General features: G+C 32.9%; 2 protein-coding genes across 2 annotated transcripts; both read right to left on the bottom strand.

The window, feature by feature from the left end:
* Positions 1-10,827: 10,827 nt before the first annotated feature.
* LOC126880736 (juvenile hormone esterase-like) lies at positions 10,828-45,111 on the bottom strand. Its single transcript, XM_050644783.1, has 10 exons — positions 45,082-45,111; positions 41,660-41,797; positions 35,550-35,703; positions 33,962-34,153; positions 25,559-25,737; positions 25,364-25,499; positions 21,835-22,004; positions 11,989-12,130; positions 11,765-11,912; positions 10,828-11,060 (listed from the first exon to the last, which is right to left on the bottom strand). Exons 1-10 carry the CDS (start codon positions 45,109-45,111, stop codon positions 10,877-10,879), a joined length of 1,473 nt encoding a protein of 490 aa, XP_050500740.1. The 3' UTR covers positions 10,828-10,876.
* A 23,322-nt stretch (positions 45,112-68,433) lies between these two features.
* Positions 68,434-137,152, bottom strand: LOC126879538 (juvenile hormone esterase-like). Its single transcript, XM_050642692.1, has 9 exons — positions 136,786-137,152; positions 134,558-134,849; positions 124,613-124,804; positions 124,169-124,353; positions 118,314-118,449; positions 83,401-83,570; positions 74,774-74,909; positions 74,504-74,645; positions 68,434-68,726 (listed from the first exon to the last, which is right to left on the bottom strand). Exons 1-9 carry the CDS (start codon positions 136,978-136,980, stop codon positions 68,543-68,545), a joined length of 1,632 nt encoding a protein of 543 aa, XP_050498649.1. The 5' UTR covers positions 136,981-137,152; the 3' UTR covers positions 68,434-68,542.
* Positions 137,153-144,179: the final 7,027 nt, after the last annotated feature.

Raw genomic sequence — 144,179 nt, 5'->3', positions numbered from 1 at the left:
GGAGGATTTAGAGTAATAAAAATTACAAGAAAGAAATAAAAGGCAGAATTTAAAAGACAGTTATAGATCGACAATCGCATACGCAGCAGAAATACGATCAGATACAGAGATAACAAAAATAATGCTAGAAATAGCCGAGATGAAAATCCCTAGAAAATTTATGGTTGGATACTATTGGACATAGCTAGAAGTACAGGATTAAGAAATATCAATGACTGAGTAAGAAAAAGAAGGTTTGAGTGAGACGATCACATTATGTGCATATTAGTCCTGTCTGAGAGAAAAAAAAAAAGAGAGCAAAAGATAGAAGAGAGTGGAGGGAATTAGCTCACAATTTATCCAGAGAATAAAAACAAAAGAAGAAGCGCAGTCCCGGCCAGACAGAAATCTTACAATTTTCGCCAAGAAACGTATAAGCGCCCAATACTCCACAAGGAGGGATGGAACGAGAGAGAAACGAGAGAGTCCTGTCGGAAGGAGGGGGTGGGAGTACAACGGCCTCTTTTATTCAGAGGGAGTTGCCCAAGTTTTTTATGTATTTTGACCCGTAGAACACGAAATTTTTGGGTAACAGTTGATCCGGATGTCGATTAGCTTATTATCAACAAAGAACTTGAGGAATTACATAACAGCGATTTCTCGCAAATCAAAACATTTTTTGTATTTTTTGGGTCATTATAAGCAAAAAATGTTCTTACAAGTTTTTTCGTAGGGTGCATAGTTTTCGAAATTAACGCGGTTGAACTTTCAAAAAATCGAAAAAATGCAATTTTTGAACCCGAATAACTTTTGATTAAAAAATAAAATAGCAACTGCTTACTGCATTTGAAAGTTCAAGTCAAATTTTATCGGTTTTGATTATTTGCATTGCTAAAAATTTATTTTTTTTGTTGTTAAACACAGCTATAAACACACAGTGTTTCCCGTGTCCAATACATGCGTTTTAATGCATTCTACGTAGAATAAATAGCCTCGCTTACACTTCTTCAACCTACTCTATGTACATACTCGTTCAATTTTAAATAGGAGATCATTGAAAACATTACTTAAGCAATATGTGTTTATAGCCTTGTTTAACAATAAAAAAAATAAATTTTTAGCAATGCCAATAATCAAAACCGATATAATTTGACTTGAACTTTCAAATGCGGTAAGCAGAATTGGTATTTTATTTTTTAATCAAAAGTTATTCGGGTTCCAAAAATGCAATTTTTCGATTTTTTGGAAAGTTCAACCGCGTTTATCTCGAAAATTATGCATCCTACGAAGAAACGTGTAAGAACATTTTTTGCTTATAATGGCTCAAAAATACAAAAAAAATGTTTTGTTTTGCGAGAAATCGCTGATACATAATTCCTCCAGTTCTTTGTTTATAACAATCTTATCGACATCCTGATCAACTGTTACCCAAAAAATTGGTGTTCTACGGGTCAACATACATAAAAAAACTTGGATTGAATAAAGGAGGCCGTTGTACCCCCCCTGGCGACAGGACTCTATATGCAGAATGACAACAAATAGAGTAGTAAAGATGGCGATAGATAGTTTTCCAATAGAAAACCGATCAGTGGGAAGACTACAAAAATGATGGTATGACAACTTAATGAAGACACGTTGAAAAGAGACAGGCATGTTATCTACATAAAGAGAAAAAGAAGAAGAATCACATCAATTTAAGAAATTTTCTGATAAATATTTAAAGAATTCTTTATATCGTAGTGTTATACCGTAGTGGGGTGTATATTGGGGCAATCTCAAAGACTGACTTAGAACTGATCTGGATTTTGTTTCCTCATATCGTATTATGGTTTCGCGCATAGAAATATAAAATTAAAGAATGAAATACAATAGTAATATATTACACAATTTGTAAAAATCTTCAGAATATCATAAAGGACAATATCACTTTAATTTTTTGAAACACACTGCCAATATCCATATTAATTTGCGGAAACCATCTCGAAAAATCCTATCATAAAACCCATTCTCTCATTCTCTTCTTTAAGGCTTCACTGTCCTGTTATTGACTTTCTCTAAACACCAACAACCCAATCAACTGTGCAATAAAACCGCCACTGAAATATGACTTTCTTTTTGTTCCAGAGGCTGCTCGACATTTGTGCTAATAGCGGAAGTCACGTGGGTAGCGACGCTATTTCTGCAAATCTGTGTCAGGTAAGTCGGAAAATTGTTATATTAGGGATTTAAGGTGGATAAAATGGGTTTAGTGGGGAGGGGAAATAAAGAAAATCCAGATAATTGACTCACGAAGAAATTTTTATAAACCAGAATGGCGCGTTAATATACAGGGCTGGGCATATAGTCTAAGCGCCAAATAGAGGTCGCCGTGTACTTTTCAATTCTGATGGACAAACTCAACGGTTTCTTATGGATTTTTGGCTGCTGATTACGAATTTCGAGGGTGGATTTCGATCCGAGTGGTCAAAAAATTGGTTATAAACAATTTAATTGATTATAAGGCTCTGGCTCATAAACTAAAAGAGATAAAAAAAATGTTTCAAATAAAATTTGTCCCTTAAAAAGCACGAAGAGAAAACCGTTTGCTAAACTTAACTCCCACAATTAGAACTCAAGATATTGTAAAACTAATGCACAATGCAAATTGCAAATTGCAAAATAAGTATTTTTCGAAGCTTTATCGATAGTAACTCGGCTTAATGTTAAATTACTTTATCTTTATTTGTTTTAAAGTTATACCCGTTTGAAATAAAAACTTTCTTAAAAAAATTGTACATTAATTTGTTTATAAGGGTTTCAAGCAAATTTGAACTATAAACATTTATACTTTAACCTTCCGATGACCAACTTTTTTTTGTTACAAGGATTACCAACGGGGGGAAAAATGACCCCAGATCAAAAATGTCAAAAATGACAATTAACAAAAAAAAATGAAGTTTTTTTTTATGGCATGGACTTTATGTCATTCAGCCAGTCACAACATGAGTATTAGTGTCATGTGTAGTGTGTGTGTTGAGTAAGTGTCTTATTACTTTGCAAAGTCGACGTCATTAGCATAATACTACTTGGAGTTACACATAATAGACGGTATTTTACTAAACATCAACTTCAGAATGTATTTTTTATTCGTAAAATATAGGGAATTTTTTTTATTTCAAAAAATGAGGATATCTAGAATGATATTAAAGTCAAATAAAAAAATAGTGAGTTAAAAATTGAAAATACTTTTGAATTTATTAAGGAAAAACATACTCTGGGGTCACAATTTCCCCCGCTTGGTCATCCGAAGGTTAATTAGGGATAATGATAGAAGAACTCAAAAGGAACATTTTGAGCTTACGGAAATGTTTATAAGTTTATTTGTGGCGAAGATATTGATAAGATATCGATATTTTAATAGCGCGCAATGAGGAGCAAGATCGGCTTACAGCGTAAATCTCTATCGATATCTTGGCCAAAAATAAACTTACGAACACTTTCCTAAGCTCAGACTATTCATTTTGAGTTCTTCTATTATTATTGTTGATTAAAATATAAATGTTTATTGCTCAAATTTGCTAAAAACCCTTATAAACAAATTATTGTAAAATGATTGAAGCTTTAAAATGAGACTTTTAGAATTGAAATGGCCATTTGCATACCTAGAAGCCGAATTACGATCGATAAAGTGTCGAAAAATACTTACTTGACTGTGAGCCGATCTTTAGCCTCATAGCGGCCATTAAAATATCTATATATTGACCAAAAATAAACTCACGGATATTTTCATAAGCTAAAATTGTTCCTTTTGAGTTCGTCTATCATTATTGTTAATTAATGTATAAATGTTTGTAGCCCAAATTTGCTTGAAACCCTTATAAACAAATTAATGTACAATTTTTTTTTAAGAAAATTATAACTTCAAACGGCTATAACTTTAAAACAAGTAAAGATAAAGTAATTTAAATAACTTTTTTTGGACGCCTATTAACTTAGTTTTAAAATGAAACTTAAGGCACATTTGCATGCGTAGAAGCCGAGTTACGATCGATAAGGCTTTGAAAAATACTTATTTTGCAATTTGCAATTTGCATTGTGCACTAATTTTACAATATCTTGAGTTCTAATTGTTGGATTTAAGTTTAGTAAACGGTTTTTTCTTCGTTTTTCATTAAGGAACAAATTTTATTTAAAAGATTTTTTACCGCTGTTAGTTTATGAGCCACAGCCTTATAAACAATTAAATTGTTTATAACAATTTTTTGACCATTCGGATCGAAATCCACCCTCAAAATTCGTAATCATCAGCCAAAAATCCATAAGAAACCGTTGAGTTTCTCCATCAGAATTGAAAAGGACACTGTTATCCCTCTGGCGCCTAGACTAATAAATCAGTTTGCATATAATATATTTATATTGCTCATCAGGCCATGTAGGCCCTGGGCGTGAAATACACTATTACATTTTTTTTACTATACATACAATATTTGTCTATTAAATATCATCATCATCATCCAACCAATTCATGTCCACTGCTAGACATAGGTCTTCCCCAATTGTTTCCACACTTCACGGTTTTGTGCTGATTGTTGCCAGTTTCACTAATCCGCCTGATATCATCTGTCCATCGTGTAGGCGGCCTTACTCTACTGCGTTTATCTTCTCTTGGTCTCCATTGCATCAGCTTTCGTGTCCATCTTGAATCTTTCAGGCTGGCGACGTTTCCTGCTCAGTTCCATTTAAGCCTGGTGATACGTTCTACAACATCTGCGATACCGGTTCTTTGTCTGAGATCTTCATTTGTTATTTTATCCCGTAGGGTTACACCCAGCATGGATCTTTCCATACGCCTTTGAGCAACCCGTATTTTCGACGCTGTTGCCTTGGTTAGAGTCAGTGTCTCTGCTCCATATGTCATTACCGGCAGCACACATTGATCAAACACTTGTCTTTTCAAACCAATCGGTATACTGCTCCTAAATATGTCTCTCAGAGATCCGTAGGCTGCCCAAGCAAGAGTTAATCTTTTTTTTATTTCGCACGTTTGGTTATGTCTGCCAATTGTAATTTTATGACCCAAGTAAATCTACTTTTCCACTAGTTCTACTTCTTTTTCACGCGTAATCAGCTGTTCGCTAGGAATCAGATTAGTCATAAATTTAGTTTTATAAAAGTTCATTTTCATTTCCAGGAAAATAGGCCTATAGTCCAGTCGGGTTAGACGAATAACAGGCCTAACCTTGCATTAGGAGCTGCCCCAAATTTAATTTTTCCCATATTTAGGGAGGGTCAATATTAGTATAAATTTAAAATCTCGACTGAATTCCACTGTTGCTTTAGCCGCCATCTTGATTTTAAACGAGAACCGTTTTTGCTCAATATCTCCGCCATTTTCAATTTTTTGACAAAAAGTGTAGAAACTGAAATTGTTGAAAATACGATTTTCTATAATTTCATTTATTATAATTTTTTTCGTGCGGTCGATATTTTCCGAGTTATGAGGGGAAAATAGAGACAGTTGGCGCATAATTATTGAATTATTGAATTATCTCGTTTATTCTTAGTTTTACAACAAATATGTACCTCAAAAAAAATGAAGAGACTTAAATTGTACACAATTTTGATGTCTTTCATTTTTTTTTGCTAAAATTAATATTTAAGGTAGTACGGATGCGGTAACGGCGCGAGCGTAAAACCGGATTGATTTTATAGCAATTGTTTTTGTTCAATATCTACGCCATTCTCAACTAAATTGTTCGAAATATAATTTCCTACAATTTCTTTTTAAAAATTTTTTTCATGCGGTTGATATTTTCCGAGTTACATGGGAGAATAGTAAAAAGTGGTGGGGGGAGCATAATTATTGAATTGAATTTTGTATCCGAGCTACCCCAAATTTTATAATTATATCCTTTAGGAGAGATCAATAGTAGTGTAGATTTAAAATCTCGACTGAATTCCGCGGTTGCATTAGCCGCCATATTGATTTTAAATGAGAACTGTTGTTGCTTAATATCTCCGCCATTTTCAACTTTTCGACATAAATGGTGGGAAAGAAAATTGTTGGAAATGCAATTTTCTACAATTTCTTTGGCACAATTTTTTTATGCGATCAATATTCTCCGATTTAAGGGGGAAAATAATGGAAGCGGGGAGGGGGAAGCATAATTATTGAAATGTCTCATTTATTATTAATTTTACGACATAATTGTACATAAACAAAAATAAAGAGAATTATATTTTATACAATTTTTGAAACTTCCAATGAAACATCAACCAAACTAAGTATATAAAAGACATAAAAAGACATTATATACATTAAGTTCACTTAATTTTATTAACTAGCGGATTTTATTGGTTGAATTTGTCTGTCGATATTTTAAGTTTTATGTCAGCTAATATATCGTGATGTTCCAACAATTTTTTTAAAATTTTGGACACTGTTGGGGGGAATTTTCCCATCCCCCCTTGTAGACCCGCCACTGGTTCTCTCGAAAAATTGTAGTAAATCGTAATTGCAACAATTTCAGTTCTTGCACTTTTTGTCGAAAAGTTGAAAATGGCGGAGATATTGAACAAAAACCATTGCTACAAAATCAATCAGGTCTTACGCTCGCACTTTTACCACATACGTACTACCTTAAATATTGATTTTATCAAAAAAATAAACGGCATCAAAATTGTACAAAATTTAATTCCCTTCATTTTTGTATAGGTAAATATTTGTTGTAAAACTAATAATAAACGAGATAATTCAATAATTCAATAATTATGCTACAACTGTCACTATTTTCCCCTCATAACTCGGAAAATATCGACCGTACGAAAAAATTATAATAAATCGTATTATAGAAAATCGTATTTTCAACAATTTCAGTTTCTACACTTTTTGTCAAAAAATTGAAAATGGCGGAGATATTGAGCAAAAACGGTTCTTGTTTAAAATCAAGATGGCGGCTAACGCAACGGTGGAATTCAGTCGAGATTTTAAATTTATACTAATATTGACCCTCCCTAAAGATGAGAAAAATAAAATTTGGGGCAGCTCCTAATGCGAGGTCAAATGCTATCCCGAATTGGCTACTATTAAAGATACATTATATAAATATAAATAAATATATAGCTATAATTTTACAGTTCATGGCACATTCTTGTGTTACAAAATTTCTCTTGCGCTCTTCTTACCATTCCTTTCCATTCTCTTCTGTCTAGTGCCTTGTTTCTCCTGTTATCTATTTTTAATTCACGTTAATCTGCTTGGACGCTGTCAAACTACCTTTTACGAGGTCTTCCTTTCCTTATTTTCCCGACTGTATACTTCCAATATTGCTGTAGATGATATTGATGTTATATTACTTTGGAGATAAATAATTTATTTGCTTCCACGTGTTCTTTTTTTAAAACTCAGATGCCACCTTCAAATTCAATGTTAAGCCGTCAGCCGCAGAACCCAGACTGATTTGTTTCTCGGATACGATCAACGATCGGCGCTTCGATCCGATGGTAAAAATCCATATATCATAGGCGTAGTCAAGAAAATTTTTAGGGGTAGTGTAGAATAAACGCTACACGTGCTTGTTACTCAATTTTTTCTCTTTTTCCCATACACATGCCAAACTCGGAGTGCCATCCACATAGCGCCATCTAGTTGAAAGTAGCGAATACCTGCAACGCTAGGTTATTTTTAAATGCACGTTTTAAATCAATAAGCAGTTTAAAATAATTTTCTGCATTTACGCTGCTCTCAAAAAAATATGGACCAACTAGACCACCGGAGTGAATCCCAGCCCACACTGATACTGCAGGAAGATGTAACTTATGAGTAATGGTTTCGTGAGGGTTTTCATCGCCCCAGTAAACACAATTGTGTAGGTTAATCCGTCCGTTTAGTTTGAACTGCGCCTTATCACCCCAAGGAATTTGTTTATAAAATTGTGCGTCATCTTTTGTGCAAGCAGTAAGATAATTGAAGCGATGCTCGAACTGCGGATTCCTTAGCGTCTTAAAAATTGTTTTAGCAACGAGTTTCATATTTTCCTCTGCCACAGAATATCGACCCACTTTGTTGGAACTTCTGCCTTATAAACCAACTGCCTTGCAGGAGCAGGTCTATTTGGAAATTTCTTGGTGAATTCTTTGAATATCGTCTGGTAATCTGCATGATAACGCAGGTAAGAAGTCAACAGACAGATTCGTTCTTCTGTAGTGTATACTTTACACGGGCTTGGGCTGCCATGGTGACGTGAACACGGAGACCGAGAATCTTAAGCTAACAACACGAGCCACACTCTTCATCTCTTATCTCATCAATTCGGTAAGGTAAACAATTGCAAACTTTTCTCAAATCACCGATACCTATCATTTTTATTTATTACAAAAATATGATAACTCGTTTATTATTAGGGGTCGACAAGACAAGAATTCTTGTCTTGACAAAAACTTCTTGTCTTGTCTTGAGAAAAAAATCAATGAATTTAAAAAAAATCTTGTCTTGACGTTGTCTTGACATCTTATATCTTGTCTTGACTCAAGAAATTTCAAGATCTTGATTACCCGGCCTGGTGATTCCCGGCGACCTTTTTATTGCGTTGCGTGCTAACACGGCCTCCACTGCCACTGGGGGGAGTCCGATCTGCATTTGTTTCCTTGACGAACGCCAAATTTGATTTGTAGTTGCATGCTTAAAATAAGCATTTTGTATGTTTCGCACATATTCTTAACTTAGCTGTCCAGGATTTCATAAAATTGGTTGAACAAAATCATAGCAGTGTCGACATCGAAAAGGATTTTAAATATTTCAACTTTCCTGTAAGTCAAATTAAACATCTTGTCAAAAATATCAAAACCTCAGGGCAAAACTTAAACTTAAGTGCTTGCGAGGCCATAAATTGTAAGATGACTAAATGGCTATGCAAAAATTAGATGTGCCTACAAAGTGGCATTCAACTTTCGAGATGCCAACATGGTGTTTAAGTGTAAAAAATGTTTTAACTATATTTTGCAACAACATCAAAAATCTAAATAATTGCAAAATACAAAATAATTGTATTAGATGAAGAATAATTCTGATCAGTAAATTTTGTCAGTATCTGAGAAGCTTTAAAACACTTTCTTCAATACTCGAAGGGGAAAAATGTTGCACACTCCCATTAGTTGTAATTGGAGTAAACTTACTTTTAGATGAACTGGAAATATTGAGCTCATGAACTTGATAATAAAATTGATAGAGACGTTACTGCATTCAAGCTGCGAGAGATAAAATACTGAAAAATTATATTAAAACTAATTGTATATTATAATACTGTATAGTTCTTATTTTGGGTCCTCGGCACAAAGTAGAGGCATTTTCCTCTTCATCTTGGGGAAAGCTTCTACAATCAAAGGCAGCAAAAAATTTGAAGAAATAGTTAAAGCTAACTACTGTAATAAATCCATGAATGATTTACAGAATCCAATACCAGAGCCAGCACTTAGTCGGAAAAAAGAAGATAACGAACTTGATTTAGATATTATTTAGAAAGCTGATAATGATAGCTTACAATCTTTGAAGTATGAAATCGAAAAATACATAAATGGGCCTATTAGGTCAAAAGATTCTGAGAATGTACTTGATTGGTGGAAAAGGCACGAAAATATCTATCCGTCATTACCGAAAATGGCCAAGGATTTTCTGGAAACGCCAGCAACATCTGTACCTGCGGATAGACTATTTTCAAGCGCAGTTTTAACAAGAACAAAGCCAAGAAATCGGTTGGGCGTTGACTCCATGATAAGTGTTATTTGCCTTAATTCATGGCTTATCAATTCCGATTTCAAAAAGGTGATCAATTTGTTATTTAAAATAAAATTTAGTTTGCAATTTTATTTTCAGCAGGATTAGGTAAGTATGATTAATATTATTATTTTTAATTTACATTTTTTTTAAATCGATTTAGCAAAAAAAGTGTTCAATAAATTAAAATACGTTATGTTATGTCAAAATAGTGTTATCTTTTTTACAAATGAATAAGTTTTAGATTTTTCATTATTAGTCAAGATATTTCAAGATTTCTTGTTTTCTTGACAAGAAATCTTGGTATTGACATAATATTTCTTGTCTTATCTTGAAATCTAAAATTACTTCTTGTCTTTATCTTGTCTTGAAATCAAGACAAGATCAAGACAAATCTTGAAATTTTCAAGAAGTTGACAACCCCTATTTATTATCAATTTCACGAAAAAAAAAATGATTTATATATACATTTATATTACATAAAAAGCTCTACATTATATAAAACCTAAGATGCAACCATCAGATATCAAATTTTGTCAATTTTATATGAGGTACGTCAAAAAAATGAATTTTGCTTAAGAATGGAGTACGTTTATGACAGTTTGGAAATATTTCAATTAGAAAATATGTAATTGCATATTGAAACATAGATTTCAATCCTGAAAGCTTTTCATAATAAGAGTTTTCAATATTCTAAAATATAAAGGTATAGTTACCATAAAGTTATTACAAAAAACCTTAATATAAAGCTTATTAAAATATTATTTGTATTTGAGTGGTGTGGTTAAGTGTCCAGCAAAGGTAAAAAGTAATAAAATGTTAATCTATTCTACATTTAATTATTATACCTGGTATTCAGTATGTTTACTCTTGAAATTGAACTACACCACTCAAATAAAAATGACTTTGTAATTGGATTAAGATTAAGGCTTTCCGCAATAACTTGATGGCAACTGTAAAGTAGATACTTTACCTTTTGAGCTAAATTGATAAAACTTAGTATCTGATGGTTGCATCGTATGTTTTAGACCATGCATGATTTTAGACCTTGCATGAATGAATATTCCAGTCACGGGGTCGTTAACTAAAATAAAATATTTATTTCCTTTTTTAAATAATTTTATTTTCAATATTTTCAATAAAATTCTATGTAAATACAACGTATGGAGGTTCCATATACTTTTCTTTTATTTCTTTAACTTGAGAGTACTGTCTCGGATGTTCGCTCATCTCTAAGTCCAACTTAAAGTTCATGTACCTAAGTGTTTCCTTATTGGAAGGGCTCCAAGTGAAATTACTCAGTAGTGAATATGGTTTTGGTGTTGGATCTCTAAAAAAAAATTTATATTCCAAGGTAATACCACGAGTCCTCTATCTTTTATCGATAAATTTTTTTGTTTTCACGAAAACTTCTTTATTTGGTAAAATTACAAAAACACACCGAATGATAAAATCACGAGTCCGAAGGACGAGTGATTTTATCCATTTCGGTTTGTTTGAGTGATTTTACCCTAAATAAAGAAGTTTAAGTATGAAAACGAAAAAATTTATCAAGCAAAATTTAGAGGACGAGTGGTATTTGAAAAGATTATTTTGTGAACCAATATGTATTATTAGTAAATACGGGCATCTGTGAAATATTTTTAAGACAACTAGGATCAATGTCTTAAGTAGGTTATAGATAAATTATTTTATATTTTTAAATTTAGGGTACGTTAAGTTTTATCAGGGAAGAGACTGTTTTATCAAGGAAGGAGGCTGTTTTATCAGTATTACACTCAATGATTTACTAGAACAACTCGTGGTGATTGGCCGAAAAAGCAAAAATGTCAGAATTTGACAGGTGAAAAAAATAATCTTTTCATGGCAGAAGTATATATTGAAGAAGCAACAAAAAAGTACCAACAGCAATTTTTAACCAATTAGTTTGTTCAATAAAAATGGGAGTGAATCAAAATAAATCTGTTTTCGCACTTCAGTATTTAAAAAATAATAATAAATATACCAGTTAGGTAAATAAAATAAAAAACTTACAAATACTTTATGAAGTTAGTCCATAGCGTGACATAGCGATGTAACATCAACTGATCTTCAGCAGAATATTTACTTAAGTCACTATTTGTACCCTGTTCTTCCCACATATAATGGAGATCTTCAGCATGGGCTACAGTACCACCAACGTCTGCAAATATGTATTTATTCTGAGTTAATTTTACTGAATATTAAAGCTGATAGAGTATAGGAACTAAAATAATTACCTGGTGGTGCGACTGGTAGTAATCCCATCCCTTGTCCCAACTCTCCCTTGTAAGAAAATTGATAGAAAAAATATGGAACCACCTCAGAAGCAAGCTCGACTTGTTTACAGGTTGATGTTGTAAAGAGGTTGTCACTTGTTGACTGTAAAAACATTAATTTTAGTATATAATATTACATTGCAAAAACATCAAGATCATTCACAGATTCAGATAAATTTTTATGCCACTTAACAATTCCTTTGTCTTCTTCCCGTCATTCTTTATGCGTTAGGCTTTATTGTTTATTTTATGGGCAGGCGTGAATGTAGAAGATGTTTCGTTTAGAAGCATTGTTAGGAGGGGATGTCCACAGGGGAAGGGGGTGTTATCACCACTCCTCTGAAACATACCTTTGTTTGCAAGTTTGAGAACACACTATGTGAGCGATTACAAGTTACTCTAAGACTAATAAAAACATGGTGAAAAGAACACTCACTGTCTATAATTCCAAAAAATACAGAGATGGTCCACTTTACCAGAAAAAGAAGGATCACGAGTTTAATACCCACAAGGATTACAAACTGCATCTAAGCTTCTTTGGAAATATCTTGCTATTTTCCTTGAGAGGAGGTTAACGTGAAACTCTTACTTCGATAGTAGAGCTAAAAGAGCATATACTGCCTATACACAGTGTCGGCGAACGGTCGTACGCACTTAAAGCCTTTCGTCCAGGGAGATCGAGTGGATCTACACTACTGTCATTAGTCCAATACTAACTTACAGAACTATTGCTTGGGTACCAAAACTGCTACCGGCAGCAGCGATCAACAAACTAAACCATGTTCAGCGGATGGCTTGCCTAAATATAACAAGTGCCATGAAACAACAATAACTGCTGCAATGAAGTTGCTCATTGGCATCACCCCTCTAGACATATATATCAAAGAGGTAGCGCTGATTATGGTAATGAGATTGCGCTCAGCGGATGCAAACCTTGGTGTAGGAATGGGACAATTGAGTTGTCATTACTGGAGGGTTGAACTGGAGACACTACCCCTGCTACATACAGACCATGGAGGCGACTCAATTAAATCTACGTTTGTCTTCGATAAAAACCTATAAAATCGAAACAATACAAGATAGGGAGTTGAACGTGGCAAATGCTTATTGCATATATACCGATGTCTCCAAAATGGAGTAAGGTTTAGAATGCGGGATATACTCCAGATCACTGAACCTTAGTATAAAATGGGATATGACCAAAAATGCCAGCTTAGTTCAAGATGAACTGGCTTTTATCTATAGAGCCACTAAAGAGATAACCCGGAAAGGTATGGCCGGTAAAGCCATAATAATCTTCACAGACAGCAGACAAGAGCTACTAACCCTGAATAGATCACGTGTGTCATATAAAGGAAATACAGGCAACCGCATTGCTGACCAGCTAGCTAGGAAGCCAGCAGGCCTAAAACTCTTAGGACCTGATGATCTTTGTGGTTGGTCAACTACAAGAATCGCGGAAATTGCAAATGTCACTCTCAGATGCAAACCGTAAAAAGATAGGAAGAAAAGCCAGGACTTGACAATGTAAGGAACCTTGGGAAGTCAGCATCAGAAAAGTACTTGACAATAACCAGAAAAAACCTACGATTGACAGTTGGTTTCTTAACTGGCCATTGTCAACTAAGCAAACACCTCCACACACTGGAGCTAGTAGATACCCTCTTTGCAGGAAATGTGAACGAGAGAAGAAACTGTCGAGCATGTCCTATGTAAATGTCTAAAGTTATCGTCAATAGGAGAGTATGTGTTCGGCAAGCCTGGGCCGACACCTGCCGACATAGGGAGCTGTTCCTTGGTGATTTCTCCATCTTCCTGGAAATGGCAGGATAGACAAGCTAAGGACGACAACCCCCTGGGCGGGTGCACAATGGGTCAACTGTGGCCTAAGTGCCGTTAGATTTGACTCGCCTTCCCTGCTCTACAGATACAAATGGCCTGGCGTGTCTCCAATTTAATATTGCCTTGGAAACGGAAGTCCGAAGCACACGAATTAGAAGTGTCGCTACTATTTCAAATAAATCGATAGAAATCTTAGCATAGGCAGGCCGGTCTAGTATAATGGTCCAGGGTTACTAGGACCATCTTCTCCCGGTAAGGGTGGTTAACCCTTATCCGAGGGGTGGAATGATTAATAGTCGTATCACTGCTTAAGTTGTTTTATTATACTTGCATGAGTATAAGCTGGTAGCAAGCTACGCGACGTCGTCTCGCGGAGTGGAGATGATACTATTTGAATATGAATAATCTTACGTCTAAGAAAGTATAATGACGAATGTGGAATGTGTAATCCCTTACTATGTTTTGATTGTATAAGCATATTTGAAAGTGCCGAGTCAGCGGCGACCCTGAAAGGTGTTTATAGTAAACACCGACCGTGACTGTATGTATAACTACTCCTCACAATCTAGGTCAATAATATTTATGTAACGAAAGATATTTGTTTATGATAACATTTAAATAATTGAAAGAAATTAATGTAGATAATTAAAGGGTGTTTTAAAAGATATCTAATAAGTACAGATGAATTCTTGTACACCTTTCCCTCCTAAGAATTTTCTGACTACGGGGAAGAAAATTTTGCAAGTAGTGCTACCAACCAATACTGTGTTGTAATAAATACACAAAATTTTATTTTATATAAAAACTTTCCTAAAACTACGTAAATACATAGATAAAAATAAAAATGTTCGTTTAACAACATTGTTTCATTACACTTGTCACTCACTGTGTTTTCGGATTGTAAGCATATAATCTATTCTTATGTATTTCCTTGATTTTATTGTTTTCTATTCTGATTTTACAATTAACGTTATTTACTTCTGTTATTGTGAAGGGGCCTACATAAAGACTATCAAACTTACCATTCTCTTCCCTTTTTACCAGGACCAGGTCTCCTATTTTAAAGTGTTGAGGTGTTGCTTTGAGCTTATTCTTTTCTTGCCGCTCTTTTTTGTTTTTTAATAAGAAGGTTCTAGCTCTCTCGTGTGCGCTTTGTAGTTTATATCGTAACTCATTGTAGTAGGCATCTATATTGTAACATGGTTGAATCTCCTCTGTAAGGTCTTCCGGTAGGTTAACCTTCCTGCCATATAACAGTTCGAACGGTGTGTATCCATGATACGCGTTAGGGGTTGTATTGTAGCAGTATGTGAACATTCTGCAACACACATCCCAATTTTCTCTGTCTTCGTCTATGAATGCTCTTACGTACTCGTTCAACGTTCTGTGTAGTTTTTCGCAACTTCCAATGGACTGTGGGTGGTATGCCGTTAAAAAGTTGTGCTCTATTTTTAATAGCTTTGTTAATTCCTGCATTATTTCGTTCTTATACTCTGTGCCTTGGACTGTTCTTTTTTGCTTCATGAGTCCGTATGTTGGTATGAAATGATCAAAGATTCCTTGTGCTATTGTCTCTGCTTCTTTATTGCACACTGGTATGCTGACCGCGTATTTTGTCAGTTCACACAACATTGTGATACAGTATCTATTACCTTCATTACTTTTAGTGAATGGACCTATTGTATCTATGTATACTATGTCCCATGGTTTGGAAGATGTGTCCGATATCACGAACTCTTCGACATGTGTTCTTTTCGGTTTGTTAATTTGACATTTGTGGCATTGTTTAACGTATTTTCTTACGTCTTTTTCCAAATTTTTCCATCGGAATCTTGCCTTTAGCTTCTTTATTAGTCTATTATTCCCTACGTGTCCTCCGAACATCGGGTGATTATGGTATTCTTCTATTAATCTGTGTTTTTCTTTGTCATCTTTTATTGTTTCTGGTACTTCACATATGGATATTTCTATATTCTTCAATTTTTTATTTCCTTCTTTAATAAATTCATCAATTGTGCACACTTTAAAAATAATATCATTTACGTATATCTTTACTTTACGTACTGCATTCTCTACCGCCAGCTTATCAAGCTGTGCCAACGCTTGGTTTAAATCGAAATGATCCAATCCTGTGGCTATGCTTTTGCTGCATTTTATTTTGTTTTTGGCCCTAATGCTCAGTCTTGGTGAGATTAGTTCTGCTCCAAAGGACAAAATTGGTAGTCTATGCGCCTCTAAATTATTTAGTACCTTCCTTACTGTCTGTTTGGTGGCTTCTGGCTGTAGTGCGAGTTCACTTTCAGCCTTTGTTTGTCTTGCTTCTTTCTCCTTTTCTCTTGCTTGAGCTCTTGCTATAGCTAGTATATGGGTGTTGTCTATGTATAGGTTCTTTAGTTGATGCAATGTTATTCTTGAAAGGCTGTCTGCGTAGTTACTTTTACCTGTTTATATTCTATCTCGAAGTCATATTCTTCTAGGTCTAATCTAATCCTCGTGAGTTTTGAGGTTGGTTATTTCATTGCAAATAGGTGTGTCAAAGGTTTATGGTCTGTTTTTACTTTGAATGTTGGTGCTCCATATAGATAACATTTAAAATAATTAATTCCCCAATGAATCGCTAGTAACTCCTTAACGATTGTAGGTTTATTACATTCTCCTTTATTGAAACTTCTTGATGCGTTTGCTATTGGTAGGTCTATTCCGTTATAATCTTGACTTAAAATTGCTGAACCACTCTCATTAGATGCGTCTGTTGTTAGGATGAATTGTTTATTGAAATCCGGATATTTTAGGATCGGTGGCTTCATTAAAGATGATTTAAGCTTATTGAATGCTTTTTCACACTCCTCAGACCAAAAAAATTCTACTCCTTTCCTCGATAATCTGTTGAGTGGTCTGCATATTTCCGCAAAATTTTTGATAAAACGTCTATAATAGTTGCAAAATGCTACAAATCTCTTTGTTTCTTCCGCTGTCTTAGGTGTCGGGTATTGTTCGATTGCTGCATACTTCGCTTTGTCGGGTGATATTCCCTCTTGAGAAAGATCATGTCCTAAATATGTTACTCCCCTTCTAAAAAATTGACATTTTCCTGGGTTAAGTTTCAAATTGAATTTTCGACATGTCTCAAATGTCTTTTTCAGGTTGTCTAGGTGATGTTTTTCAGATATTCCTATCACTACTATGTCATCCATGTAAAGAAATGCTTTGTCTGGTGTTAAACCTGAAAATGCTACTGACATCATTCTTGAAAAGCTATTCGGGCTTACATTAATTCAAAAGGTAATCTGGTAAATTGAAATGCTCCGTTTTCCGTGCTAAACGATGTGTGTTTTCTCGATGACTTTTCTAATGGTATTTGATGAAAACCTGACATCAAGTCTATAACTGAAAACCATTTTGCTCTTCCTAGTTGATCTAATATCGAATCTATTCTTGGTAATGGGAATTTGTCTGTAACTATCTTCTTGTTCAATTGTCTAAAATCTATGCATAATCTCCATGCTTTTCCTCCATCTATAGCTTTTTTCGGTACCAGTACTACTGGGCTGTTGTACTCGGATGTAGATGGTTCTATGATTCCTTGGTCTCTTAGTTTTTGTACTTGTCGATTTAATTCCTCTGTTTGCGCATGAGGTGTCCTATAATTCTTGATATATACCGGAGTTTGGTCTTTAACTCTTAGTTTCTGTTCGTAGAAATTGTTACAGGTTAACAGGTTAACATATCATGCCTTAGGGCGAATATGTCTGAATATTCTTCGCATAACGATACTAAGTTATCTCGTATGTATTCTGGTATGTCTAATTTCAGTGATTCTCGTAATTCTTCTTTTCTATCCTTGGTGTCGTTGACTAGTCTATATATGTTGAATAGTTTAATGTCCAACGTCCTGATTGTGCTTGCCTCTACATTTACTGTTTCGTATGTTGTGTTCAAAATTTTGATGTATGGATTATTACTTGAAATAATTGCTCTTGCTATGAATATTCCTGGTTGTATTTCTTGTTGCTCCACTATCCTGTCGTTCTTTAGCGTTTGAAAAATTTTGACTATTCTGTAAATTTCACATCGGGGTGGTATTATTATGGTGTCATTATCTATATTATCCAGAATTTTCGTACTAATGTAACAATCGTTGTCCTCTTTAATGTGCATTTTAAGATTTGCGTAGTCCAGTATACATTGAAAGTTAGAAATAAAGTCTCTCCCAATGATTCCATCTGTTGGAATTGGAAAGTTAGGTTCTACCAATTGAAAGATGTGTTCGAATCGAGTTCCTTTTACTTCTAGTGTTGTCTCAGCTTCTCCCATTGTTTGCAACTCTCCTTTAGTGACTCCTTTTATTTTCGCCTTTGTGTTTGGTTTCACCTGTTCCTTCATAAAATCTTGTGAACATTTTAGTATTGAAATATCAGCTCCTGTGTCTATGATAAAGGTGCTTGTGTTTTTAAGGATTCCTGTTTTCATTCGTACAAAGTTCGTTAGGTTTAGGTCGAAGTTGTAAATGTTATATTTTATTTCTGACTGTGTACTTCCAACTTCTTGTTCATTCAAAACCCAACTGCTGGTTTTCTTGTTCTTCTTGACTGTCCTCTATCTCTAGTAACCTTACGTTCCTGTTACATCCTCCTCTCCGGTTTCCTCTGTATGTTTGATTGTTAAATTTTCTGTATCCTCTGTTCGAATAATTTCGTTGATTGTCCGTTGCTTCTCCTTCGTTCCGTTGTCCGAAGTTATTTCTTCTTCCTCTGTCATATTTGTTATGGTATCGTCTTCTGTATTGCTGCTGTCCTCTCCTATTCTCGTTATTTGTCCTATAATTTAAGACTCTTCCTTGTGCATTTTCTTCAGTCGTATCGATCGATAAAAATTTAGATACTACTTCCTGCGGTGATGTAAAGTTACCTGCTTCCAGTATTAGCTTAGCTTTCTCTGCATTAACGTTTCGTTTCATTGTTGTTACTACTGTTTCCGTCGTATATTTCTTCGCTAACTCCAGTGGCATTCCTTCCGCTATGTATGCTACTTTTAATTGTTCTGCTAACTCTTCCACTTCAGATGCGTATACTGCTGCATCTCTATGCCCTTGCCTTTTCTTGGCTAATTTGGCTATTAAATTCTTCGGATTATCACCTCTTAGTTCTTTCTTCAGTGCTTCAGCTATCCGTGGAATCGTATCTTCCGTGGTTATTAGGTTCCTAGCCTTATTGGTAAGTCGTGTTTTTATTAGCGTTACAGCTGTGTCTTCATGACCTTCTGCCAATTTTCCAAGTAGTTCTAATGCGTCCAAAAATGGTTGCAATTTCCCTGCGCTCCCATCGAACTCGTTGGGCAATATCTTGCTTACGATATTCAAAAATTCATTGATTGTCAGAGCCATGTTTAATATTGTTATATCTTGTTTTATGTCACCTTTTTCCTCTTCTATTTCGTCGTTAATTATTTCTTCTTCTACTTCCTCGTCGCTTTTTCCTTCTTCTACTTCCTCGTCGCTTTGTTCCTCTTCAACTTCCTTGTCGATTGGTTGATGTATTGAATTTGGAACCACTGTTCTTACATTTACTGCTTGAAATGAGCGTATAACTTTGTCTCTCATTTTTCCAAAATATTTGTTGCACGCTTCCCTCTGTTTGTCCGAAAGTGCTTCCCAGTTTTTCTTAGTTAAGTGCGTGAACTTGTTATAAGATTTAATTAGCTGTGTCGTTACTTCTTCCTGTATGTCCTTAGATTTCGGTACTTTTTTCTTTAAGACCCTTCTGCTTTGTCTTCCTACTTCTTGCGCAATTTCCTCAACTATTTTGACAAAATCTTCCCAAGTAACTTTGTTGCTACTCATTTATACATAATTTTTCTACCCTCAGTTCCTGCACTTCTTAGCGAAAATATAAATTCGATAGTCTTACGGTGTATATAGATATGTAGTATATAGATATATAGTAAAAAAATAACGGGATAAAATAATACGTCAATATATGGTAAAAAATATGTAAAAAATTGCAATAATAATAAATAAAAGTTCAATAATAAATAACGTTATATTAACCCTTGTAAATAAGTAGTTAGAATAATAATGTAAATGTATTATGCATATAGCGTATATTTGTTATATATTTATATCGTATATTTATATTTATAGTGTATATTTACGATAGCAAAGGTTAAAATCATAAAAAAAAAATGCAAAAATGTACCCTGGTAATGAATAATATAAATAATATATACCTCAAATAATAATGGTAATATGCCATGTGAATAACTTTAATATTTGTGATAAAAAATTCCAATAATACCCATAAAGATAATTAAAAATAAATAGATAAAAATATTAGAAATATACCTTACATTACTGCTATACTATTCATTTGTTATGAAATATCGTGGAAATACCATAAGAACAAAATATAGACTCACCACTTTTAAACGTTTGTGTTCGTATCACCAAAAGTTCTCGATCCACGTTCCCTGGCATTGTCCATTATCCCACGATGTTCCATCTCCATACCATTGTCCATTTAGCTCCATGTCAGGCCTGCTGTCTCCATCCTTTCTACATACCACACTGTATTCTAGGGTGGTCGAGGTACCAGAACATTGACGTTTTTCTCCATTTCTCGTTTACCAGTCCTGTGACGTCTTTCCAGTCTTTCTTCCCTGATCTTGGATCGCCATATAATGGTCCAGGGTTACTAGGACCATCTTCTCCCGGTAAGGATGGTTAATCCTTATCCGAGGGGTGGAATGATTAATAGTCGTATCACTGCTTAAGTTGTTTTGTTATACTTGCATGAGTATAAGCTGGTAGCAAGCTACGCGACGTCGTCTCGCGGAGTGGAGATGATACTATTTGAATATGAATAATTTTACGTCTAAGAAAGTATAATGACGAATGTAGAATGTGTAATCCCTTACTATGTTTTGATTGTATAATTATATTTGAAAGTGCCGAGTCAGTGGCGATCCTGAAAGGTGTTTATAGTAAACACTGACCGTGACTGTATGTATAACTACTCCCCACAATCTAGGTCAATAATATTTACGTAACGAAAGATATTTGTTTATGATAACATTTAAATAATTGAAAGAAATTAACGCAGATAATTAAAGGGTGTTTTAAAAGATATCTAATAAGTACAGATGAATTCTTGTACACTAGTAATCAAGGAAGATACACATACAGTTGAGTCCACGAATCTTTACCCGTGCGTTATCATTTAAAGCATACGAAATAAGTCGATGATAAATCGGAAATTGAAATTTACTAAACGCAACAGCAAGTCACTTACTGTCACTTGCTGTTGCGTTTAGTAAATTTTAATTTCCGACTTATCATCAACTTATTTCGTATGAGTTAATGATGACGGACGGGTAGACATGCCTGTTACTTAGGATTCTATAACAAATGAAGAACGTAAAAGAGTCCTTGAAAGTCAGATCTTTGAACGTTTTGAAAGCTTCTACGACTGCAACACCACACAAAAGTGTGGATACGTCTAATACAATTTAATAAATCAATATATAGCGTATAAAACAATTCTAGAACATCTTGCGTTTAAATTGATAATCAACAGTGTTATGACGTCATTTCAGGTTCCCGTGATCCTATGCCTTTATCAGACACTCGGTCTGAATACAAAATTAAATATGGCAATCTCCTAATTGTTTCCCTCTCGATTGGTGACCGTACAAAGGTGCTATATACTATGCTGGCCGTGAACGAAAACGTACAAAAGTTCACATCTTCTAGCAAAAGCTTGATATTCCTTAGATTTACTAAAAAGCCAATATATAACGTAGAAAAACTATTCATCAACCTCTCTTGTCTTGCAAAAATCTACAGTTTGTAAACTCTTTCACCACAAATAAATCTTATGTTAGGTTTTTGTTAATATTGTGTGTACAAGTGAATGAATGGCCATCGTATGTAGGTACTTACGAATTAGCGAGTAGCAAAAAATTACGTACCCTTATATAACCACCTAGATCATCGACGAAACTACCATTATTGGTGTATAGATCTTTCAAGAGATTTCCTGCAATGGTTCGATTTTCAGGAGTCATTGTCATTAGTCCGGAAACTAACGAACTTGGATTTGCATCATAAGCTTTAAGCACTTCTTCGTTATTCATCAAAGCTAAAAAGAATTTGTTTATCACAAAATAATATTATTCATATAGACACTATTAGTCCATTAAATGATCTTGCTATTGTTATAGATTTTAACTAAAAGTGAAAATTTTTTTAACTAAAAGTTAACTTCATTTATAACCTACATAATTTTAGTCCAAGTAATGAAGCTTAAAATAGGACAAAACCTCGCAATTTTTTCAAAATTGATCGATTTGAATGAAACTTTTAGAATAAGTAGTGGATAGTCCAAGGATAAAAATATATATGATGCAAAAAGGCGCTTTTACCATGGGGGTGGTTGCCATCCCATCTCGGCGGTGGACATTTTTTGTTATATTTTGACTGCTAAAGTTGGTAAAATATTCATTCTAAGCAAAAAATGTTCTATGAATGTTTTTTAAAATTAAGAGTTTTCGATTTATTCGCTAAAAAGTTTTCGTTTTATCAAAACAACTTTGCTTAACAAAAATGTACCTTCTGAAAAAATAAACAAATCAGTTTTTTTAATTTTGTTTAGTACCAATAGTAATCGAGCTATACATTATTATATGTTACCTCTTCTTCGTCAAATGTTAAATATTGTAGTTTTAAAAGTCAAAAGACGGGAAAACTATGCATTTTTCTAGGATAACTTGTTCAAACTAATTTAAAGTTTTTAAAAATATCTATCTCCAGAAATAAAAAACTCTCTAGCTCAAAAATTAAGTGAATTATAATAAAAAAATGCCAGTCCCTATCTTTTCAACATCCTACTCACCACCCTAATTAAAATTAGTTATTTGCCTTATTTGATCTTCTTTATTTATGTATTATTCTTAGAGGATGGAAAATTTTTTGAGGAAAAAATTTTCCATGCTCTAAGGTATTATTAATAGGTTCTAAAGTTTGACCGGCTTAGAATGATTAGTTTTTAAAAAAATATAGTTAAAAGCGAATAACGATTTTTTATAGTTTGGTAAAAATGCCTTTTTCTTCAGAATAGAAAGATTAGCATCAGAGATACGAAAAAATATTTAAATTAAATATGAAATTGTAGGTTATTTCATTTCCAAGAACGTGGTTTGAAAAAATTTTTTCTACGGCAAAAATTGAGTGAAGCTTAAATGAGTAGGTATATCGAAAAACATTAATTTTCTCGATATAAAACTAACAATTTCCATAGCGAATAAATCGAAAACTATTCAATTATATCAAAAGAATGTATAGAACATTTTTTGCTATAATGGATGTTTTTATCAACTTTGCGGTCAAAATATTATAAAAATTTCCACACTCGACATTGGGTGGCAACCACTCCCATGGTAAAAGCTCCTTTCGGCCTCATATAGATTTTGATCCTTGGACTATCCACTACTTATTCTCAAATTTTCAAGCAAATTGATCCATTCTGTAAAAATTTCGAGGTGAAAAGCTGCAGTTCCTGGACTATTACTGACATTATGTAGTTTAATTTCAATTTCAATTTAAAGTTGAACGAGTTGATTAAAGGTCTTTAATAGCTTCAATAAATTAGTTAATAGTTAAGAGAAATAAGGAAAAAAATATCCCCTTTTGGGGATGAAAAAATATATGTCCAAAATAAGTCCGGAAATGGGTAAACTGACTAATTTTAAGTAACTTTGGTTCTATAGAGCTTTTTCGCCAAGTCAACACTTTTCGAGTTATTTGCGAGTGAATATGTTCATTTTTAAACAAAATAACCACATTTTTAGACGGTTTTTCGCAAATAACTCAAAAAGTAAGTATTTTGTCGAAATAAACCTTCTTAGCAAAAATATAGCCTATAAAAAAGTAAAAAAATGATATACGCGTTAGGTCTCTGGATCTCGTAGAACCAGAGTTATAGCCAATGAAAAATAGATTCATATTCACCAAATTTCAAATATGTATAATATTTTGACGGGAAATATTCAAAAAATTAAGCACTGTTTGGGGAAAACCCATTATAACTACAAAAAGTTTCTAACAATAAATTTAAGCAAGTTACGCTCAAAATAAAGTTGGTACCTTTTGTTTTGGCAAAAAAAAAATCGGGAAGTCCACACCCTAATTAGCAAATTAAAATGAAATTAATCATTACCGCTCCACAAATTATTTTACTTATGTTGTGTTTATATGGCCTGTAAGTTTCATCGATTCAAAGTGCTTATTTTTGAAAAAATTTGGTTTCAAAGTAAAATTTTTAAAAATTTTAATTTTGAAAAATATAATTTCTTTCAAAATAACTTAAAAATTCTTAGAGATACCAAAAATCTCGAAAAACGAAAAAAGTCAGCATTGCTTTTCTGAATATCATGTATTTTTTGTTTTTCTGTTTGACAAAAATTGATTAAGATTTGGTGTTTCTAAATTTGCATACATTCGTGATCAGTGACTCGTTCAAACCCTTTTAACTACAGCCCTTTCAATAATAACGACTTTGAACCGATGAAACTTACAAATCATATAAACAATACATACACGAGTCAAGAAACTTGTGAAGTCGTAACGATTAAGTTAATTTAAGATATTAATTAGGGGATGATTTTCTCGATTTTTTTACCAAAACAAAAAGGGACTAACTTTATTTTGAGCGTAACTTGTTTACTTTTGATGCTAGAATTTTTTTTTAAAAACAAAAATGAAGCTTTTTTTTAAACACTTTAAATAAGTTGTAATGAGCTTTCCCCTAAATGTGCTTCATTTTTGGTTATTTCACGTTAAAATATTCCATTTGTAATTTGACGAATATGAACCTATTTTTCATTAGCTATAACTCTGCTTCTACTAGGTATAGAGACGTGATCTATACACCTTTTTTTAGTTTCTTACAAGCTATATTTTTGCTAAGAATATTTTTTCGATAAAATACTTACTATCTGAGTTATTTGCGAAAAACCGTCTAAAAGCGTGGTTATTTTGTTGTGAACATATTCACTGCCAAATAACTCGAAAAGTATTGACTTAGTGAAAAAACACTATAGAACAAAAGTTATTTAAAATTGGCCAGTTTATCCATTTCCTGACTTACTTTGGACGAATATTTTTTTACCCCCAAGAGGGGGTGAAAACCACCCCCGGGGCAAAAGCACATATCGGCACAATATCACTTTTTTTCTTTGACTTGTTAGCTATGTGCATGCCAAATTTTATGTCAATCCAAGCGGTTCTTTAAAATTTAGAAGTTTTGCAATATTTTACCGTTAAAGAACCGACTAATAAGGGTATTGAAAAACTATCATGATAGAACAATATTCCTTGTATTGAAAGAGAATGCTGATATGTTGAGCAAATTAAAACATAGTTTCAATTTTAAACATCTTTTCATAATATCAATTTTAGATATTGTGAAATAAAAAGGTGCTTTACTGAGAAATAACTTACCGAGATAAAGCCATTCTTCTGAATTAAATCCAATTATAACTGGCACTTTTTTATAATTTTGGTCAATAAAGGCTTGGTATGCAGGATAACTAAAAGGTCCACTACTTTCCAGCACTGCTCCACCTGGTATTCCAGCCTAAAAATATTACATTATATTATATGATTCTTCGGACTCTGAGACTCCATAAAACTTACCCAGAGAATGTCATGTGCTGAAGCACTTTGTAGTACTTGTAATAGTTCTTCGGAGCTTTTTGAATCAAATGATGGATCCACCTTTTTACCAAGCCTAAAAGTTTGTTCAGTTGGATGTTGTGTAGTACAAATACCAGAAATAGGAGTACCGCTCTGCATGATGACACCATGAAATAGTTCTGAAACAAGTTACATTTTTAAAAGTTATTTGTATCTTCTTCTTCCTCTTTTTTAGGTGCCGTGTCCGCATTCAGTGGCTGTCGTCATGATTACAGTTTCCTGAAATTTTCCTGAAACGCTCTCTATCGACATAGCGAAATAATAATTATTTTTTTGAAACCACATCATTGTCTAATATTATGCAGCCATGAAAGTTTCTATCCACCAACAATTAATTTCTTTCCCTTCACTTTTCCTTGTATTATAAGGTGAATTAGATGGTATTTAGATTCTCTAATTATATATATATATATTGTTATATTCCTATTTGATATGAGAATTAAAATTTTATAATTATAAGCAAAATTAAAATTAATATAAAAGATCTTCAATTTTCTCAACCACGGGCATGTAAATTTAGAACAACCTGTATACAACACATTATTATATTTAGTTTTAAGAAAGTGATTCGAAGAAGCGTACGAAACTCGGTAACAATGCGCCTAAGATAAACAAGTTGAGTGACGCGGACCATTATAGTGTTCGCGGAAGATTCGATCATTAGCCTACGCTAAATAAGACTCAGTGAAATAGATAATAGGTCATTAAGTTTTGTAAAAAGTAGAAAGTAAGTTTAAATTGGGAAATGATTATTTTTTTTTGAAATCCATTAAACATATTTAGAAAGATTAAAAGTTGGTATTGAGGAATACGGCGAATTAAAATTTGTGGTGGAATGTTGATTTTTGAATCTGGAGGGGATATTGAGAAAGTAGGGAAATGAATGAGGATGAGAGATCGGAATGTTTTGAGCAGTGGAGAGGTGAAGTCCAGTGGTGGACGGTAGTGTACGAAGAGTGAAAACGCCGGTATAGTTCCGTGAGTGTTGAGTACCCATCGGAACGAGAGGTAGGCCGAGTCGAGAGAAAAGAATCTCCTTGAGCAAAGAGTATCCCGGTGGCTGATTGAAGTGGTTCGAAAAAGGTAGAACACGACATCACGAGACAAGCAGGAACGAGAGCGATACGAGGTAGTTTTCAAAGGAGAACATTACTGGAGGCCAGGACGAGTTTTTCATCGCAACCAAGGGTAGGAGAAAACGGGTTTTGTGTGAGGACATTCGCAGTTCACCAGATAAAGGTCAGTCTCATTTGTCAAGACATGAATGTATGGGTTTTTGTATTAAATACCACATTAAAAATTGAAGAACATAATCGCTAATATCAGAAGATTTTCATCAAACTTAAATCAATTGGTTGCTAATAAATCCTCATAGTTTCATTATTAATAAAAGTTTTAAATTGGAAACCAAAAGGAAATAAGATTCCCATTTTTAAATTTTTTTATTAAATAAATATAAGATCTAACAAATATTAAGCAGTAATTGCCATTTATATAAAATAAACAAAATTTTGATTTATAATTGTAATCCATATGTGTGTATTATTTTATTTTTTTCCTATCCCGATTAGGAACCACTGAGAAATACTTAGAAGTCACGAAAGTAAGTAAGTAATTTTATAATTCGCCCTGAGATTGAAAACATATTGGTATGTGATCTGGTTGATTAATTAGATTATCATTAATGCATTAATTAAATTAAATTACATATAAGAATATCATCACATATAAATAAATAAGATCACAACAAAAATGGCGCCCAATGTGGGGCATTGAAAAGTATTTCTAGTGGCAAATTTGATGGATAGAAAGAGAAAAGCCGGTAGTTGGAAATTTATATGCCTGTGGTAAAAAGTGAGATACTTACAGTTGATAACATGAAAATTTAGATCTCTTTAGGTACAAATTTTACATAACTGATTTAAGGTACTAGTACACTTTAGAAGACCGAAAATAATCATTTTTTTCAAGAATTTTTTTCTCAGAACCTTTATTAAAAATGAACATAAAACTTTTTACATATTAATATCTAACCCTTAGAGAATACAAAAAATACATCTTGTTTCATTTACGCACGTACACTAATATTGTAGAGGCCGCAAAAGTCGAGACCTCGAAAATTGATGGCGGACAGTTAATCTCAGGATTGGGATATCTGAAACAAAAAAATCGTACTGGATTTAAAAAAGGAAGGTTTCTTACGTGACAATTTACCACAATTTGACCAAAAAAATAAAAAACAAATATTTTCTAACTATGAAAAACTGAAAGAAAACGGGCGTTTTTTTCACAAAAATTTTTTGAGTTTCCGTAAAATCTTTGTTTTACGGAATTTTTCACTAACGGTGGTAAATTGTCACGTAAGAAACCTTCCTTTCTCAAATACCGTACGATTCTTTTGTTTCAGAGATCCCAATCCTGAGATTTACTGTCCGCCATCGGAACTACTTTTTTTCGAGGCCTCGACTTTGGCGCCCTCTACAATATTAGTGTATGTGCATAAATGAAAAAAGATATACTTTATGTATTCTCTAAGAGTTAGATATTAATATGTAAAAAGTTTTATGTTCATTTCTAATAAATGTTCTGAGAAAAAAAATCTTGAAAAATGCTCATTTTTGGTCTTCTAAAGTGTACTAGTACCTTAATACTTTATTTTTACGATATTTACATTTGATATATTTATGGACAATTTATAATATTTGGGGGAGAAAAAGTCGTTTTGGGTAACATACTATTAAAATTTCACATTTGGCGGGGATAGTACTTCTTGAAAACAAATATCTGTGACAAGAAGCCAAAGCAAAGACAACAAAAAACAAAAAGAACATTCAGGTCAAGAGGAAAATTCTGACCAAGAAGATATTTTAGACACAACAATCATGGAAACAGGAAAAAAAGAATTGTCAGAATTAGAAAAGATATTACAACTTATGCAACTCCAGTCACAAAAAATGGATGAAGCAAAACGAACAATGGATAAAAATCAGGAAGAAACATCAAAGAAAATGGATAAAGTGGATCAAAAAAATGGATGAAACACAGAAAAAAATGGATGACAATCAACAGGAAACAAAACAAGCCATAGAAGAAAACAACAGAAATATAGAGAGTATTAAGAAGGAAATGGTTAAAAAAATAGAAGAGATTGCAGAAAAGAGCGAGAAACAGGAGTTAGAGATTAAAGAAATCAAAATCAAAATAAAGGAGATAACGAATTGCTAGAAAAAGGAAATAGAAAATTTGGAAAACAAGTTTGAAAACGCTATTCAAGCAGACAGAGAAGAAGTGGAAAGAAAGATTGCGGAAATCAATACTCAACAAAATGTCGGAGAAAGAAGAGAAATGGTTATACATAGCACAGATGACGTGAAGATAAGGTTTGGCGGGGATGTAAGAAGAATTACACCCAGTGCCGTTCATAAATAGCCTGAAAAAGAAAATACAACACATCGGAAATTTCGAAACAGCAAAAGAAACTATCAGAAACCATCTCAAATATGAAGCAAGCCTATGGTTCGATAATAAAGAAGAAGAATTCGGCAATTGGCAACAATTTGAACAAAAATTTTTGAATTATTTCTGGGGAAAAGTCCAACAATTGGAAATTAACAAGGAATTGCAAAATGGGAAATACAACGATAGGATGGGGGTATCAGAAAGGACATATGCTTTACAAATTTACAATAATGCAAAACATTTGCAATATAATTACTCATCGGAACAATTAGTCGAACTGATTGCAAGACACTTCGAAGAAACGCTGGAAGACCATATCACATTGCAAAACTACAAAGACATAGATAGTCTATGCCAATTCTTACGAATAAGAGAATCACGTTTAAGAGAAAGAAAATCAAGAAGGTCGCGAGAAGATTACAGGCCCCGAGAGACACAGGATTACAGAGAGAGAAATCATTACTGGAGACCAAGTCGAGATTTTAATCCCAGAAGGGAAAACGAAAATAGAGACAACGGAAGAGGAAATTATGAACAAAGAAATAGGCAATGGAATGAGAACAAAAATAATGGTAGACAAAATGAACAGGGATATCGAGAAAACCGAAACAGATCCGACAGACGAAGAGAAAATAGAAGAGAGGTAAATAATACCCAGACAGAAGAATATGACGGAGAGAGAAATTATGACGAAAATATAAACAACGATGAGCAACCGGCGGTTTTTTCACGACGGCGCTTACTAAAAACAAAAAAAAAACAAACAGGAATCTTTTGTCACCCCAAGGAGTTTATTAAATTGGCAGGAAACAACGAAAAGAAAAATGGAGTTAATTTAAAATTTGTGGATGGATTTATCAACGAGAAACCAATTAAAATTATGATAGATACTGGATCGGAAATGACATTGGTCAACAGAAAACTAATAGAAGAAGTTAACTTAACAAATTTAATTTACAAAATACCTAGGGTAAATTTAGTGGGCGCAAACAAACGGACATTGGCAACTATAAATGAAGGCATACGAGTAACGGTACGACTGGGTAAGAATATGTATGCACTACAATGTGTAATAATGCCAAATATGTCACATGACATGATAGTAGGAGTTGACGAATTGGCAGAAAAACATGTAGTGATATATTTTAAAAATAATACGATGAAACTAACAGAAGAAAAAGAAAAAGAACAGGACAAGGGACAGGAGAAACAAAATATGGACGAATCAGGTAAAGAACAAACAGTGGAAATGAATTTGGCAACGAAGCAAAGACAAAGAAGAAAAGGGAGAAAAAGTCAGAAAAAGATAAAAGAAAAGGAAACCTGTGGCTCCTCAAAAGAAGAGTTGAGCCCAGAAGAAAAAAAATTGAGAGTATCAAAAGCAAAAGAAACCTGGGATTCCTCAAAAGAAGAGACGAGCTCAGGAGAAGAAGAAATAAAGCTAACAAATGAAAGTGAAAAGAATATGATTGAAACAGTGGTATTTGAAGAGGAGGTATATGCAAACGAGGATGCAGAATGCACGGTAAACATATGTGAGGAGTCTGAGGAAAAAGACAGAAAATTGATATGTGGAGAAGGAAAAGAAAAAGAATTGCGGTTGATGTTAAGAAACTACGAAAATTTGATCAATGAGGAAAACAGAGTGGCGAAAAAGTACGAACATTCATTTGAGGTGAAAAACTTGGGAAATTTTCGATCAAAGACTTACCCGATTCAATACAAGTATCGACAAGAGATTAAAGTAAGGAAATATACAGGGAGTTGGTTTTGCCTCGAGAAAATTTATTTAAAAATGCAGATAAATTTTATCGAATACAAGGCGGGAATTTGTTATATTCCTATTTGATATGAGAATTAAAATTTTATAATTATAAGCAAAATTCAAATTAATATAAAAGATCTTCAATTTTCTCAACCACGGGCATGTAAATTTAGAACAACCTGTATACAACACATTATTATATTTAGTTTTAAGAAAGTGATTCGAAGAAGCGTACGAAACTCGGTAACAATGCGCCTAAGATAAACAAGTTAAGTGACGCGGACCATTATAGTGTTCGCGGAAGATTCGATCATTAGCCTACGCTAAATAAGACTCAGTGAAATAGATAATAGGTCATTAGGTTTTGTAAAAAGTAGAAAGTAAGTTTAAATTGGGAAATGATTATTTTTTCTTGAAATCCATTAAACATATTTAGAAAGATTAAAAGTTGGTACTGAGGAATACGGCGAATTAAAATTTGTGGTGGAATGTTGATTTTTGAATCTGGAGGGGATATTGAGAAAGTAGGGAAATGAATGAGGATGAGAGATCGGAATGTTTTGAGCAGTGGAGAGGTAAAGTCCAGTGGTGGACGGTAGTGTACGAAGAGTGAAAACGCCGGTATAGTTCCGTGAGTGTTGAGTACCCATCGGAACGAGAGGTAGGCCGAGTCGAGAGAAAAGAATCTCCTTGAGCAAAGAGTATCCCGGTGGCTGATTGAAGTGGTTCGAAAAAGGTAGAACACGACATCACGAGAAAAGCAGGAACGAGAGCGATACGAGGTAGTTTTCAAAGGAGAACATTACTGGAGGCCAGGACGAGTTTTTCATCGCAACCAAGGGTAGGAGGAAACGGGTTTTGTGTGAGGACATTCGCAGTTCACCAGATAAAGGTCAGTCTCATTTGTCAAGACATGAATGTATGGGTTTTTGTATTAAATACCACATTAAAAATTGAAGAACATAATCGCTAATATCAGAAGATTTTCATCAAACTTAAATCAATTGGTTGCTAATAAATCCTAATAGTTTCATTATTAATAAAAGTTTTAAATTGGAAACCAAAAGGAAATAAGATTCCCATTTTTAAATTTTTTTATTAAATAAATATAAGATCTAACAAATATTAAGCAGTAATTGCCATTTATATAAAATAAACAAAATTTTGATTTATAATTGTAATCCATATGTGTGTATTATTTTATTTTTTTCCTATCCCGATTAGGAACCACTGAGAAATACTTAGAAGTCACGAAAATAAGTAAGTAATTTTATAATTCGCCCTGAGATTGAAAACATATTGGTATGTGATCTGGTTGATTAATTAGATTATCATTAATGCATTAATTAAATTAAATTACATATAAGAATATCATCACATATAAATAAATAAGATCACAACAATATATATATATATATATATATATATATATATATATATATATATATATATATATATATATATATATATAATCTTTATCCCCTCTACCCTGAGGTGTAGGGATCTGTTTCTGATTCTTTTATTCTTTTTTGTTCTTCATAAATTTCTTTCATATCTTTCTGTTTTCTGTTAGTTTTTGGCATCGTTCCATGTTGTTCCCCTCTTTTCCAAAATATCCATTATTACTGCATTCCATTATTTTCTTGGTCTACCACTTTTTTCCTTTCTATATTTCTGCTTTCCCAGATTCTTTTAACAGGTATATTATCACTCATTCTTTGAAGGTGTCCCCACCAACTCAGCTGTCTTTCTTCTATATAATTTTCTACTGGTTCTATTTCTAATTCTTCTCTTATTTTTATATTCTTAAGTCTATCTCTTCTTGTCACTCCCATTACTGTTCTTAGATATTTCGTTTCTATTGCCTGCAATTTACTTTTATCCCTTTTTGTCAATATCCACGATTCACATCCATATGTGAGTACAGGTCTATACACTCTTTTGCATACACTCATTTTCGTTTTTCTTGATATTTCTCGTCTATTTACAAATCCACTGTTTATTGCATAATATAGTCTATTTGTTTTTTGTATCCTATAATTTATATCTATTTCTTGTTTTCCATTTTCTTCAAATATTACACCTAGGTATTGATATTTACTGACTTGTTCTATTTCTACTCCATCTATTTGCACCTTTATCCTTTTCCTATTTCTATCTATTACCATTGTCTTTGTCTTACTCTTATTCAATTTCATACCGTAATTTGTTAATACCTCATTCCATACTATCAAGCTTTCTCTTAGGCCTTTCTCGTTTCCTGTAGATTATCTAATTATATGTCCTAAATATATTCTGTCTTTCTTCTCTTTATAATGTTTATGAGCAAACGCCTGAATTCATCATTTAAAGAACATCTTTATTGGAAGTATGCGAAATCCACACCAATTCTTTTGCTTCTAAATTGTTTAACAGTGTTTAATATCTAATATCCATGTCTCACAAACATACAATATGGTAGATCACACATAACATTTCACGACCTTCTTGCGAATATTCATCAACAGGTTTCTGTCGCATAAAACTGCATTCCAGGTCATAAAGTCATAAAAGCCTTACATGATATTTCGATTCTAGTTATTATCTCTTCATCAAAGTCACAATTTATATTTTCTCAGCTATCAAGGTATTTGAAATGGTTTAGCTGTTCTATTTTCTCTACATTAAGAGAAAGCAGATCTTGATATATATTAACCTTTCCAACTGCCATCTACTTTGTATTTGAAATAATGTTGATTTAAGGCAACTCCGAAAACTTGCTTCACTGACTAGGTTTACTAATATCTAGAGATCATATAGATTTTCTACAAGAATGGCTGTATCGTCAGCGTATCTGATATTGCTATTACTTCTCTGCCTATTCTTACTCCCTTTTGTGTGTCATCCAAAGCATTTTTAAAGATTTATTTAAAGTATGGGTTGAAAAGACTGGGTGACAAAACACAACCCTATCTTACTCCACGTTTGATGGAAAAATTTTCAGTACGATATCTCTAATTTGGCTTTAGGCTATTTACTTGAAATATAAGTATTTTAGCAGTCTTATATCGAGTGATCAAGCCACTCCACTTTGTATTACATTTTTATTGTTCGTATATTATTTCCTATATTAAACTTACCTTTGCCTCCTTCCCAGTCTCCCATTAAGTGTAAACCAACAGATAGAGACCCAGCACTTTCACCAACTAGGACTACATGTTCTGGATTTCCTCCAAAGAGATGAATGTTTTGATTAACCCATTCTATAGCAAATCTTTGATCTTTTAAACCAAGATTCTGGGGAATAACTCCATCGTCGGTACCAAGAAATCCTTCGAAAATTAAAAATGTTTTAGATGATGGCATAGGTACAATAATTAAAGTGAAAAAATTTATAGATAAGTTTGGGAAGATACACTATTTTAGATGTAAGTATTTGTCGAAAGAATGTAAGTTGTATACAATTTGATTAACCTGGTGATAACTTGATTGCAAAAATGATTTTTATTTATTTATTGGTTTTACCCATTTCGAAAAAATGTGAAAACCTAACCTAGAATTATTCGTGTCCGTCTGTCCCAGGATCAACACAGTTTCTCCGTTATTATACCAGATAGAATAACAACAAACTGAGGCATCGAATGAAAGCTTATAACCCAAGGATGGCTATAAAAGTGAAAAATTTTACCTAAGACTTCCAAAAGTACTGTTTTAAAGTCGCCGAAATAGTACAAGCGATATATTATTCGACGAGCCTAAACAAATATATACTTCCGGTTTCATGCTTGTCTGTCCGCGAATATAACTCTTCCGTTATTAAAACAGATAGAATGAGACAAAAATGGGACGTAGAGTGAGAGTTTATAACCCAAGTATTGTACTGGAGGTGAAAAATTTGATCTCGGACTTCCGGTTTTAGAGTTGCAATCGAAACTATTGCTTTAAAGTCGCCGAAATAGTACAAGTGATATATTATTCGACGCGCCTTAGCAAGACGAAAACCAAATATATATGCTTCCGGTTTCATGCCTGTCGATGAGCTGATAGAATGATAAATGAGGTGTCGATTAAGAGCGTATAACTCAAGGATAGAACTCAAGGCGAGAAATTTAACCTTGGATGTCTGGTTGCAGAGTGGCAACAGGAAATATTTTTTAGTTCTTGTTGCAACTGGAAGTCATCGGGATAGTACAAGCAATATATTACTCGACGCGCCTTAGCAAAACGAGAATTAACATATACTTCCGGTTTTTATATCACTTCCGCTTTAAAAGTTGTAATAGGAAGTGCCACATTATAGTCATCGAATAGTTCATGTGATACATCAATTATCTTGTATTGAAAAGTCTAGCTTGAATATTTAGTTTAGGTTTTGATGTCATTTCCGGATAAAAAGTTATGAACGGAAGTTTGCCAAAAATGACTTAAAATTAGTGAAATCCAATTCGACTTCTGATCACCTGTTCTATTTGTGGTCACGTTGGGTGAAAACCTACTTACGAAGTCCAACTACTTGTTGACCACTTTCATTTCTCGTCAGTTATTGTATTGTGGTTTATTAAAGTATAAATAACAGATATTTTAAATGTACTTCGAGATTAAGTGAAATTAGTACTTTTAGAAATTTTTCTTCTCAGCAAAGATGTTTTTTAAGCTTGTCTATAAAAATGTTTACTTTTATGGTATGGGCGTACTTTTTAAACATTATTTGCTAATTTTTTTACCTACCAAATGGTCCAAGACGGTAGTTAAAAGTCACAACGACCACACCGTGATCCATAATATATTTCGGGCCATAGTATTCAATTGTACTGGATTCATTTACTAAACCACCTCCGTGGATCCATAGAAGAACTGGGAGTAAGTCATCGCTACCAGGTTTCTAAAATATTGATAAAGTGATAAAAAGTTTATTTCCAAGCATTAGATCAAAATCTAAGTAATTTTGATGTTCGCTATTATACTGTGACACAGGTTTTAATATTTTTTAATAAAAATTTATTTATTTATTTTAAAATATTTTGAATTAAAAAAAACAAGTGTCTGTTTTAGAAAATATGTATTTGGATTTTGTATGACATATTCTTTGAGCTTAATAAAATTTTTGTAGTATATATATACAGCTCAACAGGCTTTGCTTACTTACTTTCCGTGTCCAACAAACTTTAAAGGAAAACCAACAACTTTAAATTCTATGTTTCCAATGGTTGGCCACATAGATGGCCCTCTCATTTGCTAAAATTAAGTCTTCTTCTGTGCAGGTCTCTCTCATCTCTGTGCATGATAGTAGATGCCGGCTGGTCTGGACCGCGCCACAGTCGGAGGTGTCGTCCTCTTGGGGTCCCAATTTTTTCAGGTTACTAGCACGACGTGAAACTCCGGTTCTTAGTCTGTTTAGCGCTTTCCAAGTCGGATGCGGTAAATTGTGTCTAGCAGCCATTTCCTCTGAGGGAAGAAAATGTGTTGTGGTAGCTGACGCTTGCCATAGGTGTATTCGGGGCGTCTCTGGCGCTTCGGGGATGGATCTTCATGTTTTCAGAAACCTTTTTCGAGATCTTAGTCTACTTGGCTGAGTTTGGTGGTCATATAAGGGGTGTCTTCGGTCCGTCTCCTGCTTTTTTCGTTCTACCTCTGACGTGACCTTCCTCTTAATACGTGATGGAGCAATCAAAGCTATGGCGTATACCTCTTCGATAGGTGTCGGTTTCAGGCAATCCGATATTATACGAACCGTCTCATTTAGAGCCGCGTAGACGTTCTTTGCGTGAGCAGGGTTTGCCCATACTAGTGCTCCAAACTCAGCGGCCGAAAAACATAACTAAGGCAGAAGTACGGAGAGTGTGTTGTTGTGCTCCCCATTTTGTATTAGTTAGCTTGCGGATGATATTATTTCTGGCACTTACTTTCTTCTTGACATCTTGACAATGGTATCGGTAAGACAGAGTTCTATCTAGATGTACGCCGAGGTATTTTGGCATCTCGTTGTGTTCCAGCATCTGACCACCGACTGTTCTTGGACTGGAGCGTTACGTAGAAGCGTCTATTCTGGAGGATACATTTCACTAACATTGTTAGTCGAGAATCCTTTGTAGCTTCGTAGAGTTTTGCGAGTAGCCGTTGATGGTTAACTGGGTCATAGGCGACAGTTAGGTCGATGAACGCTACTCCTGCTATTTCTTTCCGTTCAACACCATCTTCTATATGTTTAGTGACATTAAGAATTTGACTGCAGCAGAACTTTCCGGGTCCGAATCCTGCTTGTTCTGGAATAATTTTAGTCTCCACAAATTCAGCGATACGGTTCAGTATCATTGTTTCAAATGCCTTGAAAAGGTGGCACAAAAGAGATACAGCTCTAAAACTCTTTGTATCCGCCGGATCCTTCCCTAGTTTTAAGAGGGCAACCACTCTAGATGTCCTCCAGGTTTTGGGAATTTGTAATGTACGGATGCAAAAATTCAATATTTTTACGAGCCACTCTACGGTTTTTAGTCCAAAGTTCTTTATTTGTTGTGTTCGTATATCGTCCAGGCCAGTCGCTTTCTTAACTTTTATTTGGTGTATCGCGCCTGTGATCTCCTCTAGACAAAAAGATGTACCTAGAACATCTCTTGCTTCGTCGATATTCCGTTGAGCTCTCACCTTGTTCTTTATTGATATCGCCTTACTGTTCATTAGAAGATGATGGGCTATCTGATCGGGTGTGACTTCTGTCAGGTTGACTGCCGGGGCAGCGGGATCGTTGCCAAGATTCTGGATCAGCTTCCAGGCACGTCTGCTGTTTTGTTTTATGTTCAGACTCGTGACCAGCTTGCACCACCTTTCCGTTCTGTTGGCGGATATCGCATGTAACATTTCCTCCCCAGCCTTTCCTTGTTGCTTCCGAGAAGAAGTTTTTTTCATATAGCTGTTCATATCTTTTAAGTAGAGGTTTAGATTCTTCATTGAGCCCCGCTATGTACTCAGTTCGACAACCTCTAGGAATATGTTTCCGTGATACTTGCTTTACGATTTCTACAAATTTATCGTATGAATCAGGGCAAGTTTCTAGCTTGGAGACTTCTTTATCCAATGCTTCAGAAAATTATTCACAGGCTTTAAGACCCATGGCTTGAAATTCCTCCATTATTTTACTCCATTTTCTTGCCTCCAAAGTCGCAGTTCTCCAATTTGTTATCCCGATTATTTCCAGCTCTTTCTTACACGCTTCTAGCCACTTTTTCCGTAGTCGTCCTCTTCTCTTCTTTTATTACCTCCTCAGTAGCGAGTCTTTGGCCACCTTGCGTCAGCCATTCTCTCAAGATGACCTAACCAACTAATTCATTTTGTTCTGGCGATCTAGCTAATTTTTTGTTTCCCGTACAGCTCTCTGATCTCTGCTCTTGTTCGTCTCCTCTACCGTCTTCATAATTCATCTTTTTTTACTCCCCCGAATATTTTCCTTAGTGCACTCCGCGTACCAAGCACATTTTCTTAATTTTTGTTCATAAACCATATTGTGCTTCCATAAAGTACTGTGGACTGCATCACTGTTCGGTATAGTCTCAGTTTTGCCTCTCTGGAGATGTTTTTGCTCTTAATAGTTTGTTTTCGTTTTTCTTCCTTCTGTTCCTTTGCCTTCCTTCCTGTGAAAATTCGCTTCTCAATTTTTTGGCTTTCATCTCCTTTGTAGACTTGCAGATTTACTCCTAGATACTTAAAGTCCTTCACCTTTTTGATTAAAACCAATATCCGTTTTGGTTATAACTGTTATGTTCTTCAGTCTTTTTCTTGGGTTCTCAGAGTTCTTCTCGGTATTAACACATTAATCTACAGATTATATTTGGACTTCTCAGAGTCAATACAGCCACTTGACTACTAACATCCGCCCCTTCTACAATTTAATTTTAGACTTGTCTGTGTTGAGGGTTTATACCTAATACCTACTTGCAGCCTGGGGTCGTATTTTCGAATTCAATCGAATTTGTTCGCAAACGAGTTAACTCGAATAAAAAATTTCGTATACGAATCTGAATCTGTATTTTTGAATGTCCTTCGAAATGTTATACGTATACGAGCAGAATTTGCACCGGCAACATTGCAAATTCGAACAACATCGGGCTCAACCTTCATCTGAAGAGTCACAGTGTTGTCATACTTATTTTATTAATTTCTTGTATAATTTCAATCAATGGTATAACCACATTATTAAAAAAATAGCTAAAATATTAGCTGGACTCGAATCTTAAGCTTGCATAATATTAGTAATATCGGTTTGCAAAGTCCACTATTTTGTTTATTATTATTTTTGTATCCAGTATTTACACTGATATTTTACTAGTTTTTGGTGTTTCAAAACGATTTTTTAAATGCACGTTTATATAATGTGATAGTATAAAAAAATTGAGAATTTACACTGATATTTCACTATTTAATTTTCAAAACAAACGGAGGTGTTTCAAAACTATTTACTTTCTCAAAACTTTATACAGAGTTGGGCTAAAGAATGGAACCAAGCAAATATCTTTGAAACGAAAAGAACAATATTTTTAAAACTTTGCATGCAAGTACAGTGACGCAAAACGCATCTGTTGCTATACTTTTTGTTACTAGTTCACTTCCGGTTTCAGCGGAAATAGCCTTAACTTATTTACTTTAAATGGGACACCCTGTATATTTATGCAGATTTTAAAAGAACTTTTTATTTGTAATTCATAAATACCAAGTTTGGAAGAAAAAACTATTAAAACAAGAAATAAATCTCTTTACAATTAAAAAATAGGTTAATTTATTTAAGTTAGACCAATGATAATAAAAATAAAAAAAAATCATTTTAAATGTTGAAAATGCCCGCCATTCACCTCTTGACAACTTGCAAGCCTATAAATAAATTCTTGAGTCACTCTTTCCAGAATTTCTCCACGTATTAGATCACATTCGTCAATTATTCTGTCTCAAATCCTGCAAGCATGTTGGTCTATTAACGTAAACCCGTGATTTTAGATAACTCCAAAGAAAAAAATCTAACGGGTTGAGGTCGGGAGAACGAGCTGGCCACTCTAGGAATCCTCTACGTCTAATCCATTGATCTGGAAAATTCATATCCAAAAAATCCCTAACCCGTCGATTATAGTGGGGAGGCGCTCCATCTTGTTGAAACCAAAAATTTTGTGGTAACTGGCCATTCTGTTGAAGTGCAGGAATAATTTGGTTATTTAGTAAATTTAAATACTTGTGACCATTCAAATTTCCGTCTATGAAAAAAGGGCCTATTAGTCTATTTTGAACAATTCCCATCCAAACATTTAACTTTTGTGGATGTTGGGTATGTGCTTCAATAATCCAACGAGGATTCTCATTCGACCAATACCTACAGTTATGGCGGTTAACGGTTCCATTTAAGCAAAAAGTTGCCTCATCGGAAAACACTACATTACTTGCAAAATGTTCGTCATTGTTACAAATGTCCAACATTCGTTCGCAAAACTCTAGCCGTCGGTCAAAATCATCATCTGACAATTCTTGAACCAATTGTATCTTATACGGATGATAGTTTTCCATTTTCAATATTCTCCTTACAGAACGTTGACTTATTCCATGGTTTATTGCCAAATTTTTTGTGGAAGTTTGAGGTGATTCCTCTAAACCAATTGCAATATTTTGTTTAATAACTTCGTTCGTTGCAGTCCGTGGTCTTCCAGTTTTTGGCAAATTTTTGACTATCCCAGCTGCATTAAAACGTTTCAATGTTTTAGTATCCGTTGAACATGATATAGGATTTCTTTCAGGATGCAATTCATTAAAAATATTACACACCTCGTCGTGAGTTCTAACACGATCACCATGACCGATTATCATTAATATTTCAATGCGATCTCTTTCACTTAAATGAACCATTTTGAATAAAACTTATTTCTCTCATTTAGTTCAGTGACAGTTACCTACTATGCTAAATTCAAATAAATACAACAATAGTTTAGTCTATAGTATGGATGGTACCACTCGTTTATTTTTAATACAAAAAATTATCTACAGACACTTTTTAACTATTTTTTTCTTCCAAATTTGGTATGTATGAATTAGAAATAATAAGTTCTTTCAAAATCTGCAAAAATATACAGGGTGTTCATTTAAAATAAATAAGTTAAGGGTATTTCCGGTGAAACCGGAAGTGAACTAGTAACAAAAAGTATAGCAAGAGATGCGTTTTGCGTCACTGTACTTGCATGCAAAGTTTCAAAAAGATTGTTCTTTTCGTTTCAAAGATATTTGCTTGGTTCCATTCTTTAGCCCAACCCAGTATAATGGGATAGTGTGAAAAAATTGAGGATATGGCAACAGTGTCATATGTCAAGCTATGCTAGAATACGTACATAAAGTTAGGTTAGGTTATATATTAAATGCATTATCGTATAGTACTTATGTCGTTTCCTTCTATTAAAAAAATATTTTAAACCACCCATTGAAAAGAAAGTTCAATGTAAAAATATTGTATACAATAACGATTAAAACCATCAATGACAACTGAAATGACCTTGAAATGACAACAAAACAATTCGTATACGAGCATCCAAATTCGAATGGTTCATACCCATTCGAGTCATCGTATACGAAAAAATTCGTACACGAAGTATTCGAAAATACAAAAAACTGGATTTCGAGCGAAATTCTTCTAATTTCGTATGCGAAATATACTCGAATGAATTCGAAAATAGGGCCCCTGATCTGTGGCATGGCTTTCTCAGACATCGTTATACAAAATATGTAATGGTTGATTGTTAAATGTTTAAAATCATTTCAATTGTATGATATATACGTTCTGTAAAAAAATAATAAATAAACAGGAAAATAAAGTTTACCTGTGGACTGTAAACATTAATATACAGACAATCCTCTTCTATTTTAAGAAAGTCGAACCTGCTTATTGTTTGGTAACAAATTTTTGTATTTTTTGTTGTATCTAGAATATTGTCCCATGGCTCTGGTTCTTTAGGGAGCTAAAAATTTAAACAGAGTGTGTAATAAATAAAAATATACCAATTTTTTTTTTAATTAAAACAAAATTTTAATAATAGTGTATTTTTCAACGAGCATGTAATGATGGCTGTTACTCACGATGATGAAGTTTGCGACACGAGCCGTTGCTGGCGAGTGTCGTAATTCATCAGAGTGAGTAATAGCCATTACATGCAAGTAGAATGCTATACTTTTTCTACGACCTTTTTTATTTGGATTAGTAGAAAAATATAATTATCAACTACTAACATTATTTAAAACGAAATATTTTATTTTTCATAAGAAAATATATTTTATATAACTATGGCAACACTGTTAGAATTACACTCGTTGGGCTTATAAAACAAACAAACAGTTGTCATTATGTCATGGAATGGCGGTGACTTTTAAAAATAAGACATATTTTAAGGCAATTGCATGAAAGAGAACTTGTGCTCTCAATTAAAATCTATTGTACAATAAACAGTAAGTACAGTATTTCTCATGATCATCTTTCAGTGCGTCACAGTTTTTCGATTTCTTTCTAACGCATTCAATTGTATGTGACAGAAAAAAGGCACGTCGGTGATTATATTTCGTAGGTGACATTTTTATAACATTTATTCTAGTTATTCTAGTTGTCGATAGATGGCGCCATAATAAAAAAATATTTTTTTAATTAGATAATAATATTACAAATATAATCTGTATAATTTATAAGACTATACAAATCAAAGAAAATACAATTTTATAAATGCAAGAAACACATTTGATTGGTTTTTATTCCAAATTGAAAATAAAGTGTGACAACTGTCAGATATAACTAAAATGTCATGTTAGAATAAATGTCATAAATGTGTATTATCACGGACTTACCCTCTTTCCTATCATTTGTTACGCACTGAAAAATGATCATGAAAAGGACAATAAAACATAATTCATTATATGAATTTCATATTCGTAAGACCTTTTACGAAATTAATACCGATTGTTTATTGTTTACCTTTTAATAACGTCAATCTTAAAATGTCAAATGTTGAAATTTAAACGTAAAAAATATACTAACCCATTGTTAAAGTTAAAAATCCTTTAAACATTTTTCAAATTTAATTGTTCACATAAATTACAATCATTATTTTATTAAATGAACAAGTTTAAGTAATTTTATTTGCTAATAGGTATATTAAAAGTGTCATGCACCACTTGAATCTAACTTCAACCCGTGAGTAATGACCCGCGAGTAACTTCAGCCCGTGAGTAATGGATTATTACTCACAGGTAAAGTAATGGGTGTTATTATCTATTCAAAAATAGCGAATAATGAGTATATTACTAAACGGTCGTAAAAAAAATATTACCTTTATTCAAAATGATGATTCTAAATGATAAATAAGGTAAATACTTTTATTTTTAATACCAAATAGAAATCGTGCAGCAATACAGCTCGGCGATCTCGATAAGGGATAGATCTATTTCAGTAATTTAACGATTCGACTAATAACTTAAGGGGGGGGGGGGTATGGTTTGAAATATTTAATTTTTTTTTATTATTTTAAATAAAAGTGCATATTTTCAAGAATACTCTTCGAAAATTTCAAAATAATCGGAGTAAAATTACCAGAGATACAGCGTGTTGAATATCCCTACCCTCGACTCGCTTTGCCGCGACTTCGCGCCAGCACGCTTGAGCGTAGTGAGAAACGTTAAACAACTGTTCGCCTTCTCTTTTGTAGATTACTCCTTGATTCAAAAAACATATTCCAATGTGCATCACTTTACGATTTGGCAGACAAATAAGAAGATGGAGATGCAGTTGTCAAAACTTTAAACGCTTTTTTCTCAAAACTGCTTTTTCAAATGCAGTGGACATTGTAACTGAAAAACTACTCGGCCGATCTACCTGATATTTTGCACAAATTTTCTTTAGAGGTAACAACGTCGAGATATTTTTCTTTTTTTGCTTATTTTTTGTTCAACAATAATAAATCTGTTGATTTTCACAAAAATTTTACCAAAAATTTCATTTTTTTTTACTTCTGAGTGATACCAAAAATTCAAAAATCATTAAAAATAAAAAACTCGACGTTGTGACCTCGTGAAACTCATAAGCTAATTAAATCTTTCTGAATTTTTTGTTTCGTATGATCGAGTGTCGAGTTCTGATGTCCACCGCAAAATCCATTTTATTGTGAGCTGCCTGTCAAAATTTGTCACCAATGGCATATTTTTCAATATTTTGGATTGAATTTTTTTCTAAATATTCTTTGAATTGTACTTAATATGCTTATTTAATTTAAAAATAAAATAATTGTACCATAGCTTCGAAAAAAATTCACAAAAATGTGCTTGATTTGTTGATTTCAAACCATAAACCTCCCCCTTAAAGAAACCAGGTCGAAATCGCAGTATTACCCTAGCCAAAGCTTTTCCCCATTTTTGTTTACTATATCTGCACTACCTACCAACCCGCATAAACTGATATGTTAAGTCTATTCGCTTATTTCCTTTTATCTTTTTATTCTTCTTCTTCTTCGTTAAGTGCCATTTCGCCACGGAGGTCGTGGCTACTAGTAGAGGCAGCCACTCTAAATAGTTCCTTTGACATACATCCGTACCACTCTCTAAGATTGCGCATCTGTGATTTACTACGTCTCCCATGATTCTCCTTCCTTAGTTCTTTCACTGCATTACCAATTTGAGCAAGATGTATCTCTCTCCATCTGTAACGTGTTTATGAGTGTGTTTTCTATTTTAATTCTATTTAAAATTTTCATTTCTTTATTCATCCTTCTCAGAACCTCTTTATGTTTGGTGTGTTCTGTCTAAAGCTTCAAGATACGATACAATATCGATACATTTTAAGTATTGAGTATTGTATTGGTTATGCGAATAAAGTATCGCATCGAGTATCGATATCGGCAATACTTTCTTGTAGAAATATCGTACTGATATTGATTTCGATACGATATCGATACAATACTCGACAAAATATCGACATAAAAAGGATAATACGTCTGAGCTGTCTAGGCTATTTATGCCCACTTTTGCATGTTTGGCAATTGGACATTATTCTAAAAATATTACGAATATTTCTTATAACTATAACTTATATGTATATTCTTATAAAGATTGAATATGGCTGAATGCTTCTTTGAAAGTCGACAAATACTTACTAATTCTGTATTGTTTAAAAACTACTTTTGAAAATATAGGGAAATCCCCGGAGATTCGGAATAAATAGCAATTCAGTATTTTTTAAAAATATTTTTGGGTCATTATCACTTACTTCCATAATATTGCCACACAAATGCCACATGATATCAACATAAACAGTGTAATTATAACAAACAGTCATTTACTCACTCTCAAGAGTTTCAAGTTCAGGCAGTCAAGTGTAATATCAGCTGATGCTTGGGTTGCATATCGTCGGTGAAAAGTGTAAACCTGCTAACTGCACTTTTGGGTGATTTTGTGATTTTGACGTAATTAAAAAGAGAAAAAAGATCTCTACATAATCGTAAAAAATGCCATATCCATTACAATTCTAATAAGCGAATTAATTCGCCTCAATATTTCCTGCTAACTCAACACATTCTTAACTTATCACGGAAATACTGCTATCTCCAGTAGTTTGGTTAGAACATACAAACTACAAGCACGCCGGGTGATTTTGCTAACGTTTTGTTTAGATTTTTTATTATTTGGAAGTTCTTTTGTTACCAATATTTAAAGGTATGTATGTTTAATGTATTACATAATTGTTTTTGTTAGATAAATAGCTTTAATATTTTAATAATAATTAGCTTTAAATCATAATAAGAAAATTGGCGCGTTTTTTCATTGGCGTCATGTTTTACAATTTTGGCGCTATTAGTTCAGGCGCTTCATCTCCGTTATTGTTATTTATATTTAAATCGAAGATAAAGTTTTTTATGTTTTATGTTGAAAGGGTTTCCTAATATGTTTGTTATTATATTATGCTTTAAGATGTTTACTATTGTTACAACCTTTCTTTTTTATTTTATAGATGTCTTTCAACTCTCGTTCAAAGAGGATTATATCAATGGTAGAGAAAATGAAAGAACCGTCAAATTTTGATACCGAAGACATCTACTGCCTCGCTAGTAGTTCGACCAACAGCAATTTTTCATTATCAGGAGTAGCATTAGCTAGTAATGACCTGGAAAAAAATAGTGAAACTTATTCTACAGAAAATCTAGCTATTGTTGACAATATAGACATTGAAGTAATAGATGTTCCATACGTAGAAAATAACGAGAGAACTGATGAAGTAATACAGGTGTGCCTTACAAGTGAAAGTGAAAATAGTGAAACTTATTCTACAGAAAATCTAGCTATTGTTGACAATATAGACATTGAAGTAATAGATGTTCCATACGTAGAAAATAACGAGAGAACTGATGAAGTAATACAGGTGTGCCTTACAAGTGAAAGTGAAAATGAAAATACAATGGGTATTTTAAGCCACCGCGGCAAATTGGTACCCTATTCTGACTCCAGTTCAGATTCTGAAAGTTTACCTCAGAAAAGTAAAAATAGAAAAAGGCGGTTCCAAGCAGATAAGAACAACTGGTTTAGTGAGCAGAACAAAAATAGACGAGAAAAAGGTGAAGCATATTTGGGTCGCCAAAAGGTAGATAAAAAATGGGCTTATGAAAAAAAAAAAAGAAAGCTAGGCAGATGAAGACAAGATGTTCTTGTACCGATAAAGCATCAACACTTTTGAAATGTACACAAGTAACGGACGATAAACGCAAAAGTATTTTTGAACACTTCTGGAAGAAATTAACGTGGGGAGAGAGAAAAGTTTATGTAAATAACACAGTCACAGCCGCCCCTACGCAAAGACACAGAAATCGTAAAAATGCACTGGTTTCTAGAAGATCCCAGTCACTATTTTATCATCTCAGAATCAACGATATTAATATACGAGTTTGTAGAACCATGTACTTGAACACATTATGCCATTAGGAAGATGGACAGTTCTCAATTGGAAACATAATGGAAATATGGACATTTCAAGTACTCCAAAGCCAGCGGCAATGAATGAAAATCGTGCAAAGCCATTTAAAGCAGAGAAACAACATCTAAATGCCTTTTTAGATGCATTACCTGTTATGGAATCTCATTACTGTCGAGCTTCGTCGTCTCGAAAGTACCTCCTGCCTGAATCGTCCTCAAAACAGTCACTTTATAAGTTTTATGTAGCAGACCATTGTCAGAAACAGGATATAAAACCGCTTTCCAGGACACATTTTAACCAGGCTCTAGACATGCGTAACATTTCTCTATTCCGTCCAAAAAAAGGCGAATGTGAAAAATGTGATGGTTTTAAGGTAGGAAGTGTTTCCGAAACAGAATATACGGCACATCAAACGAGAAAACAGGAAGCTAGACAGGAGAAGGAGAAGGATAAAGAAGAAGAGGCCTATGTTTTCACCGCAGACTTGCAGGCGGTTTTATTGGCACCAAAATCGAAGGTGAGTACTTTGTACTATAGAACAAAACTACAAGTTCACAACTTGTGCTTCTATAATTTAATTAATCATGATGGATTCTGTTTCCTGTGGAATGAGACTGAAGGTGGTTTAAATGCAGAAGAATTTGCTTCAATTTGGGTATATTTTCTAAAAGAATCTGTTATACCAAGTGCTCTACATGACGGCGCTAAAATAATTTTATACACTGATGGCTGCACCTACCAGAATCGTAATGCCGTTATGGCAAATGCTTTACTAAATTTAGCTGTCAATAATAACATAACAATTGTACAAAAATATTTGGAACCTGGCCATACTCAAATGGAAGCGGATAGTATGCATTCTACAATTGAAAAGTGTATACGTAATAAAGTCATCAACATGCCAGCAGAATACGTCCAGCACTGTAAGATGGCTCGAAAAAATCCGAAACCATATAATGTTAAGTATTTGGAACATACATTTTTTAAAAATTTTACTGAAGTAATGACTTACAAGACGATTCGACCAGGGCGAGTTAAGGGCGATTTAAAGGTGACAGACATTAAAGACCTAAAATATACACCTCAAGGCGATATTTTTTATAAAGTGCAATTTAGTCATCCTTGGAGTAATTTGCCACAGAGAAAATTTAATATTATCCACAAGCAATTCGACGAATTGAAACAATTACATGAAAATAAATTGCCCATAACAACTCGGAAATATAATGATTTGCAGTGCATTAAACGCACTTTGCCAGCTGATTACCATGCTTACTATGACAATATACCACACCTGTAAAATTGATTGAACATTAAACATACAAATATTATTGTGTTCTTATTCTTATACATCTACTTACATCTTACACAAAATAATACAAATAAACAATTCAGACTAACTATAGAATGTTACATCACATGCTGCTAACTCCCGAACATTTGACAAGTTTTGGTTAAGAAATCCTGCTATCTCCACTTTTTTTAAATAAATGAACAGTGAATTCCTCATTCTTATGTTATTTGTATTCCAAAATGCGGCCCTTTTGCATATTCGTTATCAAATGACTTCATTGCTTGCTAAAAGCTACTTTAATTTTTTTATTAAATTTTTACTCTCTCCTGTAAAGTCAGGTCAAATGGAGATAGCAGGTTTACACTTTTCACCGACGTTATACTTTTATGTAATAAATAATTATGATCTAAATACCTATTCCACAAAATATAATCAAACAACTGTGGCGTTTTATGTTTTTTTCTCGATATCGATATTTTTAATAATATCGAGGCAAGCGTATCGACCTTAGACCATAAAAACTGATAGACACGCCGTAATGCTATTCTCTCGTCTCGAAGAGTGAAGCCAACATAAAACGATTCACACAGCTGTATGTGACGCCAGTTTACGGCAAAAACGTTAGAGATTAGAAGTATTTATAGGCGTTGTGAATTAAAATAAAGTATATTTTCTACATCCAGTAACAAATCAAATTATGTAATATTTGACCCTCCACATATGTTAAAACTTTTTCGCAATACTTTAGGTTATTTAGGTCAACAAGTATGTTCGTGCATTTAAAAAATTTTTACGTTTATTTCATTGTAAGTAAACTGAAATTGTAAATTATTGTAATAACTATTGATTTGAATAAACGTATATTATATTACAAAATTTTTTTTGACGGGAATAATAAAGCGCTTAAATGAAAATATTTGGAAGAATAATTAGTAGACATTCAAGAAAAGGAAGGCCTTCATCTTGCAACTAGGATAACCCGAAGGCATTTAAATTGGTATAAGGAAAAAATGAAGGTGAAATTAGCTGCCCAAACGTTCAGCCAAAAAGTTGCTAAGGCAATACATTATTTGAGAAATAAAAGCTCAAAAGAATTTATACATAGCGAAGCTACTCAAAATTTCATTGAACAAATTAATGATATTTTTGATATTTTAAATAGCCGAAATTTATTGGCAAAACACCTAAAATCCAGTTTACAGCAGCACAATAAACAAGCGATTTTTCAAAAAATTGAAGAATCTATAAAATATCTTAGATCGCTTAAATATTCCAACAATGGTGAACCACTATAATATCCAAGCCAAAGAAAAACGGGTTTTATTCGTATGATCATTAGTTTAAAGTCACTAATGGGAATTTGGAAATATTACTTGGAGGATATGGATGGAGGTCTGAAGTTCTTTCGGTCTATAAACTTTCTCAAGATCACTTAGAAGTTTTCTTTAGTTCTATTAGGAGTCATGGAGGTTACAACAACAATCCAACGGCAAAACAATTTAAAGCTGCATATAAAAGACTCTTAATGCACACAAGTGTAACAGGATCTACCCAGGTTATTTGTATAGAACAGACACCTTCCATAATTTTAGCAATGAGCACAACAAATACTGTGAAAATGAAAACAGATGATCATCAACTCACTGACAACTTTATAACTGATGAAAATAATAGGGAAACAATAACTAATTAGTAACCATGATTAAACTGTAAATAATTTAAATTTTTCAAAAACATTGTCATCTTATGTTTGTGATGTTGACTATATCGCTGGGTTTGCAGTTAAGAAAGTTAAGAAAACATTCAATTGTGACATATGTTTGTCTGAAATTGAATGTGATAATCTACAATCTCCAATCACAAGACACAAAAATTATAGCATATCAAAAAAAATTAATTCAACCTTCTAAAGACGTCATTCATATTTGCAAAATTGCTGAAAGCGAAATTAGATTTATGTACAATTCAAAAAAATTGAACGATTCTAAATTAATGAGAAGATATGTAGATGCAAAGAACATACTATGTTTGATCATGATTTTGAAACAAACCATTTGTTTAATCTAATAAAGATAATTTGTTTCCATTATTGCAACATCAGATTGTACCACGAAGGTGAAAAACTCAATAATGTAATAAGAGTTAAAAGTAAGTTAACAAAAGCTATTTTGTTTGTGGTCAATAAATTAATAGATTTCCTACATATTTTTCACCTAACCTGAAACTTCCACCCAAAAGAAAATTACTCTCCTTCAAATTTATTTTTGATTATCAAACAAGAAGAGATATACCAACGATATAATATGTACCTACTTTTAAATAAAACATTTATTTTTAAAAAATTATATTAAGTCAAAAATATTTATTAATTACTTTGCGAAATGATTTATCTTCCATATTTTTTACAAAATATTGAAGTTATATTAACATTAATCTAAAATTGGGTAATTTTATTAGTGCTTTGCTAAAAATCCAAACCAGTTCTTGCCGTATTGTGACGTCAATTTCGCGGAAGGTGTTTGCTTCAACGGTTCGGTACAAGGCGTGTCTATCAGTTTTTATGGTCTAAGGTATACTCTAGTTCTGTACACGATACTTTCAGGATTTTTCTATACAAGTACATTCGTACATCTCGAACGAATCCAGTTTTTCATTAATGTCGCATTCAAGCTCCAAGCTTCCACTCCATAAAATAATGTCGAGACTAACTTTTAGCTCCAAATTTAAATGTGTTGTACGTGGTACTCTTCTCATTAAACTAAAGTTTGCACGACACTTTTCTATCCTGATCTCAATTGCTTGGAATTAATCGTTTTCCACATTCTCATAAATTTCGTCTTTTTGACGTTCATAGTAAATCGTATCTTTGTCCTACTCGTCTATTCTGCTCACCAGTCTTTGAAGATCTTTAATATTGTAATACCAGGATTCTATAAATTAAAGATCTTCAGTACCTACATACAATGGGACGAAGTCTTATTTTTAGAGCAAAGTATGATCAAGAAAAAAATTGTATTCATTTTATGTTAAGCAAAGAAGGGACAAAGGCTAATTATACAAGAAAGAGAAACGAAGAATAACTTACCTGAAATTTCCTTGCTTCAATTCAACTATGGTACCGTCTTCGTCACATTTTGTTTGACATAAAACAGTAACTACCAGCAAAATAACTAGACTACAATAACTAGGCGAAGTAGACGACATTTTTAACTATAAATATAATGTTTTAACAGAGAAAGTCAAGTTTTTATATTTTTTTTTCTCAAGTATTGTGCGCAATCTTAAAAAAGAATATAATCAATTATTATGTATTTTCCGATAGATCCTCAAAGAGCAGATGTTGTTACCTACTGATATATTATTGATAAAACTAATCAGTTAATTAACTGATAAAGGTCAACAAATAGCATATTATCTGGAAAAGTATTGTTTTTAGTTTAAAAAAAAAGAATGTGTGTGTACTATGTACGCACGTAAGAAGATATTCTTCTATTATATAATAGGTAATTTAAACGAAGTAAATATACTTAAAAGGTTATTTGTATTTTATTTAAAAATCAAACTAACTTTCTTATCTACCACTTTCAAAAAATTTTTATTAAAACAACCAAAAATAAAAAAAAAATATGAATCGCCCGGGAATTGAACCCGCAACCTTCCAATCTCAGTGGTAACGCATTTCTAACTACTCCATCGAGGCTCTAGAAATAGATATGTAAGTTTCGGATATAATTACACAACACGGCGACATATAGTGTAAAAATGTTATGCTTACATAATATTTTATTAATCCAAAAACACAAGAATTATAATAAATAATACATTTCCTAAAACCACTAATATATTCTTTAATGACTTATTTGCACGGTTACAGACACATATATACCTATCTTGTAAGATTAGCAATGAACTACATAGGTACTGTCAGAACTACATACTGTCAGTGTACGCAGGCGCGCGGTAAATGTACAATTTTACCCTCAATCGATTCGCCGCTAAAGAAGAATATCTTCAAAAAAAACTTTCGCTATCTAATTTTTATTATATTGATTTTATGTACAAATAGATAGTTTGCAAAATTGTATTTTATGTAATGTTTATATAAAACGATGTTCATAGCTTTATAGGCCTTTTCGTTTCTAATCGCAACACTTTAATTTGAGTATTTTTCACTAAGATGTCTTTCAGATATCGTCTTGGTGATTTTTTCTATCCATGGTGTTGCCATTGAACGAGGACGACTATCCCCGTTCCTTTCTTTCTATATATCTTATCATATTATATTTCTTTGTACTCCCTTTTGTCTTCTATTATCTATTATATATTCTATTGTCAGGCTTATGTGTTCTAACCAAGATCTTTTGCGGCTCTTCTCCAAAAGTCTTTGGCACTGATTTTAATATTGTACTGTAGATTCGTCTCATTGTATCTTTCTTTTTAATTTTGTCAAAAAACTTAATTCAGGGGCCCTATCAACCATTTCCCCCTATACTATCTAGTCTCTTTTATATTTTGTTTATTTCGTCCGGTACATACACGTTAGCTTAATTACGAAGAATATTTGCATTCCTTGCAACTTTCAATTTCTTCCTAGTCCAGGACCAGTTTTCTGGCAGCTTTTTGGTAGAAAGGCAGAAGAGCAGATTAGGAATAAAGGTTCTTAAGTGGATATAGAGTGACTTCAGGTGATACTCGTAGTAATCTTCTTTTTCTTTTTCCTTCTTGTATGTAGGCTTTAAAGCCTGTTTCTTCTTCAATATTAGCCTCCTAAATTGTTTATGTTATTGCACCATCTTTTTATTGGTCTGCCAATACGTCTTCTTCCATTTGGTGACTTATCTAGTGTTATTCGTACTATCCTATCCTCTGCCATTCTACTAATGTGTTCTTTCCACTCCTGTTTCCGTTTTGTCACCCATCCATTTATGTCTTCTACATTACATGATCTTCTTATGTTTTCGCTTCTCTCCCTATCCAATAGACTTTTCCCTGATATTCGTCGGAGTATTTTCATCTCTGTTGTTTCTAGTAGTCGTCTCGTTTTAGATGTGTTAGGTCGTGTCTCCGCCGTGTATGTCAATATAGGTCTAATTGCTGCTTTATAGATTCTTGCTTTTTTGTCTTAAGTAGACAAAGAAGACCCCAATAATTATAGAGGTATAAATCTACTGAACACCGCACTTAAGCTAACGACAAAAGTCCTAACCAACAAAATCAATAAACTAACAACTTTATCAAATGAACAACAAGGATTCAGATCCGGAAGATCCTGTGTAGACGCCGTATTTGTACTGAGACAAATCACAGAAAGGCCATTGAGTACAATAAACCAGCACATCTATGTTTTATAGACCTGACAAAGGCTTTCGATCGCATCCAAGTCGAAGACGTCTTACATTTACTGTATAGAAGAAACACACCAATCAATATTATACAAACCATCGAAAACATCTACTTTTTTAATTCGAATACAGGCAAAGATAAATGGAAAACTAACGCAGTTTATACCAGTACAAAGCGGAGTCAGACAAGGTGACTCGTTAAGCCCACTGCTCTTTAATATAGTAATGGACGAAATAATGGAAGCAGTACTTAAAGGTCATGGTTACAGAATGGGGAACAAAGAAACTCCTAGTAACCTGATAGTATAAAAGAACAATACACAGTCCTCGTAGCTCATTCTCGGGAGCTTCATTAGGGGTGGGTATGAATAAAGTATGAATAATAGTGGGTAGATAAAAGTTTGACAATAAGGAAACAAGAAATATTAAATTCTATGAAACTTCAAAAAGTTTGCCAAAAAATTTTTCCGCAATATTTATAAAGGATAGTATCATGAGGTTTTTTCCTGGTTTTTCCTCGTGATTTACTATGGAATCACTAACACGACAATTTGACTGTCACCATTGCATGTGGTTGTCTTTTTAAAGACAGATCACATGCCATAATTTTTTTGTGATGGATATTCTTGAGCTAAAGTTGATTTCATGTAATCGAAAAAACTATCTTTCAATAAAGTCGTCCCAGGAATGCAACTCCTATATATTGGCCATATCATTTTAAAGTCTTATAGTTTAAAATATATAATGTATATATCGATGGTTACGAGCGCAGATAAAGTAAACATCATAAGAATATTCAGTAGGGTCATATGAATGTTCTGCATAATTATTGTAAGTCCAGAATGATTGTAAATGGGTTAAACCGCCTTGAAAAAATATAGTATTTCCCATTTGTACTAAAAACGGACTTGCACAGATATTTTATGTCCGTTAACACAGTGCACAAACATAGTATGTTTTGGGACCAGTGGCGACGCGTGACTTTTTCTAAAGTGTTACCAAACCTGATGTAAAAAAATCTTTTTTTTTTCTTTATTTTATTCTTAAAAAAAATTATTTTGAACCTCGCAAATATAAGTTTTTGTTTTCAATCCTGTGGGATAAAATTAAACAAATCATATTCCCAAATTATATGTATGTAATTATGTATATGTAACAGGTATAACAATAAATAATAAACAAACTAAACATATTATTCTACCATAAAATTAACATAAAAAATGAACAAGTATGTAGTAAATAGCATAGATTTTGACTATTTTTACTATTCATATTTTAATTCTTCCACTTTCAATAATATCATTTTTCTTTTCTTCAAAATTATATATAAAAAAATATACAAGGAGAACAACTTTTCAAGTAGTTGATCAATTACGCAATACGTAGCAACACTCTTGCATGTTTAAATGCACGCACACTGTAATCTGTAATAGGTACTAAACTAATGTTACCAATCCTCAAAATGGTGACAATACTGATATACACAGAGTGCCCGCGCTGTCTCTAACAGAGCCGTCGCTCCTTCAAAATTTTCGGAAACCAACTAGTATCGAGCGATAGCGAGGTTTCTCCTGCGTTACCACTGCCAGTATTGGTAACGGCATATAATAACGTGCAATGGATTCACATATCTCGCCAATATTTTCGTGCGTCTAGTTGGCTATTTACTGAATTAGGTACTATTTTAACAAATATTTCTGTTGGTAAAAAATATAAATGGAATTATTTCATAACAGTCATAAAATATTTAGTGCAAGATTTTTAACTGTTATCAATGGTAACAGTGGTGACATGGACGCTTCGCCAGTGTTTGGGACATACAATATTAGTGCTCATGAGATCAAACTTATCATGGCTGTAAATATTGTTTGTCCGGACATGCAGTAACATGCGGTAACAACCCTTATGTTGTATGTCCATACACATTTTCAAAAAAAATATTTTTTAACCCAACAATACATAATATTTTAAAAAATATCTAGATTAAGCTAATAACGATACCCGAACTTATTACCCAAACATTATGACATATCGGTATATCAGCAGTATCAAACAAAAAGTAACGCGAAAACTTCAAAACGTTCTCCTCAACAATTAAGATATTTGGACATACTATATCTGCGCTCTTAACCATCGATATATTCGACGTCCGAAGTAGAAGTCGAAACGTCTATAAAATCATTTTTCAAAATAAAAGACTTAAAATCATAAAAAACATCAAAGAATTACATAAGCAAAACTACTAAAATTTACATGCTTACCTATATAATGAAAAAAGTTATATTTTCAATAAGACAAAATCGGCAAAAAAATAATAAACCTCAAAAATGTATATACATTATATTCATTACTCAAACTCAACTGTTAACGTTGACCTACTTACTTATATAAAGCAAGAAACAGTCAATAAAATAAAAGTGCGTAGTTATTTCTAAATAGAGTGCGATCCTCAAAACCTCCGGTCAAACCGATAAAAGGTTTTTGGGTTGTATTTTGTCATATTACTTATTACAAGAAATTATATAACATTCTCCTAATATTCTCTAACTGAATGATATGGCATATGTCTCCCTAAGAGTAGTCTATAAAATATGTACACACTCACTTTAAAATCTGTCAGCAGTGAACTGAAAGTAATTCACCTTCTGGAGACCCTATGTTATCAAAAGCAGGTAGACCCAGAAGGTGGCGAAAAATATAAGTAATATAGGGTACTGGCCCTAAAAACGTTGCTTGTCTCATCGGTACAAAGACGGAAATACAGAATTATTTAAAGCAATAATTTATAAAGAGAGACAGGCTCAGTAATTACTCGTGCAGTGAAGCCTATTATCAGGTTTATTATTACTTCTTCCCTTTTTGTTTGTGCTAAGATTTTTTATAAATCTACTAGTATAGTATAGTTGATCCAAAAGATGGCATAACCCAGACATCCAAAGTGAAAGTTATCCTTCAACACCAAATTGTTTTATATGGTCCGCACAATGTCCAGAAAAAAGTCACAACATTTTGAGCGTCGGGTTTGGGGGGGGAAGAGAGGGGGAAGAAATCGGTAAATTCGTAGTATTTTACGTTTTTCGTCAATATTACGTCCATCAAGTTAGCAGAACAAAGCCAGCAGAACACAGTTATTCTTATACCATAATTAAGTGTTAATTTACTGCTAATTTAATGTTCCAAGCAAAAATTTATTGCTCTTCTTCTTTAAAAGTTATCGCATGTTCTGCTAACTTGAGACTCAAGCTAGCAGAACAAAGTCAGCAGAACACAGTTATTCTTATACCATAATTAAGTGTTAATTTAATGCTAATTTAATGTTCCAAGAAAAAATTTATTTCTCTTCTTCTTTAAAAGTTATCGCATGTTCTGCTAACTTGAGACTCAAGTTAGCAGAACAAAGTCAGCAGAACACAGTTATTCTTATACCATAATTAAGTGTTAATTTAATGCTAATTTAATGTACCAAGAAAAAATTTATTGCTCTTCTTCTTTAAAAGTTATTGCATGTTCTGTTAACTTGAGACTCAAGCTAGCAAACACTAGGTCAACAATTTGATAAATCATTTATAATTGAATGCCAAAGTATTCTCTGATTTAAATGCTAATTTAATGTTCCAAGAAAAAATGTATTGCTCTTCTTCTTTAAAAGTTATAGCATGTTCTGCTAATTTGATAATCAAGCTAGCAGAACACTAGGTCAAAAATTTGATAAATAAAAGACTAAATTATTATCGAGGGCCGAAAATCCCTTAGAATAAATAAAGAGTTTCTTTTCAACGAGATAATTGGAACCAATAATCATACCACATTTTCTCTTAGTTTGTCACCCCTGTAACTTATTAAAATAAACATTATAGAAGTTTTCAGGGAATTTCGGCCGTCGGTAAGACTAATCTTTCATTCTGTGTTTAAATTTTTCAAAAATACTTATTAGTTTTCTCAGGATTCGAAAAAAATGAATCCCCATTTGAATAGCATTGCAGCCGAAAATACCCACCCATCCCCTTAATGAAATTGATTTATCTCTGAAATATAAATAAACATACCAGTTTTCGGATTTCTAAATATTTTTTTTAAATTTTTTTAGAAACTCAAAATAGAAAAAATTTAAAATCGATTTTTCGAGAAGACGGTGTATTCTATCGACTTAAAACTAGAGTACCTTTTAGTTGTAGAATATCTCACAATTTAATAATCCAGAGTCAAACATGCTCCAAAATTAAAGATAAAAAAATTATGCGATAAAATATCTCTATTGCCCACCCAAAACGGACGCCTATGACCGGTACTAGAAATTCGTAATGCATGGAATGGATTTATCTCTGGAAAATAAATATGTGTACCAATTTTTATTTTTGTCAATAAAGCGTTCTGGAGTTATTTAAGGAAAACTAATTAAAGGACGCCATTTTCAAAGAGCTCTAGCTCCCTTAGGAAGCATTTTCTGACTAGGTGAATTGGGTTAAATTGTCTTAAAATTATCTGAGGAATCTCCTGTCTTCTTTTGTGGGTAGAGTTTCTGGACACCCTGTATACAGGGTGTCCAGAAAAGTTCAGAAAAGTTATCGTTTTTGTAAATAGTAGTGTTCTGGAGATATTTAAGAAAAACTAATTCCATACGCCATCTTCGAAGAATCTCCAGTCTTCGCTTGTCGGGAGAGTTTCTGGATACTCTGTATACAGTGATGAGCTCACTAATAACCGGCAAAATAACGCAAAAGATGGAAAACATATTAAGTTGTGAGATAAAAAGAAATGAACCTAGTGGAGGTGTTAAATTAAGCGATAGTAACTTATAGATTGACATTATATTAATTGTTTCCCACCTTTAGACGTATAGGACGAATTTGAGAAATGCCACTGTCACAGTGACAGTTTTAGTTGACATACTCCTCTGATACGTATAAAGGTGGGAAACAATCAACATAATGTCAATTTATATGTTACTATCGCTAAATATAACAATTCTACTAGTTTTATTTCTTTTTATCTCACCATTTAATATGTTTCCAGCTTTTGCGCTATTTTGCCGGTTATTAGCACGCTCATCACTGTATAGCCTGGTTAGGCTGGCCATGTGTTATATTTTCTCGACTCTGCTTTACGGGATAGAAGCATGGACACTTAACGCGTAGACTACTAAAAATTTGGAAGCATTTAAACTGTGGGTGTCTAGAAGAATCCTGAAGACATCATGGACTGAGCATGTAACAAATAACGAAGCCATGGGAAGAGTCAACAAAGGAATGGAAATATTGGAAACAACATACTTCCGTCGTGGATATGGCAAGGAAAGAAGAAGACCAGAGTATTCTCTGAATTAAATGCAAATTTAATATCCCAAGAAAAAATGTATTGCTCTTTTTTAAAAGTTATCGCATATTCTGCTAACTTGAATTCAAGCTAGCAGTAGTTCAACTTTAAGATTGAACAGTAGTTCAATAATTATGGATAAATCATCAAATAATTGAATACCACAGTATTCTCTAAACTAAATGCAAATGAAATGTTCCAACAATAAATTGACTTCTCTTTTTTCTTTCGGAAAACAAATTTAATTCCACTAGTGCTATCTAATACCTAGAGTTACGTTGTTATTGTTTGAAGGGGTCAAACCTTACTGGGGCTGTATTGTACAAATTCGTTTACAGCTTTGCTTAACTCTTTATGGCATGAGATTTTATAGAATTTCTAGACACTGCAAGGAAACAATCAATTGTATGTACAAAATGGAGCTTACCCTCACATTTCAAGAAACAGGTGATAAACATTCGCGTTTGGTCGGACGAAGCCATGGGAATTTTACCAATATTTACCAAAAGCAGATGCGATTAGAAACTCTATAACCATTCTTCTTCAATGCACAATTGAAGTTTTTTTACCATTATTATTCGTCAATATTGTCAATCATATTGACCGTGACCGCCTTTCTGACAATTCAACAAACCACTATTAATAGTGGTACCGAAATCCTTTTTTTTTATTGCTGAGTCGGAAGTCATTGTAAAATCATATTTTTTTATTATTATCGACAACGTTACAGTCCGAACCGTTGATAATCGCTAAGATTTTAATTTTGTTGAATTGTCAGAAAGGCGGTCACGGTCAATATGATTGACAATATTGACGAATAATAATGTTAAAAAATCTTCAATTGTGCATTGAAGAAGAATGGTTATAGAGTTTCTAATCGCATCTGTTTTTGGTAAATATTGGTAAAATTCCCATGGCTTCCTCCGACCAATCGCGAATGTTTATCATCTGTTTCTTGAAATGTGAGGGTAAGATCCATTTTGTACATAATTGATTGTTTCCTTGCAGCAAGTGTCTAGAAATTCTATAAAATCTCATGCCATAAAGAGTTAAGCAAAGCTGTAAACGAATTTGAACAATACAGCCCCAGTAAGGTTTGACCCCTTCAAAGAATAACAACGTAACTCTAGGTATTAGATAGCACTAGTGGAATTAAATTTGTTTTCCGAAAAAAAAAGAGAATTCAATTTATTGTTGGAACATTTCATTTGCATTTAGTTTAGAGAATACTGTGGTATTCAATTATTTGATGATTTATCCATAATTATTGAACTACTGTTCAATCTTAAAGTTGAACTACTGCTAGCTTGAATTCAAGTTCGCAGAATATGCGATAACTTTTAAAAAAGAGCAATACATTTTTTCTTGGAACATTAAATTTGCATTTAATTCAGAGAATACTCTGGTCTTCTTCTTTACGTGCCATACCCCCGACGGAAGTATGTTGTTTCCAATATTTCCATTCCTTTGTTGACTCTTCCCATGGCTTCGTTATTGGTTACATGCTCGGTCCATGATGTCTTCAGGATTCTTCTAGACACCCACAGTTCAAATGCTTCCAAATTTTTAGTAGTCGACGCGTTAAGTGTCCATGCTTCTATCCCGTAAAGCAGAGTCGAGAAAATATAACACATTGCCAGCCTAACCAGGCTATACAGTGATGAGCGTGCTAATAACCGGCAAAATAGCGCAAAAGATGGAAACATATTAAATGGTGAGATAAAAAGGAATAAAACTAGTAGAATTGTTATATTTAGCGATAGTAACATATAAATTGACATTATGTTGATTGTTTCCCACCTTTATACGTATCAGAGGAGTATGTCAACTAAAACTGTCACTGTGACAGTGGCATTTCTCAAATTCGTTCTATACGTCTAAAGGTGGGAAAAAATTAATATAATGTCAATCTATAAGTTACTATCGCTTAATTTAACACCTCCACTAGGTTAATTTCTTTTTATCTCACAACTTAATATGTTTTCCATCTTTTGCGTTATTTTGCCGGTTATTAGCGCGCTCATCACTGTATACAGGGTATCCAGAAACTCTCCCGACAAGCGAAGACTGGAGATTCTTCGAAAATGGCGTATGGAATTAGTTTTTCTTAAATATCTCCAGAACACTACTATTTACAAAAACGATAAATTTTCTGAACTTTTCTGGACACCCTGTATACAGGGTGTCCAGAAACTCTACCCACAAAAGAAGACAGGAGATTCCTCAGATAATTTTAAGACAATTTAACCCAATTCACCTAGTCAGAAAATGCTTCCTAAGGGAGCTAGAGCTCTTTGAAAATGGCGTCCTTTAATTAGTTTTCCTTAAATAACTCCAGAACGCTTTTATTTACAAAAATAAAAATTGGTACACATATTTATCTTTCAGAGATAAATCCATTCCATGCATTACGAGTTTCTAGTACCGGTCATAGGCGTCCGTTTTGGGTGGGCAATAGATATTTTATCGCATAAATTTTTTATCTTTAATTTTGGAGCATGTTTGACTCTGGATTATTAAATTGTGAGTTTTTCTACAACTAAAAGGTACTCTAGCTTTAAGTCGATAGAATACACCGTTTTCTAGAAAAATCGATTTAAAATATTTTCTTTTTTGAGTTTTCAAAAAAAATTAAAAAAAATATTTAAAAATCCGAAAACTGGTATGTTTATTTATATTTCAGAGATAAATCAATTTCATTAAGGGGATGGGTACGTATTTTCGGCTGCAATGCTATTCAAATGGGGATTCATTTTTTTCGAATCATGAGAAAATTTTTGAAAAATTTAAACACAGAATGAAAGATTACAGTTTTACCGATGGCCGAAATTCCCTGAAAACTTCTATAATGTTTATTTTAATAAGTTACAGGGGTGACAAACTAAGAGAAAATGTGGTGTGATTATTAGTTCCAATTATCTCGTTGAAAAGAAACTTTTCATTTATTCTAAGAGATTTTCGGCCCTCGATAATCATTTAGTCTTTCATTTATCAAATTTTTGACCTAGTGTTCTGCTAGCTTGATTATCAAATTAGCAGAACATGCGATAACTTTTAAAGAAGAAGAGCAATAAATTTTTTCTTGGAACATTAAATTAGCATTTAATTCAGAGAATACTTTGGCATTCAATTATAAATGATTTATCAAATTTTTGACCTAGTGTTCTGCTAGCTTGAGTCTCAAGTTAACAGAACATGCGATAACTTTTAAAGAAGAAGAGCAACAAATTTTTTCTTGGAACATTAAATTAGCATTAAATTAACACTTAATTATGGTATAAGAATAACTGTGTTCTGCTGACTTTGTTCTGCTAACTTGAGTCTCAAGTTAGCAGAACATGCGATAACTTTTAAAGAAGAAGAGCAATAAATTTTTTCTTGGAACAATAAATTAGCATTTAATTCAGAGAATACTTTGGCATTCAATTATAAATGATTTATCAAATTTTTGACCTAGTGTTCTGCTAGCTTGATTATCAAATTAGCAGAACATGCGATAACTTTTAAATAAGAAGAGCAATAAATTTTTTCTTGGAACATTAAATTAGCATTTAATTCAGAGGATACTTTGGCATTCAATTATAAATGATTTATCAAATTTTTGACCTAGTGTTCTGCTAGCTTGAGTCTCAAGTTAACAGAACATGCGATAACTTTTAAAGAAGAAGAGCAATAAATTTTTTCTTGGAACATTAAATTAGCATTAAATTAACACTTAATTATGGTATAAGAATAACTGTGTTCTGCTGACTTTGTTCTGCTAGCTTGAGTCTCAACTTAGCAGAACATGCGATAACTTTTAAAGAAGAAGAGCAATAAATTTTTTCTTGGAACATTAAATTAGCATTAAATTAACACTTAATTATGGTATAAGAATAACTGTGTTCTGCTGACTTTGTTCTGTAAACTTGAGGGACGTGTCAATATTTCTAAAACTAGGCGGTTTAGCATGAACAACCTTCTATACAAAATTGTTCTACATTAAATTTGAAATAAAAAAGGCCCTATGCATAATCTTTCTAAAATGCATGGTTCCAAAGTTACGGAGGTAGTATAGTATAACTGGTCCAAAAAAAGGTCTAACCCAAACATCCAAAGTAAAAGTTTTCCTCCAACACCAAATTGTTCTGTATGGTCCACATATTGTTCAGTAAAAAGTTACACCATTTTGAGCGTCCGGTTTGTGGGGCAGATGGGGGAGAAGTCGGTAAATTAGTAGTTTTTTTTACGTTTATCGTCAATATTTCTAAAACTATGCTTTAGCGTAAACAATGTTATACACAAAAATGTTCTACATGAAATTTAAAACCAAAAATCTTGTATACATAATTGTTATAACATCAACGGTTCCAGAGTTACGGAGGGTGAAAAGACGAGGTTTTCGATACTTTTTATATTTTTTGGGTAATGTATGGTATAACTATACCAAAAACCCAGACATCCAAAGTGAAAGTTATCCTCCATTGTTCTATATGGTCCACATAATGTTCAGAAAAAAGTCACACCATTTTGAGCGTCGGGTTTTGGGGGGAGAGGGGGGAGAAATCGGTAGAATATAAAAAGTATCGAAAACCTCCACATTTAACCCTCCGTAACTCTGGAACCGTTGATTTCATAACAATTATGCATAAACCTTTTTTGTTTTAAATTTTATGTAGAACATTTTTCTATAGAACATTCTTTACGCTAAAGCATAGTTTTAAAAATATTGACGAAAAACGTAAAAAACTACTAATTTACCGATTTCTCCCCCATCTCCCCCTCCAAACCGGACGCTCAAAATGGTGTAACTTTTTACTAAACAATATGTGGACCATATAGAACAATTTGGTGTTGAAGGAGAACTTTTACTTTGGATGTCTGGGTTAGGCCTTTTTTTGGACCAATTATACTATACTACCTCCGTAACTTTGGAACCGTTCATTTTAGAAGGGTTATGCATAGGACCTTTTTCATTTCAAATTTAATGTAGAACAATTTTGTATAGAAGGTTGTTCATGCTAAACCGCATAGTTTTAGAAATATTGACGAAAAACTTAAAAAACTACGAATTTACAGATTTCTCCCCCCTCTCCCACCCAAACCCGACGCTCAAAATGATGTGACTTTTTTCTGAACATTTTATGGACCATATAGAACAATTTGGTGTTAGAGGATAACTTTCACTTTGGATGTCTGGGTTTGGGTCTAACTATACCATACTATACAGGATTCTCTATATTTTCGCCCTCCAATATATGTGTCCAGCTCCTGGTAATTGTTTTCCCAACTTTGGTTTTACCTTTTATTATGTACTTTTGTATTATTTTGTTTACTTTTTTGTATTGTGTTATATAGGTGTTTATAATATTATATTTTTATGGTTTATTATTTTTCATTTCCTCTGGATTGTCATTCCACCAGTAGTTTTCGATTTGTTCCTTGTCTCTTACAGGCAAAGGAACTTTTTTTGGATGTCAATGTGTAACGTTCCGTCACGTTAATAAAGTATTAAGTAGTAGGAAAACCTTTAATTATTTTTATTTTCTTTTAATTTTAATAACGTGCCGTTATTAAATTATAGCCGAATCACAATAATATTTAATAATATACCATTTATTTCTCTTAATGACGTCACACCTAAATGTCATTTGGCTAACCTGGTAGCAACGAGTGTTAAGTTGTATTGGCCCCCTGGTGGAAGTAGTTTTTGACAATTTGTTTCTTGTCTCTTAGAGGCAAAGGAACTTTGTATTGGATATCAATATGTAACGTTCCGTCACGTTAATAAAGTATTAAGTAGTAGGAAAAACTTTAATTATTTTTATTTTCTTTTAATTTTAACAACTTGTCGTTATTAAATTATACCCAAATCACAATAATAATTAATAATATACCATTTATTTCTCTTAATGACGTCACACCTAAGTGTAATTTGGCTAACCTGATAGCAACGAGCGTTAAGTTGGTATTGACCCCCTTGGAAATTGGCAATTTGAATTCCTAATCCGACATAATATATTCCTTTGGGCGGACGGAGAAACTTTGGGGGACTCTTGGTTTAGAAGTGGTAGATAACAGTCAAATAAAGTTAAGAAGATTCAATACATAGCTTCAAGTTCAATTTATATTGAAAGTTTGAATTTGTAAATGATTTTTAGAGTGCTTTAGATGGACTAAGGAATCAAACCTTGTGAATGGTCGATATCTGGTAATTATTTTTTTAATGATGACCGCCATATTTTATTTCATTTAATTTGACGTCTAAAATATTATTTTCTATTGAATCTTCCCAGTAAATTTATTAATTAAAGATAATATCTTTTAATATTTCAATGGTTAAATGTTCAAATGTTCAATTTCAATATTTATTCACGGAAAATTATCTTGTAATAATATTCTTAATTTGTGGGGTTATGTTCGTCAAGTTTATCAAGTTCTAAAATAATATTGCATTATTCCATATTATTTTTAATAATTATTATAATATTCTTTATAGAAAATACCTACTTTTTTATTTAGATAATGCCTCGATAACTAATGGCCATTGGCATGGTGATGGTACTGTATGGATTTTTACAATTAGGTACCTAGTGTAAAGTGTAGTGTGTGTGTTGAGTAAGTGTCTTGTTACTTTGCAAAGTCGACGTCATTGTCTTTGCAAAGAGACGCTAATTGTATTCGAACGTCTGCAGTCTCTCCGGTGAGTACCGATCCCACACGGATAGAAACTATTTTCATTTATTAATTTATAATAAACGAAAAATTCTCTACCCTGGTGAGATTCAAGCTCACGACCATTCGGACCTTTCGATCCAAAGGGAGGCGCTCTTACCACTGAGCCACAGAGGGGGTTTAAGTATATTCTGCATTTAAATTTTAGATTTACTTCTCTATTATCGAGTCAAGGCCATATATTTGTTCATACCCTATGGTCAAGGTGACACACTGTGACACTGTCCAACGAATAGATGTTTTTTTGTTCCACTAATGATCTTTTTGCATTGTTCTTTATTGTAAAAATACTTACCCGTTTCTCTTTCTTCTTTCACTTTTTCCTACACTTGTGGAATTGAAGTAAACGGGGATTATCTTTTTTTAGCCACTTATGTGAAGTCTTAAACTCTTCGACTACCTGAGAGAGACCGATTTCAGCTTAAGCCAAGTCAACTGGGGACAAGCCCTGGAGTATCACCAGTCTCCAATTTAATTTTGGTGTCATTAATCATTCTGCACCTTCAGGAAGGGCAGTTTAACAGTTAGCTGATTAACATCATCTTTGTGCTAACTTCGGACAGAAGATTTTTCTGGGACGTAGCACCGAATATTTTGGGAGTCGTTTGATCAATCGGGTTTGTTTTTGGGGACATTTAGTTTTTTAATAGTTAATAACTACCTACATATTGCGTTTAACATCACCGACATTTATTTTATTCACAATTTAAATAATTACTTACACTTATTGTTTTCTTCAAGATTTAGATTGTATTACTTTTTATAACATACATAGTAAATTTTATAGGACTCCAAAACTTGTTATATATAGAACCTCTATAAGGTTCTTAAGCTCAAGTATTTTCCCAGAGAATATTTTCATTACACTTTATTATTAATTAGACTTGTTCTCATTTATTTATTTAACTTTACTTTAATTAACATAACTTACTTAACTTATTCAACTTATTTAAATCTTTATTAACCTTTACTTATTTTATTTAAAAAATTTACTATAATTTAATTAATTTTCTGCTCTTTATTTCCTAAAAATTGGAGTCAGTTTTACTTGTTCCTTATTTCCATATTCCACGAGTCAGAAAAAGGATCTTTTGTATCCAGTACTCTGTCGGTTTACTTAGCTAGGCTGGTGCCTCTTCAATTCATTTAGAGTTCTGGAGATTATTATTTCAAATTATCCTCCATTATATTTTTATTATTATTCATAATATTTTCTGGTAATATCTAGCTTTGTTGTACGTATTACAATCGTACTATTATTATTTGGTGAAGGGTTGTTATTTAACCTAGATGTAAGTTGTACTCTCGATATAACAGGTATTTAAATTTTCCAACTGTTAATATTATTGTTACATTATATTATTTACATTAATATTGTAAAATATAACTATTGTCATTTCTGTCATTTTATAGTCATTCCATATTCATTTTGTTTAACTCGGAGATTGTCAAAATCTAAGAAGTTATATTTAATAAATCTTTAATCGTTTTGTTTATATTTCTTTATTATTATTCCCTCATTTTTGCATTTATCGATTTAATATATTTTTCAGCAGTGTAGGATACATCGGAGAGTGATCGATAATCCTCTCCTGGCGCCGATAATCATTTGTTCTTCTTTATCAATTTTCCTTCTTTACCAATTTTCAGTAAATCTATTCATACTTTGATTCACTTTCTTTGATAGGCATGTAAATTGGCCGAACTCTTCCTTGAGCGTCAAGTGGTCAGTCTCTGGCATACAATGCTAGCCTATTTGCATTTAGTTTCCATCTCTCTATTCCTATTTCTGTTTGTAGTTTATCTTCCAACCAACTCTTCAAATTGTCATTCCCTTTACAAAAACTACAGCAGAAGTAGTATTTGTTACAAATGAAACTGACACCCGTGTTGAGCTGCCCCCCCCCCACTTGCAAAAATTAAAAAACCAATAGCCCTAATTTATGAGCTATTTATGAGCTTTAATATTCCGCAAATTAAAAATTTTGAGCTCGTTCCACTGAGCAGGAATTTAATATTTTAGTGGGGTATAACAAATTCTGCTTATAATTTGTCCTGCTATCGATTTGTGGAGTTATTTTTAATAAAATAATTTTCACCCCCGAGAAGGGGTGGTATTTACCCCCAGGATAAAGGCGCTAGGTGGCACCATGTCACCTTTGTTTGTTGAGGTATCCTCTAGCTACTCACCAATTTTCGTGAAAATTAATGAAGGTTCACCGAAATTAAAGGTAATAGCTGATTTTTACATTCAGTGACTGCACTATACAAAAGAAATTGGAATTTAATGACCTAATGGCGCGTATTTTGGGAGCTCATAAATAATTATTAAACGATATTTAGTCGCTAAGTAATTAATTTAATGCATTTTAAGTACAACTTTCGCTTAAGCCTGGAAAATGGGGTGGTTTTCTTGCGAAGGGGTTGTAGCTTAATATTCGAAATGCGCATGATTTAAGAGTTTATTCTTAGAATATAATATAAGCTATTGGAATAATATCCGTGATACGATATATTTTAATTTTTTTCAGCATGTTTCTCTTAAGTAAAATCAATTAAAGGGTTGTTTGGGGGTGAAGGGGATGAGCTCAAAAATCGAAACTATATAATTTCAAGAGCTCATAAATAGCTCGTAATTCTGCCGCAAAAATCGATTCAATATCTCTATTTTTCAGTAGGGGGAGGTCTGAGTCAGCCCCCCCACTAAATTATTAAATTCTTGCTCAGTGGAATGAGCTCAAAATTTTTAATTTGCGGAATATGAAAGCTCATGAATAGCTCATAAATCAGGGCTATTTGTTTTTAATTTTTGCAAGTGGGGGGGGGCAGCTCAACACGGGTGAAATTGACATATACATATAAAGACATAAAAAACCCTTTTCCACTGTAATCACCACAACACTACTGCAATGACACATCAATGAGATAAAAATTTATGTTTTAATAAAAAAGGGAACAGGAAAAAGGAGAATAAACTATTGAGGGATGTGGTTGTTCCTCTAAAATTTTTTATAATAAAATATTTTACATTTTATTATAATACAGTTAAAATAACAAAAAATATATTTAAAATTGTTTTAAAAATTAACGCATGTAATTTTTAAGAAAATACGTTATAGGGTGGTTCCATATATTTCTCTAATATCTGCTTTATTTGAGGGTATTGTCTTGGCTGTTCAAGCATTTCAAATGTTGTGTTGATGTTCATATATCGAAGACTGTTGGGCTCTGAAGGTAGCCAGATGAAATTATTTAACAAAGGATCTTGTACAGGTGTAGGATTGCTGAAAAAATATAAAATGAATCAAAGGCAATTCTAAAAGTAGTAGTTGCATAAAATAGTGCCAGAAATGACTTCAAAATTATTTAAACAAATTACAAAACTAGTCGAAAAGTTCTAAAAGAATAAATTAACAAATCGATCCTTAACGATAATATAAATCCTGAAAATATTCTGACTGAATGGGTTCTAAATTGATTTTTCAAAAAGATTTTTCTAAAGAAAATTTCTTTTTGAAATTTTTTAAGCAACAGATAAGGCTAAGTTTGTTACTTTGCATCCATTTTCTTGATGCCAAATTTCTGATGCAAAGTGCTCAAAATAGAGCACAATGGACAAAAATGAGGGAGACCTATGTCCTGCAGTGGACTCAAAGGGCTGAATGATGAAGTTTGTTATTCTCAAATTTTTTAACTACTTATAATGGGAAATAAGCCACAATATTATTAAAAAATGATTTTTATTAACGTTTCGTCGCCCAAAAAAATGAGAAGTATATTTAACCCCCTCATCCACAAGAATTTAAATGCATCGTTTTCCTTCTACAATACATTTTACTATAGTGTTCTTTTTATGTTCAAAAAGTTGAGCGGGTTTAAAATGAATGGTTTTTGAAAAAATTAAGAGTAAATTATAGAGCGCATATTTAAATTTTCTTAAAAATCTTCTTTTTCTTCATGTAACTTGAAAATGATAAGAGATGTCAAAAAAAAAGATGCCATACAAAAATGTAGGTTTCTCCTAGATAAACATTTTGATTTCATTTTTTATTACAGTATCTCTTATCATTTTCAAGTTACATGAAGGAAAAGAAGATTTTTAAGAAAATTTAAATATGCGCTCTATAATTTAATCTTAATTTTTTTAAAAACCATTCATTTTAAACCCGCTCAACTTTTTGAATATAAAAATAACACTGTAGTAAAATGTATTGTAGAAGGAAAACGATGCATTTAAATTCTTGTGGATGAGGGGTTAATTATACTTCTCAATTTTTTTCTTAAAATTCGTTAGTCATCAATTTTTTGCAGCATATCTCGCTTAGTTTGAACGTAATCTACATTTAATATTGCACATTTGAAAGGAATTTTTAAGCACAATAAAAGGTATTGGTAGCATTAAACACCTTGAAAAGGTGTTATATTTCAATGAAAATGGCCAATTTTCAACCACGAATAACTCAAAAAGTATTGAGTTTTTGAAAAAATTATAGAACAGTTTTTGCTTAGAGTTAGGTTCTCTAGCAACTTCCGTAGTTGTTTAAACAAAAAATTTTCCACATCCGAGAAGGGGTGGGAACCGCCCCCAAGACAAAAGCACACATCGGCATAGGATAGACTTTGAATAAGGAAATATTTTCAGGCTATTCCTAAAATTTCATTAAAATCCATGTAGTATGATAGAATTTGGAGGTAATAACCTGTTCTTGCTCTCATTGACTGTCCTATTATGGTGCTGAATCATCGACATTAAACCGAAATGCCATAAATCGACTTAACGCGTTTGAAATGTGGATATTTAGAAGAGTGTTAGTATTTCATGGGTAGATAGTCACGAATAATTTTGTCGGTTTCAAAAACAATGCAAAATTGGGTACTCCAAAATAAGGAGATGGTCCCAAAATTAAGGTGGCTATTTACAAAAGAAAAATAACACATGAACCTTCTAGTACATCTCTGTAATGATGGTTGTAACTATAAAGATCCACAAACCAGACAGATCAAATAAAACCTTACTGTGATACTGTGTCCTCAAAAAAAATAATAAATACATTAGGTTTGTCAAAATTTCTGACATGATGCTGTCAATCTAAGTTCTTGTAACTTTTGTAACCAATTTGTAGCCAATTTGTAACCCAATACTCTGGGTATTGTGTGGAAAGGGAGTAAGAATTTGAAGAGAGACGTTATGGAAGATATTAACAAGAAAAGCTTAGCTCAGAGGATCCAATTAAAACTGACGGAGAGACACGAACTCTCAAGTGGGGATTCGGGCTAGCTTTTATTACACTGAATATCGGCTTTAAAATATGAAAACAAAGATATTGGATAATGATATGATCTAAACAAGGAAGAAAATAAGACCTTTTAAATACAAAAACTCAATGCAACTAAATGAAACCACTGGAAATAACAGGATATGCAAAGTACGATAGGTAGAGAAGAAGAAGATGGGCGCCAACTCAAGACAGAAGTACGAGAAATCTGCTCGAGGTTTTTGAAGTAACGAACAACAAGAAATAAACTAAATAAATGACACTTGATACAATTTCCTGAAATAAAAAAAAATCAATAATTACCTTGTCTTGCTATAATATATACTGTTGGTAGGACTCGAGTGTCAAGAATAGGCAGAGAGAGGGAAATGGAAAACACAATAAAAGGAAGGAAATTACAATATCTTATTATTGCAAGGCCATATGGTGAGAGGCAAAAGATACAACATTTTGAGACTCATAAAATTCAACGAAAAATAGAGGGTAGAAAAAACGTAGGAATTAGACGCGTTTTCTGGTTTAAGAACCTGAGAGAATAGTTTGTTTGCAGCTCAAGGCAACTGTTCAGAGCAGCTGCCTCGAAGGTCAGAATAGGCATTATAATTGCCAACCTTTTTCATGGAGATGGCACCTAAAGAAGAAGAGCATAACCATCAACAATAACTGTGATATAATTTTTATCAAATTATAATCTTTTTACTATCATTTCATTTATTTATGATTAGGTTTGTAGTGTAGTTACCTACATTTTTTTGTGATGGGTATGTTTATCCTGCCATATTTTAGTTTATCGTTTATTTCGTGTACCTAGGGCCTTAATCCTATACACTTTACATCTTTAGTAAATCCTTTATTTCAGCACATTTATCTTTGACTCCTTGGTTAGTCGTATTTTGCTCCATATGGACTTTCAGTTTTATTCTTTTGATGCCCAGTACAAATTACCACTCAGAACGAAGAAGGTTACAATGATACCAACAGACAATTAAGTTTTATGGGAATTTTATGGGATATGTTGTATGTATTCTCATAAAAAGTACATTAGAAAAGATATGACTTAGAACGTTAGATTGGTCATAATTCTTTTGAAGTCGTCGGTCAATCACGCCTCCACTGATTCAATTTGTTTGTCCACTTGTCGTCTTTCCTTCTTGTAACATATCCAGCCCATCTCTTTTTTTGAATTGTAATGTGTGCTGTAATATCTTTCACTCCAACTCATCTACAAACTTCCTCGTCTCTTAGTACTCCGGTCAACTTACACATCCGAGGTTACAAAAATTACCATCAAGCTGAAAATTCACAGGATTGTTTAAAATACCATCATAAATTAAATCTAAAAAGTCCTTATAAATCCCACCCGAGCTAAAAAATTTACGAGGGGTCAAAGGTCACCAAATATAGTTTTTAGCGATTTTGAGCGAAACGGTAAGTTTTATAATAAAATTAGTTCTAACAAAAAATATAGATTAGATAATTATCTATAAAACATATCTTATTACTTTTTTTCCTAAGAGCCACAGTTTTTTCAAAAAGTTGTAATCGTCATAATATGCGCACACGTTTCCACACCACCTTTGAGGTAGTGTACTTAGCGCCTTTTTTTAACGTGGTTTTCCCAGTAGGTCTATTCCTCGGATTTGTTATAATTCTGTTTAATTTGAAGCTATTGAATAATTGCTATTGACAAGGGTTAAAAATGATAAAAGTTATATAAAGCGGTATAAATAATTAAAAAAAAAGGGAAATTTATCCAGCTGGTTCATAATTTTCTAATACTTCTGCTTCCTCTTCTCCTTGTTCTTCTTCTTCTTCTTCTTTACCTTTTAGTTCTTCTTCTTCTTGTTCTTCTTCTACTTGTTCATCCTGGGTGCAAGTAAATTGCCCCAATAATGACACATCGCATGGATCCTCGATAGAATAAAATAAATCCTCAATTGTTGGTGACTCAACATTGAAGCACGACCGGTTTTGGCAATTAGTGCATACTACCGAACAAAACAGTCCAACATTTTTGCAACCACATTTAGCGCTACATCCCTTTTTACTGTTGCAAAAAATTGTGTTCAGGAGTTTTTCCGACGCAGGTGGGAGTAAAGATTGAATTGGTTCTAATGAACTGTCGACTAATTTCCATCCCCAGTCTTTTGGATCTAGCTGATAACCAAGCCACACTTGAACTTGGTAATAATATACCATATTGCCATATTGGTATATATTGTATACCTGGGAAAAAGATGTTCATGAGCAGCCGGTAAGGTTGGAGAAAGATAAGATAATTGCACTTGTTTTTTATTTCGAGTATTTTTAAAGAAACATGCATATTGAATCTTATCTAAGCACGTGGTTTTTTAGGCGCTCCATACATAGAGAGAGAAGAAAGCTAATTCCGTTATAAATAGCTTCCTGTGGAGTTGAATTAGTTTTTTTTAAACTTCAGAACATTTAAGAAATACGAGGTTAGGTTTAACACGTATTTTCACTCCCAACTAGTACTCAAGACTAATTAATACCTCGAGAGTGTCATCTACCTGAACGATTTCGCCACCCAGGAAGATAAAGGTGTAATTTGCATAATAGTAAACAAACTAAATTTGCATAAAATTTATTGTATTTTGAAATGTTTATTAGTACTTATCAATAAACATTTTGCCTATAAAGTCGGCTTTCATTATTATGTTCAAACCCTTCAGAGAAAAGAATAGGTAGGGTGATTAGACTAGCCGACATACCGATAGAACGTGTTTATTCCGACAAAACGTATCTTTACAATTTGAATAAGACGCATAAGTAAGAAGAATTATTATAAGTTAATACTGTGTCATATCAATTTACTATTTTTGTTGGGAATAAGCCGTAAAATTGAAATAATAATTATTATTATTTCACACACACTTTGTAAAGATTTTTTTGTTGGCGCTGTAATATAATACAGCTTATACATTGCTTCCCTCTCAGCTTGCGGTAGACCGGAAGCTGTATAGTAGAAACATTATCATATTTATATCTTATATTATTATGTGTATTATAAGTTAAGTTGAGGATAGAATATTATGTTTATTTATATTACAGCTTCAGTCATGTTATATACGTGGTGTACTAATATATGTATTATTATGACGATTAGAACTCTTTCAACTCTTTGTATCATTGTATTTCAAAAACGGTGGCTCTTACGAAAAAAAGTATTAATATATTTTTTATAGATAATTATCCAGTCTACATTTTTTGTTGGAACTAATTTTATGATAAAACTTACCGTTTCGCTGAAAATCGCTAGAAACCATATTTGGTGACCTTTGACCCCGCCTAAATTTTTTAGATCGGGTCGGATTTATGAGGACTTTTTAGATTTCATTTATGATGGTATTTTGAACAATCCTGCCAATTTTCAGCTTGATGGTAATTATTGTATCCTCATTACTATTTTTGAGTCTAACTAGACCGGTCTATAGTGTATTTCTCAAACTCATTCCGAGCATTAATCTCCCTATTTTACATTGTGTCCTTCCCAATTTTTCTGCTAGTGTCTTGTTGACAGTTGAAGTCTCTGCTCCGTATGTGAGGAGTGAGGACTGGTGGAACGTACTGGTTAAAAGTTTGTCTTTTTAAATAGATTTGGATATTTGTTTTAACCAATTATTTCATCTTTTCCGAATGCAGCCCAAAATAAGCTTACGCTTCTGAGTAGCTCACATGTTGGCTTGCTTCGCGTTAATTGTGTTTCGTGTCCCAAATACACCATATGTAATTTCACAAATTATGTGGGTTAACAAAGTACTTACAAATATTTAACGAAATTAGTCCACATAACGACGTATTGATGTAACATTAAACGATCTTCTTCTGGGAATTTACTTAGGTCACTGTTATTACCATCATCCCACATATAGTGAAGATCTTCAGAATGAACTACCTTCCCACAACCTGTCAAAAGAAAAATAGATATATTAACCATAATCTACCATCATGTACAATTATTTATTTATATAGACCCTATTTTACCTGGTGGCAGTATCATGTACAATTATTTATTTATATAGACCCTATTTTACCTGGTGGCAGTATCATGTCCATAGCTCCTCCTATATATCCTTTGTAAGAAAACTGGTAGAAGTAGTACGGCACTAACGTAGATGCTAATTCAACTTGTTTGCATGTTGATGTGGTGAACAAGCTGTCGCTATTATACTAGAAATAAAATATTTAAGTTATTATTTAATGAAATTTTAAATAGCTTATGGCCGGTTTCACCAACGACAAATAGTAGTTTATTCTATGAATAAAGTTATTCGAACAATAAACTGGCATTTCTTCATTTTACTAACGTCAAATAAGATTTATTTTATTTATTTATCAAATAAACATTTGCTCTTCTAGTAAATTGGCAAGTTAATCTCGCTGTAAATATCTATAAGAAAGTAAATGGGTCAGTTTAATTTTAAATTATCAAAATGATATTGAAATAAAATAAAAATATATAGTCCAGCCGATATGTGAAACAATTGTGCATTTAATGATAGAAGTGTATAATTTGGACCACATATACTGCACATATAAAGGTTCAAATTTAGATATGAGGCCATCTCAGATTTTGCCTTTTACAAAAAATGGCGGGGATTCAAAATGGCGACTATACATTGTGACTAATAGCACGATAACTTTTGAACGAGACTTCAGATTTCAACCAAATTTCGTATATAAGTTCTTTTTTTGATGTATAAGATTGAGGTCTTGAACCGAAAGAATCGGTTTACCAGAAGTTGTGTTTTTCCTGCTTATTATGTAAAAATATGCTGGTTTTTTTCAACTCTTTCACCCTGTATGTATTAATTTTTCATAAAGATACAACCACCATTGAAAAGAGCGTAAAAATATTTTTTAAGAAATATTTTGAACTTTTTAGTTATGTTAATTACCATTTAATAAATGCAAAACGTATCTTCACATGTACCTATATGCGGCAGATTCGTGCAAATGTTATAAGAATTATTGTGCATTTAATGGAAGAAGCATATAATTTGGACCACATATACTACACATATAGGTAAAGGTTCAAATTTAGATACGAGGCCATCTCAGTTTTTGTTCCTTTTACAAAAATGGCGGGCATTAAAAATGGCGACTATACATATCTGACTAATAGCAATATAACTTTTGAAGGAAACGTCAGATTTTAACCAAATTTGGTATATAGGTTCTTTTTTTGATGACTAATATCGAGATCTTGAACCGGAAGGATCGGTTTACCAGAATTTGTGTTTTTACTGTTTTTTTTATGTAATAATATGTTGTTTCTTTTTCAATTCTTTCACCGTGTATATATAAATTTTTCAAAAAGGTGATAACGCCATTAAAAAGAGTGTAAATATATTTTTTAGGAAATATTTTGAACTTTTCAGTTGTATTAATTACCATTTAATAAATGCATAACGTATGTTCACATGTACCTATGGGCAGCAGATTCAATTTGAATGCCCGCCATTTTTGTAAAAGACTAAATCTGAGATGGCCTCATATCTAAATTTGAATCTTTGTATGTGTAGTATGTGTGGTCCAAATTATATGCTTCTACCGTTAAATGCCCAATAATTCTTATATTATTATTTGCACGAATCTGCCGCACATAGGTACCTACATATTGTGAAGATAGGTTATGCATGTAATAAATGGTAATTAATATAACTAAAGAGTTCAAAATATTTCCTAAAAAATATTTTTACGCTATTTTCCACGCCGGTCTCACCTTTTTGAAAAAATTGAAAAATTAATATATACAGGGTGAAAGAATTGAAAAAGAAATAAAATATATTTACATAAAAAAAAACAGTAAAAACACAAATTCTGGTAAACCGATTCTTCCGGTTCAAGATCTCGATATTATTCATCAAAAAAGAACCTATATACCAAATTTGGTTGAAATCTGACGTTTCGTTCAAAATTTATCGTGCTTATTAGTCACATTATGTATAGTCGCTATTTTGAACACCCAGCAATTCTTCAAATTTGAATCTCTATATGTTTAGTGTATGTGGTCCAAATTATATGCTTCTACCATTAAATGCACAATAATTCTTATAATATTTGCACGAATCTGCCTCATATAGGTTATGTGAAGATAAGTTTTCCGCTTAATAAATGGAAATTAACATAACTAAAAAGTTAAAAATAATTCCTAAAAAATATTGTTACGCTCTTTATAATGGCCGTATTAACTATTCGAAAATTTGATACATACAGGGTGAAATAATTGAAAAAAAAACAACATATTTTTACATAAAAACCAGGAAAAACACAACTTCTGGTAAACCGATCCTTCCGGTTCAAGACTTCGATCTTATACATCAAAAAAATAACCTATATACCAAATTTGTAACCCAAAATAATGCGCTCTATTCGTGACGGAACATCACAAGAAATATGGGAGACTTTTAAACATTGTGTAACAACGCCAATTGATCATCCAAAGATAAATAATCCTGTGAAACGGAAATATTGGATAAGAGATGAAACCATTCAAATCATTGAGAATAGAAGAAATCTTTGTCACAGTGGCGTGCATAGTGAAAGGGAAAAGCTAGTTTAGGAAACCTCAATAGAGAATTAAAACGAAGATGCAAGGCAGACCAAAAACAGTACTATCAAAGTATATGCAAAGAAATTGAGAGACATGATCAGAATAATCAGCCGAGAGATCTATTTAGAAAAATACGCTACTTAACAAGAGACTTTGAAGCCAGAACTTGTGCCATTGAAGACAACACTGGAACTCTTAGAATAAACAGAGAAGATATAGCAGAGATATGGAGATCGTATTGCAGGGACCTATACTGCCGTGCTAAGCCCAAAGGCGGTAACTGATTTTTTATCGAAAATGAGATTGTTGTATTTCTACGTAGATTATAGGTATCTAGAATATTTTTACCAAGTGCTTAGAGTTGTAGAACTATTATAATGGGTATCTAGAATATATTTACAAAGTCTTTGGAGTTGTAGAAGCATTATAATATAATGAAACCTACCTAGAAATACAAAAATGTCATTTTCGATAAAAAATCAGTTACCGCTTTTGGGCTTAGCACGGCAGTATATAAAGATGATCAACGCCAAGAACCTGTTAACGAAATCTCCGACGAGGTGGAAGAAGAACCGGATATACTTGAAAATGAAGTAAGACTCGCGATCAGTAAGCTCAAATATAATAAATAAAATAAAAGCACCAGTTCCAGATATGATAACAGCCGAAATGCTCAAAGCCACAGAATAAACTGGCGTAAAATTACTTCATCTACTCTGTAACCAAATATGGCATTCTAAACAATGGCCTGAAGACTGGACAAAATCTAGAATAAAGACAATTCATGAAATAGGCAGCTTCCATAAATGCGACAATTATCGAACAATTTCTCTTATACCACATGCCAGTAAAATAATGCTACATAATATAATCAATGAGAGACTAAAAATATTCCTTCAGAGGGAAATTCCACAAGAGCAAACTGGATTTACCAAAGGTAGAGGTACTCGAGAACACCGGTTGAATATAAGACAGATAATCTAAAAATCTAGGGAATTCAATATTCCACTGTACATATTATGCTTTATAGATTATCGTAAGACGTTCGACAGGGTCAAATGGAGACACTTATATTGAATACTAAAAGAAGTAGGCGTACCCAAAGACCGTATTTCGCTTATAACTGAACTATACGAACACACTACTGGATCAGTTAAAGTGCTTGACACATTTTAAAACGAATTTCATCCAGAACGCGGTGTCAGACAGGGATGTATACTATCTCCACAATTATTCAATATATATGGAGAGCATATTATGAGAAGAGCACTTGAAGGATGGGAAAAAGGTATCTCAATAAATGGTCATATATAAACAACCTACGTTTCGCAGATGGCACAGCCCTTCTTGCAGATAGTCAAGCAGAGCTGATTGATCTTATACGACTGGTTGAAAACGAAAGTCAAATATTTGGTCTGCAATTAAACCTATCAAAGGCAAAGATCATGATAGTGGATAGACTACATAACAATCATCCACACATAACCACAATTGATCGGTTTGAAGTTGTGAGGTTGAGTTGTGATCCCTATCTGGGATCATTAATCACAAACACAGGGTCACTACAGGAAGAAATAAAACGTAGATGTAATCTAGCAAAAGTCGCCACAGCAAAAATGACCACAATATGGAAGGTCTGTCAAATTTCAAGAGCGTTAAAAATGAGGTTCACCAACTGCTTAATATTCCCAATACTGACTTACGGATGTGACTCTCGGACCCTGAGAAATTCGGAAAGAAGAAAGATAGACGCCACTGAAATGTTCTGTTGGAGAAGAATGCTACGAATTCATTGGACAGACCACAGAACAAATAATTCAATTTTAAGAGAGCTAAAAGTTAGCCAAGACTCTCCAGTAAAGTACCTACATCTCCAACAATTAAAATACTTTGGACATGTTATGAGAGCAAACACAGAAAACATGGAAAGGCTCATTATACAAGGAAAGGTGGAAGGCCGAAGATCACGAGGAAGATCCCAACAAGATGGATTGATCAAATTACAGGAATATGCAAAAAACCTATGCATGAGTTAAAAGAAATGACCATAGACAGAGATCTTTGGAGACGGACAATACACGACATCACGTCGACCACAACACTCCCACTGGGGGGTCAGGATTGAAGAGAGAGATAAAAAATTTGGTTGAAATCTGAAGTCTCGTTCAAAAGTTATCGTGCTATTAGTCACATGTGTATAGTCGCCTTTTTGAATCCCCGTAATTTTTGTAAATGGCAGAATTTGAGATGGCCTCCTGTCTAATTTTAAACCTTTATATGTGTAGTATATGTGGTCCAAATTATATGCTTCTATCATTAAATGCACAATTCTTGTAATATTTGCACGAATCTGCCGCACTAATAAACGTATAATAAATTTTATTCGACGAATAAACTATTCATTGATTTATTTGTTGTTGGTGAAACCGGACCTTAATCAGGTAGAATTGTCGCAAAACCATATTATATAATATTTTCTTCAAGCTCCATATGCTATTTGCCTTTATTCGTCATTTATTTGTATTCTACCTTTCTAGCAAGTGTGAAAATTTCATCTGCATTTTTAATTCCACACCAAACTCTTATATTTTGTAACCACACATTTTGCTTTCTTCCTGAGCCTCATCTTTCTTCTATGCTACCCATTAAAATTAACACTGATATCTGGTATTCATCTATTCATTCTACGCTTCTGTTTTTACCCAGTTATTAATGTAGTTCACCTTACATCTTCGTCGTATATCTGCACTTCTAGCTTTATCCTAAGTATTTTACCATCGATTTTTCGAATGATTTCATCTCTACTGTTTCTAGCATTTTTTTCCTTTCTGTATCAGGTCGTGTTTCTGCAGCGTATGTCATTAATATTGGTCTGATGACTGTTTTGTAAATTGTGCCTTTCACTTCTTTGCCGATATTTTTATATCTCCATACTCTGTCATTCAGGCAACCTGAGGCTCTGTTTGCTTTATACGCTTAATCTTATATTTCTGTTTCGAGCTTTCCGTAGCTAGATAGTGTTATGCCTAGATATTTAAACTCCATGACTATTCTACTATCTGACTTCTTAGATTTGCTGTTATAACATGCATTTGGTCTTTTTTGGGGAAATTAACATGTTAAATTTTCTAGAAGTTATATTACCTAAATTGGTGCAGCATACGTTGTAAATTGTAAATTTACTTTGAGAGAACAATAGCGGACTCACGGAGTCTCCCTGTCGTATCCCAGTTTCAATTAAGTCAGATAATTCTTCTTTTACTTTTGCCTTTATTTTGTTGTTCTGGTAGATATTTTCGGTCGCTTTAATTATTTTTAAAGGTACTCCTCTTGCGTACAATAAATGGATAACGTCCTTTAATTTGACCCTGTCAAATGCTTTTTTAAGGTCCACGAAAATGGGCCGGTTTGTTGTATTTTAATGACTGTTCTTGAACTTGCCTCATTATAAATATAGCTTTGGTGCATGATCTTCCCGACCTAAAACCGTGTTGTTTTTCTGCTAATGTTATAATAGGGAACTTGCACATTTTTTTATTGCATAATAATGTTCAGTTTTGTTTAAAAATGAGATTTCCAAAATTTCACGCTTCAAAAACTCGTAATAACTTAGAATTACATATTTAAAGTCTTCTGCGGTATAAAATAGTTCAAACGACCCGTGACGTCACATAGTTTTACATTAGTTATTATTATGATTATATTTCGCTGTGTCTAGGTACACGCTAACGTGTACGCAAATAAAAAAGTTAGGTACACGCGAATTAGACTTCATCAAGCCAGTGACGTCATTATTTAGCGTGCTCAGTGACTGTATATTTTGGTACAAGCTATTTTGATATGTTTAGTGTTTGTTTGATAGAAAAATATTTGTTAAGGGAAGGGAAGCAGAACTACCTATTCAGATGTTTCAAACTTAATTGTAATAAATCAATGTATGTATAAAAGTATATATTTAGGTTAGCAGAATAAATATATGTATTTAGTTGACATCACACGTACAAAATATTGTTAAAATAATTTTTATACGTAAGTTAATTATTATAATAAATTATTTTAAATGAGAAATAAGCCACAATTTAACTAAAAAAATGATTTTATTACCTTTTCGACGTCCAAATCAGATGTCATTGTCAAAATGCAAAAAATAAGTCAGATTAAATAAATTATTAGAAAAATTTTTGTTTAATTTAATAATATTTTGTATTTTGACAACGACATCCGATTTACACATCGAAACGTTAATAAAATCATTTTTTTAGTTAAATTGTGGCTCAGTTCCCATTTAGAATAGTTGATTACAAAAATGCCACAAGGAAATAGAGAACAAGTTAGAACAAGTTAATTACTATTTTGAAAGCCGTAGGTCTTCCATTTATTTTTTTAAGTTTGGACGGTAATACTATTTCACTTATATCTAAAAAAATATATATAGTCTCTTAACTTTCTAATCCTGTTTTAAAATGTTGTTAAACTAATTAAAACAACTAAATAATTGTCCACACTGCATAGTTAATTTAAAAACAAACACTAAACAAATAAAAAATAAGAAATCTCTTTACTAATCAATATTAAAATTAAAGTGTAAACACAACGCCATTAAACAAATTCCAACATTCTGACACTCTAATTTTTTAATTTCCGTACACGTTAGCGTGTACCTAGACACAGCGTTATATTTAGGTATATTCTTCTTCTCCATCTTTAGTTTATTGGCCTCCACCTACTTGGGTATTTGGCCAGCTCGTCGTCGGAGAATAAAGGAAAAATATTTATACTCTAATGACATTTATCGTATGTCGTTGTAATAATATATACCAGTTTGTTGAGATTGGAGTTTGATACAGTTTTTGAAGGAAAGGAAAGAAGGTTTACTATTGAAAATAAAACCATTTTGTAAAAGTTCAAACTCAAATTTTCTATGAATAGTTCAAACGATCAAAAACACTTTTAACGTCACATAACTGTATTTTTTACTGACGTTTATAAAGTCTAATTTAAAATTATATATACAATTGGTGTAGAACGTAAACAAAGAACGGTGTGACGTCACGACGCGTTTTGGAGTGGCTGGCACAAACCATACATACTCATAGACGTTTCACGGCCATGTTAATCTTTCGGATCGAATTAACGCCATCTCTTGATTGGAATGGGAACTAAATTGACAAATTTTAGTTACGTGGGAATTTTAAATTATAAATTTTGCGGAATTTTTGATGAAATTTCGCGGGAAATTAAAACAACAGAAAGACAATTCAATGTTTTATTTAATGTTTTACTGAAAACTTCAAATATTCCAATTTGTTTTCAAAATGCTAAACACTACTGCCATGTGTCACGTGAAAGCACTGATGTGTAATATTGAGCTGAATGAAAATTTTTGAAAGAATCTTGTAGGATAATTGTTTGGATAAATACCTTTATAATATTTTACAAAATTCCAAAAATATATAGGCCCGAAATGTTGACACACTTGTTTATTGGAATAAACTGTTTCAGGATCTATTATATTGTTTTTTTAAATGTGGAGAAACAAAACACGGGATGATCAATGTATACTAAAAATTCTACTTATAAAAACGGAGAGGAGGTTAATACAATTGATTAAAATTATGATTAAACCTAATTAAAAACGTAACACCACTATAATAAAATAATTAAGCCACAAACTGTAAAATAAAAAGTAAATAACAAATTAATTTAATTGTCAACTGTCAGTTGTTAAATATGACAAGAGAATTGACTGACAGCGATATCTCTGGATTGGAATGATAACTAATTTGCTGTCTTGACCTTGACAATTTACGTGAAACGTCTATGAGTATGTATGGTTTGTGGTGGCTGGTATAAGTTGAATTTTTAGTCGTCTTTAGGGGCCAAACGAAAGACAAACAAAACATTTTTATCTTTGATACAGGTTCTAAATTATGTTGTGTCGTGATTCATAACATTTTTTTCGAATTTAAAATTTTATGCAAGTTCCCTATTGTATTCAGTTTGTTATCACTTTGGTTGTTAATTTTAATGTTGTATTTAAAAAATGATTTCCTCTGTATCGCACTTGCATATAATTACATATTTATCTATTTATCTATGACTTACTCTTACGAAATACCCCATATTTCCAGCAAAGCTTGTATTGTGTGTATAGACTTCTTTTAACAATTCTCCAGCGAGTGGTCTGTCTTCTGGAGACATATTGAGCCCTTTAACGACCAAATTACTAGGATTTTTATCTAATTCTTCTAAAGCTTGTTCATCGGTCTCGAAAGCTGAAAAAATATGTAATTATGTCATGAAAATACAAAAAAATTTTATGAAGAGACATTCAGGAAGATCAGCAGAAATATTATAGAACATTATTCTGTTTTTATGTTCTCCCTGTAAATGTTCTGTAAACTGTATATAAACTAGGGATGAGAAAAACCTACCGGTTTTACCCTAAAACCGGTTTTTTTACTTCGTAATAACCGTTTTTACCGGTTGTTTCTTGTCCCGGTTTTAACCGGTTTTTTCGTTTTAAAATAAAAACCGGTTATTAGGTTATTACGGTGATTAGGATTAGGTTAGGTATAATTTTGGATCCCAATCATAATTATTATTCTCAAGTAATTATTCCAAACAAAACCATAATTCAAATTTTATTTTATGAATACAGCCAGAAACTCACATCAGCCAGAAACAATTGAGTTTTATTATAATATTTCGTTGAAAATATATTTTAATCATAATATTTACATAAGAAGTGATCTGGTTGAAGTATACGCAAACATCATCTATATTTCACACTTGACTCTTGACATTGAAAGTGGGTGAAGGAATTTTTCTGATTACCAAAAGTAATGTTTTGACTATGAATATCGAATTACCGATTACGATTATTACGAATACGAATCTCCAAGGATTTCCCTACGTTTTCAAAACGACACACCCATAATAGGAAATATTAAAACTGAGTTAAAATGTACCTATCGATGGCTTAGTGTAAAAACCTCGTATCTCATTTTTTTTCGAAAATGACATTTTGGTGGTTTTAGTTTGAAAACCTTGTATCTCACGATTTACAACTGTTAGAAAAAATCCAAATACACCAGACTATTTTCTACATCCGAAAAAGAAACCACGTATATCAATTGCTCTCTTGATTTAGTGTGAATACCACGTATATTTATAACCACGAATTTGGTACTTAATTTGGAGTGTTTGCATAAAAAATTCGACTTGGAGAAATGTTTTTTGTGAACAACAAAAGGTAGCTCTAAGCCAAGATCAGATATTTGTCTCAATGTGCTCAAATTAAAATACATAAAGGTAGTTTTTGTTTTTAGATTATATTATTCAGAAAATCAGTTGTTCTCCTGTAAAATTGTAATTTAATGAGATACGAGGTTTTCACACTAAGCCATCGCTATGTAATTATACAGGCTGTCCCGAAAAGATTGGTCATAAATTATACCACAGATAATGGGGTCAAAAATAGGTTGATTGAGACTCACTTACCCTATATACAATAGTGCACACAAAAAAAGTTACAGCCCTTTGAAGTTACAAAATGAAAATCAATTTTTTTTCAGATATCGAAAACTTGTAGAGATTATTCATTGAAAATGGACATGTGGCATTCTTACGGCAGCAGCATCTTAAATAAAAATTAAAGTAAAATTTGTATACCCCATAAAATTTTTATGGGGGTTTTGCTCCCTTAAACCCCCCCAAACTTTTGTTTACGTTCCAATTAGATTATTATTGTGGCACCATTAGTTAAACACAATGGTTTTAGAACTTTTTTGCCTCTTACTACTTTTTCGATAAGCCAGTGTTTATCGAGATATTTTGAATATTTGTCGAATCCACCACATATTTTTATATGGTTAAGGACGTATGATATACCTATTATTAATAATCTGAAAGTTTATTTATAATTTACATTTTAGGTATATTTTGAAGAAGAAGCCACATCTCGATAATAGGTGACTTATCAAAAAAAGACTAAACGGCAAAAAACTTTTAAAAACACTGTTTTTACCTAATGGTACCACAATAATAGTTTAATTGGAACGCACACAAACATTTGGGGGGTTTAAAGGAACAAAACCCCCATAGAATTTTTATGTAAATAAATTAAAAAAGAAGCCGCATCTCGATAAAAATTGCTTTATCGACAAAATACTAAGAGGCAAAAAAGTTTTAAAAATGTTGTATTTAACTAATGGTACCACAATATTAAATCAATTGGAACGTACACAAAAGTTTGGGGGGGTTTAAGTGATTGAAACCCCCATAAATTTTTTATGGGATAGACCATTCCTACTATAATTTTGTTTTAAGATGATTCTGCCATAAGAACGGTACATGTCCATTTCGATAAAAAATCTTTGATAGTTTTCGATATATTAAAAAAAATCGTTTTTCATTTTGTAAGGTCAAAGGGGTATACAGTCGGAAAAATGAAAGAATACCCATGAACGAACATATAAAACACGCTGTATTTTCCTGTCACCGTGTCACAAAGAAAATTGCCCAGCGCAAGTACATGTAATAATAATTATTACATGTACTTGCGCTGGCCAATTTTTTGTATGACACGGTGACAGGAAAATACAGCGTGTTTTATATGTTCGTTCATGGGTATTCTTTCATTTTTTCTACTGTATCTTTTTTTATGGGCACATTTATACTAAGCTAAGTTAGGTTCAATCGAACTATTTTTGGCTCCAGAATGTGTGGTATAATTTATGACCAATCTTTTCGGGACACCCTGTATAAATATATAAACGTGTTAAAAGAAATACATGAAAAATTTTTTTGATTGTAGTAAAAATAAAAGATAAATTGCATTATCCAATTTATTTTTAAGTAAAATATTTATTATAAATATGTTGGTATTATTTTTCTTAAATCCCATTTGAAAGGGTCTGGGAAATTTTTTATAAGTTGAAATGGTTGGGTTAAATTGTATATTATTGCAATATGTATTGTTATGATCTACTTTTTATTACTTTTATATCAATTAGTCTTTATTTGATTACTCCAATTATTTATTTAGTCAATTATCCAATTGTCACAAATCATATAAAAAAATTAAGAAAAAATCTCAGGGTGCCTTTTTATAATACAAAAAAAAATATCTAAATTATCTTATGTTATACTTATCTTCTCTCGTGGTTTCAGTATCTCTTAGTTGGTTCTAATCGGGAAAAAATATTAGGAAAAGGAATTAAATAGAAATATAAAATAAGCATACAGAATTGTCTTTTATTATCAAAATCAATACTCTAAAAATTGATCAAATTAAAACCTGTGGACACAGCTGTCCGAATGAAATTTTTACCACTTAAATTTATTCTAGTTCAAATAACAATTAATCGGTGTGTTCCCGATGACTTTGATAAAACAAGCTAAACAAAGAAATTTAGGTATTCGCAAAATTACTTATACTTCCTATTTGAGTTTTGAAATATTGGAATCTTAATTCATATGCTTTTACTCAAACTTTTAGTTTCCGAACATAAACCTATCTTTCACATAAATTAACTGACCTTTTGCTTCACTCACTCTGACGTCTTCTCTTGACTCAAAACAGCTCTCCCTTGTTGACTATGTTAGGCTACCCATCAAAGCCTTCTCCGTTCTCAAGTTTCAATCTAGCAGCACACCAGCACCAATTCTCCAAAAATTTTCTCCTCTCCTTCTCACAATAATACAGAATCAAAGAGGTATTTCGTCTCAATTTGATCTGTCTCTCGTTCCACTTTTCAGCTCTATCCTCCACTATCAAACAACCACTGGTATTGCTTTCTAACTATCCACGAAAACGTTTACTGCTCTTCAGCGATGCCAATCACATAATAAATTCCTCTTTCCAAAACTATCTCAACATTCAAACCAAGCTTTCCCCATTCCAAATTTTCAAGCCAATCAGAAATATTTATCTCCCCACCTTCCTCTCTTTTCATTCGAAAACAAACAGTCATTCTTTCAAAAATATTCCTACCATCATAATAATTACTTTCGGGGAATTCTACAACATTTACTCGGGGTTAAACAAAAAGAGATTAAAATACCAAACTTTCTTTTAAACTATTTTTCTAGAAACTAATAATTACCTCTAACTTTAGATTCTACCATTCCCGTAATAAACAATCTTTTACATTATAATCCTAAATAAATCTTCCTTTCACTTTAATTATTCACAAAAGTCTTTAGTTCTTCATCGAAAAATTTATTAAAGGAGAAACCCACTTACATGCTAGCTAACTTCTAATGAATATTTACAAATCAATATACAGGGTGTATTAAATTTATGTGCCCGCGTTATATAAAAAAATATAATTTTTATTCTATCTTTGATTGATAAATTGATACACAATAACATCCCCGCCTTGTTTTGAGATAAAATCGTTTTTAATAAGTGCAACGAAAAGAATGATTTTCTCTCGACAACAAATTTTTTCTTGTTATCATGTTATCCTAACCTAATTCTCTTATCCTACCTTAAATTTTATGCATTTGTCGTTATTCGTCCTATTTGTACACATCATGGATATTGTAAACTCCTCGATGTAGAATATAATTGCACGATAATTGCACGATGTATGGACCCTCGAAAATAGGCATTAGTTTTGCGCAACTTCCCCAGTGAGATTTGATACTCGTAATGCCCTTACAAGCACCTTTTCTCCCTTCTGAAAAGTCACTGTTCGTCGTCTCTTATTATGATTTTGTCTTTGGAGATATTTCTCATTACTACGCTGCAGCCTTGTCTGCACAGTTTCCAAAACTCGTTGGTATTCCCTCTGCTCAGGTTCTTCCCATGGCCGTACTGGCATAACACCCTTCATGATATATTCCGGAGTCTCTTTGTCACCGTACTTGGAATGGTGTTTAAGTAGTTTTCTATTTCTGCCACTATCCTATCCCATCGTCGATGTTGTCCATTTGCAGCAATGCGAAGGAATTTCGTAGTCTCCTCTATAAAACGCTCTGAAGGATTACTTTGAGGATGTCGGATACTGCCAAAATTTGTCCCTATTCCCCTGTCTTGAAGCTGTCCCTTAAAACGCTCACTCCGGAAATACGTCGCGTTGTCTTACAGTGCCGGATTTACCACTTTTCCGCCCTACGCCAGTTAAAAAATGCCGCCCTTAGGTTAGCTAGGTAAAAACAGCAATAAAACCAGAATTTTAAATTTAAATATTTATTTTCACAACTATATGAACTATAATAATATTATATTAGTTTTCGCCGGGATTTCATAGCCGCAAACGAGTTTATAATATTATCAAAATCTAAGCTTGTTGTCAAATCAGATTCTATCGTCAAAATTGTCAATGCATTTAATCGCTCTTGTTCCATTGTTGATCTTAAATACGTCTTTAATCGTTTGAGGGTAGAAAATGAGCGCTCCGCCGAACAAACTGTAACAGCCATAGCAACAAATATACGTAGGGCCATTTCAACGTTAAGGAAAACTGCTTCCAAATTGTATTGTCGAATGTGCGAGAACATATTTGATAAAGTGCATTTTTCGTATTTTATGTCTGTTTCTTTTAACAGTTCCGAGAAATGCAAACATTCTGTTGGAAACGCATCCTCTAGATCGTCCTTATAACATTCCTGTAGGCACCTGGCACTTTTGATTAACTGTTCTTGCGAACTTTCTTTTATAACGTAAAAGAATCCAAATTTTTTGAAAACACTGTCATATGCTTCATATCTTTTGTTCAGTTCCATTGAAACCCTATCAAGTATAGAAAAATATGTGTCCACTTTTAGCTGTTCCCTTCCTGTCAGAATTGTGTCACCATCCCTATTTTCATCTGGGAAAAGTTTACGTCTCCGATTTCTTTGATGGTCATCATCGTATCTTTCATCCATAATATTTTTGGCTTTGTCAATGTACGTTTCAAACATGGCAGTATTTCGCAAAGATTTGACAAAATTTATCAATGATAAAAAGAGTCTAGTTACGTCGCCAGTATCGATATCGACGCCCTGAAGAGTTTTGTTGGTTTTATGGAAACGCTCTAATATCACTTCCCAAAAAACCGACATGAAGGCACATTCGAAACGGTTTAAGCGACGTTTAATCCCAGCTGCCTTCGTTCGAACCGTTGGTTTTTCTGAAACCGCTTCTTCAATTGTTGTCAAAGCATTTAAATAATTGCTCCAGCTCCCGCGTAAGCTCATTAAAACATCATGGCGTGCAGACCATCTTGTTCCGTCGACCCGTTTTGGAACTTTAGCGCCGGGTTTTAAATTGGAAAGTAGAATTTCCCAACGACGAGTAGACGCCGAGAAAAAAGTATATAGGCTGTGCACCGTTTCAAAAAACCTTATAGCCTCTCCGGCACATTCGGCAGCGCAGACGCCAACCAAATTCAATGAATGGGCGGCACATGGTAGGTAATCAGCGAGCGGGTTGCGTTTCAAAATCCTTGCTTGTAAACCACTGTAACAGCCGGACATATTACTAGCGTTGTCGTAGGACTGACCTCGACAATGTTTTAATTCCAAATTGTGCTTCTCCAATTTAGAAATTACAGCATTTTCCATATCTTCAGATTTATGTCCCACATTTGGCAAAAAGCCAACGAAGCGCTCTACTGGTTTTCCATTTTCTGTAACATATCTGATGATTACGGATAATTGATCAATATGTGCCATGTCGGGTGTTGAGTCAATTATAATTGAATAGTATTTTGACTTTCCAATTTCGGACATAATGTGATTCAGAACCTCAGTCGACATTAAGTCGATAAATTCTTCACATATTGTAGATGAGAGGTATGACGTTTTACCACTTCCCGGATTTCCGTGCTGAGATACATGCGTGGCTAAAAACGGATCAAATTCCGCTATGAGCTCCAGATACATCATGAAGTTTCCGTTGTTTGGATTGCCGAATTTTTCAACTGTTCCGCTAAACGGTAAACCTCTGGAAGCCAATTTTTTAGTCACTGCAACCACCCGCTTTAACACTTTTCGCCAGTAATCTTCTTCGAGTCTTATTTGCTGACACAGCAATGAATCAATTTGGTTTTGCTTTTGTTGACGCCGCAATAAGGTTACTTGGGATTTGGCGTGTTCGTGGGAGTTTTCATGTAAATTCAAAATTTTATTTACATTACTCCAATCATTTACGCCATCAGTGGCCATTTTTGAGGTTCCTCCGAAAAGACGACATGGAATGCAAAACAGGGATTTCTTTGATGGTGAATATATTAAGTATCTACGAGGTTGTTCTTCCTCATTGGCAAGTTTCCGACGGAAAACGTTCTTAGTAAGATACCGTGTCTTATTGCCAATAACAGTTTTTGTTAGTGAAAAATCCTCATCTGTATTTTGGCATATTTCATTTGGTAAGGACAACAAATAATCGATAGTAGCATCGTTGGCCTTCCATTCGGCAGGGTCGTTACTGATAACTGCTTGTAAACATTGTGGATTTACTGAAGCTGATGCACATGCAGATGCTTCTATTTTAGATTCTGACACTAGAACAATAAAATATGCGAATATGCGAATATGCCTCTAAACTAAAAATTTGCATTTTGATAATCGAAGATGGTATAATGTTGTAAAACTTTCATAAATAAAATTTTACATCAAACATTTTTTTGTAACTCTACTAATTAAGGATTTATGAAGTCATTTCAAAATTGTAATTTTTTTATTTTCCCCCATATCATAAACGAGATGGTAATTTTAAAATTTGTGTTTACCGTTTTAAAGTTACCCCCAATGATTTTTTTTTATAGGACTAACAATTATTAACAGTTACGTACGAAGAAACGAAGATACCATATAAGTGTCGAAAATTGAGAAAATGATGTTTCATTTCAGTCCAAAATATACAGGGCAATCAGAATCAGGGCATTCCATTTAAATGAAAATTTAAAATATGCCAAAGAGCCAAAGAGATGCCCAAAGAGTCAAAGAGTAGCAATGTAGTTAAAAAATACATTTATTCACATAATGACATAATCGATACTCACTCTCACTTGGCTCCGTGTCCATCGCTTCCGCATTATCTGGTGGTATAGGTACAGCAGACACAGCAGTAACAGTCTCCGATTCCGAATCCGAATCATGTGTTTGCAATTAAAAAATAGTTGTTTAATTTTTTTGTTTTGTCTAAAACTGCATGAAGTTTTCTCCGCTTTTCCTCAGCAAGCGTCTTGTATTGCGCTCCACTTAATCGTTTTCGGCCGTCACTCATAGTGTTGAAAATTTTGCGACACTTTAAACAGTTTAAACTAACTGACTGGGATGAACAATATTGAATATTGTTACGACTTTTACCCGTCGTATTTTCCGTGGGTTCTTCGTTCTTCAATAAACCAACAACTCACTTTAAAACTTTAAACTACTACTTTATTTGAACAAGTCCACTTATAAGTATAACAATACTTGCACTATTTACCTACTAATATTTACAGATTTCTAATACTCAATATTCTTCACTCTTCTATTTCTTTACAAATAATAACTAATAACACTTACTTAACACTATCTCACTACTAAAACCACTCTGTCTAGCCAATCTGTCTGCTAGTCACTCTCTCACTCATATCTTCAACTGTCTGGTGATAGCACACAGCACACAGCTGTAACTGTTCGCTTTATATACCTACCGGCAGGGTTTCCTGAATGTTCTAGGAATTTCCAGTAGTTAAGTAGTTTACTAGAAAAATCGAGACGTTCACTTACAACTTCCTTTGACTACTATCAGTAGCGCGGCTCTTATCTAAAGCGGCTTCTTTGCGGCAATCGCGCGGCAGATAAGCGGTATCCTTTTGTTACAGTCAGATAAAATAATCATTCCCAACAATTGTACTTCTGCCCGACCATGTTACGGCGGGGCGGAGACTTTAGATTTCATTGGAAACTTACCAAACATTCATTCATTTTTAGCTGTATTATACGTAAAATAGATTTTGGGTGATGGCCCCGTATATAATTTCAGTTTAAGAGTTTTCCTGATAATTGTTTGAAATTTTGCCGCCTCCCCAGTTTTTCCGCCTTACGCCTAGGCGTAATTTGCGTAATGGGAAATACGGCACTGGTTGTCTAAGAGAATTCTTCTTGGTGTTCCTACGGTGGCTATAAAATTGTCAATCTTTCTCATTATTTGTTCCCCATTTGTCGTACGGCAACTGTAATAACTTTACGTATTTTGAAAATATATCGACCATCACCAAAATATGTTTGTTCCTTTGCGTGGTCATTATCAGATCACTTAACATATAATCTATTGCTAATTGCTACAATATCCAATTTTTGACGGGATAGAATATTTTTAGCAATATTTTCATTTCTGAAATTTCTGCTTTTATATTTTTGACATGTTTCGCATTTTTATGCCACTTCTTTGGCAATCCGGTAATCTTTTCGGCAGATATAGTTTTCTCGAAAAACGAGCCAAACCTTCCTGCTACCGATATGCCCATTGTCATCGTGTAACTTTTGTATGATCCTCTCTGCCAATGTCTGTGTTACCAAATATAGTTCCTTTCCATCGATTCTTTTGAAGAAAATATCATTTTCCCTTTCCGCTCTTCTTTTTTCTTTTTCCTCCAGATCTTCTTGATTTATTCTTATTTCATTTAACGAAAATATACCTTCCTCTTGTGTCAACATATTTAGTCCCACCTGAAAAACAATTGCTTCCTTTTTTCCAGTGTCTTCATCCCATATGAAAACGTCGGCTATAATGTTGTCTTTTCCTTTTATGTATCGAAACTCAAAATCATACTCCTGTAGTAACAAAATGCCTCGATGTATATGATTGTTAACCAGTAGATTTTTCATGATACGCACCAAAGCTGCATGATCTGTTTCGATTGTGAATTTTGCTCCTAATAGATAAAACCTTAACTTATTTACACAAAAAAGTACGCTAGCAAACTCTAATTGAGTCACACTGTATTTTCTTTCGTGTGTTTTTGTCACCCGGGAAATAAAACAAATTGGCACTTCTTGGTTGTTTTGTATCTGCGACAAAACTCCCGCGAATTTTTGGATGGACGCATCAGTTCGTAATATGAAAGGTAAATTGTACATGAGATGATATATTTTAGTTCCTTTCGAGAATTCTTCTTTTAATATTTGGAAAGCCTTCTCTTGTTCTTCTTTCCAATTCAATTTAACACCTTTCTTCAGTAATTTTATCAATGGAATTTCCTTCTGGCTCAAATCAGGAATTAGTTTTTTGAAATAGTTGATCGTACCAAGAAAACCTCTCAATGTTTTCAAATTCGTTGGCTTTGGGTATATCTTATAATATTTATACTTTAGTAGTATTCATCTATGAGTTTTACCCGGTCCTCGGCTAAACTAACTGTTTTTGTTTCCAATTTAAAACCCAAATATGTCACTTCTTTTTGAAAAAATTGACATTTTTCAATATTCAATTTTAATCCGGCCTTGTCCAACTCTTCTAAGATAATTTTTATGTGTTTCAAATGACTCGATGTATCTGGTGAAAAAATTAGTAAGTCGTCGATGTAGTGTAGTATAAAATCTTCATACCTGTTTAATATTGTATGGAGAGCTCTTACCAGTGCTGCACAAGCACTTTGTAACCCAAAAGGCACTACTTTAAATCGGTACACAATACCATCGATCGAAAAAGCGGTGTAGTTTCTACATTTTTCTGCTAAAGGTATCAACCAAAAACTATGTTTTAAGTCAATTTTAGAAAAAATATGTGATCTTGTAATTCTCCGAAAAATAGCCTCAATGTTGATATGTGATTCATATTGAGATACCGTGTGTTGATTTATATTCCGGGCATCCAAACATAGCCTCAATTCTCCACTGCTTTTTTTAACAATCACGGTTGGGTTGACATACGGCGACTCACATCTCTCTATGATTTGATCTTCTAACATTTTATTGATTTCTCCTTTCACCTCTTGTCGGTACTTATATGGGATGGGGTAAGTTTTCGATCGAAAATTTCCTAAGTATTTAACCTCAAATGAATGTTCATACTTTTTGGCTACTCTGTTTTCTTCATTTATTAAATCTTCATACTCCCTCAATATTTCACGAAGTTCCTTCTCCTTTTCTTCTCCACATATCAATTTTATTTCTTTTTCCTCCGATTCTTTACACATGTTTATTGTGTATTCTGCCTCTTCCATTTTGCATACTTCTTCTTCAAATACCACAGTTTCAATGGTATCTCTTTCGCCTTCTTTTTCTATTCTGATCTCTTCTTCTTCTGGGCTCATCTCTTCTTTTGAGGAATCCCAAGCTTCATTGTCTTTTGTCACTTTTTTTCTTCTTTTTCTTCTTCTGGGCTCATCTGTTTTTCGAGGAATCCCAGGCTTCATTGTCTTTACTTATCTTCTGCTGCTTTCTCCTCTTTTTTTTCTGTCCTTGCTTCATCGCCAAATTCATTTCCACCGTTTGTTTTTTGTTTACATTATCCTCTTTCCGTTTCTCATGTTCCTTGTCCATTTCCAGAATGTCCTGTTCTTCTTCTTTTCCCTTTGTGATTTTCATCGTGTTATTTTTGAAATCTATCACCACGTGTTTTTCTGACAATTCATCCACTCCTACGATCATATCATGCATCATGTTCGGCATTATAACACATTGTAGTGCATAAAATTTTTTGCCCAATCGTATCCTTATTCGTATTCCTTCATTTATTGTTGCCAAAGTCCGTTTATTTGCGCCCACTAAATTTACCCTGGGAATTTTGTAAATTAAATTCGTTAAATCAACCTCTTCTATTAATTTCCTGTTAATTAATGTAATTTCCGAACCAGTATCAATCATAATTTTAATCGGTTTCTCATTGATAAAACCATCTTCAAACTTTAAATTTACTCCATTTCTTTTACCATTATTTCCTGCTAATTTAATAAATTCCTTCGGGTGACAAAAAATTCCTGTTTGTTCTTTTGTGTTTAGTGAGCGCCTTCGTGAAAAGACGCTTGCTGTTCTTCTTCGCTTCTTCTTCCGTCGCTTTGTCTCTCATCCTCATATTCACCTATTTGCGTATTGTTTACCGCTCTTCTATTTTCTCTTTGTCTGTCGGACCCGTATCGGTTTCCACGATTTTCCTGTTCATTCCTTCTATTATCATTTCTGTCTTCTAGATATGTGCGGGTGTTATTTCTATTTTGATTTTCTCGATATCTGTCTTCGTTCCATTGCCGATTTCTTTGTTCAGAGTTTCCTCTTCCATTGTCTCTATTTTCGTTTTCACTCCTCGGAATAAATTATCTTCTTGTATAATCTCTCCTAAAGTTTTGTCTTCTATCTCTATAGTCTTGATTTTCGCATTGTCTATAATTTTCTTGCGATCTTCTTATTTCTCTTTCTCTCATTTTTGCTTTTCGTATTTGTAAGAATTGGCACAAACTTTCGATATCTTTGTAGTTTTGCAAAGTTATGTGATCTTCTAAGGTATCTTCAAAATGTCTGGCTATTAGTTCTACTATCTGTTCGGACGAATAGTTGTAGTGTAGGTGTTTTGCATTGTTGTATAATTGTAGCGCGTATGTTTGTTTTGAAATACCCATTCTATCATGGTACCTCCCATTTTGCAACTCCTTGTTTATTTCTAGCTGTTGTATTTTTCCCCAGAAATAACTCAGGAACTTTTGTTCGAATTTATGCCAATTGTCCAATTCTTCGTCTTTGCTATCAAACCATAAACTCGCCTCATCTTTAAGATGGTTCCTTATCGTTTCTTTGGCTGTTTCGAAGTTGCCGATGTATTGTACTTTCTTTTTTAAATTATTTATGAAAATTACTGGGTGTAATTTCTTTACATCCCCGCCAAATCTTATTTTCACATTCTCTGTACTATGGATAATCGTTTCCCTTCTTTCTCCGAAATTTTGTTGCGTCTTGTTTTCGGTGACTCGTTTTTCTATTTCTGTGATTCTTTTTTCCACTTCTTCTCTGTCTTATAGAATAGCATTTTCCAACTTATTTTCCAAATTTTCTAGTTCCTTCTTCTGGCAATTTGTTAACTCCACCATTTTATTTTGAATTTTCATTTCTTGTTCTTTCTTTTGATCCTTCATTCTCATTTCTTGTTCTTGTATGTGACCTTTAATTTTCATTTCTTGTTGTTATATCTCGTTTTTCATTGTTGTCATACATCTTTTTATTTCCTTTTCATACTTTTCTATGCGTTCCTCTATCTTCTTATTGTTATCTTCTATTGCTTGTTTCGTTTCCTGTTGATTGTCATCCATTTTTTGTTGTGTTTCCTTCATGGCTCGTTTTGTTTCATCCATTTTTTGATCCACTTTATCCATTTTCTTTGATGTTTCTTCCTGATTTTCTTGCATTGTGTCCATTTTTTGTGACTAGAGGTGCATCAGTTGTAATAATTTATCTATTCCTGATAATTCCTGTTGTTCTGATGCCATGATTGTTGTTTCGAAAATGTCTTCTTGTTCTACATCTTCTTCTTGTTTTTTGTTTTCTTTGCTTTTGTTCTGGTTGTTATCGACATGTAGTTAAAATTTATCCCCACCTGATACGAAATTCGAGAATACCTTGTATGCTGTAGAGACGAAAATTTTTTCTCTCTCCAAATATAATCAATTTATAACACAAAATTTCAAATTTATCAAAATTCAAATCAATCAGAAAAAAAAATAAATATGTAAAATTTTACCTAGATAAAAAAATAACTCAAACAAATTATTTCATAAATTGTAAATATATCAACTTTTTCCGACGGGCAAATAAATTTTCTTTCACCTGTTTTTCCGTTTCCTATCCTTTCAAATTCACAACCAGAGATACCTTCACACCACACGTTGGCTCGCCATGTAGTTATGATCTACTTTTTATTACTTTTATATCAATTAGTCTTTATTTGAATACTCCAATTATTTATTTAGTCAATTATCCAATTGTCACAAATCATACAAAAAAATTAAGAAAAAATCTCAGGGTGCCTTTTTATAATACAAAAAAAAATATCTAAATTATCTTATGTTATACTTATCTTCTCTCGTGGTTTCAGTATCACTTAGTTGGTTCTAATCGGGAAAAAATATTAGGAAAAGGAATTAAATAGAAATATAAAATAAGCATACAGAATTGTCTTTTATTATCAAAATCGATACTCTAAAAATTGATCAAATTAAAACCTGTGGACACAGCTGTCCGAATGAAATTTTTACCACTTAAATTTATTCTAGTTCAAATAACAATTAATCGGTTTGTTCCCGATGACTTTGATAAAACAAGCTAAATAAACAAATTTAGGTATTCGCAAAATTACTTATACTTCCTATTTAAGTTTTGAAATATTGGAATCTTACTTCATATGCTTTTACTCAAACTTTTAGTTTCCGAACATAAACATATCTTTCACATAAATTAACTGACCTTTTGATTCACTCACTCTGACGTCTTCTCTTGACCCAAAACAGCTCTCCCTTGTTGACTGTGTTAGGCTACCCATCAAAGCCCTCTCCGTTCTCAAGTTTCAATCTAGCAGCACACGAGCACCAATTCTCCAAAAATTCTCTCCTCTCCTTCTCACAATAATACAAAATCAAAGAGGTATTTCTTCTCAATTTGATCTGTCTCTCGTTCCACTTTTCAGCTCTATCCTCCACTATCAAACAACTACTGGTACTTGCTTTCTAACTATCCACGAAAACGTTTACTGCTCTTCAGCGATGCCAATCACATAATGAATTCCTCTTTCCAAAACTATCCCAACATTCAAACCAAGCTTTCCCCATTCCAAATTTCCAAGCCAATCAGAAACATTTATCTCCCCACTTTCCTCTCTTTTCATTCGAAAACAAACAGTTATTCTTTCAAAAATATTCCTACCATCATAATAATTACTTTCGGGGAATTCTACAACATTTACTCGGGGTTAAACAAAAAGAGATTAAAATTCCAATCTTTCTTTTAAACTATTTTTCTAGAAACTAATAATTACCTCTACCTGTAGATTCTACCATTCCCGTAATAAACAATCTTTTTACATTATAATCCTAAATAAATCTTCCTTTCACTTTAATTATTCAAAAAAGTCTTTAATTCTTCATCGAAAAGCTTATTAAAGGAGAAACCCACTTACATGCTAGCTATTTATGTGCCCGCGTTATATAAAAAAATATAATTTTTATTCTATCTTTGATTGATAAATTGATACACAATAGTATATATAAATCTTACGCTATATTATATTTAATAATAATCAATAAATCTATAATAATAATAAAATAATAAATAAATTTAATAATTAATAGAATAAAACGGTTTTATTAAAAATTGTGTTTTATTTATATTGATATTAATGTTCTTTCGATAGTACTAATTTTGATCATATTGATATCGAGTATAGAGTCGAGTGGAGTATCGCAAACTAAAGTGCATTGTAAATGTAACATTGTAACCTATTGGATTAAAAAAATTGAAAACCAGTTTCTTGAAAAACCGGTTTTTTTGACCGGTTATAACCACCAGGTTAAACCGTAAGCAAAAAAAAGAATGTGTCTGTACTTTTTACGCACGTAAGAAGTTATTCTTCTATTATATAATTTCAACGAAGTAAATATACTTAACAGGTAATTTGTATTTTATTTAAATATTAAACTAACTTTCTTATCTGCCACTCTCAAAAAATGTTTATTAAAACAACCCAAAATTAAAAAAAAATATGAATCGTCCAGGATTGGAACCCGCGACCGGTGCGACCTTCCAATCACTGACCCAACGCTCTACCAACTACGCCACCAGAGCTTCTTTAAATGACACGTAAGTTTCGGATATAATTACACAACATGGTGACAAATAGACATATAAAAGTGTTATACCTACATAATATTTTATTATCTTACTACAGAGAACGACCAATTCAAAAATTATAATAAATAATACATTTACTAAAAACACTAATATATTCTTTTAATGAATTATTTGCGCTGATACAGATACATACATACCTATCTTGAAAGATTAGCAACGAACTATTACTGTCTGTGTGCGCATGCGCGCAGATTTTTGAAATTTTACTCTCAATCGCATCGCGCCTAAAGAAGAATAACTTCAAAAACTGGTATAACCGAAAACCGGTGTTTTGTCAAAAACCGCCATCCCTAATATAAACTAATAAAATAGGGAACTTGCACTAAAATTTTTTTTGCATAAAATTGTTAATTTATGCTTTAAAATGTTATATTCAAAATATTACGTCTTAACAATGAATAGTGTACGTACAACATCTGATCAAAGTTCCGCGCTTAAAATTTCCGTTTCAAACAACTTCAAAAGCGAGAGTTGGGGTCTGACGTCATAGGCCACTCGTATCGTTTGCCCGTTCGGTGGGCTATTGCATTTAATGCAGTTTGCCCATAGAAAATAATATAGTTGAAATATCTTGTTTTACTCTGTGGCAAAAATGATTTTTTCTGTGACAGGCAAAATATTAACATTTTATCTCTTTTGATATGTATCAAAAAGTTCTTTTTTATGAAATTACTTTTGTCGTTTCTTGTGTTGAAGAACAAAGAAGAAACAAGTAACTTAAAAATAACCAAGCTTTTAGTAATAAAAGTAAGGGTAACTAAAAAGTATCGGTGCTACTATATTATGCGGTCTACAGTCCGGTTTCTACTATAGCTTGCGGTCTACCGAGGGATGCGGTGTAAGTATAAGCTGAGATGATAAAGATATTAACTTGTAAAATTACAACAATGATTCTTCTTATTTATGCGTATTATTAACTTTGAAAAAAAGGATTGTGTTGGCTATGTACACGTTCTACCGGTGCGTCTGCTAATCACCATAATCTTTTCTCAGAAGGCTTTGAACACAATAATGAAAGGCTCCAGTAGGTACTAATAAACAGTACAATAAAATATAATCTTTATTATAGTGCAAATTACACCGTAATCATTTCCAGGATATACGAAATCCTTCGATTAGAGGTAGGTAGATCAAACCCACGGGGTAAACCGTATACTATAATATAATGGTACCAAACTATTGTTATAAATGGTTTAAACATGCTTATTAATAACTCTAACTTATTTGCCTTGACACCTCACATTTCTCCAATAGAATACCTGTCACCACTTTTTATAAAAGTTGCCACCATGAAGACATCAACGGTAGGTAAGTTGTCAGACTTACCCTCGTCCGTCATATTTTGCGTTTTAAACTCTGTACAAAGTAGCACTCAACTTTATCAATTTCAGTTTAAAACTAAGCTGATTGGGGAACTACTTATTACAATATAAATATAAGATGAACATAAATAATACCTAGGAATTTTCCCTTAAAGACGATTAAAATGTAATATACCCGTGATACCTACCCTAATCCCATTGTTTCCGACTGCTTAGCCCGGTTGACCGTGGCCCGTGACGTCGGACTAATAGAAGGGACGTTCAAGAGCCTCCTAAGATATTTGAATTTTATAGCATTTTCAAAGCGTCATAATTAGCGTACGGGTTAAAACTATTTGTTTTTTTTTTCGCATGCAAGCGTTTTAAGATCATGTTACCTTATGTTTTTTAATATCATTTTGTGTGAAGCCCTAAAATAATTTAGTTGTGTTAGATAGTCTTTGATTTTAATTTTTGTGTCAGTATCTATTATCTGTATTTTCCATTAAGAAAATGGCAACGTCAAAATAAACTTATTTTAACTCATTTACGGATAAGACTGAATATGCAGACAGTCATTTACCTTTGTAACGGTCTGCAAATGCAGTCGTGTCCGTGACTGGGTTACAGACAAATTGTGGCTTATTTACAATAAAAATAGTAACTCCTATTGAAAATCGAGTCAAAACCGAAAAAAATACAAGTAGCTTTGTAACAATATTGGAGAAGTGGAAGTAATCAAATTACTTATTTATTTTAAGTTACTTGGCTTTTTTGCTGATAAACTAATAAGAATCACTAAATCCAAGGTACGGAATAATACCTATTACACAGGTAGGTATGTACTTACTAATTAAATATTTATGTTTATTTAAACAGGTACAAGTACTGTCGTAAATACAAAACAATTTGAGGATATGTTAATACGATTAACCTTGCTTAATATTGCTTAAATGAATATCAGATAAATAATTATTATAAGTACTAAAAATTAAAAAAACGTCAATATACATAATCGCATTTTTTAACTTGACATCACAGATAAAATTATTTTTCTAATAGTAGATTATGTTCAGGTAAAAACATATTATGAGCACTAAATTCTGCGGAACGAAAATAGAACCTATTATTGTAGTTTAGAGTGTGTTTGAGTAAGTCATTTAGAAGAAATGTGTACAATGACAGGCGATTCTGAAGAGCATAAGACCTTGCTAGGCGAGGGGAAAGATTAGGGGTTTTTCCTAAAATTTTTTTTTTGCATCGAACAAATTTTTTTAAGTTTTTTGAATCATTCCAAACAGAAAAGGTCTTTAGTGATTTTTCTCTTAAGTTAATAGTTTTTGTTATATAAGCGATTGAAAATTTTGAAAATTGCGAAATCGGCCATTTTAACCCTAAATCGGACACTTATCTAAAAATTTCTAAGTTGCCAAGGTAGGTAGATATTCTTTAAACATTGATTGATGAAATCCCAAAGAGTTTTTTGCAATACGATATCGGAAACCCCTTTGTTTTTTAATTGCTAATCAAGCGGGCGCGACACTGTAGTATAAGTGAGGACGTTTGAGTTGGCATAAATTAGGACTTTTTGTCATATATACTACCAGTGACGTCATCCATCTGAGCGTGATGACGTAATCGATGATTTTTTTAAATGAGAGTAGGGGTTGTGTGATAGCTCATTTGAAAGGTTATTTAATTCTCTATTGACTAATATAAACATTAACATAATTATTTATACAGGGTGTACAGAAACAATTTTTTTATTAAATTAACTTTGATTAAATTTGACAAATAGAAGAAAACATTTTTTTGTACACCCTGTATAAATAATTATGTTAATGTTTACATTACTCAATAGAGAATTAAATAACCTTTCAAATGAGCTATCACAAAACCCCTACTCTTATTTAAAAAAATCATCGATTACGTCATCACGCCCAGATGGATGACGTCACTTGTATTATATATATATATATATATATATATATATATATATATATATATATATATATATATATATATATTGCATTTGCGTCCCTCGTGGCTTCTGTATAGTTTTGACTCTTCGTGACTTCCGATCAATATACAGCGTGTATATTAACAAGAATTATTTCATACAGTTAGCGCTCGCTTTGGCATCCGTTATACTGGCAACAATGTACTTATGGTATGAAGTAAAATATTTAACCTTGGTCGTGTTTATGTGAGAATTTAGTTGAAGAACCCAGACAAATTCTATTTATAACTTTTGCCAACTAGGTGGTTTTGCTCGGATATACGATAAGGATTTGCTGTAAATTGTTTGTTTTCGTTTTTATACTCTTAAATCAGGTTAGAAAAACTTATTTCTTGGGTGTAGTTATGGATAATGTATTTTCTAAACTTTTAAATTTTCTATTTTATTTCGATGGAAGAAGATTATGGATCTCGGAAGATTCGATGGCATAAGTTATAATGTAATATACTTAACAATACCACTATATACCCTTGACAAATGTTTATTTTTTAAAGTTAAATTGTTTGATGAGCCTTTCGATAGGTTAGGTTTATTATTAAATTTTATTTTTTTATTTTGATAAATAATCGGTATTGTTTCTCTCTCTCTCTCTCTCTCTCTCTCTCTCTCTCTCTCTCCTCAGCGCATCCTTTTCTGTTTTATTCTTTCGAAATTTGCTATACAAGTATTTTCCATTGCTCTCTGTTTCTCGCTCTCTGTTTGACTTCTCTCCATCTCAACGCCAATTCTTTCATGATCTCTTGTTACAGTTCTTCTCCAGCTATTATCAGGTCTTCCTCTTCTTCTTCTTTCGTCTGGTTGGTATTCGAGTGCTTGTTTGGTTATATTATTTCGATCCTTCCTCAGAGTATGTATAATCCATTTTCATTTCCTTCTTTTAACCGTGACTGTTATTTTCTCTTGTTTTGTTTTTCTCCGTAGATCTATGTTTTTTATTTTATCTGGCCAGTATATTTTTAGGATTTTCCTCAACTATTTATTTATAAAGGTTTGTAATTTTTTGCTAGTTGTCTCTTCCTCTCTCTAAGATTCTGCGCCATACAACAATATAGTCTTAAAACAGCTGTTAAAGATTTTGATTTTGGTTAATTCTGATATATCGCGTGTGTTCCAGATTTTCCTTAATGCATTATATGATTATACAGGGTGTCCCGAAAAGAATGGTCATAAATTATACCACAGATTCTGGGGTCAAAAATATGTTGATTGAACCTCACCTATATACAATAGTGCACACAAAAAAAGTTACAGCCCTTTGAATTTACAAAATGAAAATCGATTTTTTTTCATATACCGAAAATCCTTCGAGATTTTTCATTAAAAATAGACATGTGGCATTCTTATGGCAGCAACATCTTAAAAAAAAATTAAAGTGAAATTTGTGCACCCTTTAAAACTTTTAGGGGGTTTTGTTCCTTTAAACCCCCCCAAAATTTTGTGTACGTACCAATTAAATTATTATTGTGACACCATTAGTTAAACAAAATGTTTTTAAAACTTTTTTGCCTCTTTGTACTTTTTTGATAAGCCAGTGTTTATCGAGCTATTTTGAATATTTGTCGAATCCACCATATGTTTGTATATGGTTAAGTACGATTATAGAGGCCTGTTAATGATCTGAAAATGTATTTATAATTTACATTTTTAGGTATATTTTGAAAAAGAAACCATATCTCGATAAAAGGTGATTTGTCAAAAAAAGACTTAAGAGGCAAAAAAGTTTTAAAAACACTGTGTTTAACTAATGGTATCACAATAATAGTGTAATTGGAACGTACACAAACATTTGGGGGGTTTAAAGGAACAAAACCCCCATAAAATTTTTATGTAAATATATTAAAAAAGAAGCCGCATCTCGATAAAAACTTGCTTAATGAAAAAATACTAAGAGGCAAAAAAGTTTTAAAAATGTTGTTTTTAACTAATGATACCACAATAATGAATTAATTGGAACGTATACAAAAGTACGGGGGGGTTTAAGGGAACAAAACCCCCATAAAATTTTTATGGGGTGGACAAACTTCACTATAATTTTGTTTTAAGATGTTACTGCCATAAGAATGATACATGTAAATTTTCAATAAAAAATCTCAAATAGTTTTCGATATATTGAAAAAAATCGATTTTCATTTTGTAACTTCAAAGGGCTGTAACTTTTTTATGAGCACATTTGTACTAAGGTAAGTTAGGTTCAGTCGAACTATTTTCGACCGTAGAATGTGTGGTATAATTTATGACCAATCTTTTCGGGACACCCTGTATAATGAGTGCACATTGTGCCTTTACTATCCTTTTTTCTGCATCTGATCTACTAGCGCCTTTTTTTCCATAATTGATCCCAGATATGTAAAGTTATCTACCTCCCGTATTTGTCTTCCTTTTATTTTAATTTTAGTTTATTGGTTACTGTTTTTTTAAGTTTTGTTTTTTTGTCTTTATCTTCAGGCCCATTACCTTGGAGTATTTTGCAAGCGTGTCGATCTATTTTTGCTTATGGCTGCTATGTTCGGTTAGGGGACAAATGTCATCTGCGAACTACAAATCGTCCAACTAGTTATGCAATTTCCATCTAATACCTGTTTTATTATCGCTTACTTTCTGCATGATCCAGTCCGTTATTATTAGAAATAATGTCGGGGATAGCACACATCCTTGTTTAACTCCGCTTTGTATAGCTATATCTACATACTACCATTTTTCCCGCATGTTCTAGTCTGGCTCTATATTTCTTGTAAAGTAGTTTGATTAAGTTGATGTATTTTATCGGTAGTCCATATAGTTTTAGAATCTTCCACATTTGTTTTCTGTTTATACTATCGAAGACCTTTTCAAACTCAAAGTCAAAGTAAACATGTTTATATTTTTTTGCCATTCACTAGCTTGTTTCAAGATAATTGTAGAGTACAAGAGATACAGCGGTACAGGTACAAGATACAGAGGTACAGATAGAGTACAAATGTGGTCGATAGTGGAGCGTTTTGCGCGAAAACCTTCTTGGTTGTTTCTTAGTCTTAGTTTCTTGTCTAGTTCTGGCTTCAGTCTATTCAATATGATATTTGACATTATTTTGAATGTGGCACTTAGCAGTGTTATTGCTAGCCAATTCTAGCATTTATTTAAATCGCCCTTTTTTGGTATCTTAATGGTTACACCCTCGTTCCATTTCTGTGGGAGCTCCTGGTCGGCCCATATCTTGTTAAAGAGTTTGTGTAATATTTCTACTGATTCGTTTGCGTCCGCCTTTATTAAATCTATCGGTAGGTTGTAGCTTTCAGCGGCTTTGCCATTTTTTAGTTGATTCAGTGTGTTTTGTATTTCTTCTTTCGTAATTTCAACTGTTCTAATGTTTATTTCCTGTATTACATTATCTTCGTTTATATCTGATGTTTGGAGTATATTTCCTCGCAGTGTTCTTTTCAGCTTTGTATTATTTTATGTTCTGATGTAATTATATTTCCTTGTTTATCTTTGATTTGTTTATTAATGTTTAGTGTTTTTGCCCTGTCAAATTTCGGATGATATTGTACTGTATTTTCAGGTCGTTTTCTTGCGCAGCTTTTTCTGACGTTTTTACCATATGATTTACATAGTATCTTGTCTTTTCTGGGTCGCTTTTTAACCGCTATATCTTTTCTTTGTATTTCCTTTCTACTGCTTTTCCTTCTTCGGTTGCTTCTTTTTGTAACATTTCTTCTTTAAGTTTCTTTCTTTCTTCTCTTAGTTAGTTATAACATTATAACATTACTGCTATTACATTATAAATACAACAATGCCCGTCAGAGTTCGGACGAGAATTTTAGCTATTAACAAATAAGGGTCAAAGATGACAGTTTTTTCGTTTAAATCGCTACAGGTAAAAATAAGGTAATTAAATATCTTATTTAGATTATTCATCTCTTAGTAGATAAGCAAAGGTTTAAAATGGAAGTTTTTAAATTTTGATCCGATTATTTGTTACTTGGGAAATTGCAAAATAAAACTAAATTTCGAAAATAAAAAATTGCTATAACTTTTGCAAAAATGAACTTAAGACTTTGATATTGCATGAAATGTTGAGTCAAATGGTCCACATAATGCACAAAAAATTTCCAGACGATTTGTCAATTAGTTTAAATTTCATTCGATTTGTTTATCACAAAGAGCTTTTTTGCAATGTTTGTTGTTCATAAAATAATAATGATACAGCAATTCTGTGAAAACCACAGGAAAGAAGAATACTTATATTTTCAACTTATTTAAAAAATCAATAAGAAGTCATTTTTACCATTCTGAAAACATTTTACGAAAGTAGAATCATTTTTGGCTTATAAACAATTTGAATAACCATATTAACATATTGACTAAATCTGCGTTGGGATTTGAAAAGCTGATATTTTTACACGAATTTTCAAAAAAAAACCTTTCGCCTAGGTTAATTACGAGCAAAGTTAGCCACGTTATTTTTAAAGATATATTAACCACTATGTTCAAGTTTACTCAAACTTTTACACATAAACTATATACATACCTTGAACTTCAAAATAGCGATAGTTAGGTTTCTTAATTGTTATGAACAAACTAGTGAATTAAATAAAAAAAGTGGCTAACTCTGACCGTAATTAACCAAGGTAAATTTTTTTTTAACATTTATGTAAAAGTACACATCGAAAACAATGTGATAACTACAGGGGTATTTCCGTTACACCAACAATCAGCAAAATATACGGAAGGATCTTAAGAAACCGAATAGAAGACGAATACAAGGAAATGGAAGCAGAAGAACAAGCAGGATTTAGAGCCGGAAGATTTACAATTGATCACCTTTTTGCAATCGCACAAGTCATGGAAAAGGAAACAGCGATTAACCAAGAGATTTATTTCGTATATTATATTGATCTGAAAAAGGCATACGACAGTGTACCTTTGGTAAAGTTGTGGGAGGCAATGGTGAATACAAATATTAACATAGAAACGTGAAAAGTGAAAACTACCCCTAATTGTAAAAAATTATAAAACAACATTTTAAACTTTAATATTGTCAACATTTGGTTTTTATTAGGTACATAATGATTGTTTTATGCTTTAAGATATACTATCATAATATTTCAACCCTTAAAACCACCCTTCTTGGAGCTATATATAAAAAATTTTCTTATCCTAAAAGAATCATTTCGGCTTGCATCGATTTACATAAAAATTTGGGATTAGGCCATCTCACCCTGTACTTCATATTCTATATCATGCTTAAGGGCGTTGATTATTTTAGGGGTGTAACCTACCCCTTATTAACAAAAATTATATAAAAACATTGTAAATTTTAATATGGGTAAAATTTGGTTTTGATTGGTTAAATAATTATTGTTTTATACTTTAGGATAAAATATCATAATATTTCAACCCTTAAAAAGCACCCTTAATAACATCACAATTTTTATAAGTAGATAATTTAATAGATCTATACAGAAAAAAAGTAGAATTAAAGAATTACAAAAACATTTATTTACACAAAAATACGAATTTACAAATATGTACAAATACAAATACAAATAGTTTTTTAGTCATCTTCTAGTATACGAACCGGTTCTGTGGTATTATACATACATTGAAAATGATCCATAAGTGGGCTATTCCAATTTTTCAAAAAATATTGGTTTTCTAAACATAGCTCCTTCATTTTTGGCGATAAAAAGTTTTTTCAAAAATAATTTTGTAGGATTTTTAAAGAGTTATAAGACTGTGAAAACTAAATTCTGTAAGAGCCCTTAGTTTTAATTGGGGTGGGTTTAAAAGAATAAGGGGGTGTTTGCTCGAAAATAGAGGTTTTAAATAGCTATAGTATCTCGCTAACTGTTCACTGTAATGAAAATCTATGCAGAAGGGAATTTTAGTTATTAAATAATAAGCTACAATTTAGTAGTCCATAATTTTTTTCGTATCTCCAGTATTCGTTACTCCAATTTTTCTAAAATTAGGCCTTTTAAATAGGTCAAACTTCTTGGGTGTATTGATAATACGAATATAAAGGGAATGACAGAAAGGTGAAGACCAATTTTTAATTAGTAGGGTAGTTAGGGGGTTGTTTTCACTGATTTTTTCATAGAGAATAGCAGGTACCGACTGTTTTCATCATAAGTCGCTTAATTTTCATACTAGAGGAGCTTCATATTATTATTTTTTGAAAGGTCTAACAGTATACTTGAAAAAAGATTATTTAAGTTTAATTTAATTTGTGTTACTAAAAGATACATTTTTGATATCTACAGTTTTTTTTTATTAAATGCATATTTTTCGAGGTATTCTCAAAAAACCCTCTAAAAAGGCGATTTTTTCGTCGAAAAACTGTTACTTTCAAGCGCGAATAACTCGAAAAATATTAGTTTTACGAAGAAAATATACAAAACATTTTTTCTTAGAATTACTTTTTACATCGATTTACATGCAATAAAAAAATTCCCGTCCCCGAGATAGGGTGGCAACCACCCCAAGTTTTTAGCGTACAGCGGCATGATATAGAAAATGATTCTTGTACTATTCCCTACCTTCTGTGAAAATTTCAAGTAAATCCATGTTGGACGAAAACATTGCGAGCCAAAATGCTTCACTACCTCGACTATAGAAGGAGGAGAAACAATCAGTAAATGTTACGAATATAAATACCTGGGTATAAAAATCACGAATGATGGAACACTGGACGGAGCCATTAAAGAACGAAATACTCAGGCCAGGAAAGCAATTAGGCTCCTAAACTAAGTACTCTGGGACAAGCAGATAAACAACCAAAACAAGAAAAAGATCTATAACGCCGTAGTGAAAAGCATTATAACATAGAGCTGAGAAGTATGGCATATGAAGGAAAAATCAAAACGAATGTTAGATGTCACCGAAATGGACTTCTAAAGAAGAGCTGCAGGAAGATCAAGAAGAGAACATGTCACCAATGAACGGATACGAGAAATAATGAAGGTTACACATACAATAAATGACGAAATCAGCGAAATACAACTACGATGGTTTGGTCACGTACAAAGAATGCATGAAGACAGAATCACAAAACAAGTGCAAAACTAGAAACCGCAAGGTAGAACAAGAAGAGGTAGAAAGAGGAAAAGTTGACAGGCAGGAATAAACAAAGTCATGGATGAAAGAGGTCTGAAAGTAGATCAGTGTGCGGACGGAGAGGCGTGGCGAACGGGTATCGGAAGACGGAGAACGTTATAAACCGATAATACAATAATAATGTAAAAGTACCAGCCTTTTAAATCCTAAAGTCTAGGGATGGCGGTTGTTCAACAAAAAACCGGTTTTCGGTTATACCGTTTTTTTTTACTTACGGCTTAACCTGACGGTTAAAACCGGTCAAAAACCCGGTTGTTCCAAAAACCGGTTTTCGTTTTTTTCATCAAAAGCAAATACTCAATAGGTTATAATGTTACATTTATATTGCACTTTAGTTTGCTCAATTTTCCTCCCGAAAAATTCCCCAACCAATTCAACCTATAAAAATTTTCCCAGGCGCTTTTAAATTACCCTAAAAATGGGCGAAAGTACCCCAATTTCTGATTCGTCGCTCGTTGTAGACGGCGTCGGCGTATATTGCGTTGTCAATAATTGGGATATTCCCAAAAGTGATGATCCTACCGATCTACCGAAATGTCCCTTGGATCTATCAGGTTTAAAAAATATCCAAATGACATATTTTACTTAAAAATAAATTCGATAAACCAATTCATTATTTACTTCTCTATTGCCATCAAAAAATTTCAGTAGGTAATATTTTTTAATACGTTCGTATAATACCTACCTTTTATATCCTAAGAATTATTTATTGTTTAAAAATTACATAATGGAGGTTCCTAATCGGTTTTCGGTATTCAAATTTCTTACAAACAAGAGTCTCAAGTCTCAAGTACTCAAGTATAAACAATGTTTTAGATGATGGTTGGAATATCGATTTCAAGCAGATCACTTACTTTTTTATGTAAATATATTATCATCTAAATCTAAAAATAACTATTCCCAAAATTGTTTCATAAAAGCTGATGTGACACTTTCGTCCAGTTCTCTATTAGCAAATAAAAGTTGAATTATGGTTGTTTGGGTTAATTACTTCGCATATTATTTATAATACATATGATTGAGATCGAAAATAGATAGAAATTTTTTCATTTTTCTCTAAATAAATTTTTTTTCCAAAGGTAACTTTTTCGGTTTTTCACCGGTAATTACTTTAAAAAGAAAAAACCGGTTATAACCGGGACAAAAAAACAACCGGTAAAACCGGTTGTTTCGAATTAAAAAAACCGGTTTTAGATTATAACCGGTAGGTCTTTAGCATCCTTAAGTCGATTAATTTAGTTTGCAATCAATACTAACAAAGTTATTCAAATTGTTTATAAGCCAAAAATGACTCTATTTTACTAAAATATTTTCGGAATGATAAAAATGACTTTTTATTATTTTTTTAAAAACTTTGAAAACATAAGTATTCTGTTTTCATGTGGTTTCCACAAAATTGCTGTATCATTATTATTTTATGAAGAAAAGTATGCTTCATCATTGCAAAGAAAAGGCTTTTTTTTATAAACAAATTGAATAAAATGTAAACTAATTGACGAATCGCCTTGAAATTTTTTGTATATTATCTGGACTGGACATGGACTGTTCGACCCAATATTTCATGTAATATCAGTCTTAAGTTTATTTTTGCAAAAGCTATAGCAAATTTTTTATTTTCGAAATTTAAGTTTTATTTTGCAATTACCGAAGCAACAAATAATCGTACGAAAATTCAAAAACTGCCATTTTAAACCTCTGTTCATCTACTAAAAATGAATACTTACTCTATCTGATATAAGATATTTAATTACTTATTTTTACCTGTAGCGATTTAAACGAAAAAACTGCCATTTTTGACCCTTATTTGTTAATAACTAAAATTATCGTCCGAACTGTAACGGACATTTTTGTATTTATAATGTAATATAGTGTCCAAAAAATCCATTTGAAACCTGGCCGGTCAAGTGTTCCGAACGTATATTTTTGATATATTTCTCTGGAGTACAATGTGTTTCCGGTTATCCATTTCTTTTCTCTTTTTTTCATCCCTATAATTTCGTTTGCAGTTTTTGCATAATGTCCTTGAAGTTCTTCCATATTTCTTCCACTGTTTCCTCATGTTGGGACAGTGCTGTTCGGTTTAATTTCAGTCTTTTTGTGATTTCGATTCTTGTGTTTTCTTGTTTAAGAGCTTCGACATTGTATCTTCTTCTTGTGTTTACTTTCCGGTTTTTGTCTTTGACTAATTTCATCTTTATTTTGGCCCTTACTCGCATGTAATATTTAGTATTCGCCATAAGTGTCTCCACTTGACCTTGTCGAACGCTTTACGATAATCTATAAAGCATATATACAGTGGAATATTGAATTCCCTAGATTTTTCGATTATCTGTCTTATATTCAACAGGTGTTCTCGAGTACCTCTACCTTTGGTAAATCCAGTTTGCTCTCATGAAATTTCTCTTTGAAAAAATGTTTTTATTCTCTCATTGATTATATGTAGCATTATTTTAATTTTAATGGCATGTGATATAAGAGAAATAGTTCTATAATTGTCGCATTTATGGAAGCTGCCTTTTTTATGAATCGTTGTTATTGTAGATTTTGTCCAGTCTTTAGGCCATTGTTTAGAATGCCATATTTGGTTACAGAGTCGATGAAGTAATTTTACGCCAGTTTCTTCTGTGGCTTTGAGTATTTCTGGTGTTATCATATCTGGACCTGGTGCTTTATTATATTTGAGCTAAATGATCGCTAGCCTTACTTCATTTTCAAGTATATCAGGTTCTTCTTCTACCTCGTCAAAGATTTGGTTAACAGGTTCTTGGCGTTGATCATCTTTATATAGGTCCCTGCAATACGATCTCCATGTCTCTGCTATATCTTCTCTGATTGTTCTCAGAGTTCCAGTGTTGCTTCAATGGCCCAAGTTCTGGCTTTGAAGTATCTTGTTAAGTAGCGTATTTTTCTAAATAGATCTCTCGGCTGATTATTCTGATCATGTCTCTCAATTTCTTTGCATATATTTTGATAGTAGAGTTTTTTATCTGCCTTGAATCTTCGCTTTACTTCTTTATTGAGGTTTCTTAAACTAGCTTTTTCCCTTTCACTATGCATACCACTTTGACAAAGATTTCTTCTATTCTCAATGATTTGAAAGGTTTCATCTGTTATCCAGTGTTTCCGTTGCACAGGATTATTTATCTTTGGATGATCAATTGGTGTTGTTACACAATGTTTAAAAGTCTCCCATATTTCTTGTGATGTTCCGTGACGAATAGAGGGCATTATTTTATGTACTTCCTGGAGAAGGTCTTCCTGCTTTGTTAGTTGTATCTAATGATCTATCTGATTCTATCTATGATAAAGGTGGTGACATCATAATTGATATATTATTATTATAGTATGAGAATAGAAAAATTATATAATTAAAAATATTGTAATAAAGAATTATATCTATATATCTATAAGCGAGATTCCTATAGCCTCTGCTACTTCTCGCATTTCGACCGCCATCTTTTTCTGTCCATCCATTCGTCTTCTTTGATGGCTCTATCTCTCATGATGTGCTGTACATGTTCTTCCCAGGTAACTCAAGGCCTTCCCCTCCTTCTTCTTCTTTGTTGTGGTATATAATTTAAAGCTTTCTTTGGCCATTTATCTTCATTCATTCGTTTGACGTGACCATACCACACTAGTTGTCTCGTTTTAATTCTATCTACTCTGGAATATACAGTTTTTGTCCTCCTAATATCTTCATTCCTGATGCGATCTTTTTTGGATATACCACACGCTCTCCTTAGATAATCCATTTCTACTACCTACTTCTATTCTCTTTCTATCTTTTTTCGTGATCTGCCAAACTTCTGCCCCATAAGTCATAATAGGCTCTACCAAGGTACTATAGATTGTCGTTTTTTGTCTTATCTTTTTAGACCATAGCTGAGAGCTTAGAATGTTTACCGCTATTTTGCCCTGCTGTGTTCTGTTTTCGATGTCTCTTTTGCCTTCTTTAGATATTATAGATCCGAGATATTTATATTCTTTAAATGTGTTTGTGGTTCTAATTTCTAAATCTGGATTTTCTAATCAAGAATTAAGAACTAAATTCTAACACTTCTATAATATGTTACAATTGAGCAATTAGACCACCAGTTTCGGCAACTGGTTATGATAAATTCATCAATTTTAATGAACATACTTTTTAATTTTTTTTATTTTTGTAATAAAAAAATACATTGTTAATTATACAAAGAGAACACCATTAATCTGTCACAACAATAATTGTTTTAACATACTACAATAATCATTTATAAAAATATCCGAAGTCTAAATACCAACATTTGAGGTGGCAACAGCGTAGTAGAAGCCATGAGGACATAAACTGAAATATACGGATTCCGCGACAACCTTAAACTGAATAAATATATATTTGGACGTCACCAAAACCGTTAAAGTGATTTTAGATATACAGCAAGCGAACGTGGCGCGCCTGATGGCAACTGCTCCAAGTAATGTGTATATTATTATACAGATAACGTGTCTGAGGACATCCGGCCAATATTTTGTTCAGGCATTGTAGGAAGTGGTACCTTTCACCGGAGATAAATTTTAGAGAAAATCCTCGTGGCAACCGTATATCGGAGTCCACGAAGACCTGGACGCCACGAGAGACTACAGTTTAACATGGGGGGACGTCATGAGAGGCTAAAAATAAATATATATATATATATATATATATATATATATATATATATATATATATATATATGCCAAAAAGTCCTAATCAAAAATAAAAATCGACCTGTCTGAGGATTTCTCTTGAAATTTGCCATGCTCGAGATAATGAATTTATGCAAACTCAAACGTCCTCACTTATACTACAGTGTCGCGTCCGCTTGATTAGCAATTAAAAAACAAAAGGGTTTTCGATATTTTATTGCAAAAAACTCTTCGGGATTTCATCAATCAATGTTTAAAGAATATCTACGTACCTTGGTAAAATTGAAATTTTTAGATAAATGTCCGATTTAGGGTTAAAAATGGCCGATTTAGCAATTTTAAAAATTTTCAATCGCTTATATAAGCAAAATTATTAACTTAAGAGAAAAATCACTAAAGACCTTTTTTGTTTGGAATGATTCAAAAAACCTAAAAAAAAAATTTGTTGGATGCAAAAAGAATAATTTTAGGAAAAAACCCCTAATCTTTCCCCTCGCCTGGCAAGGTCTTATGCTCTTCAGAATCGCCTGTCATTGTACACATTTCTTCTAAATGACTTATTCAAACACATACTTAAATTTAAACCTTACAGGAGAAAGTTTATTTTACCCCCTAAATTTGAACTTTTCGATTCACCTGGTAGATACACGTGCACCGCTGATGCCCGCCAGGTCATGGTTTTTAGCCTTGGTGTGCTATGAATTATCACTAGACAAATTTCTAGCCTTACAGGACGACCGTTAGTCGGAGAGTTCACTAGCTCTTAGACTACCAGCTTAGCTCAAGCCCTCCTCTTCCAATGGCATTTTAGGTTTTATTACTCCGAAATAACTAATTTCTTAAGTAATAATTTAAATTTTTATATTAACGTCTCGGGAGCTCCAGCTTAGCTCAGGCATCATGGGCCTGTTCTGTTCCAATTGCATTTTAGTCTAAAACACTACTTAATTTCCCCAGTGAAAAATGAAACTATGTTGCGGTCTTTTTAAAATTGTGTCATTTGAAAATATTTGGTCGGGGGCCCCGGGGCACTGCCCCTGCGACCATAATGGTAGTTACGGCCCTGATAAGTTGTCAAAACCAATCATTTCGAAAAAAGTAATATAATAAATATAATATCCGTTTATATTAACAGGACATATTATTATACCGAAACAATGGTTACTCTCCAACTTTTGTGCTATCCCTAAAAATAAAAACGCTAAATATTGCAGTGAATACAGAACAATATCATTAATAAGTCACATTGTCAAATTATTCTTGAAAATAATAATACATGGTCGTATAAATAAAAAACTGAAAGGAGGAATAGGTGCTAGTCAGTTTGGGTTAAAAACGGACTAGGAATCAGATAGGCGTTGTTTGCTTTTAATGTGTTAGCTCAAAGATGCATGGATATGAACGTGGATGTGCATGTGTGTTACGTTGATTTTGAGAAAGCATTTGACAAGGTAAGAAATGAAAAATTGGTCCAAATTCTAAAGACGAAGGACATAGACAAAGGCGACTTACGAATAATAAATAACCTTTACTGGAATTAAGGAGCACAAATCGTAATAGATAACGAACTCATTCAGAAAATGAAATCAGGAGAAGAGTTAGGCAGGGATGTATTATGTCTCCATTACTATTTAATGTATAGTGAAGCTATATTTGAAGAAGCATTACTATCTTAAAGTGAAGGAATAATAATTAACGAAAGATCTATTAACAACATAAGATGTGCAGATAGCACCGTGGAATTGCAAGCTCTGCTGAAGAACTCCAATTACTTCTAAAAAACAAACAGTTTCTTTGAAAAAGATGGACTAAAAATGAATATAAAAAGACCAAATACATGATAATAACAAATAATACAAATATACAAACAAACATATATACAAACAAACATACATTATTTGGAAAATGTACCGATAGAGAGGGTTGATAAATACATAGGAACCAAATACATAAGGACCTGGTTCTCAGACAACAATGATCAAACAACAGAAATAAGAGCCAAGATAGAAATAGCCAGAAATGTGTTTGTAAAAATGAAAACAATTCTCTGAAACAAAGACCTTACTTAAATTAAAATTGAAAGGAAGGGATCTGAGAAACTAAGCGTTTTCGATACTGCAATATAGTCTTGAAAGCTGGACATTAAAGCAAGAACACATAATTAAGCTACAGTCATTTGAAACGTGGTGTTATAGGAAGATGCTTAGAATAGCATGGATACAGAAGAAAACTAACCCGGAAGTATTGAGATAAATGGGTAAAGAGTACGAAATAATTAACACAATAAAAATAAGAAATTTACAATATCTGGGACAAGTAATGAGGGGAGAGCGATATGAACTTCTAATTGAAGAGATATATGAACCAAATGGCCAATGGCCAAATGAAGGTCAGTTGGCCATTGAAATCCAATATGTGAGGTTTTCACCAAAAAAAGTTCCAACCACGTGGGGAGAGTCCTGTGTTGCCCTGGGTAACATCCAGGTTTATCTATTACATCCGATGAATTTTATATAAATATGTAAAACATCTTTATTATTTACATTTAAAGGGTTTTTACCCTATACATTTTGGTGGCTCAGGCATGCAAATTTTGGCTTTTAAACACTGATGATGGATTCCTTAATCCGAAAACGTTTTGTATTTTGACCCTTATTTAGGGTATTTTAATATATACCTTTTACAAGAAACTTGGTATTTTTGTGATTTATGGTATACAGCCAGCTACAGGAAGTTTATTTTCCTCGTGGATTTTACTAATAATATGTAACGGAAATCCTGAATGATGACATGACAAGAATGACAGTGCCACAGGAAGTTGAAATATTTACTAATTAGTTATGTAGCCAAGTTTTACACTACTGGCTACATAACTAATAAGTAAATATTTCAACTTCCTGTAGCACTGTCATTTCTGTTATGTTATCATTCAGGATTTCCGTTACATATTATCAGTCGCCAGTTGCCACCAACCATTCAACATGCGAACGACTCAATTTGGGCTCAAATAGTACCCTGGGCAGAATACATGTGATATTTTGTTCATCCATGTTCAATTTCACAATTATAGTCACCGTTTCCGTGACTGATCAAGTTTAAAGGGTTTTTACCCGACTATTTTTGTATTTTGGTGGTTAGCATGTCAGCATGCTCCAATTGTTTATGCAGAGAAAGATTCGAGGAAAGAGAAGCATAGGTAGATGCAGAATATCGTAGCTGCACAACCTGAGATAGTGGTACGGATGTATATCAAATGAACTTTTCAGAGCAGCCGTCTCTTAAATACGAATAGCTATGATGATTGCCCACATCCGCCGCGGAGATGGCACTTAAATAAGAAGATGTCAGCATCTTGTGAGTATAACCTATAACCTTTTTTTTAAAACCGTAGTCAACATTTCAAAAACTTTGCGTTAACTTATCAGGTTATATTTATTTTAGGTCAGCACTGATGGTGATCTGTTATCAGATCGAAAACTAGTTCTGTGATGTAGCCCTTTTTAGGGAATTTTAATAAATATATCTTTTATAAAGGATTTTAATTGTTTTTTCATTAGTTATTAATTAAATCTTATTAAATTGTGACTTTCCCATGCTGGGTGATGGCAGTTCATATACCCTAAAACCAATTTAGGATGTGTAATTTGTTCAATAAAATATTTTTGTTCATTTAATTCATGTATGTTTTGATCACTCCATCCATCCAATGGGACCACAGCCCAAACCGGCCTTGGCCACCTTCAGCAAGCTTCTCCAATCATTTCGATTTGCTGTTGTTCTTTTCCATGAACGCGTTTTCATGAGGTTTTTGTCATCCTCATCTACATGTCTGGATATCTTGGGTCAAGTAAATAATATAAATATGTTAATATTCTTATGATATAAAATCGACACTGCTTTAGCTTCAAGATTAGTATTCAGTGCAATTGATTTAGCTGCTAAACCAGCTCTTGTAAAGATAACTGCTCCACCACTAGCTTGCTGGGATATTCTATTTTTTTACCATTGATTTTTTCTTATTTATGTTGGTTTGTTTAAAGTCAGTTTCTTGGAGATATTACTGAAGAGAGATGGCTGAAGGGTGATAAAATTTTTGAAACAAATATGAAAATTTTAATTACCTATGAAGCCCCATTCCTCTGAATTAAATCCAATTAAAACAGGAACCTTTTTGTAGTTTCCGTCCAAAAATGCTTGAAAGCCTTGGTAGGAAAATGGACCAGAATCTTCAACAGCAAGTCCACCAGGTATCCCAGACTGAAACGTTTTAAAAAAAGTAAAGGATGGTTTAGCTTGCTTTCAATTCAGAGGGATGCACAATCCCTCATTTTCAGATTTTCAGTTTGTTTAAAATGTTTTAATTATGTAATTTCAAATATTACTATTATATGTAATATTAAATGTTAGGAAGAGTATTTTACTATTAAATATATTACTATAAAATAACTACCATTTCTTTTATAACATTATATAATTTAGTAAATTCAGTGAATGAACGTAAGATAAGGCTTTACTCCACCGTGTAATTTTCCGTATAACCAAAGACTTTGAAAATTTAGGCGCTTCTTACGCTTCACTCCTCTTTTGAACTTGTGCCGTTGGTTGGTTTTACTTGGGGGGAAGCTTTCCATTCATGGGGTGGAAAAAAGTAGACGTTCAAAATAAGTCCGGAAATGAATAAACTGACTAATTCTAAGTAACCTTTTTCAGTTTTTTCACTAACTGTTAAGTATTTGTAAAAATATATTTATATACCACTGTTAGTTTATGTCACACTACTGTCACAGTGCCATTATATTCACCTATTGTCAATCCCTAAGAGAGACGTCATGTAATTTAGAAAAAGTAAAATATATAAGTAATTGCACTAAGTCCTAGATTTTCACCCAAAGTGACCGAAAGTAAAACCGGAAGTCGGTATTTGAACTGTTCATGTAACTTTGTGAGTCGATTGATATATATTATAAGTTCACTAATTTTGAGTAATTTTTGTCAAACTTCCGGTCATAAATTTTTAATCGGAAATGACTTCAAAACCGGAACTAAAGATTCAAGCTCGACTTTTCAGTACGCTTCGATTGACATGTCATGTACTATTTTTCGGATTATAATATGGCACTTCCGGTTCGAACTTTTTAACCGGATATGATATAAATACCAAAAGTATACATTTATTCTGATCTTACTAAGGCACGTCGAATAATATATCGCTTATACTATTTCGGTGACTTAAAATAATACTTCCATTTGAACTCTTAAACCGGAAGTCCGGGGTCAAATTTCTCACCTTTAATACCATCCTTGGGTTATAAACTTTCATTTGACACCTCATTTATCACTATAGCTGTAATAATAACTTCTTCTTCTTTAGGTGCCATCTCCGCTACGGAGGTTGGCAATCATCATAGCTATTTTAATTTTTGAGACAGTAGCTCTAAATAGTTGTTTTGAGCTGCATCCAAACCATTCTCTCAGGTTCTTCAGCCATGAAATTCGTCTTCTTCCGATGCTTTTTCTGCCATCTATTTTTCCTTGCAATAATAACGGAGGAGCTATATTTGGGAACAGACGGACAGACAGTCATGACACCGGAAGTATATATTTGTTCTCGTCTTGCTACGGCTCGTCGAATAATATATCGCTTTTACTATTCCGGCGACTTTAAAACAGTACTTCGGAATTTCTAGGTCAAATTTTTCACCATTAGCTCCATGCTTAGGTTATGAGCCTTAATTCGACTTCTTTGAGGTGACAAATTTTGTCATTCTACCTGGTATAATGACGGAGGAGTTGTGTTTACGGATGGAGTGACAGATGTACGGACGGATAGACGGACGTGGGTAATTCAACGTTTTCACATTTTTTCAAAATTAAGTGAAAACAATAGTTTTCAGTTTAGTTTGTCCATTACTACAATAACATAAAAAATTGAAGTGTCTGGAAGCATTCCCCGTGTAATAGCTAAACTAAGTCAATACTTTTGAGTTATTTGCGAGTGAAAATGTTCATCTTTCAACCAAAAAAACCACGTTTTAGACGGTTTTGCGCAAATAACTCTACTCGGTACTAACCGCAAAAATGTAGCATATTATAAAAAAATGGTGTATTTTTATGTAATGTCTGTAGACCTATTTGAAGCAGTAGCTCATGCAAAGTAGGTTCTATAGCACATTATGTATATCTTGCAAAGCTCCAGTATACGCGTTTTGGTATATCTCTTAACCCGCCGTTACACGCGTCTTCTATTCGGACGTGGTTGCACGCGTATGAGCGTCGGCCTCACCTACATAAGTTCGACTTATTTCGAGGAAGAATGAATGTCAACATGTATAAATATAAAATGGGTTGTACTCACATATTATAGAAAGTTTTGTATACCAACTTTTTTTATTCATTTAACAAAACAAAAGTAAAAATAATATACATAGATCAAAAGCAAGTTTTCTTAATTTTCAATTTCAGCAAGCCACTGAAGAAATGAACGTTCTTTACGCGAATTCATTTTACTAAAAATACAAATTAAAATTAACAACTGTTCTGAAGCTATTTCTTTGTGGTATTTATGTAATTAACTATTAATATTTTGTATTTTGATAACGACGTCCGAGGTGGAATTCGAAACGTCAATAAAATCAATTTTTCAAGTTAAATTGTGGCTTATTTCCCAATTAGAATAGGTAAATTTAAAAATGGCTTCTTAACCAGTGGCGCACCTAGAATTTTCCTCTGGGGGGGGGTTAGCTTGGGCACCGAGAGTTTTTTGTATTATTTGTGAAAGACAAGTTACATTTTCCTACTTTCTTTTATATATATTTCTATATGCTCTGGGTGGGATTTTAACCCCTAAACCCCCCGCTCGGTGTGCCACTGTTCCTAACCTAATCCAAACAATAATATTTTAATTAAACCTACCTAAATATTAAATAAAAACCTAAAAGTTTCTTTGAGATAACAGAAACGTGATTTCACCGTGATTGCACGCGCAGTGAGGAATTCCCTCACTTGAAGAGGGATGTCTCTTCTTTCAACTATCACACAGCACACTGACCGCCAGAAATATTCTATAACTTTTTCATACCCTCTCATGAACCATGTTAAAGGCATTCCTGGGTGCTTAAGGTTATCGTATTAGTTTACACAATTTCATTGGTTATAAACAAATATTGTGAGGGATTCCCTCATAGCGCGTGTAATGGCGGGTTAAATATGTTATTGGTTTTTTATCTGCAAATTTATTGTCGTTTTCTTATCAACGACTTCCAGGAGAGATTATTTTTTCAATATATACCCCCTAGGGTGCATCGAAAAAATAAAAGTTGGAAATGTTATATGTAATAGCGTGAAAAAGTTGCTAGTGTTATTTTTCAGCATATTAGTATTTTTAATTTTTTTTTCTAAACGAATTTTCTGCCCCGCCAACGATTTCAATTTATATTATTTGGAATAAAATATGTGTTAACTCGATCTAAGATCAATTAAAGAAAACTTAAAATGTTGTCAATTACAAATTTAAACGATATTTAAAAGTTTTATTTGTTTTTTCAATCTCCCCAACCCCTTTGAAATGTCCCGCTTCGTGAGTCCGTGCGTGTAATTTTCACTTATGTTTGGTGCGATGCCTTACTTGTTATTATTGTTGTTTGTAAATTAAAGATTTTTAAAATAGATAAACCAGGACCATGGGGAATAAAATCAAGATGTGCTGTGGACCGCTCCATTTTTGGCCAACCACCAAATATACCTGAAAATGTTTTACCGAAATACAAACAAGCGATGAAGTTTTGTGGTTGCAAGAGGATAAAAACTCGGCAAGAAAGAGCCAGAAGTTTCTGGTATTGCCGAACAGGTTGCAATTAAATTGGAGGAAATATGGAAAAAGGCTTTAATTCCAATAATTTAACAAGAATTATTCAGCTTTAAAAAGCCTATCATGACGAATACATGAAACTTATGAAACCATTTAAGAACAGGCAAAACAGTGAATTTTACAAAAATAAAATTCAATGCTCTAAAAACAAAAGTAAAACTACACGTTTCGATCTTGCAGCATGCAAATGTGACACTCTGACTAATTGTCTTTGTAGCAAATCTCAAATCTCAAAAAGTGCCTTTGGATGAGCCGAATTTCTATTAAATCAAAGAGGTCCCAGAAAAATGGTGATAAGCACGATTGATAGGGAAAACAAAAACAAATATAATCAGAGAAAACAACGGTAAAAGGAGAAAGTTACCGACGCAAAGACAAAACTTTAGCTCAAGTAAAAAACTGTACCAAGTTTTATGGTCAATCAATCGTGGAAGAACACATAGCACTTGTGCATGAGCCAGGGTGCAAATATTTCGGATATGGTTATCCGCTGTCTGGTATATCAGAAAGTATCAAATCCAGCTATTGCATGTGACCAAACAGTCTTAAATACTGGCGTTAAGGGTGATGTAATACGACTGTTAGAAGAACATCTTAAAAAACCGCTTCAGTGGTTTGTATGTCTTCGACATTCAAATGATCTACCCCTTGGAAATCAAAAGAAGTTTGCCAGTGACCAAATAAAAAAACGTGAGGGTCTTCAAACTTTCTGCTATAAAAATTTTGATTCAAATGACTACTTTGAGTTAATTAACTAACAAGAATATCACCTTACAGAACCACCTATATTCTCTAGATTTTCGAGGGACAATCTGCGAGATTTTATTAAGAATCCTAACTTAGACCCTTTTAACATTGAGATTGAGAAATATCACTGCCACAAACAATGTGTAGAACGATGTGTCAAGCTTGTGACACAAGCTTGTCTAGCAAGTGTATTTAGCAGTTTGTGAAGCGTATTCGAGGGATGGACTTATAAAAACTCGAATTGATTCCAGAAAAACTATACCTCACTTTAATGCTAAATCGGAAAACATCTTCGAATAGAATGCTTTTACCATATTTTTTTGTAATAATACCTAATTTTGTACTTTGTTTATATTTATTTTAGTATTAAAAAACTTGGGTGATCCAGTGCGACGGATAAGTTAGGCTATTTTGTTATAAACAGAATGTTTTAGTATACTTTTCTTAAGTAAAATTTTTAATTGCCTTGTGAAACCAGAAAATATTTTCCAAATTAAACCGAATTTATTTATTCAAGTTCTATAAGGTATTTCATTTCCCTTACAAAAGAAATTCGCATATTAATGTATTTTTTCTAATTATTAGTTGCCGTGGGGGGCAGAAAATATTTTTTTAATTCAACGCAATTTTACTAAAATACTAAATAGTGTGTTAGGCAACTATTGTTAGCTATTACATTTTCGTTTCGAAATAATTTCCAATTTCGAAAAAAAATTACCAAAATACTTAACAGTTGATTGGGCAACTTTTGTGAGGTATTACTTTTCCATGGCAAAAAAAAATTTTTTTCGCCTTTTTCGATGCACCCTAACCCCCAACCAAATTTATTTTATTTATAATTTATATTTAGTTTCATAATAATATATTCTTGTTCGGGATATTACTTTATACGTATTTAATAATTATCTCTTTTACTCTTTCTTCTTTAAATACATTTTAAATTTTAAATATATGTACTTCCTTTTGTGCACTATTTTTTTTTAATTTAGCTTAAATTTCCCGAAAACTATGGCCATTGGCATAATACGGTTGATTTCGCAATCAGATGTAATGTGTAGTGGTGTGTGTGTTGAGTAAATGTCTTGTTAGTTAATAAAATCGACTTTATTGTCTTTAAGAGACGCTAATAATTGCATCCGAAAAATTAGAAAAATTTCCTACCCAGCTGGGATTTGAACTCACAATCCTTGGATCCAAAGGTAGTGTCTCTTACCACTGAGCTACAGAAGATTGAATTGTTTGTGTTCTAGAATATAACGTTCCAATAGTTTATTTTATGAAAGTTGTATCCGTCAATTATATGCATAAGAATTAATGCTTTTTTATAATATAACGAATTTGTTAGTAAAATTTTAAACTTACATAAATTATATCTTTGGCATCAGCATTTCGAAGTACTTGAAGAAGTTCATTAGTATCGTTGGAACCAAACGAAGGGTCTACTCGTCTACCCAATTCCAAAGCAGTTTCTGTTGTAGTGCCTGAATCTTGCATTCGACCACCTGAAATAGGTGTCGCACTTTGCATAATAACACCATGAAAGAGCTCTAAAAAAGAGAAAGAATTATAGTCATTATAAAAACAAAATTTAATTGCTAAAATGAAAGGTTATACTTAGTAATTAAAAAAACAAACTTTAACCCCACCTGATCTACTTAATCTTCTACTGTGATGATACAAAATAACCAGAGACAAAGAAGAAATCGTTTTATTAGGTACTACGCTACTATAAACTTGCAAATCAACTATATTATTGCAAAAGTCTCAAAAAGAATAGGCTGAATAGCATAAATGATAAATACTTACGTTTTTCTCCCTCCCAGGGGCCCATTAGATGATATCCTACAGCTCTGGATCCAGCACTTTCACCAACTAGCACCACATGCTGTGGATTTCCACCGAATAGGTGAATGTTTCTATTGACCCATTCTATAGCAAACCGCTGATCTTTTAAACCAAGATTAAGAGGAACCACACCGTCTTGAGTACCAACAAAACCTAAAGAAAGAGTCCATGTTAGACCAGATCATAGAAGTCAGAGGTAGATAATAGATATAAATAGTGAACTTAATATAAGTACACACACATAATTTTTTGGTTTTTAGACTGCGTTTAAAAACATTATTCGAAAATTGTTGGTAAAGAAGTTGAGAGAATTATCCATTTAAATATGTCTAAAGATAAAACTTTCGAATTTCGAATCCCGAATAAACTAACAAACAGATTATCACCTAAGTTAGCAAAGACAAGTAGGTTCACTGTTCTATAATGTTTAACATTTCTGTACATTTTATCAGAGAGTTGAATACTAGAAGGACAATAACAAAAAACACGAGCGTTTTCAGATGATGGCAATTTCTAAGCCAGAAGCAGCAATGATATGAGAGAACTATTTAAATCAATAAAAAAGTGGCAGAAACTAATGGCTTAAAAATTAATAAAATAAAATATATTATTATAAGCATGTCAAGAGGATTAAAACACCTTCAAAATTTAACTATGGGAAAATTCAACATTAAAACTTTTTCCAAAAAATTTATGGACCATTTTAGATATTATACAGAGTATTCCAATGAAAATTTGACCCCTCCCCCAGAAACTCAGAAACCAACAGTTTCTTCAGAATAAAAAAAACATGTCAATTTGTATTGAAAAGGGGGCGAATTTTCATGCATACAGTCGAGTGGCACATCGTTTGAAAAGTATTTTTTTCTCTACAGGACCCTCTATTTTTTTTTTAATTTGCGGAATACCTTTAAATGTAATTTTGGATTTAGCTAATTTACAATAAAAAATGCCAAGTTTCTTGTAAAAGGTATATATTAAAATACCCTAAATAAGGGTCAAAATACAAAACGTTTTCGGATTAAGGAATCCATCATCAGTGTTTAAAAGCCCTAAAATTAAGTATAACCTAATTAAATGAGATAAAAGTTAAAATTGACAGAGGTTTTCAAGAACAAGAGGTCATACTTACAAAATTTGCATGCCTGAGCCACCAAAATGTATAGGGTAAAAACCCTTTAAATGTAAATAATAAAGATGTTTTACATATTTATATAAAATTCATCGGATGTAATAGATAAACCTGGATGTTACCCAGGGCAACACAGGACTCTCCCCACGTGGTTGGAACTTTTTTTGGTGAAAACCTCACATATTGGATTTCAATGGCCAACTGACAAGTGAATTAAAGAGCAACCCGAAATGACACCAAGAACTGTCAATGTAACCTAGTTGTAATATTACTTCAGCCACAACGTTAAAGATTCATTTAAATGTTTTAAGATAAAAAACAGTATCAAATTTACAAATAGTAAAAATAAAAGATGTTCACAAAATATGAAAGATTTTTTCCCTAGAAATAATGCATTAATTAAGTATTCAAAATAGGGAAATGAAATGTTTACGTTACAGGAAGTTATGCAGTCAACAATACCAATAGGTGTTGTATTAGTGGTATAAAATTGTCAATACGATTAGACAAATAATGGTAAAGGCCTTATACTAGGAACACAAAATAGTATGTAATGTGTACATATGTGTACGATTTTAAGAGTATTGATGAAATGATAATTGTTTAATGACTGATAACTTACTTGGTAGTCGACCCAACATAAATTGTATAAAGATAGAAAAAGTGATATGATAATTGTAAAAATACTGTTTTGTTTTTATCTGATATTTATCTGAAAATGAGACTAAAGTAACTTGATGAAACTGAGTCCTCCAGAGACCTGACATCAAATTGGTTAAAAATGAAATGGTTGTAAAATATGGGGGGGAGTAGGACGGTATGAGAAGTCTGACATAGTATGTTGTGATATTGGACCATGGAAGATGTGTAGTGTGTTGTTATGAAATAAGAGTTATCTAATCTATAAGCTATGAGATGAGGCTAAGAAAAAAGGTGGCTGGAAGAGACTCAATTCTGATGGATGTGGTTGTATATGTGATGTAGGAGCTGAATTTTGGAAAATTAAAGATAATGTAAAATAATGTGGATGTAAGAGGATGAGGTACAAATGAATATTAAAGAGTTAAAGTAAGATGTTGCTTATCGACAATTGGGAGTGAAATAGATGTATGTGGTAGTCATGAATGGTGTAGCAGAGAAGAGGAAATTGTATCTGATGTGGTTTATGAAAAAAGTTGACGGTGTAAGGGTTGAAAATCTCGGTTAAATGACACATGGCGATTGACACAACTAGGACTTCTTTGCTTCTCTTTAACTATTTCTAAGTCTTCATACAGGTCCAATTTTAGGAAGTTTTTTTGTGAAATATTATGTAATAACGAGACATCTTCTGGGATATTAAGGGTATGTTTGTTTTTTACAAGATGTTGAGAGAAGGTAGAAGTGTTTTCTCTTTTGGTGTGCTCTAAGGAGCGTGAAGATAAGGATCTACAGGTCCTACCTATATATGTAGCGTCACAATCAGAACATTGTAATCTATACACACCACTACGATCCATGTAGTTGATAGGGTCTTTGGAATTGGTAAGACACTTTCCAAGATTGTTGGGCACTTTGAAAGAAATATGAGTATTATCAACTGCTCTTTTAAGAATATATCTAATGTCTCCAGAAAGACGTTCATGAAGATATGGTAAGGAAGCATATGAGGGTTTTAAGGTCAAGTCTCTAGGGAAAGCAGTCTCTCTCAAGACTCTAAGGTGTCTCTTTTGAATAAGTTTGTAGACAATATTAGGATCGTAACCGTTGTTGAACGCTATTTGACGAAGAATATTGAGTTCTTTATCATAGTTTGATGGTGATAAAGGAATAGTTTCAAGTCTATGGATGTAACTATGGAAAGCTGCATATTTATGTGACATAGGGTGGTTAGAAGATAAAGGTATGACATGATCAGTCTGTGTTGGTTTCCTATAGATACTGAAATTGAAATGGTCATCTAATCTGGTAATAGTGAGATCAAGAAAGTTAATTGATTGGGAAGATTCTAGTTCCTATTTTGAATACTTAATTAATGCATTATTTCTAGGGAAAAAATCTTTCATATTTTGTGAACATCTTTTATTTTTACTATTTGTAAATTTGATACTGTTTTTTATCTTAAAACATTTAAATTAATCTTTAACGTTGTGGCTGAAGTAATATTACAACTAGGTTACATTGACAGTTCTTGGTGTCATTTCGGGTTGCTCTTTAATTCACTTGTCAGTTGGCCATTGAAATCCAATATGTGAGGTTTTCACCAAAAAAAGTTCCAACCACGTGGGGAGAGTCCTGTGTTGCCCTGGGTAACATCCAGGTTTATCTATTACATCCGATGAATTTTATATAAATATGTAAAACATCTTTATTATTTACATGTAAAGGGTTTTTACCCTATACATTTTGGTGGCTCAGGCATGCAAATTTTGTAAGTATGACCTCTTGTTCTTGAAAACCTCTGTCAATTTTAACTTTTATCTCATTTAATTAGGTTATACTTAATTTTAGGGCTTTTAAACACTGATGATGGATTCCTTAATCCGAAAACGTTTTGTATTTTGACCCTTATTTAGGGTATTTTAATATATATCTTTTACAAGAAACTTGGCATTTTTGTGATTTATGGTATACAGCCAGCTACAGGAAGTTTATTTTCCTCGTGGATTTTAATTTACAATAAATTTGGTAAGTTCAAAATTATCTTCAAACCTATTACGTAAATAAAAAAATAGAGCGTCGTTTAGAGAAAAAAATTACCTTTCAAATGATGTGCCACTCGACCACACTTGCTATTTAAAAAAACGTGGGGGTCGATGCGGGGCAGTAGGGGGTTACATTTGAGGGCATGAAATTTGCATGAAAATTCGTCCCCCTCCCATTAAAAATTGACGTTTTTTTTAAATTTTGAAGAAGCTCTTGATTTCTGAGTTTCTGCTGGGGGGGGGGGGTCAAATTTTCGTTGGAATAGACTGTATAATAATAACATATCGGGCATATTTATAAAGTAGTGAAAGAATATATTGTATGGAATAGATGGTATAATTTTTAAGTCTCTATCAATCAGAAGGCTCTTTTCAATGGCATTACAACCCAAATCTAGCCTTGGCCTCCCTTAAATTATGCCTCCAATCTTGCCGGTCCCGCGACAATCTTTTCCAGGTTCTCACGTCTAGCAAATTTTGCGTCTCCTCTGACACTTCATCCAACCAACTTGTCTGTTGCTTTCTTTTTGGTCTTGTGCCCTGTATTTTACTATCTAGGGTTCTTTTTGGCAATATTTCGGCTTCTATTCTTAATACATGAACAGCACATAGAAGTCTCTGAAGTTTAACGAATCCTGGTGCATCTTTTAACGGTGCCCCTTTGAACGTCCAATTATTTCATTAGGACTTTTCTTTAAAGGCTTTTTTTCAGCTTTCTTTTTGTATTTTATATATATTTCTCTCAGTCATAACATACTCTTCTTTCTTTATATAAGCAATTTCGCTTTTCCATTGGCGGGTTGTTGCCTCTATCCAAGACTCTCCCTGCATCTCTTACGCCGTCGCGCGTCGGTCGATATTTCTCTATGATTTGTCCGTTGCTTTTAGTCACTTTTGTGTACGCCATTCTACTGATGTGATTATTTGTTTTTCTTTTTTCTATTGAGTGTGAACTAGTTTGACTAGTGAACTAGACTAACTGACTAACTATATAAAAGAGCTCTTCCTGGATACGAGGCCACCACTTAACACCACAAAGTATACGAATACTGGTCCTAGTATTTTAAAAGCGGAAGTAGAGAAAGCCATCAAACAGAGCAAAAATGGGAAATCTCCAGGCCCTGACCAAATACCATCAGACTGGCTCAAACTTCTGGATGACGACAATGTCTCACAACTAACAAACATTTATAACCATATATACGAGACTGGCATGATGCCACAGATATGGTTAGAGTCTACATTTATTCCACTCCCAAAAAAGCCTAATACATCATCATGTAAAGACTTTAGACTAATTAGTCTCATGAGCCACTCTCTCAAGATACTTCTTAAGATAATTCTTAATAGAATCAAGCAGAAATGTGAAGAGACAATGGGAAACAAACAATTCGGTTTCAGAGAAGGATTGGGAACAAGGGAAGCTTTGTTCTCAATGTTAACATTACTTCAAAGATCATGGGAAGTACAGAAACCAATTTACGTCTGCCTTATAGATTTTGAGAAGGCGTTTGATAGAGTTCAACATGATAGGTTGTTTGAATATCTAGAAATGATTGGAATAGACGATAAAGATCTGAGACTTTTACAACATCTATATTGGAATCAAGAAGCTTCTATTCTGGTAGACAGCAAAGAAACAGACAAAATTTGCATTCAAAGAGGTGTCAGACAGGGTTGTGTGTTATCCCCAACTTTGTTTAACGTATACTCAGAAATAATTTTTAATGAAGCCTTGGAAGGACAATGTGGAGTTCGAATCGGGGGAGAAACTATTAACAACATCAGATATGCAGACGACACCGCGATCATGGCTGAAAATATCGAAAATCTTCAATTCCTTATAGATCGAGTCACTAGAGAATGCTCCAATAACGGACTTAACATAAATGCAACAAAGACAAAGTTACTTGTGGTTAGTAAACAAGACGTCGGCCCTATGCAACTAATTGTCAATGATGAATCAATAACAAAAGTTAACCATTTTAAATACCTAGGATGTTGGATAAACGAGACACTAAATCCGGATGAAGAAATTAAAACTCGTATAGAAATTGCAAGAGGAGCATTTATGAAACTTAGATCTATTCTGAGCAACTCTCAGCTGAACTTACAACTAAGAATCAAGTTCCTAAAATGTTATGTGTATCCTGTATTACTATGTGGATGTGAAACCTGGATCATGAAGGTTAACATGATGAACAAATTAGAAGCCTTTGAGATGTGGTCGTATCGTAGAATGCTCAGAATATCTTGGGTTCAACGCATTTCAAACAGAGAAGTCTTAAACAGAGTAGGTCAAGGCGAAGGTGACTTAATGAAGATGATAAAAAAGAGAAAACTTGAATATCTGGGGCATATAATGAGAGGTAGCAGATACAGGATGCTGCAGTTAATACTCAATGGAAAGATCGACGGAAAAAGAGGAATTGGTCGAAAGAAATATTCATGGCTCCGAAACCTTCGTCAATGGACTGGCTTATCAGCAGATCAATTGTTACATGCCGCACAAGATCGAGAACGATATCGGCAAATTGTTATGGAAGCTACCTACGCCTAAAAATTTGGGCACGGTACTTAAAGAAGAAGAAGTGAACTAGTTTATACCTTATATAAATAATATAAATTAGTAGCTAATTTGGTCTCTCAGCTTGTTACCTGCAATTCTTTTGAATATTCTCATGTCAGTAGGACATTAGATTCTTGATTGCATCTCACAATTAACGTATATGTTACGCCATCTAGTACTATTAAGCATCCTGCTAATATATCTGCCCTTTGTACTTGATCTTTAACTAATTTTTCAATGTTTTGATAGCTGAACAGTATTACTTGTTCATTGCTAATTCCATCGACTTCCCAGTTACATCTTATTGCTTTCACTGAATAATATTGCCCCAGTTTTTTTAGTGTAAAACTACAATGTTAATTGTTTTGCTCTCGTAGTATATCTGTGAACTAGTCTATATTTTCATTTTGTTCTATTAATATTCCATCATCTTCATAACAGAGAATTTAATTCTGCTGTTGCTCATTGCTCATTCTGTGTCCTCTTCCATTATTGATGCCTTTTATGACTTCATCTATGATTAGACTGAATAAAATAGGGCTCATGTGAACATACCATTGGTATTGGTAACAGTTTGTAGTCCCTGAATTTATGATTTTCAGTGTGTGTTTTTGGAGTGAAACATATGAGCGAGTAAAAATAAGCTATGTTTCTCTTTATTATTCTTCTTGTTCTTTTGTTCCATTCGTGCTTTTATTGAAAATCCCAGATATGTAAAACTCTCCATTGTTTCTATATAGTCCTCTAATTCAACTATGTCACTGTCTTCCCTAGTGTCTACCAGTGTAAGCATTTTTGTCTTCTGCATATGTATTTATAGTACGGCCTCTCTGTTTTAATGGTGAATGTAGTTACGTCACGGATTTTGTTGTGCGAGACATCATACTGATATCATCGGCATAGATGGCAATCTGTGTTTATTTATTCGTTAAGAGGTTAGCTCGTCCTTTATTCAACTGTCTGATCATATAGTCGAAAGTCAGTTTAAATAAAGCTGGTGACTACTCGTCTCCTTGCTTTAACACTAGAAGCACCAGAGCGGTCATTTTGACTGCTTTCTATTTTTGACCCTCTGTATTACTTTTTCTTAGTTGTTTTAGAAAGTTGATAATTTAGGACTTTTCCTAGATCTACTTGAGGATTATAATTCCTCCTCTACATGTACTTAGTGTAATTACTTTTTGAGATGTGTTAGTATATACCTAGAAGCACCAGGGCGGTCATTTTGACTGCTTTCTATTTTTGACCCTCTCTATTACTACTTATTCATAGTAGTTATTCTAGAAACTTAAAAATTCAGGACTTTGCTACATCTATTTAAGGATTACAAGTTCTCTTTTGCAGGTAGGTACTTAGTGTAATTACTTTTTGAATATGTTGATGCCTACCTATAAAAAATGCGGTCCTTATTACGGAGGAGAAGTACCAGATCTGAGCGATGATCAATAGATAAATTTGCACTTGCGTCGGCAATATAGAACCTATTTATAGAGAATTGTATATTTTGCTAAACCTACAACTGGCTAAAATATATCTATCGACGAACAGCTTTCTCCCACAAAGGCAAGAAGTCACTTTACCCAGTACATGGCGTATAAAGCCGATAAGTTTGGAATCAAATTCTGGCTTACTGCTAATGTCTAGTCCAAATATTGATTGCACGGATTTTCTTACCTACGGAAAGATGAACAACGACCAGACAGTCAACTTCTAGGAGGACAGCTAGCCTTCTTCTAGCTGTCTAATGGGCCCATTTATGAATAAGGGAAGAAATGTCACGACACATAAAAAGTATTACGAAAGAAGTCTACCAGCAGTACTGGAACAATAAACCGAGCAAGAAAGGATATTGCTCCGACAATAAAAAACGAAAAGATGGAATTATACAAATCAAAAATTTTCATACACGAAGACTTGAGCTAACCAGGTGTGCCAGAGGAAAATGATCAAAAATGTTCTAGCGCTGAATTCCCAAGACTCAAACAATATTGAAATAGGCATAGACAAAAACGAGAAACCTAAAACCATTACCTACTACAACCATACAAAATACGGGGTAGACGTTGTAGGTCAGATGGCCATACAGTGCTCAACCAAATCAGCTTCAAGAAGATGGCCGTTGCAGCTTTCTTTTAATATCTTAGATATGGTAGGAAAAATGCTTGGATTCTGTATAAGGAAGTTACTGGTTGTCAAACATCTGGGCAAACTTTCCTACTTCAGTTAGCAGATGAATTTCTACAATATCATCTGCCTAAGGGCAGAGCAACATCAACGGAAACAAATCAGAGATACAACACCTCAATCAAATAATAAACGTAGGCAGTGACAAAAGCTACAATATCTCGGCCATGTGATGCGGAGGGAGAAGTATGACATCCTATGACTCATAATGCAAGAAGAGGTAGAAAGAGAAGATGCATCGGAAGAAGACGAATTTCATGGCTGAGAAATCTGAGGGAATGGTTTGGATGCAGCTCAAAACAACTATTTAGAGCTACTGACTCAAAAATTAAAATAGCTATGATGATTGCCAACCTCCGTAGCAGATATAGCATCTGAATAAGAAAAAGTGGAAAACTGGGAACTAAAACTAAAATAAAACATGTAAAAGTCATACACCTATGTAAAAAATTTGTGTATAGGTCTTGTACAAGCAAAATTAAAAAATTTTGTTACTACATAAATTGTGCTTAAATAATTAAATAATTTATTTAAATTAACTAAATGTCTTTTGTTAGTAGGTATTAACTCAATATAGGTTTTTTTCAATTAAAAAACTATACGAAAACGACTGGCGATAGAAAATTCTAATACCCGTCACCTTGACCGCTCCGGTGCTTCTAGGTATGAAAAAATGTTGGTGCTTCTAGTGTTCCTCTGACTAACTATTGAATATTTCTTAGTGAGGTTATTTGGTATTCTGACAGTTGCGGCTAAAGTCTACACCGCATATTATAAAGAACCTGGACATTACGTTTATAAAGACTGGACGCTTAAGATGGATGGGTCTTATTGAATAGATGAAGTGGGATGACATAACAAAGACAATAATAATAAAGACACTAGTAGGAATAAGGTCAAAGTGAAGATCCAGTGGTTTCCAATTTTATGGTTATTAGTAAACAGGCAACAGTAAATAATAATAACTATAACGTAACAGTTGGTAATGACTCAGTTGAACGTGTAAGTTATCTTGTATATTATGGGTACTCATATTCGTATTAATGAAAGCTGAAACCCTAGTACAGAAATAAAAGTAGAATTGCCAAAGCAAGAAAAAGTTTTATGAAATTTAAAAAAAAATGGTTTGGGAAAACCAGTGCTGAACTATTTCGTGAGGCTGTAAATAAGACAATGATGGTTAATATGCTGGGCAACAAGAGTGCTAATGATCGACAAGCGGTCTCAGCACCTCCAGAAGAAGGAGATCCAATCTCAGATATTTAAAAGAAGTTCTCTGTGAAAGCAGTTGATATACCTGAGGAACAATATAGATACTTTTGACAAAACGTAATTACCAAATGGTCCCAATCTGTAGTTAAATGTAACCACAACAACACCATGATCCATAATATACTTCGGACCGTAGTACTCATAAGTACTGGATTCGTTTTGGAATGCTCCACCATGTATCCAAAGTAAAACGGGTATAAGATCAGCAGATCCAGGTTTTTGGGGGGTGTATACGTTAACATATAGGCAGTCTTCGCTAATTTCTAGGTTATTATATTTAACCACAGTCTGATAGCAAACTTTGGTATTCTTTGTTGTATCCAAAATTCCAGGCCATGCGTTTGGAGTTTTCGGATTCTAAAAAAAAATAAGTTATAAACTTACGTGCATAGAAATCGGCTCACTTAAAAATTTGGTCATTTTTGATGTCTCATATTTCGTAAACCTCTTGGCCGATTTAAGTGATTTTTTAAATATGTTATAGCGTAATTCTTTAAAAATACTACTGGAATAATATTTTTGCTAAACAGGTAAATTTTCTTTTTATACCGGGCGTACAAATCAAACTGTGTTTTTTCCTCAAAGTTCGCATCACCCTGTGGAATATTCTAGCATGTATAAAATAGTGAAATTAAAACAAAACTATAGCCTCACGTTTTCTTAACATTATTTAGTTCTTTAACAACTAGACATGTTCTTCATCAATACACGGTGTTTTTAAATAAGTGCGGCAAACTTTAAGGGGTAATTCTGCATGAAAAAATAATGACAGTTGGCTTTATAAACGTATGTCTGCAAATGTTTCGTTTCCGAAATACGGAATGTTGAATTTTTTCTTACAAACTGACGATTTATTTATTGCCTTAAAACCAGTTGAGATATGCAAATGAAATTTGGTAGGTTTTAAGAGATAGTTATTGCGGATTTTTTGATATAAAATTAAGAATTTTATATTCACCATTAGCGTACATACGGGTAATATGATCGGTCATATTACACGTATGCACGCTAATAGTGAATATTAAATTATTAATTATATGTCAAAAATGTGCAATAACTACATCTTAAAACCCACCAAATTTTATTGGCATATCTCAACCGGTTTTAAAGCAATAAAATAAATCGTCAGTTTGTAAGAAAAATTCAACATCCCGTATCTCGGAAACGAAACATTTGCGGACATACGTTTATAAAGCCAACTGTCATTATTTTTTCATGCAAAATTATCCCTTAAAGTTTGTCGCACTTATTTAGAAACACCGTGTATTGATGAAGAACATGTCTGTGTAGTTGTTAAAATACCCAACTTTTTTATTATCCAACATAAACGAATGAGTCAAAAAACAAAATGTTAAGAAAACCTGAGGCTATAGTTGGGTTTTGATTTCAGTATTTTATAAATACTAGAATATTCCACAGGGTGATGCGAACTTTGAGAAAAAATCACAGTTTGGTTGGTACACCCGGTATACAATGAAAATTTACCTGTTTAGCAACAATATTATTACAGTGGTATTGTTAAAGAATCAGGCTATAACAAGTTCAAAAGATCACTTCAATCAGCCAACAGGTTGAGGAAATATGAGACATCAAAAATGACCAAATTTTTAAGTGGGCCGATTTCTATGCACGTAAGTTTATAATAGAGTATAAATATGTACCTATTGAATTTTCTATAAATTATATGAAATAATAATTAGTTTACCTAAGGTAAAATAATATATTTATGTAGATGTAAATATAGAGTTTCTGAACAACACAAACAACAAAAAGTACTAAAAAAACGAACATAACTTACGTGCAAAAATTATTTGAATCAAACAATCTAAGAAAACGGCTTAGGACATTTTAAAGAAGAAGCTAAGATTAAGCGAAAATGATTTTTGGTCTTGGTGATCACTGATCAGGCCTCTTGTGTATCTTTTAATAAACGGGGAATGTCGCGTCAATGAGTATTGGTTTTACTAGTGATAGTCCTTTCACTTTAAACGATATAATAATTATTTTACACTTATTATAATTACAATTATTGTAATAATTGGCTCTTTTTTAAGCCGTGTTCTACTTTGTAGTGACATTTTATCGCGACTTTGTAGTGATCGCGACGTAAAGGATTCTGTTGTGACCCCCCGGTAATACCATAAAAATGTGTTAAATTTTTAGATAGCTGTTTATTTATTCTAAGATATAAGAGCTAATAAATCTACTTTACCATACCAAAAGAGAAAATAGTTAAATAACTAAACTGCGGGTTTTAGAATTGGTAAATATGATTTAAATCTATGGTACTCACTTGAAATCTATTTTCCCCAATTGGGGGAGCAGCGTATGGTATTTCTTGGAAAGCATAATAGTTATTTCCATTTTCACTTTTCAGAATATGTCCCCTAATCATTCCACTTTCAGTTTGGACTAAGGTGCCATCATTAGCAGAAGCTTGAACTGTGAGAAATACACAAAAAAGACTTATTACGAGAGCAAGCTTCATTTTTTCTTAACTAAAATTAAACTGGATTACTTTTCACTCACTATAAAGTATAAGGGCTTTAAATCATGTGTTTATATGAAGTTTTGAGTAAAAAAATGCCTCATAATTTTAGTGACAGTGCGAAATCATTTAAAGTAGTCTTATTCATTTAAGTAAATATCATAATCATTTTATCCATAATATAGTGTAACTAAGATTTTTATAGATCTAGGATTTTATTAGATATGTCACATTCTCAAGTGGTTGGTTACACATTTTTGATAAAAAACAATTTTTATTTCTATTTTTATTTGAAATTCAGGTTTTTTCTACATAAATGTTCAATGAATGCTTATTATCTTCTTTTTCTGCTAATTCTGCTTGTTCATATGTGGACTGATACCTCTATGAAAGGTTTTTACTTCATCTTTTAAGCGGTCGCCCGATTCTTCTACAGATTGGTGATTTAGGTATTGCTATTTTGACCACTCTAGTCTTCCTCTTTCTGATTATTCCATTTTTTTTTCTATTTAGTTTCCATTCGTTTATACTATGTACGTGACATTTTCTTATAATAATATTCTCACTTGTATTCTTCACTCGTATTTCAACCTCTCAGCGTAGTTCCTGTAATTTATCTCTGCCGTTTCCAGTAGTCTTCGCGTTGGGTCTTGTTTATTATGTATATTATGCCGTACCATTATTGGTCTTACACGGGCTTTATAAATTTTTGACTACATCTCAATTAGTCCTGTCGCCAGGGGGGGTACAACGGCCTCGTTAATTCAGATGGACTTACTCAAGTTTTTTTTATGTATTTTGACCCGTAGAACACGAATTTTTTGGGTAACAGTTGATCCGGATGTCGATAAGATTGTTATAGACCAAGAACTTGAGGAATCAAATAACAGCGATTTTTGGCAAAACAAAACAATATTTTGTATTTTTTGGGCCATTTTAAGTAAAAAATATTTCTACAAGTTTTTTCGTAGGATGCACAGTTTTCGAGATAAACGCGGTTGAACTTTAAAAAAATCGAAAAATTGCAATTTCTGAACCCGAATAACTTTTGATTAAAAAATAAAATAGCAAGTCTGCTTACCGCATTTGAAAGTTTAAGTCAAATTATATCGGTTTTGATTATTTGCATTGGTAAAAATTTATTTTTTTATTGTTTAACAAAGCTATAAACACGTAGGGTTTCCCGTGCTTTTACATGCGTTTTACCGCATGTAACGTAGAAATAGTCTTGATTGCACTAGTACCTATTCTACCTACTCGTTCGATTTTAAATGAGAAATCATAGAAACATCACTCACGCACTAGTTGTTTGTAGCTTTGTTTAACAATAACACAATAAATTTTTAGCAATGCAAATAATCAAAACCGACATAATTTGACTTGAACTTTCAAAGGCGCTAAGCAGAATTGCTATTTTATTTTTTAATCAAAAGTTATTCGGGTTTAAAAATTGCAGTTTTTCGATTTTTTGAAAGTTCAACCGCGTTTATCTCGAAAACTGTGCATCCTACTAAAAAACTTGTAGAAATATTTTTTGCTTAAAATGACCCAAAAAATACAAAATATTGTTTTGTTTTGCCAAAAATCGCTGTTATTTGATTCCTCAAGTTCTTGGTCTATAACAATCTTATCGACATCCGGATCAACTGTTACCCAAAAAATTCGTGTTCTACGGGTCAAAATACATAAAAAAAACTTGGGTAAGTCCATCTGAATTAACGAGGCCGTTGTACCCCCCCTGGCGACAGGACTAAATGTTGATATGTGGATTTCACCATATACCTTGTGTGTTTCCTCTCAGTTTAATTGCTTTTTGTACTTCTTTATTCCCGTCTTTATATTTTCCATCTCATTGGTTATTTGCTGATTACTATTGTTAAAAAAAACTTCTAGGCTTCTAAAATTTGCAAACCATAACGGATGCTGGGAATAAGGAAGATGATGGAATTTTACAATTTATAATTCACGTCCCATCTGCTCAGTGCGGTAAAGTTCCAGCGCGAATGGTTCCCTTCGTACTTCAATCACAGTAAACATGTAAATCAAATATATTCAAATGGGAAATAAGCCACAATTTTACCTAAAAATGATTTTATTAACGTTTCGACGCCCAAGTCCGGTGTCGTTGTCAAAATACAAAATAATACTAAATAAATAAAAATGTTGTTGCTTAGTAAAAAATTCTTCTAATAATTTATTTAATCTGACTCATTTATATCAGCAATTCAGACACGTATTATACATTTTAAAGTAGACGACTTTACAATGATATTGCCAATATTGATGAGTTGCGTTCCTGGGACGACTTTACTAAAAGATAGTTCATTCGATTACATGAAATCAATCCCAACTCAAGAATATCCGCCACAAAAAATCATAGCATGTAATCTGTCTTTAAAAAGACAACCGACAACCAAATGCAACGGTGGCACTGAAATTCTCGCGTTAGAGATTCCATAGTAAATCACGAGGGAAAAAATGATGACTCCATAACAATCCTACCAGCGGATAAAGGAAATGCAACTGTAATAATGGATAAAGTACAATATGAGGACAAAATTACAGATCTGATTACAAATGGACCTTATACCAAATTAACGAAGGATCCAACGAAGACACTGGAAAACAAAATCTATAGAACTTTATTCAAATTTAAAAATGACCTAACGTACTATCAAAGAAAATTAATGACACCTCATTACAGTAAGACACCACATTTTTATGGAGTACCGAAAATTCACAAAGCAAATATTCCACTTAGACCTATTTGTAGTACCATCAATTCTCCTTGTAGTGAACTATCAAAATTTTTATTAAATATTGTAAAACCATTTGCAAATAATAATGACACATTTATAAAAAATACACAACATTTTTTAAACAAATTATCAAATATTGAATTTAATCCAAATAATATTTTAGTAAGTTTTGACATAAACAGTTTATTTACAAATGTACCATTAGATAAAACTTTAAACTTAATCAAAACGAAATTAGAAAATGATAATACATTAACAACTAGGACAAGACTAAATGTATCAGCTATAATGGAGTTATTGACATTATGTACTAATAATACCTATTTTCAACTAAATAATGAATTCTATAAACAAAATTTTGGTCTCGCAATGGGTTCTTCTTTATCTCCATTATTGGCTAATATATTTATGGAGGATTTCGAAACTAATATCATTTCTAAACAAAATTTAAAACCCACAGTATGGTGGAGATATGTAGATGATGTGTTTTCCATGTGGCCTCATAGATCGGAATTGTTGGATACGTTCCTGAATATTATAAACGATCAAGAAGAGACAATAAAGTTTACAATGGAAAAGGAATACAATAACACCCTACCTTTCCTCGATGTTTTGGTCTCAAAGAAGGATACTGGATATGAGACTCAAGTGTATAGAAAACCAACACACACCAACAGATATCTCAATTACAAATCAAATCATAACATCAACGTTGAAAAGGGAATCATTAAATCCTTATATGATAGAGCCAAAATTACTTGTTCTAACGAAAATTCATTTTTAGAAGAAAAACAATTGTTAACATCTGTTTTATTAAAAAATGATTATCCCATATCGTTTATAAATAAGGAATTGTCAAGATTGGATCGAATGGAACAGAACAACTTAGAATGGGATCCTACAACATTCACAAGAAATAATACGAGGAAAATATCAATACTATATGTAAAAGGACTATCCGAGAAACTTAAAACAATAGGAAATAAATTCAACATATCAACAACATTCAAAACAACAAACACTTTGAGATCTATTCTATCTAAAACTAAACCTAACAGTGAACAAGGAAGAACAAAGAATTGTATTTATAAAATACCTTGTGAATGCGAACAATTTTATATAGGTGAAACGTCAAGACCAATAGACGTTAGAGTAAATGAACATCAGTCTTATATAAAAAATAGAGAATTTGATAGATCTCAAATATGTCAACACGCATGGGATAATGAACATAGAGTTCAGTGGAGAGATTCAAGTATAGTCCTAAAAGAAGCAGATAGTAAAAAGAGAAAAATCAAAGAAGCGGCTCTAATTATGCTAAATGAAACCAATTGTGTCGCAAATTCCTCGGTAGAATGCAGTAGGATGTGGTTACCCATATTAAAGGAGGAAGTCAATAGAAAGAAAATACCACAATTAGTAAATCAGTAACATATCGAGTTAGTACATATTTAGTATTTTAGTATTATTTAAAATTTAAAATATCAAGTCAGAATTTGGTATTAGTTTTGAGAGTAAACTAAATGTAAACCCAAATACTTACGATGTCGGGATAGTATCACGAGGTTTTTCCTGGTTTTCCCTCGTGATTTACTATGGAATCTCTAACGCGAGAATTTCAGTGCCACCGTTGCATTTGGTTGTCGGTTGTCTTTTTAAAGACAGATTACATGCTATGATTTTTTGTGGCGGATATTCTTGAGTTGGGATTGATTTCATGTAATCGAATGAACTATCTTTTAGTAAAGTCGTCCCAGGAACGCAAATCATCAATATTGGCAATATCATTTTAAAGTCGTCTACTTTAAAATGTATAATACGTGTCTGAATTGCCGATATAAATGAGTCAGATTAAATAAATTATTAGAAGAATTTTTTACTAAGCAACAACATTTTTATTTATTTAGTATTATTTTGTATTTTGACAACGACACCCGACTTGGGCGTCGAAACGTTAATAAAATCATTTTTAGGTAAAATTGTGGCTTATTTCCCATTTGAATATACTTGATGTAAATCAAAAATGAATAACCATTTTCAATTTCGTTGCAAGACGAAACTATACCCGTGTCATATTCTAGTTCAATCGGAGATTGCACCTCTACCGTTCGAGCTCGTGTAATGTGTGAAGTTGTGCCGGGCTTAGTTAGTGTTGTGCATTGTATTGTAGCCAAAACAAATACGTGAGCAATTAGTGAAAAGCAGAGTCAGTGCTGTGCTGTGTAGCCACAACAAAGAAGTGGACATTTCATGTAAAAAAAAGCTAGGATGGACCAGGTGACATCTAGTTTACAAACATTTTTTAGGGAAATTAGGTTAAAGAAAAAATACTGATTAATCTTGTAGATTAGGTGTATTTATATTGTTTAAATAAAAAAAAAAAAAGTATTATTTTGTATTTTGACAACGACACCCGACTTGGGTGTCGAAACGTTAATAAAATCATTTTTAGGTAAAATTGTGGCTTATTTCCCATTTGAATATACTTGATGTAAATCAAAAATGAATAACCATTTTCAATTTCGTTGCAAGACGAAACTACACCCGCGTCATATTCTAGTTCAATCGGAGAGTGCACCTCTACCGGTTTCGAAAGTTATTAGTCCCTCATCAGGAGGCACATATGATGCTCTCTCTGACCCAACCAGGACAAACCCCGGTGTGCAGTCACGAATTGCATCGAACGAAATGGCATGGATGCCCTAGCGGCAACTGCTAGCAAAAAAAAGTTTTCAATCTCATAGCATATAAAACAATATTAACAATGTTAATATTAACATCCTACCAGATTGAAAACAATGGGAAATTTCTCTGGTTACACCTGCGAGGCTTCTAAAATTTGCAAGCCATAACGGATGCTAATTGTAGGAGCCTCGGAGGTGTAACCAGAGAAGGTTTTCCATTGTTTTCAATCTGGAGGATGTAGAGCAACACTTTTAATGTTGTTTTATATGCTATGAGATTGAAAACTTAGTCTTTTGCTAGCAGTTGCCGCTAGGGCATCCATGCCATTTCGTTCGTTGCAATTCGTGGCTGCACGCCGGGGTTTGTCCTGGCTGGATCAGAGAGAGCAGCATATGTGCCTCCTGATGAGAGACTAATAAGTTTTGAAACCAGTAGAGATGCTTGCAGCACTCTCTGATTGAACTAGAATATGACGCGGGTGTAGTTTCGTGTTGCAACGAAATTATTCTTCTTCTTCTTTTTGTATAGACATAACTCTGTTATGTCTGTTTTATCAATGTGACTCTAGTAAGTTGTCGTTCCATCGTTGTCGTGGTCTTCCCACTGATCGTCTTCCTATTGGGGAACTGTCTCTCGCTGTCCTGACCACCCTATTTGTTGTCATTCGGCTTACGTGGTCATTCCATTCTATTCTTCTGTTTCTTACCCAGTTACTAATGTTATCCACCTTGCATCTCCGTCGTATATCTGTACTTCTAGCTCTGTCCCATAGATTCTTACAATCGATTTTTTTGTCCTCTCTAATCTGCTGTGCGGACGATTCAATACTAATCTCTCAAAGTGAAGATGATTTACAACGTATGCTGCACCAATTCAACATAATCGCCAGAAAATTCAACATGTTAATTTCCTCAAAAAAACAAAATGCATGGTTATAACAGCAGATTATATAAGATGTAAATTGAAGCTGGAAGGTCAGATAATAGAACAAGTGATGGAGTTTAAATACCTAGGCATAACAATATCTAGCTACAGAAGGCTCGAAACAGAAGTGGATCAAGTGAGTAGAGCAAACAGAGCCGCAGGTTTCCTGAATCACACAATATGGAGAACTAATAATATCGGAAAAGAAATGAAAGGCAGAATTTACAAAACAGTCATCCGAACAATAATGACGTACGCGACAGAAACACAACCCGACAAAGAGAGGACAAAAAAAAGGACAACTAAATTAAAACTGGTTCTCGCTGGAACTTTACCGCGCTGAGCAGATGGGACGTGAATTATTAATTGTATAATTCCCTCATCTTCCTTAGTCTCAGCATCCGTTATATCTTGCAAATTTTAGAAGCCTCGGAGGTATAACCAAAGAAGGTTCCCATTGTTTTCAATTTGGTAGGATGTAGAGCAACATTTTTAATGTTGTTTAATATGCTATGAGATTGAAAACTTTTAAGTCGACTTTACATTACATGATTTATCATGTGATTTGTCATATGATTTGGTCATGGAGTGAAATTTACATGTTTACACTGTGTGATTTGTCATATGATTTTGCATTGTTTATACGGCTCGTTTTGTCATAAGCATTGTCATGCGGCTCGTCATGGGAAAAATCATATGACAAATCACATGATAAATCATGTAGTGTAAAGTCGACTTTAGTCTTTTGCTAGCAGTTGCCGCTAGGGCATCGATGCCATTTCGTTCGCTGCAATTCTTGGCTACAAGCGTTTGTCCAGGTTGGGTCAGAGA

Source organism: Diabrotica virgifera, chromosome 2 (genome assembly GCF_917563875.1).
Source record: "Diabrotica virgifera virgifera chromosome 2, PGI_DIABVI_V3a".
NCBI classification, from domain to species: Eukaryota; Metazoa; Arthropoda; class Insecta; order Coleoptera; family Chrysomelidae; genus Diabrotica; species Diabrotica virgifera.
This window is presented reverse-complemented; position numbering and strand designations above follow the sequence as displayed.

Coding starts and splice junctions, on each gene's coding strand:
- LOC126880736 (XM_050644783.1), bottom strand. CDS start 45,111: ATGTGGCATTTGTGTGGCAATATTATGGAA. Junction 11,913..11,988: donor ACTACCAGTCGCACCACCAG/GTAATTATTTTA, acceptor ACATATTTGCAG/ACGTTGGTGGTACTGTAGCC. Junction 11,061..11,764: donor ACTAACTTCATAAAGTATTT/GTAAGTTTTTTA, acceptor ATTTTTTTTTAG/AGATCCAACACCAAAACCAT.
- LOC126879538 (XM_050642692.1), bottom strand. CDS start 136,980: ATGAAGCTTGCTCTCGTAATAAGTCTTTTTTGTGTATTTCTCACAGTT. Junction 134,850..136,785: donor TTGGGGAAAATAGATTTCAA/GTGAGTACCATA, acceptor ATTTTTTTTTAG/AATCCGAAAACTCCAAACGC. Junction 68,727..74,503: donor ACTAATTTCGTTAAATATTT/GTAAGTACTTTG, acceptor ATATTTTTTCAG/CAATCCTACACCTGTACAAG.